The sequence below is a fragment of the Sander lucioperca genome, chromosome 11 (assembly GCF_008315115.2).
Source record: "Sander lucioperca isolate FBNREF2018 chromosome 11, SLUC_FBN_1.2, whole genome shotgun sequence".
In the NCBI taxonomy this organism is placed as follows: domain Eukaryota; kingdom Metazoa; phylum Chordata; class Actinopteri; order Perciformes; family Percidae; genus Sander; species Sander lucioperca.
The window spans coordinates 33666000-33810178 of NC_050183.1; the positions used below are offsets into that span (position 1 = coordinate 33666000).

At 39.9% G+C, this 144179-nt stretch overlaps 1 protein-coding gene and 1 long non-coding RNA gene across 4 annotated transcripts; one reads left to right on the forward strand and one right to left on the reverse strand.

Moving 5' to 3' along the window:
- Positions 1–6225: 6225 nt before the first annotated feature.
- On the reverse strand, positions 6226–76624 carry pbx1b (pre-B-cell leukemia homeobox 1b). 3 transcript variants are annotated; one of them, XM_031318282.2, is made up of 9 exons: positions 76000–76624; positions 75034–75107; positions 26712–26956; positions 21659–21849; positions 17988–18123; positions 16540–16588; positions 12685–12797; positions 11669–11758; positions 6226–9322 (listed from the first exon to the last, which is right to left on the reverse strand). In XM_031318282.2, the coding sequence occupies exons 1-9, from the start codon at positions 76185–76187 to the stop codon at positions 9230–9232; spliced, it is 1179 nt and encodes a 392-aa protein (XP_031174142.1). In that variant the 5' UTR covers positions 76188–76624; the 3' UTR covers positions 6226–9229. The 3 variants fall into 3 exon arrangements, with proteins under 3 accessions (XP_031174142.1, XP_031174141.1, XP_031174143.1); XM_031318281.2 differs by having other exon boundaries at positions 16429–16588; XM_031318283.2 differs by lacking the exon at positions 12685–12797 and having other exon boundaries at positions 16429–16588.
- A 63050-nt stretch (positions 76625–139674) lies between these two features.
- LOC118496335 lies at positions 139675–140075 on the forward strand. The gene is made up of 2 exons (XR_004898896.1): positions 139675–139811; positions 139910–140075. It is a non-coding gene; the product is annotated as an uncharacterized LOC118496335 (long non-coding RNA).
- The last annotated feature ends 4104 nt before the right edge of the window (positions 140076–144179 follow it).

The window sequence follows — 144179 nt, forward strand, 5'->3', positions numbered from 1 at the left end:
CACGAGGTCACACTTGTGTCCACAGATGAGGTCTAAATTATAAAACAAAGACCTAACAGGCAACATCCTGCAATCCTCAGAAAACAAAGGTTGAACTGAGTTTTTTGCCAAACTAAAGTAAAAGGATTATGTCATTATTCCATATAAAAAATAACCTTACAGAGATGTGAGTGAGTTGGTTATCCATCAATGTTAATCATGCCTTTATTTTTCTATGTGGCATTGCTGTGGTAATAGAATCAAAATGAAATTGAACATATATGATGTTCCCTTGGTTTCAAGTCTCTACAAGTTGATTTTCACAATGTATTAAAATGCATGGGAACTAGTGGCCAATCGAGTATAAAAATGGGTTGCCTTTATCACACAACCTCCAAAGAATTCTAAATATCTGCTTGTCTTGCTATGATGAATCAAAATGTCTGCTGTGAGGATTATAGGCTATCAGTGTTGAGTGAGAAATCTCAAGACAGGATGTAATCGGACAAATATTACAGTGAGAGAATTGCATATGTATATCCTTTTTTTTTTATCGTTTATCATGTATTTTAGAGCAAGTTGTCAGTAGGCTGAAATGTTATTCATTAAAATTGTGATTTTTTTTTCTTCCAGTGGTGTGGTAGTTGTAACATTTCACGGCCATTCTGAGGTAATTTTGACGGACAAAAAAAAAAAATTAAGGTCCACTTACTAGCTTTTTCAGCCGCTTTCAACTGCATTTTACAGTTGCTGATTAAGAATTAACTATTTACAAGGACTAGAATCAACTTCCACGCTAAACAAATATTGTTACATGATATTATGTTATGAGATCAGATACTTCTACAGAACTAGAAAACCAGTAAAAACCAAACTGCAGTGACTGCACTCCTAGCCAAAGCTAGCTGGTGAGATAGCCTTAGCTTAAGCTAATTTACCCACTTTTTCCTGAATTGAAAAAATCAATTTGGATGCTTCAACACCTCAGTGATGTCATACCACATAAATAAGACGTGACTATATCTTAAATCATAATGGAGTAACACCCACCTAAACAAGGCCTGCTAAAAGCTAATGTGCCTAGCTTAACAGTAAATCCTGTCTCTACACCCTCTCTAGTGGAATTCCCATTTCACATAGTTAAGATACCTTTAAATAACATTAATATAATTTAATTAAATACAAATTTATAAATATAATTAATTTATTAGGTTGTACATTTAATATTTTTTGTAATTGTAGGTGTTTTCTGTGCTCTTTTAGATTGTTAATGGAGTGCAGTAAATGTTTCTTTTACGTTTTATGTAAGGTCTTTGATAATGTATAGTCTGCTTAAAAAGGGCTAAAATAAGGTTAACTTATACAGGCCTATATGTTACATAGTTTGACTGAGAGTCTTCAAACTTTCAAACCCTTCACTATTCCTGGTGTTAGTGCTCTCTGCCTTTAAAAGACACTGAAGTCACACAGACCATCAGGGGTCAGCATTGTTTCACCGTTGGGAGGCACTAACCTGCCACAGGCTCATTCTGTAAAAACAGATTTCTTAAACTGCCTTGGGTTTTGCCCATTGATTTAAATATTAATTTGAATCCGTAAAACAAGATTTTGTTTGTGTTAGAGAGGGATGCTATAGTCACACCCAGTGCATTCAGCCTGACTCTAAACCATGCTGTACATACTGGATAATGGGAAAACTCAATATGACATCTGCCTCTTAAATTACAATATACAGTATATAGCAGGGTACACAGAGCAGGGGGAACTGGACAGTTTTCATACGAGACGTAAATCCATCTTGACAACATAATCAGTATTGTTATCTTACAAAAATACAGGATTTCCCACTAAAGGGACAGACTCACTGCAGTGACCAAATGTGTCAAATTACTTCATGTCCAAAAATGCAGGGAAACCATTTAAGAAGATAAAAACACAGACACAAGCTCAAAACAAATTAGCTCACAGCTACATGAGAATCGATGATCAATGAATGGTCCTACTTTTGTTGTTAGATGTGAGTGCAATCATTATTGCAACAGCAGTGTATCTGAATGTCCTTAATCATCAGCACAAAATATTTTTGTTTCATTGATTTTGATTCATGTTTTGGAGAGATAACTTTCTCATTTCTTTAATAAGACTATCTCCTGGCACAGTCTTAAAGGTTTAAATGAAGAACACGATAAGGTCCACATCTTGCTCATTATGGAAGCTTTAGTTAAATATAAAGAACCACTTTACAGCCTTAAACTCCCACACCCCAAATGCTTACATTTACTGCAGATTCAATTCAAATGTTCCACGGTTGAAATAACTTGAAAGGCTACGATGACGCACACTGATCTGTGAAATCTTTTCCCAAATGTCTTCTTTATGAAAGTTGGGATCAGAGGAATTCATTAAAGATCTGTGGGTGGCATAAGCAATGCAAGACTTAGACTTTCCAGTAGTAAGTCTTTGCCAAACTGAACTGTTTCCAAATCTGAAATCTGCAACACTGACTCAAACACCTACAGTCACTAATTACTGGACCAGAACCTTTTTCTTTGGAGTTGTTTTGTGAGCAACATGATTCATATGATCGATCAGTAGAGAAGAAGACTTATTTTATCACATTAACGCAGAGGGTTTTCTTGAAACAAAGCCTCTTTATTATGTCGTGACCTCAGACCTTGCATTGTCTGCTTCAGTAGCCCTTCCCTCAGGCACGTGTGTAGCCTTGGTTTGTGTGTGTGTTTATCATGCTGGCAGACGTTGACATAATTGACGCACATTAAGCATTATGTATAAGGCCTTATGAGCCATGTTATTGTCATTGATATAATGTTAGCCCTGAGCCCCACTGCATGTGCTACATGCATTGTGGTCTGGTAGAGTATGACTGATAATAAACTCCAATAATGACAAGGCTGATATGTACGAAACCAATGAGGATGAGGTCAAAGAAGACAGAAGTGCTTTTTACTTAAACAGTGTTACTACCCACTGCTTTGATTTCTTCCCTCACATCAGAGTGAGAGGTCTGTCTGCTTTTGCGTTTTTGCTAAAACTGAATATTTATCTCTTTGCCACAATAAAGCATTTTGCACATAGCCTATTTGAGGCATTTTTAAGTTTTAAAATGGAAACGATGACAATGTTCTCTCTCATGATTTCATAAGTCAAACAGAGCAATTTTTAAGTTGAGTACTGTATGTACTGCCATTTTTACATATACCAATACAGCCTGTTTTGTATGCTCCGTGTGACAACCAAGGCTGGATTAATCCACTAGGAGGCCCTGTGGCAAAAATTAGCTGTGGTTCTCCATCGCTCACCACCCCGCAATATTGGATTTTTTTTGGAAACAAGTTGAAAACACAACACTGACATATTATCACCTCATGAAGTTGATAAGGCAAACAGTTGTAACATTAGCATTTGTTTGGAGTCATGTTTCTGGTTACTTGACCAATGGAAATATTCACTCTCCGTTCATCTCAGATTTGGTTTCCACTAACTCCTGGTGCCAGCTGTAAATCCAGACAGACCAAGGATGGTTTTGTAGAGAAAAATCAACCAATAATTACAGCGACGGGTGTGTAAAGTGGCCAGTTGACAGTGGAATAAGGAGTGCAGTGGTGTGTTTTGAAAGGGGCATTTGCAGCAAACCGAAAAGCAGACTGATAGAAAACTTTGAGCTTCTGGAGTGCACGCTTGTATGCTCACCTATATATAACATCACCATAGTCTAACATTATAAGAATTATCCTTTAAAACGAGTTAGTTTAGCAGAGGGAGTGAAAGTGGAGCGCGTTCTATTCAAGAAGCCAGTTTTAGCTTTGACTTTAGACTGTAACCTACTAATATGATGTGAGAAAGACGTGCTGGCTAGCCAGATACCAAAATATTTGTATTCAGTGACCTGGTCTAGGATAGCCCCGTCAAGGGTGGAGATATCTCGGGCTGAAAGGGTCACACAAAGGCAGCTTTGTTTTATTTTCAAGATCTGCAAGCCAACGGAGAGTGTCTACACCCCCTTGGCTGCAAATTAAATTTGCTGCCGTTAGGGTGCGTCTAGATTTCTAGGCTAGTTTTGACTATCTGGGAATAGCAACTTGTAGAATTCCAAGGTCAAGGAGCACTAACACATCATCTACTTGGAAACATTTGTGCTGAAGGTAGAAACTGTGAAATGTTAAAACAATAGAACAACAAATCTGTAATTTACCATAAATTAAACAACAAAAATGTAAATTACCAATACACATGTCAGTAGGGGCCCTGGGTCAGAGCCACAGGGAGGAGAATTGTTTTTCTTTTCTTTCATCAGTCTTTCTGAAAAAGTGAAATGAGGTCCAGGGCTTTACTTTCCACCACTGCATTTGCCACAAGCAATTTAAACCTTCTTGATTTTAACAAATTATTACTTTGTGAGCACAGAAAAAAATACATCTTTTGTCGAGCGGTGATGTTAAGCCCACAAACATTTAGGGCTTATGGGAAATGGTGTTTGTTAAAAGCTGCTAAAACATTAATATTGAATAAACAATCATTAGTTCTTATCAAGACATGATGTGAGCCACACGACATACTGTAGAGAAAGGCTCTATTCCAAAGCTGAAGTTTTAATTATTAGCGTAGTTAATCAGCCTTAAAAAGCAGCATGTGAACTATAATAACAGGAAACCAAAAAAAACTGAAGCAACTAAATAGAATTCAGCCAACATATATCTGGTAAAAAGGTGCATTTTCACTTTGGTGAAATGAATGAAAGTACGTTATATTTTCTTTAGACATCAAAAGAGCTAGCACAATTTTTTTTTTGCAGATTTTTCATTTAGACAGCAGCCTCAAATCTATTTTTAAATATTTGAACTGCATGTTATCTAACCTATTGCTTGTTTTTTAGACATCTAGGTTACTGTTGTTTCAACTGCAAATCTGCAACTTGCAAATCAACAGATCAGTGATTTCTGGGAATGACTTGCACTTCTTGTAGTAGGCTAGATCAAAAATAATAACACTTGCCATCTGATTTTAATTCCTTTTAAAATGGGTTTATACCCATTTGATATTAAGTCTCAACCCCACTCTAGCTCCCCTAACTGTGGCCTGTGGCAAATATTTTCGTAAAAACTTTACCCCACATTTATCGCCAGAGAGGGGAAATTGTACTAATTTCCATGGGCAGTGATAGATTAAATGTACGTTAACACTGAATGGGTATTCTTGTGTTTATTGTTATATGTGTATTGTTAGTCATTTCAAAAACCAAACCTATGGGGGTGGTGGTGGTATGCAACAGTTTAGTGTTTAATATATTTGGCCTCAGCCTTGCACTCCCCATTTTAATGATCTAGAACCACCACAGTGTAGTCTTCTTAAAAACCTACATTGCATTTGTCACGGTGTATCATGTTATCCAGCTTTTTTGTTAAAGGAATCAGAAATTCAAAAAAACATACACTGATTTTACTCAGAATGGGATTTACACCTTTCCACCATGTAAGGACTGATTCAGCCTCACAATGCCTTTTGGTTTTAAGGAACATACGAATAATATATACGCGTCCAGCACTTCTTGCCTTTCATGCCTCAAACAGTGGCCCTTTGATAGAAACAAGGAGGCTTCTCCATGTAATTACACTTGATCATGTTTGCATACAGTATGTCACTCCCACAGTCTCTGTCACGCTCTTTGATTTTGGATACTCCTGCGAACCTCTTCCTAATCCACAAGTTAATATTTCAACCCCTTTCTTCTTTTTTTCCCAGGGACGGGTGTATTTGAGGAGCAGAAGCAGAAATCCTGTCTGGTTTATCTGGAGGAGAGAGATAAGTGTTTTCAGCCTCTTTCAGGGAACGCACATTAACCATTCCTCGGAGGGAGCTGGATGTGAGGAGGGGGGTGTGTGGTCTGTCTGTCTGGAGCGCACAGCTTTCACTCACTTCAAAAACTGTGAAAATGTCCCCTTCACACCTTTGGCAGCTCGGTCGAGCTCTGGCGCTATGTTAGTGGTGATAAAATGCCTGCATGCAGTAGCATAGTTGGAAGTGAGACGTGCAATGTTATCCAGAGGTGTTGGACTGACAAGTCTACAACGTGTAAACTTGTATCCTACAGTGACTCCTGACCCTGACCCTGTTACAAAAGCCTGGAGGAGAAACCACATGCAAGTTTGAGATGAAATTCAGCAGTGCATCTGTGGAAAACTTGACAAAAGCACATGGAACATGACATGAAAAATGACGAAACTGCAATTTATGCAACAAAAGAAACTATTTATTTGGGATCCGCATTGCCAGTACAAATTAAGAGACCATAAAACCTACACCTTTCAGCTATTTTTCTCCACAGAAAACGGGTTTTGAATTGGAATTAAAAAGACAATAGTTTTTCATTCAATACCTTTTTACATACGCGGAGATCTTAAAAGTTAAAACCTGTCAAGAAAAAGGCTCTACGATTTCACTCTGAAATCCTTATAAAAAAGAAGTTAACATTCAAAACACTGCAGTACATTATTTTATTGAGAAAAAAAGACATGCAACAAATAAAACATTTTATGTTTTACAAATCGTCCATTTTTCTTTTCATGTCTCTTTTCCTTTTATATTCAAAAACTAAAAAGCATCATTACATGAAGCTTCGATAATATTTGACAGGCAATGTGAAAAGTAGAGTTAAGCTGTTTTTTCAAGGGATGCAAAAACAATCCTTGTGTTTGCCTTGCATGGCCGGTGCTGTCAATTCACTCCAATGACTTCAGAAGACACGACTAAGGTCAAGGTTTTATGTATCACAATGGTGCTAGACTGAACAGGTAAGTCGAGGAGGAGCTGCTCTGAATGATCCAAATTAGTTTGTTTGGTGTAATCATGCCGTGGTTGACCTCGAGACAGTAGCTCTGAAACAACCATGATTTCATACATGTGTAATAAATACAAACACACTGACAACTGTTAAAAAATCCTGTGGCTTTCAGGCTGTATTGTGACTGATTGGTATTTCAGGACTGAATTTTGTTTTCCGTAAGGGTTCAGTTAAGCTAAAAACAATGCCAGAAGGCAACGTTCACAATAACTTTTCACGTCACCTTCATTTAGACAGTAGCCATCTTGGAAACAGGCTTGTTTCGGTGGTCTGAGCACAAAATAATAATGACTTCACCTTAAATCCAACAGGAACTCCATCAGGCTGTGTTAAAATGGCTACTGTGTAAATTTCAAAGATGCAAAAAAAGAGTAAAGGTGCATATCTACATACTGTATATAGAGCATTCTTGGGCTAATTCACATATAATGGTAGCATAGCATACAAAAGAAACAGCCCTGTAGCAAGGCAAAATAATATCCAGTGAAAACAAAAAAAAAAGAGTTATTCACAAAATGGAGACAAAAATATATCCAGATATATCTGGATTTGTGTGCCATCAGGGTATTCATTTCCGTTTAAATTTATATAAACACTACTGTATTCCAACTGCATTTTTTGGCTTTGAATACAGAATACTAGAGCATTATTAGATGCTCACTAATACCGTAGATAATAAAATCCTACAAGAAGAGGAAAAAGAAAACGTCAATAAAGCTGATCCCAATGTAGAGGATACAAATTCTGCCTTTTTTTGGTATCAAAGTATGTAAATGCTGATATCTCATGAGGACTATTGTAATCATGTATACATGTTGGACCACATACTATACTGTACATACGACAAAGGTCACAAATTTAATTTCCCATTTTGGATTGGTTTGTGTTGATGGATGTGGTGTTTTTATTCATTTTAAAACTTAAATTTAAAAAGTGATGGGACTCTTGAATACTGAGAATACAAACACTAGTTCTCTTTCAAATATTCTGCCTAATGTTATCAGAGAACAGGGGCTAAGGGATTAGTAACCTCAAGTTTCTTTCTGCACTGACTGTATATAGAATTATTTATGCCACAATCCCAAGCATCCAATGGGACATTTTGAGCACAGAAAATTGTTTTGCCTGCGCACCTTTTTTTAAAAGAAAAAAAAGAAAACGTAAAGAAATTCTTATCATGTAAAGAATTATTTAATTTGAGCATCTAATATTATAATTTTCTGTAATCTGTGCACAAAATGTCACATCATGCTTTCAGGATTATCACACAAATATAATTCCACGAAAGACACAGGAATTCAGAGAAAATTCATGCAATGTGTTCAATCCCAACAACATGGTACCTTAAAATATGAATTACAATTTTTGTTTTGGATTTGGTTATCAGCAGTATTTGGCTATATTGATCTCACTGATACACACTATGTCTGATCATGTACACTCTCTTTCTTATATGACTCCTATAGTTAAATCCTAAAATTGTTTTCTCTTCGACATTTACAAATATTACCTTTTGAGTTCAATCATTAGGTGTTATTGTGCTTTAATACATATTGACGTGCCATAATTGCTGCTAATGTTGTCATCGATTTAGTGTTTCAGGTCAACTGTTCTGAAGATTAACTCTTGCTTGCGTAGTAATTGTGAATTCTTTGCATTACTGTACTGCATAATAAAATATATAATGCCTTGTATGTCGTTGTAGAAGTTCTGAATTGAAACTTTATATATCAAGGCTGAATACTTGGATATTACCTGACTAATATGACTGGACTAACACAATAATACTTCACAATGTATGGCATTAAAAATAGAAGGACATTAGATAAAAAAACGTTATCAAAATTCACCTCCAGGGTTGAACTTTGGCACAATGGATAAACATAATGTGTGAACACAGAGGTGTTATGACAGGGCATGGTGTGTTGTACAATAAAATTCCAATAATTATAAAAATTTGTAAAACCGAAGCATTTGAAATTATGTTTTCTCTGTTGTTATTTCGAATAGAGGTAGTGTGGAAGCATTTCAATTTACAAGACGTGGGGCATTATGCTGCTAACTGTGTGCCTACTGTGTGAATATATAATGTAAGAGAAATACAAAGAGGCAACATGGACATCAAGTGGAAACTGTACAAACTGTGGAAGTGTGGATATGAGTCCCCTATGCAGGCTGCTAACGGTGCTGCAGTAGTCCAGATAGGAAAAGTTAAATAGTTGTCCGTAAATGTCATCCCCCATCCCAACTGTGTCCTGCCGTGTGACTACATACAGTACGTCACGTGTAGTCCCGATGTGGTTTGACCTTAGGTTTTGGGAGATGTGGTTGGGGGTGCAGTAGTGGAAGAAGTTGGAAGCAGAGGACGGAGGAGTGACGGGGGGTCGAGGATCAGTTGGAGGTGTCAGAGTGAACGCTTCCGGGTCCTTCTGTGGGTGAAGTCACTGATGAGGGGGTCGGAGCATCCTGCCAGCCACCGTTTGCCTGAGAGAAAAAAGGAAAGAAACAGTAGGGGGGAGGGGGTGTTTGTTACTTTCATATTCATTACTCAATGCAGCTAGGTCAAACACAGTGAGGTACAACGAATGAAAGTCCTGAGGGCAAGGTAGTGTATGAGCACAGCATGGAATTCTGGGATACGTTTAGCTATTCACCACACAGTCGCAGATAGCCTTAAGCCAAATTGTCTCCTGGATTCAAGAAAAAAAGTAACCTAGCTTAAATTACAGCTAATATTTCCGAATAAGACTGACATAAACAAATAGAAAATCATGTTTTCACCGAAGCAGAAATAGAGTGAATTACAGTCTCTCTCCCATCATACACTGCACACTCAAATCTATATAATGAAAAAAATACACAGAAATGTATTTGAAGAAAAAATCTGTACAGCTTTTCTTCTGTCAGAAAACAAGTATAATCAACATCATATGCGCTAATTATGACGTTGATAGCAGGAAGTAACATACAATAAGAGCTATGGAGGGCCTATCTACTACCAGAGACAGGCCTGTGAAAGAGCATTTCGGATATTAATAGTAGGCTTTAAAGCCATCAGAAAAACTGGAAATGGTCCTCGACAGCCTTTCATTTCAAAGCCTGTTACTTCAGACGACAGACAGTAGTATGTAATCAAAAGTAGAGGGGTCAGATTGTAGAATGTCTGACTTGGGTGGCTCTCTACCTGTATCAAAATTGTAGGCTAATTACAGTTGTAATCATCCACAGCATTCAGTCATTATCCAATCTTTTTTATTTCAGATAAGATATTTCCTTTAACTCTCTCATCATTTGTTCCACTCTTCATTCATCTTCAAAATCTTCAGATGGCTGAAAAACTGTTTTCCAGGATACAGGGTATATGTATATGTATCTAATAAACAACATATATACAACAGAATTTTTCTGGTCCGGTGTTGAGACTCAACATGGGGGTTGTAGGAGACTTCTAAGGCGATGTATTGGCATTTTTAGATATATATTTTATGTTGTAAAAACAAAGGTGAAATAAACCCTTTAAAATGTATAATTTCTATAGTATAATCTATTTGGAGCTCTTCTGTGCTCTAAATTTTGGGACCTAAAACAAGCCAGAAAAGCTTGAGAACATGATGACATATAGTGTTCACCGTACAACATTAACAACTTTGACAGAAAATACCAATTAGAAAAAATATTTTTATCAAACAAAACTGAGGAGCACATATTTTAGTAAACAGGCGAGTGAAGAGCCAATATTCGTTAACTTGCCTTAGCTACATAAATCACAGGCAAACAGCCTGGCAGACAGATATCCCGCTCTTACATTATGCATTGCAGGGCTTCTTTACAGGGTATAAAAGTGAATAACACAGCATATTGTGGCAGTGTAAGATGTGGTAGAGCAAGCAGGCGTCCAAGGAGAACCATATCTGTGAGGTCAAAGGACTGAGAAAGAACAGGGCCTGAATACATTAGCGGCCTCGCAGGGTTAGCACAGCTGGCTGTGGGATGCACTCGAAGCAGCCAGGAAGCCTATTTGAATAAACATACATGTTTTTATACGGGAGACATTTCATCTGATTATCATATGGCCACTGAGGCACGACGACGACAGTGGAGGAACCCAGCCGCGGCTGTGACCGTCCTCGTCCTCTCAGCACGACTTGCTGTCAGGGCCATTAGTGTGGCAGGAACATGATCTGAGCAATGCGCTTGGATTGCTGTCCCAAGTCCACACTCTGCTCTCCTTGTGTCTGTCGTATCGATTTTCCCCTTTACGACACAGCTTGTCGCTGTGAATTTCCCTACTCTTTGCAGCCGCCAGCGAGCAAACCCCCAACCCCCTCTTCACAACCCCCACTTCTACCCCGAACTCTGCTGCAAAATAAGACAAACATGAGGGGAACACACCCCTATGGCACATGAGGAGTTGTTTCCAGTGGCGTAGGGTTTTATTTTTAGCAAGACAGTGCCGTTGTCTTGGGAAGATTTTATGGGAGCTTCTGGCCCCGGGGCTGCTAATCACGGGTCAGGTGGTCTAAGGGATTTGAAGTTCAGTGCAGGAGGTGTCACCTGTTTGTGCAGTTCGCTCACGGCTGACTGTACGTGGCTGCAGGTGCTACACCAGACCTGATCCAACATGACAGGCTCAGACGGCGGCTCTGCATGTGTGTGGCTGACCACACGCCTGCGTACGCTGGGCAGCGTGCTGCCCGTGGCGTGAGCGATACAGAAGCAATCAACTAGGTGACCATGGAACAGAGACAAGTCCTACTAAGTGCCATTCTGAGCCCTATGGCTTTGAAATAATTGGTAGGGAGAGAAAGAAAGAAAGAAAAACATCCTTACATTAATGCCCTGCGGACTGTACATCTGGTTGGCTGTGAGTCCTTCACTGTATCCTCCTGTCTGACTGATAACATGGCGAAGGGTATCCACCTGAAACATTCCAAAACAACAAACAAAGCAAGGTCAGAGTCAACTCAAGATAAGCACAAGAGAAAAGAGAGAGGGATGACAAGAACAAGAGTACACTGCTGCAAGTATATCCTTGGAGACAATAAGGTCCAATCAAACAGAAAGGAAATTTAGGTTAAAAAACGTTTGCTTTTTGTTTGTTTAACTAAAACCTATTCACTCATGTCATTGAGACTGTGAAGAAGCTCTATATTGGAGCCAGTATAAGCCTAGTCCTTTTTCACGACAGAAATTTGAACTTGCCATAGCATGAAAACCAGGTATAAATAATAACTTATGGTTTTGTTCCATTTAGGTCCAAGTAAACTGTTGGGTTAGTTCCCCTTTGGAGATGTACAAGTACTGCAATGGGGTATGCATGACCAGGGTAAAACATACTGTATGTGGAAATGAAGTTGAATCTATCTGTTTCATGTGGGAGCAATACACAAACAAGAGTGCTTTCATGCATGCAAGGCGTACAATATTTAGGTTAGCAAGATATTTTCAGACAGCAAAATGAAATATTAAGTAAAATTCTGCATTCACGCAATGTTGGAATGGGAAAAACAAGAAAACCTGCCATTATTCCGACTTGGGATTGCTCACGCACTGTTCCAAGATGGTTATCACCATTGCTAGCCTTGCAGTCACACCATATTCAGTAAATAGGCTACATTTGATCAATGTGTTACATTTGTAGCAGTTTGTTAACAAGTAAAACCAAATGCTAAAGAAATGTGTATAGCACCTTTATAACCAGGTATTTCGAGTTAAGTCATGACAATACTTGGATATGACATTAGTCTTATTAATGATAATAGTTACACCTGTGCCTGACAAGTCAAAATGTCTATTGGGAAGTGAGGTGGGTCTGCCCCTGTCTGCTGTGCAGCTCGCGGCCCTACCTGTGACTGCACGTTGGCTCCCACCTGAGCCCCCTGGTACGAGTCCCCATTGAGAGACTGCACACTCATGAACAAGTCCCCGGAGTTTGACATGTTAAAAGAGCCAGCAGAACCTGAAAGGAGAGAGGGAGCAGTCGCATCACAGAGAGACAGAGTGCAAGCAGGGAAAGCAAGTTAGCCAGTCCAGGCAGCAGCCTGGATGAGCAGCATGCAGAGGTTAGCTAGCAGCCAGTCAGGCTCTGTTAAATGCAAGGAATGGAGCCATAGAGGAAACTAATGGACACATGAGGACAGAAGAGATACAGCTGTAACCTAGAAGTGTTCGTCCAAGTTAGTATAAGCCGTTACCTCCAAACATAGAAATAAGCAAGTAATGTTTATATTAGTGTTCATAAGAGGTTATTCATGGCAAAGTTACAACTAGTACAAATAATTGAAAAAACAGTCCAAATGACCTTCTTACTGTCTACCCAAGGTCAAATTATCAATATAATTTTATTTCAGAGTTAAGTACAGAAGTAGGCTCAGGATGCGTTTAGCTTAGCTTAGCGTAAATACTTGGGGTTGCTAGCCTAGCTCTGTCCAATGTGCCAAAATGCACCTTCCAACAAACTTCTGGGACTTTTGAATTTATTTGGTGACAACTTGGTTAAACAGGATACGACAGATTTGGAGTGGTTTAAGAGTATATTTGTTCACTTTTTAAAGACCTAAGTTAGTTGTTTGCATCAGCTTCTCATACTTCTATGCTAGGCTAAACACGTTTCCTGTTCTGACTCCTGGCAACACGGCGAGTTTCTCAAAATAATGAACTGTAGCTTTAAAAGATAAGGCTAGCAATATAATTTTTTTATTGTCAACAAGTGTCATAAAAAGACCAAAATTAATTTAATAATTAAACATACATAGTACATTCCATCTTTGCTGCCCTATCAGTGGTACACACCAATCCCATTTGTTTCTACTGAAGATGAAAATCTTGGGTCATAAATGTTTTTCATAAATACGTTTCAGTTTTTAAAAGATTTAGTAATTTCCTAAAACAGTGGGGCTTTGTAGTTTTTTGCACCCAAACAAAAGAAAATTGTGTATATTTGGGGGACTATTACGGATAATTAGTATTTACCAGAGATGGGAGTAAGTCACACATGGGCAAGTCACAAGTAAGTCTCAAGTCTTAACCTTCAAGTCTCAAGCAAGTCTAAGTAATTTTTTTGTGACAATCAAGCAAGTCAAGTCAAGTCATAGCTTTGGTCAAGCAAGTCAAGTCAAGTCATACAAAAGTTTCCATTTTTAAACAAGCTAAAGACAGTGGTTATGAACTGCTGGAGTTTTATTTGCATTTTTTCCTACTCAATATTCAAAAGGCATTGCGTCCAAGCGACATACATCTGAACAGTTTAAATTTATACAGATAAAAGCACAGCCTAAAACTGATATTGGGCCAACAATAAATCAACATACATATTTGTTCAATATGCCTCAAACATGACATCAAATCATGAAATTCATTCAAACAATTCAAGTATAATGGTTTCTAGTCAAATAATATTCTTCAAACATGCCTCACTTTTATGGGACAGAAACACATCCTTTAACCTTTGCTTCTCTTAAAGAGTTTAAGAGTAGCTGAATCCCACCACCTTTGCGTAATTTGGAGAGATTGACTGAGTGTATGTATCACATAGAATGGATAGCATATGTTAATATTTGTCAGTGTATTTGTGAGTGAATGTGTGTGTGTGTGTGTGTGTGTGTGTGTGTGTGTGTGAGAGAGAGAGTGAGTGAAAAGTTATTAATATTGGTGAGTGAATGTGTGTATGTGCATGTGCGTGTGTGTGAGAGTGCAGAGTGTGTTGGGTGTGCATGTGTGCCTAGCTTTATTCACATACTTACATCTGTGTGTGTGTGTGTGTGTGTGTGTGTGTGTGTGTGTGTGAGAGAGAGAGAGAGAGAGAGAGAGAGAGAGAGAGAAAGAGAGAGAGAGAGAGAGACAGAGAGAGAGAGAGAGAGTGTGAAGTTTGTGTTGTGTGTAATATGTATGTATGTGTGTGCCTAGTTTTATTCGCTCATACTACCACCTTGAACAAAGAGGGGAGGGTGTGCTTATTCATGGCCCAAAACTGAAGGGAGTTCTGTCCATCACAAACGTCCATAGTGGTTCAGCTGAATATGGGGACTGGAACCCGAATCTGTCCCGATTTGAAGTGTCTGATGAAATTCAACGTGGTGGTGGTTGACGTCGGAAATTGTTGTACCGCAGACAGTTCGTTTCTTCTTTGCCTGGTCAGATGTGTAATCCTTATAGCCAAACTTTATTATTTTCGGTGCAGAGGGATCCATGACGTTAAGTTACTAGCTGTAGCCAGTCTCGTTTACTGCAGGTCTGCCGCCGCGTGCCGCGTGTCGCGTGTCGCGTGCCGCGTTCCGCGTGCCGCGTCATCATATCAACGGGTTCCCGCGCATGCAATAGCACTAAAATCGTAAAGTTAACTCCTCCTCAATATCAGAGGGGAAAAATATATATTTATTAAACAGAAAATCAAGTCATTTCAAGTCATTTGACTCAAGTCTAAGTCAAGTCTCAAGTCATGGATATCAAGTCAGTCAAGTCGAGTCTTTTATGAATGTTTATTAAGTCTCAAGTCCTAAAATTTGCGACTCGAGTCTAACTCGAGTCAAGTCATGTGACTCAAGTCCCCCATGTCTGGTATTTAAAAGTGATTCATGCGAGATTGACTCAATAAAGAATACAGTGGCCATGCTCATAGTAATGCACCCTGTCTCCTAAAAATTAAGTTCCCAAAGAAATACAACTAAACTGCATTCTTAATTACGTTTTAAGGGAAACATTTTTTCTTTCAACATATGGTTAATGTTGTGAATAGGGCTGGGCAATTTGGCCTATAAATAGTATTGCAATATTTTTAGTGAACAAAGATGGGGAAAGAGAGTCGGTCTAAGGGCTAGGCTAAAGCTAACTCTTTATCGGCTATCACTACCCAGCATGTTCCTTGCCAATGTACGGTTTCTGGAGAACTAAATGGATGAACTGTGATTGCAGATCACCACTCATAAATGGATTATGGACTGCAGCATCATGATTTTCATGGAAACATGGCTCATATACCGTATACCATATCGTAGTAATTTACTTTAATTTACTTTACATCCTACGTAGAACAAGCTGCGATACATTGAGTATATTTTATATATCGCTCACCCCTAGTTGTGAATTTAAACAAAACTACTTGGTCAGGTTTATTATTTAGTTTAATTGTTGGTTTTGTCTTTTTATGTGATTTGTTGACAATAAGAAAGAAGTATAGAATATCACCAGACTAATCCTTTGTATGTCAGTACAGCAGAACATAATAAATACAAAGTTAAATAGCATGAAGCATATGATTAATTGAGATGAAGACAAAAGGACAGTAAGCATAAGTAGAGGCATGGGGCTCAGGTTAGCTTATCTCTGACACAGCTTTGCTCTAGAGGGGTAGTTGCTCTTGTTAAGGTGAAACATTTAACCTGTTCAATATAATAATGGTGCATTACCATGTGATAGGCATGTCCCTTGTACAAGAACTGCCTTTTTGTTAGTCCTAATTCTTTCATTTCTTACAAATCACCGGCACCAGCATTTAAATAGCCTCAGACTACAATAGTTGTTTAATTGTAGTAATGCACAGAGAGGAGGTACATGTCTACTAGCTGAGCAGAGCCAGGGACTTCCTGTCTCACCTGCAGAGTTTGGAGTTGAGGGTGAATTTGCTTGGCTTCCATGTGAGGATGCATTAGCCGCATTCACGGCAGTTCTCGCAGCGTACATGTTGGCTTCTTCTTGGAACTTACCAATGTTTTTCTTGTATCTGATTCTTTTATTCCCAAACCAGTTGGAAACCTGAGCAGACAAACAAAAGAATGTAGTTTAATGCTCATGACATCTTAACATCCAGAGCCTCTCCACATTTGAGGGCAAGCATTCAGAGATATAAGGGTAGTCTTTAGCTTGCATTGCCTTAATGGCATGTGTTACACTGCAGAGAGCCTTTGTCAAAGGTAGGGACTACATAGACTGGTGCTGTGAATCCACATTAGTGCCAGAATGGAATGATTGCCAATAACAGTCTCATTATGTCACCATGACTGCAGCTATCATCAGAACTCACGCAAGCACCAATCAGTCAACATCCGCTAACACCCATTACTGCTAATGGACTCCCAGATGAAGCGAGGGGGGTAATCCCAGTGCTAATGATAAACAACATTAAAATGAAAACCAAATCAATCCTGCAAAGTTTCCAATACACAGAGTAGGTAAACATTCTCCTTTATTATGGCCAAGAAACGGAAACTCTACAAATCATTCAGCCGCTGAGCAGCTTCCACAATCAGGCCCGGATGCATCTTCAAATCATTTGCTAGAAATTAATGAAACCAATTGAGAAAACAATCCATTCCCAAATGATGGATCCAAAACACAAACTGCTGTTTACCTTGGCGTTGCTTTCCTTATTATCAATTCTCACAGGTTGAAACAACTTGAGTGCTAGAATGCAAAGATGAAAAAAACAAGGTGCCTAAATATTTGACTCTTTTTGCTTGTCAGCAGCATTGGCACAAACATTACAAGTGTCTTTAGATGTTTGGCCAGTTACTGTAAGATTTATAGTAAATCATCATTGTACTTCACATGCCTCAAATGACTGCAGTGCTAATTTTCAGAGGATAAAGGTCTTAAATTAATGAATTAATAGTTTTGTCAAATGTTTTGACTTGGTTTGATGAGTAGCCAAACACATTAATTTTATAATCATATCAAAGAAAGGAAAATAACGTTTTAATAACAATTATTAAAATGAGTTATTAAAACTATATTCATTGTGTCACAGATCACAGAAGTACTTTTACCCACTCTGGATTTTGTATATTTTGTCTATTATAAGAAAAATATATGATTATATAATAACTATGACAGCAGTGTTGTCTTTAGCTTGCGATACTTCAATAGCAACAAAGAGTCATTAGTCAAAAATAGCTTTGTCTGGTTTGAATTACAAGACAACAAACTTATGACATGGCATATTTATACTTTAAGTCCTTTGTTGTCTCAATGAAAGGTACTGCTAAAAGATTAGAGGAGCTGTCTGTACTCATGACAGTCAGAAAACGTATTATTAGGTTACTTGGCAAGATGCTCACAGCTGTTTCATATTGTAAATTGTGTTTGTCTCACTCTTCTATGTATAGTAGTTTTCCTACAGGTGGTGTGGTTTAGAATGCTCTGAGCTGTGGTGTACCTGGGCAACTGTGATGGCACACTTCTTTGCCAGCTCTTCTTTAGCCTCCTCGCTGGGGTAGGGGTTACTGAGGTGTGAGTAAAAATACTCGTTCAGGATCTCTGTTGCCTGCTTGTTGAAGTTTCGTCTTTTCCGTCTGCAGAAAGAACATTGGAAGTTAAAACAGAAATATAAACCAATTTACGTTAATCACAACAGCATAGAATCGATCACGGTGTGCATTGCTTTAAAATACCATTGCTGTCTTTTTTGATACTACTGCTAGGAGTCACTAAAGTCTTTAAACTTAATTTTAACCAGAAATGATAAAAATGCTTTTGCAGAATAGAGTATCATCTACACTCTATTTTTTACTAACTTGAACCTAGCGTTCAAGATGTTAGCTTGATAGGAGTCTGGATCAACGGAAGTACATTGCCAGGATAAGCCTGACAAGCAAAGCTTGTCCTGGCTTGCCCCTCCCTTACGGGAGACAACAAGAACAACCTACGAGCTTGCAAACTAACTTAACATGCCAAAAAAGAGATAGTTCTGGCAATGCGAGACTAGGCAATTCCTGACTAGTTTGATAGTATACTGGTCTTCTAATAATGTGGTCTCTTTAGGTCTCCCAGGTCTTGTATTGGATAAATATTACTTTTTGAAAACCTCTAGAAACTTTCAATTTAGCTGCAGCTTTGCTCTGACACACTCTGTCAGGACCCAAGAAGAAAAATTTGGCCCAGAACTGCTTTCCTACAGCTCTGTTTATGAGCACCTGAAAAAAGAATTGGCAGTGGCAATAATACTCCATAGAGAGCCAATATAATCTACTCAAAATTTATTAGTTGTTCAAAAACGAAAACAATTAATAGTCTTTAAGTCAAATTAAAAAAAAAAAGACTTTAATAGCAATATGTGCCAATTAGATAATCAAATATCATTGCAAAGAATATACTGAGTAAACATTTAATAAATGATGAAAACAACAAGCTATTGGTGGTGCTGGGTATACTGAACGAAATGCATCTGGATCACAAAGTACTAAAAAGTGAAGTTCATCAGGTTGGCATCAAATGTCTGGTCAGATTTGTAGTCTTTTTTTTCTTATTCTTTCATCAGATAGTTCCAAATTTAATAATACCTAACAATTTTGCTAATTTTAGATTGAGAGATATGTTTTAGGCATTTTACGTTCTTGTACCTTGTGGTTTGAGGTTAGACAACATAATTTAGCTTCTTTTGTTAAACAAAATGGGTTATATATATTACTTCAAATTATTTAGGCCTGCAAACCTTTTTTGGCCACTTGGGGCAGCACAACAAGCTGTAAACACATTATTGACATATGAAGTTGTTATATATAACATCATATAACAACATTTGAAATTGTGTTTCTGGCCACTTGATTAAAGTACAACATTCACTGAGGCAAGGTTATAATCATTAACGAAAACGAACGAAATAACGAAAACTAGGTGGGAAAAACGATAACTAAACTAAAACTGTAATGTCTGTTTGCAAAACTAACTAAAATAAAATAAAATTATCGAGTGAATGTCCTTAGTTTTCGCCTTTGTCGATGTCTTTCATAGAGCAAATAACGTTACATCTTTCCGACCATGACATTTCCCGTAAACATGTATAGTTTCCGACTGGGAACCCAGAAATTCCGAACAGTAGAGGAGGGCTTTCACCGGCGACCCGATAGCTGCTGGTTAGTAAATACGCAGGAACACCAAAAGCGGGAGGAAGCGTGGGTTAATATGTGGATTCATACTGGGATGTCTACACAACTGTGTGAGTTGATTGACTTCAAAAAGTTCGCCACTTCATTCGAACCAAAGTTCAAAACACCTGTTCATGTATGTCTTCTTTAGTCTGTTGGCTATTTAGGTTTTTTTCCTGGAACACGTCACTTACACATTTTGCACTTGCCGCAGCGTCTTGTGTAGACTGTTTACATATTTATGACCATATGTAGGCTACATTTTATGTACTGGTGTTATTGTTGAATACATTGTGAATACATATTTCTAAAATTGTATGATGTTTTTGTTGAGTTATTATTACACAATACCTTTTCTGACCTTGAATCCCCCGACAAATAAACCATATTGCAAAAAAAGACTAAAACTAAGACTAAAACTAATAAAAACTAAACTAAAACCAAGCATTTTCAAAAAATAAAAACTAAACTAAACTAGCAAACCTGCTTGAAAAACTAATTAAAACTAAACTGAATTTGAAAACAAAAAGTCAAAATGAAATAAAAATAAAAACTAATGAAAAATGCAAAACTATAATAACCTTGCACTGAGGGAACTGTCTAGCTCATTAACCCCCAAATGCTCCACTATGTTCGCCAACTAGTTGCTAACTGTGTCTGACTGCTGTTTGGTGCTGGACAGGTAGTGTACAGTGGGTTTATCAGAGCTTTTTGCTGAAAACAGCTGCCTGCTGAGTCTGGAAACAAGGTTGATGAGAGCTGTGAGACTGAACCAAAACAGTAAAGTTGCGGCTTGTAAAACCAAAACACTGAGCTGAAAGATGCTAAAAAGTTCCGTATACAGCTAAATCAGGTGCAGTCAGGTGATAATTCATCAATTCAGTTCATCACTATGAGTGACCCTTTTCACATCATACATGTCATTTGACCCATTGTTAATATTAACATATTAGCTTTAAAGCAAGCATCAAAACAGTATTGTTTTCAACTTCAAAGATAAAGAATAACTGTGTCTAATAGTACATACATCTTAGTATCCCAGCATACTAAAAAAAACATGGCAGCACATAAACAAAGCTGCATTGATCAAACATGAAATACAAAAAAAAAATTCAAGGCTTCTATATGAAAATAAAACCCTGTAACCCCCCCCCCACACACACACACACACACAAAAGCAGACAGATATCACATACTGATGCCCATTAGTTGACTGACCTCTATCTCCTGCACTTATCAGGTCATGTCTGTATGTGCCACATCTAAAGAGGGCTTTACATAAGCTGCAGGGAAACCCTGTAAAATCTCTATGCATGTATCCACCGGTGAGGAGATTTGTGCTAAAATCTCTGTCCTGTACTCCGAAGCCTGCTTGAGAATATGTAAATGTACACAGCGTGAGCTCCAGCAGCCAGTAGATTAATCAGCGGCGCCGAGCATGGCAGTGCCTCTCAACCATTGAAAGCTTTCCTCTTACTTCCCCTTCCCCTCTGCACCACCACAATCATTTGCAAGAGAATAGATAGGCAGCTTTGTAAGGGAGCACATGCCTCATTTAAATGTTATGCCTCCAACTCAGACTTTGAGTGACATTTATCCTTGGAAAAATGTATGCAAATCCAAAGCACGCATCCAAGGGAACAAGCGATTACATTAAAAAAGGGAAACAGCGTCATGGAGCACGCAGGAAACTCTTATTGGCCGGTGTTGCTGGGTATGCTGGTCCAAATGGCATCCATAGATGCAAACCACTCCAGTGTGTGTGGTAAGCATCAAAATAGCATGTCTTACAGCATGTTTATTGCATGATAGGCCTCCTACATCAGCTATTCATATGGATACCAGGCTGAGCAGGAAGCACACAATGATTTGCATTGTTGTTAAGTTGGGAGGTTATTTGCAGCATGGAGCGTGGTGTGTACGGAAATGTGCACACACACATATTGTATACAAAGATACACACCTGGCATCGAGGAAGCGGGAGCGCAGGATCATGACAGCCTCGCAGGTGCTCTGCTTGAGCTGCATCTGGATGGAGCTGAACTTGCGGTGGATGATGTTCACCATACGCTCGATCTCTTTGGGCGAAATTGGCCGGGTGCGTGACTGCTCACGCAACAGGTTCATCACGTGGGTGGTGAACTCGTTACATGCCTGTGAGGACACACACACACACACACACACACACACACACAATCTGAATAAGACTTTAATTTTTCAGTGTGGCTATATTAAATTCACCACTGTAGAAACACACACTTGCACACCCACAATGCCATACAGTATTTAAAAGTCACAGATGAAGTAAAAAAAATAAAAAAAATCCACCTCTTTGCTTAATTTAATTCTGGGGCAAGCTTTTCACAGAGCCAAGGAGGAATATAGGCACTGACATATTTCATATTTAACATAAGCGGTGATGGCAGTGTGTTCAGAGGAACCAATGACAGCTGCTCCCCTCTCAGAAACACACTTTCACAGCACAGCCACCCTGAGAGACGAACATGGCACATTTCATTCATCCCCCTGAGTGACGCGTGAATCTGCCATGATATTACACACCGACTGTGCGTCTCTTACTGTCTCCTCTTCTTTATTTCTTCTTCTACTGTCGATCTCTCTCTGGATTTAGCTGTGTCAGGCTTTGTCTGTGTCTCACATTCATTTGAAAGGTATGCTATTGTAATGAATGCATTGGTTATCAAGGCAATGAGAGGAAATCATCCCCCCTCCAGAACAGCTGTTCAAGACTTGACTTGGGATACACACAGAGACCCACAACATACTACATATGCTGGACTATTCTGGGCTGTAAACACAATCTAAAGGGAATTCTTACTGAGAGTGATATTTATTGAGGAACCATTTGAATCTACAATGGTTGCCACCCGATTTAAGAGTAAGAGTAAAAGCCTGTATTAAAAAGAGCAAATGAAAAGTGGGAAGATGGACCAGCTCAGAAATTATATAAACAGTCTGTAAAATGTATGTTAACACAGCCATTAACCACCTTTTGATTGTTTACCAGAGGGTGTACAGAGCAAAAAAAGTATTGGATGTTTTCCAATACTTTTTTGTCAGTGAAAGTGAAAAATGACCATCCCAAAGTGCCAAAGGGACATCATCAAATGTCTTGTTTTGTCCTATTAGTAGTCCAACACTTTAAAATACTCACTTTCCTATCAAATAAGACAAAGAATAGCTGCAAATCCTCACAAATTAGTAGCTGGAACTAGGGAACTTTCTGTGTTTTTACTTGAAAAATAAAACAATTATCAAAATAGTTGTTGATTACTGTTGATCGACTAATTGAATAATTGTTTCAGCTATAAATACATGGCTTTCATTCCAAAGAGTGCATCCACACTTGTGCCCTAAGGGTTAACCATATAGGCCAAGAACCATAAAGTGATGCAGTAAAATCCATTTATGTATTAAAGGGACTGTCAAGGTAAGTCTACTGTTAACTTTATTTTAATTTCATTTTGTCTTCCTCACTATCAACTGATGCTTATTTTGAACAATGTTTTTATTTTTTTCAGTACTACAATAACACAATTATTAACAAGGACCCCCCCCCCTCCTATCCCACAACAAATTCTCTCTCCCTGCCATATTACAAAAGCCAAAAAAACAAAAAGGAAACTATATGACTGTATCATATGCATAGTACAATGGCACTTCCAACGAAGCTACGATACGCACAAATACAAAAACAAACAAGAATTATAATTCTGCTATTACCCTCCAAGACATGCCACTTATTTAATTTTAGATCTCCTGTCCCATATTTTCCCTCTGTAGAAGCTCCCCTATGTCTCCTTTTTTTAAATATAAATTGTTCAAATGGTTTCCATATTTTCTCATACACCCTAATTTGTTTTTTAGTATATACGTTAATCTCTCCAAGGACATACATTGTGCCCTATTCTTGCAACTGATGCAATTGGTGAAGAGCCCCCCATGGTTTATCTATCAATGACGCACTTTTGTTTTACAAGTTTCTTATGTTCTATGTCTTAATGTTGTATTGTTTGTATTGTACTCAGTTAAAGGCTAGTACCACTTATACCTCTTTCACACCACTGATCAGGGTTGGGCCAGAGTTGTCTGATCAGTGTTCAACACGTCATATTCAGTGAACAGCTATCTTGTCACATATTACAGTCCATCTGTATAGAGCTCAACAGTGTGGTTCTGGAAGTAAAAATCCCATTGATTTTCTCCATAAGGATTTAGATTACCAGCCATAATGTCTAAACCATTTGAGGTAGACTGACCATGAGCTACGTGGTTGTGAAACGAAAGTTTCTGCTCCTGTAGAAGCTAGACGTCTGTATGAAATCACCTTGTTTTATGAAAAAGCATGTTTTATCTGTGATCTTATAGAGAAAAACTACACTACCCACAATCCTAAGCGTAACAGCAACATCTCTGATTGGTCCAACTCGCTGTTACCATAGAAACGTTTTCCTTACCGGAATGGCTAGAGTGAGCTTCTGCCATTAAAGTCTATGATAGTTTCTGTACACGGTCTTGTACCTTTGCCTTTTTTGCCATTTTCAAAATGTTTTTTTGCGCCGAATCAAATGTTTTATGCTCACCATTCATCTCGTAGCTGGTTGGCTTGGTTCCAGACTTAAAACTCTATATATAAGCAATTTTCGAAACGTCAATGAAACAATTGAATGTGGAAAAACACTTCCGGAACCAGAGCCGTTAAAAAAGTGGACGGTCACTCTATACCACAAGAACAAATATGTTTTGTAGCTACTTGAATTTGTCATACAGTAGGAAGAGAGAAATAAAGCTTTCTTTGTGGTTGTTTCGCAGTGAGTAAGTTCTAAAGCACAAATAAATAACCATCAAACACTTTTCAGATGATTTTGTGCACTGATTTCTCCTTCTCTGCATATTTATTGGAGCAGCTGGACAAGGAAGTAGGTTACTCTAGTATCGATGTATGACCATTTTAAGACGAGGGGAGGACATTTCTCTTTGTTTGATTTCATTAAAAGTAAAGTTGGGCTTTGCTGTTGGCTTCACGACTCATTTTAAAAAAAGACAAAGAGAAAAAAAAGAGAGATTCACGCTACCCAGCAGCGGGTGTCTCTGGTGTCTCGTGCGAGGGAGTAAAGGCCTTTTTACAGTCGCTGCAGCCGACCTGTCGCGCGCCAATGTGACGTCAAAATGACGTAGATCTCGCTGGCGCGCCAGGATTTTTTTCAGAGGTGCACGACAAAGCGGAAACAGGAAGCATGGACAAGTTCGAGGGGAACCGGATGCCAGGACTCTCAAGAGTGACTGCAAGTCTCTCTTGTAAACTTACTGGGTTAAGATGAGTTCTTTTATAGTGAATGAAAGGCTTGATCCGACAAAGTAGGTCATCGAATCAAATCGAAACATTGACGTCAATGCTGCTGCCAGTTTTGCCGTTGTTTACCTTTTTCTTTTTCTTCTAGTCTGTAGAAATAGCAAAGTCAGTAGCCTTTCCTCATTAGCGCCACCTCTGTTCAGGAGAACACTGCAACTAGTGTCGCGACCACCACGTGCGAGAATAAACAGTTACGGTGCTCCCATGACGTCACATTTGCGCACGACAGGTTTTAAAACGTCGTACCTCTCTGCAATAGTTGACTCGCAGGCAGACTAGTAAACATCCAGGCACTCACTGTCAGCGGTCTGTTTGGAAATTAATTGAACCGCTCTGCTCTGCTGTTGTTAAAGCTGCCTGTGAAAATCATAGTTTTATACAGTCTATGGTGATAACCCAGCATTAAGCACAGTGAGACAAAATGTATGTTATTGTTTTTTCAAAGTGAGCAGCGACCATAGGTGGCGACCCGTGATGACTGCCCCACTGTCCTTTTCAACCAATCACATAATTCGTCCTGGTAGTGAACCAAGTCGTGCGCAATTCACATGGAAATCGACCCTATAGTCTACCCTGATCCAACCCACCTCGCGACCTGGGTCGCGAAGCCAAGTAGATTGAGGAGGGTTAACCATTCAAACACACAGTCAAACCTGGGTTTAACCCTGATTGAGCCATTGGTGTGAAAGGGGTATTAGCATGTGTTGTAGTTTATCTTTTGAGGCTCTGGAGAAGCTTTGCCAACAATAAGAATGTAACAATAGTAGTGCTCAATTAGTCAATGGACAGAAAATGATTCACCAACAATTAAAGCAAAAATGTCAAACATTTGCTGTTTTTGAGGATTTGCTGCTTTTCTTCGTTTTCTCTGTCATTTGCACACTGAATATTTCTGGGTTTTGGACAGACAGACAAAACTAGCAGTTTAAGGATGTCACCTTGGGTTTTGGGAAATTGTGATGCGCATTTTATGTTACAATGTCACAAGGGTTAAGGCCTTTTTACAGTCGCCGTTCCCGACCTGTCGCGCGACAATGTGACGTCAAAATGATGTAGATCTCGCTGGCGTGCCAGGATTTAAAGTGCGCGACCACAGGTCAGAGTATTCAAAGTGCTTCTCTTCGTGAACGCTTTAGCAAAAAGATGCAGATGGAGAAAAAAAGTCTTAAAGTGCTCATATTATGCTTTTTGGCTTTTTCCCTTTCCTTTATTGTGTTATATATCTTTTTTGTGTGCACGTTATAGGTTTACAAAGTGAAAACCCAAAGTCCACCCCAAAGGGACTTACCATCTGCAACAGAAAACACTGTTCACAAACTGCTCCAAACAGCTCTATTGTAGTCCAGCCTTTACTTCAGTGACGAACGCTCGTCACTTTGTAACACACGTTATAATGCTCGCCTAGCTGCTAGCGTGGCACTTTCTCATGCTCTGCAACTGACTAGCTAGCAGTGCTTACCTAGCAGTAAACAGTGTTACAGCTTTCTCTCGCACTTTTAAGTATGTGATATAGCCCTAAATAAAGATTACTATTACTATTACTATTATTATTACTCAAATAGGCTGTTTTTTTTATTTATTAGAAGATCTGATGAAACGTCTGGTGTTGATCTATCCAGTCGGTCAGGTCTGCTTTTCTCACCTGTTCGTACTTCTCCAGCTCTGTATGGTAGATCTGTCTAATCTGGGTCAGTTTGGCCCTGTAGTCAGAGTGCTCTGCGGAGTTGTCCGCCCCAACTCCTCCTGAGGCTGCTGCTGCAGCCGCTGCTGCCGCCGAGCCTCCGCCTTTTTCCGGACCGGATACGCCCTCTGCTAGCAGCATGTTGTCCAGGCGCATGAGTTGGGGATCTGGAGGCTCCTCCTCCTGGGCGCCGCGGATACTGAGCACTACAATGACAAGAAAAAGTCAGAGGTCAATCATAAAGGTCACACCTACAGTGGTGTGATGCACCGTAACAAGCTGTCAGCTGGAGAGCCTGACTGCACGGCTGACACCACTGAGCTGCAACCACACATCCACCAGCTCAGTGTGAGTGATGCAGTATGTTGTAGCAAAGAAAGACACACAAGCAGAGAGTGTTAGTGTTAAGTGTGCAGACATTGAAGGAGGGGGCTAAATACTTAAGCAACACTGCAGATACTAAAACTGATTGGTTTATCCTTTGTTAAATTACAATACCACGACATTAAACAGGAATTGAAAAAAAAAAAAAATCAGTTTCCACAACTTCCTCCAGGGATGAAGCTCGACAACATTTTTAGAAATGAATGTTAACAACGAAGGAGCTCTGTGTGTGTTAAATAATTGAATAAAAAAGCTTTCTGGTCTCCATGAGGATGCTCCGGCCTCCTCCATTTTATAAGCCAGATGGTTGATTCTCTAAAATTGGAAATCCAGTCATCCACCTCCCATATTAAAGGATGGCTGATTTAATTAGAGCTGCAACGATTAGTTAATTTAATCGATTATTTGATCCACAGAAAAATTATCTGCAACTATTTTGACAATCAATTAATCATTTAAGTAATTTTTCAAGCAAAAATGCCAAACACCTATTTCCAGTTGTACGGATTTACTCTGGTTTATATAATTGTAAATTAAATATCTTTGGGTTTTAGACAAAACAAGACCTGAAAATCTGAAGATGTCACCTTGGGCTTTAGGAAGTTTTAGACACCAATCGACTAATTGATTAATCACGAATACAATCGGCAGACTCATTTATAATGAAAATAATAGTTACAGCCCTAGATGTAATGAGTTACAGTATTTAGGGTTGGCAAGTCAGATCATTTTTTATTTGTTCAGGAACTGACTCACTGTGCTGCTGGGATCACTCCTATAATCCATTTTTTGTCTATTCTTTGTCCTTGTTTACATCTCCTTTATAACTATTACTATTATCATTACAGTTATTACTTTTATTATCTATTCTTTATGGTACTCCTCTAGCTGCCAGAGTCGTCATTTTTGTTTGGATGTAGTATATGTGATTCTTGTGCATCTTTTGTAGTCAATTTGAAAAGTAAATGTAAAAATACAAGTTCTCTAAAACCTTCTTTAATTTTATTAGTGGTAAAGTGGACACAATGTACAGTATACTTGTTACTTTATGTATATTAAATATACATGTAGATTTTATTGGCTGCACACAGTGGGAAGAGACAAAATAGACACCTAAAACAGCACAGTACACAGTGAGATTAATATGAAGTAAACTGATGTGATTTGATGAAACAAAATGTTCCTCATCATGTAACACAGAACAATCAATGGTAATCTTGACATTCATCAACAATAATCTGGATGGGTACCTCTGCCTTCCACTAGAGGTCTCCCTTGCCATTCTTTAAAAGATTCAAGTCCCACCTTTCATTTTCTGAGTTGTAAAACATACCCAGGCTCTGAGTCTTCCTCCACCATCTGAGAACCATTCATTTCAATATAAAACACCTTCTCTTGTGTGGAGTGTGGTGCTGCTTGGTTCCAAATTGATCCCAGAGTGGACATCGAAAGCGCATCGGCGGTAGCCGGCATTACGATACAGGGCTTTGGCCACAGTGCCAACAGGAGCTGTGACTCTGTGACTCTATGCCCGCATGTGTCGATAGCCATTTAAAACGTTACCATTTGTCTCGTTGTCACTGAATGAGATGGGACGGGCAGGGAGCACTTAATTAGTTCAGAGACAATTGGAGTGCTTGGTGCATTAACATCCGACTGCTGTCTGGGTTGGTAGGCCTGGGCAGGGGGTCACTGAGATGAGAATGAGGCCTGCTTTACTAGCAGAGGAAGAGGAGGGGGGTCCCTCAGTCCCTCAGTCCCCCCTATCTTTAAGTGGACTGGAAATGCAAATATGGCAACTGTTGGCCAGTGGAAGAGGTCAGGGATTCAGGCCACAGTCTCAGCGGGAGGTAGATTGAGTGTGGGAGGAGTGTTGGAGGAGGAGGAGGGTAGATGGGGGGTGTGGGGGGGCTCTTGGGATACTACTGTAATGTATGGATGAACTTGAAGGGGAAAATCTTGGATGACTTCACACCGACCTTACTTCTGCACCGCCACGACTGCAGCCACGTTATGACCCTTTCAAACCTGCTCCATCAGAAACTCTAAACCCGCCTGTCCGCTTTAGTTAATGTACATCAGCAGAGGCCCCCGTCGCTCCCCGGCTCCTGAACACTCACCGGTCAGGAGAGGCAGTTTTTCTCTAAAGTTCCCACTTCATAAATACCAGACTAAAGTGGGTGTTAAAATAAGAGCACACTACAATACCCCATGGAGGAAAATGAGCTGCACTTTCAGGAAGCAATTTTTAGTAGGAAAACAACTCATAGAAGTAAAGACGAAAGAAAAATGTCAATTTTGACAAAGGCACACAATAAGAAGCTACATTTAGTATTCCAAGTTAGATTGAACATGAATGACAAGATTTAGAAGATCCACAGAAGGTTTCTTTTAAAATTTTTACTTTTAAATTTGGCCTATTGCTTTGGACAACTCACCTGACCCTGCAACTTGAATACATAGGTAGATAAAAAAAAATGTCAGGAAGCTCTTGTCAGATGTGGTTTTCACCGAAAACCCAAGACCAGATTTCCTCCCTAACACATAAAAAGTCTATAGACTATCAAATGAAAATGGAAAACAAAAATTCTCTGTGTCCCAAGAAAAAACCTTTCAAATCCCGTCTGCCAAATTCCAACTTAACATTCATGAAGTGTTTATTTTACTTGGCTGGAAGCACCTCCAACATCAGTCTTATAAGAGCGGCTGTTGCAGAATAAGGTCATTTCTTAGGAGATCTCTTGGAAGGCAAAGAGAAGTTTTTTCTCTTTGCCTAGTAGGCACTAGTAGGCCAAGTTTTTTTTTAGAAAGATGGACTAAGAAAGGTCATGGTAAACAATCAATGACGTTTAACAGCTGAGCATTATGCTTAAAATAAATAGGTAAAAAGTGTTTTAAACTGACAATTAACACAAACTCCGACATGATCCCCAGGCCTTGCTTGTTGACACATGTACCATTGGTAATCAGCTGCATATCAAATCCTCTCCTCATACGCAGCCCAGATCCCAGCTTCATTCTTGCTGCTGATCCAGCTGTCTGGGAAAGCATCTGTCAGGAGGGACCCAGGAAGGAACAATGCATTACGCCATGTTGGCTGTGTACTGTCATCCCTCATTGACAGCACATTGTCACACTTACACAGTGTCCTCTGAGCTGGGAACAAGCTAAGTAGCTGCTGCCTATAATATTAGCTCTTCCTGCCGCCTCTTATCATATAATCTGATGGGAACCTGATCCAAGTGGGGTTAATGTGGATCTCACAAAAAGGATGCAACAGTGTTCATTTTTAATTTAAGCGACTAATCAGTTTGATTCTTATAATGATGACAGACATAATGGTAACAATCTCTTGTCTTGCGATGGGTAGTTTCCCTATGTTGAAAACCTGCAGACCTGCAGTGATGGAAGCAAATGATGAAATATTTATTCCACCCTAAACCTAAACGCATGATCAAAACCATGGAGGGATAATCTCAAACAAATAAAATTAATAAAGAAAAGAGAGGGATAATGTGCTTCCATAAAATTGGCTTTGCTGTGGGTCATAATTACACGACTCAGTAAGGGCCACTTTATTGGCTAATGGCAGGCTAATTGATTCATCCTAATGTTTTTCGAGCCTTGGGTCTGCTGGGCACTCCCTGTCCAATTGTACTGGTGAACTTACTTAGCCACCCGCAGACAAACATGGAAGGTTCTCCCAGGGATAAACAATTATCGATGTGTATGTGTGTCTGTGTGATTTGGACCCCCCTCCCCCTCAGTGAACACACATTTTCTGTATGTCTCTAATGGATGCCATTTCCCTTTTGGAGGCATTTCAAAGATGGCTTGTTGTCAGACAATGCCTTATTCATCCCTCTTGTTTTTGACAAGCAATTCTCACGAGGCATGCACCAGGCTTTATTGCTTCACTTTATTATTTGCGTTAATAATTGCATTAATAATAAAAACGTGTAATTCTTACATTGGCTCTGATTGCTGATGAATTTACTAAAAGCAGGATTGTTAGTGTAATGTTTACATGTGTTTTACGGCAAAAAAGCATCCCTGCAAGGATGGATTAGGTCAGGATGGGTGTGCACTGGTCGGTGGTGTACACACAGAAAGACAAAATGTCACTGACTGAGAAGACAAGAAAGGTAAACTAGAATGACAGAACATGACATTTATTTAACCCCACAACATCTGGCCTTTTACAAATCAAATCGATATTTAATAAAAATCCAGGGCAATTGGCTTTAACTGTCTGGTTGTGTATCTGAGAATATATAATATAAGAGAAAAAGCTTATGGTCTTTGACGAAAAGCTCGGAATACCATGCTCAAAAATGATTTACGTCCCTATTTGGGGGAAAGTAGCTTGCCTAAACTCCCTTCTTCTCCCCCTTCGTTGCTTGTTTTCAGCAAGCACATGTTCCCCATATATTAGTCATTCGAGAAGATTGGCTTATGGCCTCAGATGAAGATGGGTGTGGGTATTAAAATATTAATTGAACTACTAGCAACAGAGATACATCATTTCAGAGCTTCTCTGAGTTTGGGGTGAGTATTAGTTGAAAAAAGAACAGAGAATTAACTCTCTCTTCTGTCTGAAGGAGAATGAACCGTGGCAAAATAAAAGTGGGTTAGCAGCCTGGGGCTAGCATCATAACTAGCCTCTTTGGAGAAATGTTATCACTTGGTAAGGACACAGGTTCATAATGGATTGTCACATCATCTCGCCAGGGCAGCGGTGGCCTAAAGGTTATAGAATCAAGCTTGTGGAGGTCATCGGTTCAATCCCCAGACCGACTGCTCAGTGGCCAGCAGATCAGACTGTGGTTGTACTGGGCAGCTTCCAGGTATGAATGTGTAACTGTGTGAATGTGATCAGGGCGTTCCTGCAAAAGAGAGGTTGCCTCCCAGTGAACCCTCCCTGAATAAATAAAGGTTTAAAAAAAACATTAAAAAAAATACATGACTATAATTGTGAGAAATATTAAAATTGACAGCAAATACAAGCAAGATCCAGTTCTAAAAATACGCTTTTAAGTCAGTGACAATATTTGGCATCGTATCAAAAGCTTGTCAGGGGATTAAGATTTCTTCCAGGACACTGCTTGCATCTTCAAAATGATTCAGTTTTTTTATGGCATAATAATATCAAACTGAAAGAGTTACAGGACACCACCAGATATCTTATCCTATCAGATTAACGGAGGCAAATGGCAGGCTGTCAAAAACCATTACCATATGTAATCCCCTTCTAGATTTCGAAGGCATGTCAACAGGGACTGTTGGCATGGCAGCCTGTCGTGGCGACCGGGTGATTGGGGGGAAACGCCTGATGTTTAATTAATGATGTTGGGCTGTTCTGTCACAGTTAGCGAGATGGACGGTCAAATATAAAGGCCTCTGACTATCGGTTGCCTTAGTTCAAACTGGCAGACAACTTTGGAGGCCCACCGTTCTGCACCCAGATGCTGAAATGTGATCTGCAGTGTTACATCACAGGTAGCAGCACAGGGAGAGTCGGCCAAAAGTGACACGTGATGCCGGTCAGGTGACAGCATGTCCAGGCAGATCAACAACGTCTGGCTTGACATTTCTAAAAGCACTTTGTGTAGAAAGGCAAAGGGCACAAGACTTTAAAGTGAGAACCTGTCAGGTTAGTTTTTCCTGAGAAAAAAATATGGTGCACAGGAAGTGATGCTTCCTGTGTTTATAGAAGCAGGGAAAGGAGAAGAAGCTGGTTGTTAGCATTAGCAGCAACCACCATGATGCTAAAAACAAAGAAATTACTAGTACCTAACAGGCCTGTAACTTTTTATTTATTTTTTAATTCAAACTACTGTTTAAACATAGGGCTTTTGTTTAAATTGAATGCCCTTTTACCCACCAGAGTTAATCTTTATCAAAGGAAAATACTAGGAAAGGTGGCACATACACAAACTGTCTGGAAAGTGCACTGTTTAAAGACATTAGCATTAATCAGGCAATAGCCAATATAATAGCATTAATCAGGCAATAGCCAATATTATATATATATATATATATATATATATATATCATATCAAAGATATTTATAAAATTGAAACAGTATCTGGTACAATACCATCTTCACATTATTATCAAATATCATTCAATAATAATACCATTACTGAAGCCATTCTGTAGTCAACTTTTTTGGTCCCCCCATAATATTAAGTTGTCATTGTAATTTCATTGTTACCTCTGGTACTGATCAATGTTGACGCTTACTGATACTACTTATCAGACTTGAATATTATTGCTTTAATGGCTTCTTGTGTATTAAAAAATGCACCAGATATTTAAAGGGATACTTTGCCAATTTTAAACCAGCTCTGTGTCATCTTTGTGTGGGCATTGTGTTTAGATGAACTGTGTTTGGCTTCCCTCAATGACGCCTCTGCACGGCGCAGCAGAGGTCTGTCGGGATCCGCTGGATGATGCAAAACATGTCATCTGGTGGATCTCGGCAGACCTCTGCTGCTCTGCTCCGCAGGGAGCTCCGTGCACTGGGGCCACAGAGGGTAGCCTGAGGGAACACTGGTCAACTAAACACGCTGCGCACACTGCCATGACACAGAGCTGGGTTTAAATCAGCAAAATATCTCTTTTAAATCATCGCTGAGTAATATGTTGTGGAGTTATTAAATAAAATCGGAATACGATTAAATGAATGTGTCTGAACTCAAATGTTTAGAGTGATATTCTGCATGTAGTCATACCTTTTAATAAACAGAGTGATGTAATCTTGTCTTGAATAATCAGTCTATCTTTAAAAACAGTCCAGTAGGTCTGATGAAAGCCAAATGCTTTTGCATTATTAACCCTTTCTGGTCAGGCCTGTCTGCTTGAATTTACAGTGACAGCCCTGGCCCTATTTGTTTGCATTGGTGCTTCAGTGAGCACACTTCATTGTGGCTTCAGCAGTTAATAAATCACAGTAGAAGCCCCCTCTCTCGACGCCAGCCTGTGCTACGGTGGTCCTGTCACAAGGCAGGCACCAGCGCCGAAGCGACAGCTACATGCTAATTCAACATCGGCATAATTCATTATACAGTCGCAAGTGTACTGGAATGGAAAGAGAACCAACATATACCAGGAGGAAGACGACAGGCATCAAACTGTTAAATCCTGCTCCTCTTAAGTCCCCTCTGTTTGCCTTTGTAAAGACTCAAGTCTTCGCACTCCTGCCATCAATAAAACAAAAATCCAATTATACATTACTTATTAGATATGCACACAAAGAACTATGGGATGTGTAAAGAATAACATTTACCCCATTTACTTTCAGTGTAGACACAAAGTCATGTAATTTATTTTAAGGGAAAAAGGGTTAACAGACGCTGAAGACCATTACGAAGCAGCTGAGCTCCTTAACAGTGTTGTTAAGAAGAAATCTGCCTTTTTTGTGAAATATGCTAATATATAGAGCCACTTACTTTAAGTCGTACAAAACCCAATGTAAAATGACATATCAAAAGGTAGAACAGAAGCTATTGCACTAAAGGGAAAATTAACAAAAAGATAAAGTCAATTAAACCGATAAGGCCTTGTGCTCTTCAGAGGGTGAAAACCAAGGGGAGTGGAGCTAACAGCCTTTACATTTAAGTGCTGTGCTGCCTTCTCATTCTCTATGTGGCCCCTTCGCTTTGTAACCATCAGTTCAGATGAGAAAGAAACAGCATAGTCTTTGTTAAAAAATACTAATCACACACACACACACACACACGGTCATCTACAGAAAGCACTAATAAAGATAATTAGAATTAGGTCCACCAAGGCTTTAGGGCCACTAGTAATGTACACAAAGTCTTTGGTACAGTGGACATGCACCCCTTATTGAAATGTACATCTGTCTGACACTTGGTTAAATAAAACTTTTTTTCTTTAGAAGGATGGTATGCGCTTGACCTAATCTAACTGTGTTCAGGATGTAGTTAACACAGACAGTGACACCATCAGCCTTTCATCTAACTCATCTTTTGTCAATGTGTACAAAGCCATAAAGAGTGCAAACAATTTTTCAAAAATAACGTTTCAGTATTTTTGATTGCACTAGACTTAACCAACAAAAAAGTTACCCTTTAAAATCAATACATTGCCTTCTTGCAACCCCTCATCACAGGTTGCATATGCCTATGAGCTGTGAGAAGTTTGACCAAAGAGTGATTTTCCTTTTTCAGATTAAATTTTTCAATTTCTTGTAAAGTCAAATGCTTATGACTTATGATGTATTAAGGATATAAACAGTGTAACCCTTATAAAAACTCAAAATTGAATACATGTCATGCAGTCAGACTGAGAGTTGGAATCCAACTAAAATATGGATGAATCTGCCATGTTGTGGACATGTCTGTTGGTGGACCAAGATCATCTGTCAATGTCAAATTGTCTTTCCAATTTTATTGGTTATCATGATATGATGCACTACCAGCAGCCAAACTTTTTCTGACACACTGCTATGCTATATGACAGGCCCTCTGCTCTGGCTACGGACAAGGATAACTGGAATACAAAGGAGAAGGTCGGTTGTCTTATGCATAGCTAGTGTCCATGGCATTGACTTACAGTCTGTTTTACAGTATTCTTTATATTCTACCATGAACATATAGATTATATTGTACCACTACGTCTCTTCAACACAACCAACCCTCTATGTATGGAATCATAAAGAATTTGGTGCAGTTTATTTTCCATTTAAGTCAGAAATGAGCTCTTTTGGTTTCTGATTGGCTTTTTGAAAGATATAATTTGGGTAATTTCATACTTGTTGTCAGTATCCACTCTTTGATTCTGAATTCATGAACGCAATGTTGTCATTTTGTAGATATTGATGACCAAATTTGCAATTTTGAGATGCTCAATATCAACAACCACATTTATGTTTATCCTAAATCAGGCGAAATTTCTGTTGTTCTACCTGTGATAAAATGCAGTTTAAGGAAGTAAAACCAGTTCATCTCTCAATGAAACCTGGTTGGGTTTATTCCACTGTTCAAATCCCAGCCCACATAAAGGATGGGTAGCAGTTAAAGAGCATCCAGACGAGTGTCCTGTGTGTCCCACATGAGATAGTGAGCGTCCAGCAGCGTGCACCAGACTGGGGCCATCCATGGCCTCGGGCAGTGTGTTGACTGGGCCTGCCATGTCATTAACAGTTGCCTTGATATGCTCTACCTTATTAAAGCCATTCCTTCAGGAGAGCAGACGAACATGTCACAGTGTAAAACCAGGCCAAGGAGGGAAGGTGACCACACTGCCACCCTCAGCTTCTGCAGGGGGCAGGGGGTGGTTGGGGATATGAGAACAGTGCAGTGGCTTTGTTGTCAGCCTCATCCCGGACCCCCTGATGTCCCTGTGATTCCCTTGTCAGTCTGTGTTAATGGAACTCACAGTGGTTATGCTCCTTCACATTCTTATCTCCTGTAGCAGGACAGTCACAGAGCCCAGCAGTGTCTGTTTAGCCTCGGCTGACCAGGAGACAACTGCTGTGTTGAATATTGACAATGTCTTTCCTGTCAGTAAGAAATATGTCCAGGATGAATTACTTAGGAATGCTGAAACTCAACAAATCTACTCACACCTTCAGTACACATTGGCCTTATATAATTTGACCAGTATTAACTGATGCAGAGAATTATTAGAGGTTAACTTAATTTGACTGGTTTGCTCAGTAAAAAAGCCCTGTAAACCCAGAGAAATCTGATTGTGATGCCTGGCAGCTTCCACCTCTGTCCCATTCCATCTATTTGACTACACACACTTGTGTGCATTTTTCACAGAGCACAGCTCTCCTACTGCCAACCAGTGTATGTAAAAGTGATTAACAGTAATTAATCCTTAATCACCATGATTAGCCAAGTCGCAGTAAATTAAGCCACATCTGGAGCAGCTGAGGGCTTGAGAGTGGCAGCAGGCATGCTGGGTGTGAATGCTGTTGACTGAGGTCTACCTGAAACATCTGAAGGCAAACAGCACAAGGCTCATCTCAACTGCTTGTTTGGACTTTGTGCTGTTAAGTTGCATGTAAATTCATATAGTTACCCTCTGAAGAGCAAATTTATTGTATGGTGGTTGTGTAACGAATGTCCAAAAACATAAAAACAAATTAATTCATCGTAAATGTTTGTGTAGTTGTTGATAATTCTTTATGCAACTAATCATACTGTGCAAAGTTTAGGTGTGCAATTAAACCTACTGGCAACAAACTCTCAACACAATGTTATAGCTAATTGATTGAAGTTTGAAAAATCTGTCAATCGATATTCATTTAATTTAGGGCTGTCAAACGATTAATTTTTAAATCGCGATTAATCGCTGAATTTTTATAGTTAATCGCGATTAATCACATGTTTTATCACATGATTGAAATTCAATAATTTTGCATTTCAGAACTGTTTTTAAGTACATATTAACAATGGAAAGCAATTCTTACCAGTGTATCTTGATTGGGAATCAAATTAATGCAAAGAAAGTGACTTTATGAACTTGATTTTAAGATTTGTATTGTTTATTATTTATTTATTTATTTACTGTAAATAAAAGAAAAATGTGTGAATCTAGTCACACATTTGAATCTAGAGTCAATATAGTGTGCAGTACCTCCTAAATAATTTTGATTACTCACTGACGTCCAGTGATCATCTTGGATCACTTTGCAGCAGTTCCAGTGTGGCTGCTTTCTCCGTGTCGTACAGGCTGTGTATGCGTGCGTGAAACTACTGTCCCCCTCGACAGCAATGTATAAGACGGGTCAGAACATGCCAACCGTAGTCTTTAAGACCCGAGTCTTCTACGATGCTGACAGGTCTGCAGTTAGTTGCCACCCATTTTGCAAGAGCGGTAGTAATTTTTTGGGATTTGGTTTCATCCGCAGGTCGGCAAGTAGCACTCTCCAAAATAGTGCTTTGCCTGAGCCTGCTAGCATCAACCTGAGTCATGTTAACTGTACTACTATGCTAAGCTCGTAGGTGGTAGCTCAAGCTTGACGTGCTTCGGTGATATTTTAATTCGGCTTTACACAATGTGCATGTGGCTTTCGACCTGTCCAGGAGTTTTGGAAAATAAAAAGCCCCATTCAGAATTGCGTTGCTGCTGTCTTTTTCCATCATGCCTGCAGCTTGCAGCAGAAGGATGTGTTACGAGGAAGTATGGCAAAGTGCGGCAAAGGGTCAAAATAGTAGCCTGTTAGGCACAACGCAAAGCCGAGTGAAGTGAAAATAAATTAATAAATGGCGGCATGCGATTAAAAAAAATTAGCGCGTTATGCTCGGCGCTTAATCGTATCACGATTAACGCGTTAATGCTGACAGCCCTAATTTAATTACATAAACACATAACATTAACAAACAATTTTGATAAGGATCTTTTTTTAATTAGGTTTTTAAAGAATTGACCAAGAAATGTTAAGAGCAGGATATTTTACAGTTAAAGAATGTTTCAATGCTCTCTGGTAGGCAAACTGTATGTAATGGAGACACTGTTTCTTAAGTCCCTCAAACTTTAGCATTTCTGTACAGCAATTTCTTGTCACTTATTATACTACGATACCATTATATCTGTGAGAAGATAATATCGGCAATATATCGTCCTCGCCAATTTATCAGTCGGCTCTAATCTGTGTGTCATAAGACATCCAAATGTGAGCCCAAATATGAGCAAGGGTTGCATTCTGCAACATGAAAATATTATTGCAGTGTGTTATATGATGAACGCTGTTGCATAAATATGGTAATTTTGAATTATGCATGTGAATGACTCAAGAAATATGGGAAATATAAATAAGAGAAAGTATATATATATAAGCAGAAAGCATCATTGTAGTAACTGATGGTAAGAATTCATCATTTTTTATTCTTATAATTTAACATGTTAAGAGCAAATTAAGCAAATATTGAGTGCTGATTTACACTGTATGTCTATTTCCTATATGTTTATGTATAACAATTGTTGATGTATAACAATTTCACAATAGAAAATTACTATAAAAATGTAGTACCTTGACTATGGCTGACAATATAATACAAAAATTACAAGATGAGGTCTATGAATAAATGAGTGATTTCTGAACAATTACATTTCCATAAATACATTTTAACGAAATCTGTGGTGACTAAAACAGCCTTCCATGAAACCAAGAAACTGACCTTCAATATCTACAGTAAACAGACACCAGAGCAGAATCCCCATATTCACTAGGACACACACACACACACACACACACACACACACACACACACACACACACACAACGCTGCATTGTTGATTGGCTGAGTTGCCGGAAGATGTCTCGTGTGTAGCAGCAGTGGCAGCGGCGCCTCTCTGTAGCTTTTTCCTGCCAGATAAATGATGCAGGAGGACTGGTTGTGTGCTGGGGAACTGGTTCCATCACAGCGGGTGTGCTGTTTCTCTTAGCCCAATGTTTCTCTTGTGCCCCCTGGAGAGTTTTCTCTCTGCGCCCCAGTCTCTCCCTGTTACACAGCTCCAGATTAATTACACACTTTAATGAGCTGAATTATTAATGGGGATCTTACTTGGCAGTTTAAGGAAATGCAGAGGAGAAGACAGCGTTGAGCATGGGGGAATCGGGGCTCTCATTAAAACATCACACAACGCCTTTGGGGCCGGTGTTATTTAGCCAAAGAAATAATAGGATTTGGTATTTTATATATCAGGAACAGTGAAGCTGCTTGAGTATGAATCCACAGCGAGAGATAGAGAGAAGAGCCCTACAGAGACTCGTGTACAACATTATGTCATTATGATTTCAGGCCCAAGGAAAATGAAAGGCCATCTAATGCAGCCACGAGAAAAGCTTTCCTTTCTGATTTTTCAGCACAGATGGGAGCAATATTATCTGAAATGAGGTATACTAAAGCAGTAGTGAAATGAATGAGAAGAAAGGCTATTTCTAGGTAAATATGTCTCATTCCCTTCTCCCTCAATAAGGGACAGTTTTTTACGATGATGTTAAAATTAGGAGTATGGGAAATTGTCATCATAAAAGCTGCCAAAAGCGGCATGAATATGAGATTATTCACATAATATCACACTTGCTGATAAGAGAACATCCCACAGTGAAGAGACAGGACATGAAACAAGTTCCAGAGTTGTTCCTGCAGGTCTAAATTTGTATTTCTGCTGAAGCAAAATTCAATCTCCTCACCCTGACTATGTATGATGTGTGTATTTGCATGTGTGTAATGTATTCAATAAGAATGTTACAATGTTGGGAACATGTCCAAAGCATTGTTAAAGATGACATATATGATCTGACAGTGTTGTAAAAGAACAGAAAAAGGCAATTTGTTCTCTTAATGCACTTTAATGTGTCAGAGAACAGAGCTATCTCTTTTCTATTTTTTGACAAAGCATCTTCATCAAGAAGCTCTTATATTTCCGGTGTCATTGTGTTTATCAGACAGGATTCGCTGTGATGGCTGCTGCACTATCACAAGCTACATGTCTTGAGAGCACCAAACGGCTTTCACGCTCGCTTGTGGAATCCACAGTGGGATCCCAGGGGATCTCTCTCTCTCTCTCTATTTGTGTACAAGCTGCTGCCAGTGCTGACTGTTCCTGGTGTTTGGTAAGAAACAATATCAGCCTCATTGCACAGTCAGATTACATTACAGCCCGACACTATGCACGGCTACGACTCTGAATGGATTTTGGCTTTATTGCCATATTTGGGAAGACACTTCAGGAGAACTGATGACATAGCGCCTGACAAATAAGATTGAAATCTGACTGATGATTTCGCATCTGTGCCTCAGTGATACAGCACATCGCTGATTAGTAATCACTGTGAAGAGTAATCAGATGACCTAGAATGGCCTGGGTGTCCGTGCAGGCTGGCGTCTGGATGGGACAGTGTCTTTGTGCAGCCCTACAGCTCCAGACACAAAGCCCCAGGGACACTGCTACCACAGTGCTGCTAAACACCCCCTTGTAGCCGATAAAAACCACACAAGTTTCTGCTCAAAAAGATGGCCAAGAGGCTCATTATGTGGGTACTATTTGGGTCAAAGAGCAGATGCAAATGTAGGTCAGAAGGAATCCTTATTGTCAATCAAGAAAGAAGAGAGAAAAGGGTGGAATAATGGAGGAGGCTGGAGAGAGTGTCTCCCCCGGTGAAAGATCGTGCCTACTGCTCTCAACAGCCCATCCCCTAGACAGAGGGTATCAAATCATAAGCAGAGGATAGGAGTGGTGCTAAGCTTCAATGAGGAAACTTAATTAGACTCACACTTGTGAGGTTAATTTGAGCTAACTGATGCGAGTGAAAAAGCATTAAAATGTTTCTGTAGCAGGACGGATCCAACATCAAGCTCTGTTTTCAGTCTTGTGTCACCTGATATATATCACCACCAGACCAATAAAGCCATTTCCCATCTAGCCTATCCTACATTTTTTGCAGTTGGATGATGAGGTCGGTCTGACCTACATGCTGCAGACCTCCAGAGAGACCAGGATCTAAGTCCTCCACCAGCCTAAAAGGGAGTAAACTGTACATTGTCACCGTAAAGCAAGATGCACTGTCACATTTCCTGACTTGTAGTTTCCTTATTTTAAGTACAAGATTGTTGAAGTACATCATCTTTTCTTACTCTTGCACTTTTGGCCAATTCCAGCTCCTCTCTGAAAATCTCAGCAGCAGCGGCTCCTCGAACTCTGTAGCACTTCATTTCACCTCATACTGAGCTTAGATGCAGCACTAACTGCCTAGAGGTTGACACTTGTCTGAATAATGTTATGCTAATGCTCTAGTCTACCTGTATTTACCCCTAAGTGCAGCAAGCAATCTGTTGATTGCGAGAAAGCAATTTTCCTGAAAGAGGGGGAGAGCGGGCCATGAGAAAGACTGAATGAGAAGGTAACAAGAGATCTTCTTTAAGCTGCAGCAAAAGCAATTTACAGAGGACGACAATTTTCTCTGGTTGTGAAAAGAGGCGCTCTCTCTAATTGTGCCTACGTAGAGCCATCAAGATGGGGATACAGAAAATAGCAAAGCAGGCTCTCACGTATCCCAGAGCAACTTAGAGGTATAAGCAGGAAAACAGCTATAAAACCTTCCTTTTATTTAGTCAGGGATATTTTTTTGTAAATAAATTCAAATGCCCATTCATTCCGTAGATAGAATACTACTTTTTTAAGATTATTTTTTGGGCATTTTTCAGCCTTTATGTTTGACAGGACAGATGAAGACATGAAAGGGGAGAGAGAGGGGGAATGACATGCAGCAAAGGTCCGCAGGTCAGAGTCGAACCCCGGCCCACTGCGTCGAGGAGTAGACCTGGGCGCCTGCTCTACCAACTGAGCTATCTGGGCACCCAGATAGAATGCAGAAGCATTCTATCTGGGTACAGAAGTAGAAGAATAGCTCACACAAACACAGTTATAGCTTGGGTGCATTGTGTTTTCCAGCTGAGGCCAATTACCTTTAGGTTCTACATTATATGTAACCAACAGTACAACCAAACAAAATTACATAGATAGATAGATAGATAGATGGATACTTTATTCATCCCGAGGGAAATTGTAGGCATCCAGTAGCTTAGACAACCAAACACAAACACACATACACACATACTGTATATCTCACATACATAAAAATCATTCACAGAAATATAAAGAGTTAGACTGTGTGCAATTGTGGTAGTGCAAAAGAGAACAGTGCAGGGATTGAACAGTGCAATAGCTTATTATTAAATATTAACTATGACTATGAAAAGACAAGAATGTAAACATAATAGAATTAGAATTGCTTGACAAACAAGAAAAGAAATAATATACGTTAAGAACAATATATAACAGGGAATACGTTATAAGATGTAGCTGTTATGACCACAGTCCAGATTGTGTATACATACTGTAAAATAATGAATCTCCCTGCTCTTGTTTCTTTTCTCATGCACAGGCATAAAGCAACTCCAAATCCTATAATTGAATGACAACACTGTCCTTTTAATTTGTTTGTTGGTCCTTTTGTTGCCCGAGAAGGCAGATGTAGAAATTAATTGCTCTTTCTGACAAGGAGTGGGGCTGGTGCTTGTGTAAATGTGTGTGTGTGTGTGTGTGTGTGTACGTGTGTGCGTGTGCGTGTGTGTGTGTGTGTTGATGGGGTGACAAGGCTTCTAAAAATAAAGCAGCAGAACCGTGTGTGGTGCCAGATTGGGCTCAGTGCTGTGCTCCTCTCGCTCTGGCTCGACTTCTATCTGCCCGTGTGATAAAGCTGCTAACAGGCCTTTATCGGGGAGCAAGGGGAAATATGCTCCTGCCAGATTAGGCCCCAGACTCTGCCAAGGTTATAAACAGCCTGTTATCTGTGTCCCAAACAGAGTAATCCACGCTCTATCAGCACCCAAACATATGGGCCACACAGAGCAGAGATAGCCTCTGATGGACACTTGGTTTTAATTGCAATGAGAGCCAGCGGAGCATCTCTGGGAGAGAAAAAGGACATAAAAAAACTCTGTTATTGTGGACATGTCCCAGCCCCGGTGTAGCTGGCCAACATTCACAAAGACCAACCTCGACCTTTCTGCATTGCTGCACCTGCTCCTTCCTGTGCGCTCAGGCGATAGCATGAATGAGCAGGGCAGCGTCAATGTTACATTTCCAGGAATCTATTAAAGCCCTGCTGGATATTTGTTTCCCACTCAAATTAATATTTTCCCTTTTCATTCGTTGTCATTTGGTGTCTTTGTGCATTCCGCCAGCATGCTTAATTACATCTTGGCAGCAGTATGCATTAATTTGATTAGGCGCTGATGGGCTATTTTCAGTTCTCAACACAACACGGCTATTCTTCAGCTGATGCTTCACAAAACATCAGTCCTCAGATGCACTCTGTCTCTCTAATCAATAACAAACTTAAACTTCCCCAGACATTTTTCTTAGTTAACAAGAGCCACTCAGACGCTAACACACTCAGTAAAATTCTGAGTGAAGTGAGGACAGCAGACAGAGATGTTGGAGAGTGAACTAAGTCTTTCAGCCCTGCAGGAACTGTGTAGTGCCTGTGTTGAAAAGACAGCCGTTATTGGGAACAATTATATCTATATTTCAGAGTTACAGCTTAGGCCAAAGAATACCTCTTTGTTCAAACTAGTTTTAATGGACATTGACTGCAAAATCTGTACGCCTGCATTGAGTCATTCTTTGGCCACTTGGGGGCCATGGAACAAATTGTGAACACAACATAAACATATTGCCATCTTAAAGCAGCCATATTATGCTCATTTTCAGGTTCATAATTGTATTTTAAGGTTGTACCAGAATAAGTTTACATGGTTTAATTTTCAAAAAACACCATATTTTTGTTGTACTGCACCGCTCTCTCTCACTGCTGCAGATCCTCTTTTGAGCTGGTCTCTGTTTTAGCTACAGAGTGAGACCTCTTTTCTTCTTCTTCTTCTTCTTCTTCTGTACTATCTTTGATTGCACTGCACATGCCCAGTAGCTCAGATGTAGATCATGTCAGCTAGCTAGCTCCATAGACAGTAAAAGAAAGGCTGTTTCTACAACTTCAGTCAGTTACAAGGCAGGATTAGCTGGGAGACTTCTAAATGAGGGCGCACATGTAAGTAGTTCTTTTGTAGATTATGGTGAACTTGTGTGTGTTGTAGCAGTGCTTTGCTATTGAGAACGAGGTAGCATGCTAGCGTTAGCATGCTAGCGTTAGCATGCTAGCGTTAGCCATAGCGTTAGCATGCTAACGCTACGAGCTAATGGTTGCGGTTAGCCTGCTCTTTTCGGCTTGTGACGTCACAAGCCGTGCCGATTTTGAACAGCTCACCCAGAGACTGAAGGCAGGACACATTCAGAAACTGTATCTCACTCTAAACAGCATGGATGGATTTTTTTCAAAGTTTGTATGTGTGTGGAAGCACCAGAGACACAACATAACACCCCAAATCCCAGAAAAAGTGATTTTTTCATAATATGGGCACTTTAAAAGTTTGAATTCAGTTGCCAAGTTACACATCATTCAGACAAAAAGCAACATTAACATTTATTTAGAGTCATATTCGTGTCCACCTGATTAGTATAAGTTCCATATTTACTCTGCTTTTAGCTGTGGTTTGGTCACCAGCTCCAGCTTGGGTGGCTAAATACTCCACCATGTTTGCCTGGAAACAGGGTTGATGAGAGAGGTGAGACGGAACCAAAACAATAAAGTTGCGAGCTGTAAAACCAAACCAAAGAGCTCAAAGATGCTAAAACGCGCCTTACACAGTACATGTAGTCATTTGATCCAGTGTTAACACAAAAACAAGAAGCAATTGTGCCTTTTTTCAGATTAATATGCAAGGATGTTAAGTGCTTAATTCTACTATTCTTAAATTAGAATTGAAACTGCTAAAAAGGAGTCGAACTGGAACAAGAAGTCAGACATCAGACTCAGGTTAGCCAAACTTATTTTGAAAATATAAATGACATACTGTTTTAATTTTGACCTACTATTTGTGCAATTATTATTATTAGATATTTCGGGTGTGCTAACTTCCAGTTTTACCTCAAAGTTAAGTGGTATAGATAATCTGGCTTGTTTATAACGTGTCTGATTGTCTGACCGCTTAAGTTTTCGGCCCCATCTCACTTAGTTTTAATGATGTCGCCGTGTTCCCAGATCTCAGCAATTACTTTTGTGAGTACAGTGCTATCTGGCTTGATTAGTTAATTAATCAATTACTCGTCCTGAAGAAAATTTAACAGCAAGTATTTATATAATGGATATACATTTTGTTATATATACATTTTATAATTTTTTTTTTGTTTGTCTTGATAGTAAACTGAATATCTTTTTGGTTTTGGACTGCTGGTTGGAGAAAACAAGCAATTTGAACTTGTTACGAGTATTTAATTGTATTTTGTTAATAACTGGGTATTTTGTTGTATGTTACAGATCACACGATTAATTAATTAATCAAGAAAGTTAGTTGCAGCCCAAGTGTTATAACAATAGAAATGAAACTAAACTACGAAAGCATGAGCCAAGTTGTAATAAACCAGAATCATTCTTTAAATTGTGTCTGTTCATGACATGTAACTAACCAAAATACAACAGGAAAATACATTCAATGCTCAATACTAGGACACTATTTATTGTATTCCATCACCATTTGAGACTGTACATTCACCTCTTTGTCTGTGAGGCATGATTTGTAACGAGCAGCAGTTCCTGAATTAATGAGGATTGAGGTAAATCAAGGCGAGATTGAGACCCTCTACTACTCTCTGTCTCCTCATATAAGCAGCAGGATGCTCTTTCTGTCGACAGAGCTGTGATCTGAATACCTCTGCCTTCATAAAAGATTCAGGCCTTATTGACTTCCTACTTTGGTTTCCCCGCAGAGCCTACTTTCCCAGCTCCTCCTTTAAATTCAGCTTTCGTGGCTGAGGATGCACACCTGCCTTGGGAAAAAAGTCTCTGGCTTAACACAGGGCTTTTATAGCCCTCCCTGAACCGCATCTAGAACGTATCTTTTTCTGTGCAGGAAATGTACACCTTATTTTAGTGCATTATCAGAAGATGGAAATAAAACCCTGTGTATCTGATAAACTGAAATAATAAACATAAAAGAGCCAGTTTTGAACCATTGTACTGGCAAATTTACTAATCACTCAACTGTTACTGATTTAAAGGGTGAGTTGGGGATTATTGGCATTATAAAATACCACATCCCATCTGTTATGCTAAATATTGATATATCATGTTCCTTTTAGTTCAGCATCTGTTACCTGCTCTTTACTGCACATCATTACCGACTGACTGCTGCATTTAAACCACACAGGCTGAGCTCATCTGTGTCTCTATATAATATTTCAAACACAACCTACACAAAAGGCCACAAAGTCTAATAAATTCCTCATTTTATATACTGCCCCCAGATTTCTAAGTCCTGTCCAATAAAGTTTTAAATGTCATGAAGGACCTATAATAAAGAGAGTATAAACCAGAGCCAAGAAAACCATACAGTGCTCTGTCCCTTATCGTTTTATCTGATAAAGTTTTATATATTTTACATCAACTATAAAATGGTTTGGAAACCAACAAGGGGATAGTTGACCAACTTTATTGTTATGGTGATATGTCCCAACAGATGAAAGTCTTTCAGTAAGCCTGTGCAGTCTGAATGAATCATGTTAACATATATGTATATGTTTTATATTTTAGTATTTTTCTAAAAAGAGAACTTGTGATACATGTATGATACATTATAACAAAAATACTCTCAGGTTGACGCTCAAAGTAAAAAATACCTATAAAGAAATCAAGCAGTGCAGCGTGTTATTGACCTCTAAAAGCAGCACTGCCCTTCTGCCCAGGATTTCCAGGTTGCGACAAACTGAACAAACTAAAGCAGACCAGCATCTCCAAGGCACAGCATTTCACACTTGGGTAGAGGCAGAGGATCGGCCTTTAATGACACACAGTCACCTAGAATGAACATGCAGCGCTGGAAATAGACCGGAAACTCAACCTCTGCACGGGCCAAAAACCTGGTGATGCTTGCTTGTCAGCCAAACAAATCCTACCACTGCAGAGAGAGACAAACCCCCAACCATGTCTCAATCATACAAACCAAACATGATCGAAGTATGTTATTCACTGAGTTATAATGCTGACACTATCACTGAGTGAAGTGTGCAGATACTGCAGCACACTTCAGTCAGCTGATGTGCTGTCCAGTGATATGTGATAACACTGTAGATGGCACAAAAAGCACAAAGCCCATCCTTGGATTTTCTGTCCATGTTGTGTGCAGCTACCAACAAAACACTACACTCGCTGTACAACAAAATCTTCATCAAAACTAAGTCATATTTCTGTTGTGAGTGAATGGGATGTGAGGTTTACAGTTCCAGTGACTCAAAGGACCCAGTAAACAATAGGGCTGGGTATTGAAGTTTTGCAATACTAGTGTTGACATTTTCGGAACCAAATGACATGCAAATAATTGTTTGTTGCAAACCTAAAAAATATAGCACATATCACAGATTGGATATTACTAATCAGCTGATAACTACACAGCTGTGAGCAAACCAGTGATTGTGAGGCATGAATGAAACTGATGGCAATCAGCTAATACAAATGTTTAACTTCTAAATACAAGCATTTGTACAAGAACTTTACCTTAAATAAAAGAATAGAATAGAATATAATTAATATATATATATATATATATATATATATATATATATATATATATATATATATATATATATATATATATATATATATATATATATATATATATATATATATAAACTTATAGGTCACTTACATAGTATTAAAACTGAGTGCTTTCCCATTGATTGTACTTCCCTGTCAGTGGAAGTGACATGGCTGGTTTGCTGCTTGGAGACAGGCCATTTCATACATAAAGTAACTCACCTGTGCCATGTGCAAAGACTCCCAGTATTGAATTCCACCTCCCAAAATGGATTCACCCCTCCAGCACTAAATTCCCTGGCTTCCACCAGTCTGCTATGACAAAGGGCGTAAAGGCAAGCAGCACTGAGGTTAAGGCTCCAGTCTCCTAATGAGCTTCTCTGTTGTATGTTCTCTAGTATGTTGCATAAACCCATTACCTACCACATTACCTCATTCATTTCTTATATATTTATAGCTTCCCTCTCTCAAGAGCATGGCATTTCAGACACGGCTCGTGGTATACTGTATGCACATATGCACTTATACAGTCTCACAGTAAGAGTCTATAATGTTTCTATTTCACATAGCCATTGAGCTGACCCTGAGATATCAGGCTAACTGAGGGAAAGAAAAAAATCTGCTGGCAGGAGATCTATTCACAGAAAAGACAAAGAGACAAAAACAAAAAGAGAGAAGGAAAGAAAATGTCCCCCCTCGCAGTAGCATTATCTCAGTATGTGGCAACTATTGCAGCGTAGGATGAAAGACGCAGGTGGTAGTGAGCTCCGCTGTGCCTCAAGCTAATTTGCAGATGCAATCCAGAATGATCGTGTCTCCAGATTCTCTCTCAATTTGCCTGATGGTTTGACTACAGTAAATTCTCAAGTACATGCAGGGATTCAAATAATCACCAAGTCAGATGTTTCGCATTAAAAGCTACCAGCAAAAGAAAATAATTGTGCTCCTTGAGCTGCTGAAAGTCTTTTAATACGAAGTGTTGTTTCATTGACATTAGCTTAAAGATGCAGTAGGTAAGACTTATAAAACTAACTTTCTGTCATATTTGCTGAAACTGACCCTATGTTCCAGTAGAACTACATAAAGCAGTTAATTAAAAAAAAAAAATCTGGCTCCTCTGGCACCACCTCCAGTCTGTAGTGCGATTTGCAAAAATCCACAGCTCCCTGTTCATTTACACCAATCAGGGCAAGAGGGGGGGTGTCTAACTGCGTGTCAATCACTGCTCATGCACACACATTAATTTTCCCTTGTGGGGGGAGGGGCTTAGGAGACCGTTTGGCCTCTAGCAGAAAGGGGGGGAGGGACTGAGAAATTGTTGATGTTCAAATTCTTTGGCTAAGTCCTGGATCTTCACAATCCTACCTACAGCACCTTTAACTGTAATCAATAAAAACAAATAAAAAATAAAAAAAAAGGTAGAAGTGACTGGATTTTCTCTTTTGAACCATAGAATGTAGACTGTGTGGACTGCTGTCTTGAAGCCTTCAGTTTGGCAATTTGGTCCTCGCCATCTTGTTTTTTTTGTAACCGGACTTGAAAATTTTTGGACGAGAGGGTGGAGCTGGGAAAGCAGACGTAGCCAAGCCAGTGTTGTTTATGGTTGCAATGGCGCTGCGCTAAGTTAAAGAGGTAAAGTTGCTGATTTTTAACCCTTCGGCAGTGAGTCATCCAGTGGAGATTTACCGGCGGGTAAACACTGACCTCTGGGTACTGCTGCCATTCATCCCGCAGTACACTGAAAATTTACAAATTTTTCCTTAAGTTCCAAGCTAACGCTAGCAGTAGCTAGCTAGCTTGGTTAGCAGATTGCTGAACAAGACAGTTTTAGATGACCAAAATGTTCCAATTAACTTTAATGAAGTGAAAACACACAGTGAGTTGAAGTTCTTCGGTTCTTCGTTATTTCTTAAAGTTTAAGACGAAACACCCCAAAACAAGTTCACAGCTATTTTAATGTACACAGTGCCATGGATACACATTGCTAAGCCTCTGTCCTGATTAACAGCTCGGTGTGTAGCCACGCCCTAAACAAATCCTCTGGTTTATTGCTTTTGCGACTTTGAGTTCGTGAAAAGCGCTATATAAATTCAATTTATTATTATTATTATTATTATTATTATTTATTGTCAATTTTAAAATAAATGGGACCATAATTTCCAAAATGAACATCATGTTGTATAAAAGAAGACTTGAAACTAGCAATTAAGACCATAAACCCATTATAGAAATGTTTATTAAAGGAGAACTCCGGGCAATTTTTACGTTAATCTTGATTGCTATACGTACTCACATGCGTATAGCGATCAAGATTAACGTAAAAATGGTTCTCCTTTAAGGTAATAAATCAAGTGAGAAGTAGGGTAATTTGCCCATAGACTTCTATAGAAACAGACTTCTTTTTGGAACCAGTGGAGTCACCCCATGCTGGAAATGATATAGAATGCAGGTTTAAGGCACTTTTGCAATGGCTTTACTTTTCAGGCCTGAAAGATTTGTGTTTTGAACACAAAAACTCATACTAATAATTATGGGAGAGCGACAGCATGACGGCTCACAAGCGTTCTCTGGCTATTTTGCAGGTTGCGACGTCTGTGCCCTGAGATAAACAAAGTTCAAGTTTGGGAACGCGCACCGCATGTCATGCTTGTTCTTGACAGAAGCAGATCTTGCCCTCTGTAGTATATATATATATATATATATATAATATATAAAACGCATATTTACCTTTGAGCTGCCTGGAACACAAATGAATGTAAACATCATTCAATATATCTATTCACAAGCATGGGGAGTACACTTTGGCCCACAAAAAATCTAAGATACGACTGGCTTTCATGTAACAAACCACTTCATACAGTGTTGTGTTGATTGATTGTGGATGCTGAATAAATCTTGTCAATTATCAATTAGGCTGTACTAATCCTCTGCCTTTCCCCAAACAGAGAACATTTATGCCTGTGGAAGACAATATTAAATTACTGTGACAGCCAACGCTTCATGTGTGTCGCAAACCGAGGACATGCATGTTAGCTTGCACTCGCAGAAGGATTTCAAATTCATACCTTAGTAGAGTACCTTAGAAACCTTAGTTGGAAAGCATTTGGGCCTTTATTTCAGCACGGTGTCAGAACACTTTATTTTGTCACCATAAATCAACAGTGAGCCCCGAAACAATAGGCTTATTTCTCAAGCGAGCAGCTCATTCCAAACTGCGGAGGGAGACTGTGACTCTGAATAAAGTACTCAATATGGCACAAGTGTTTACATGGGTTATCAATATTTAATCAAAGTTAAAGGCAGCTGCAATTCACAGAGACAATGGATAGAGTTTATACGGAGCGACGTTGCCATCAGCCAAACAATTTGTGGAGTTTGCATGACTTCCTTGGCACTTAAAGGGAAAAAGTAAACAATGATATCAAATCAAGGCCAATTGGGATTCTGTACCCTGAGCCTGTACACAATAACTAAATCTTCCATTACAAGTGATGATGAGAATCACAAGATTCTGTATCGTGTTTAGTTGATTCATCACTCACTTCTCCCACTTCTATGGCAACTAGGGCCGAGGACACTGATGTCTACTGTCAATGTTATTGTTTGTCAGGCTGAGTCAATATGTGACGTTTCAATCCAAGCCATTTGGACTTCGTTAAAGCTCTGACCACAGCCCTCACACATCAATCAAAGGAAACATTGTGAGCAAATGTGTCCCCTGTTATAATTGGATGCAGCCCTTTTTTCAATCACACAGTGACAGTGTTGATATACTGGAAAACTGTTATGCAACCTGCAGCGAATCATTCTGTTTGAAGAGGGAATGTCTGCAATATGAAATCCATATGAATGTTTGAAAACCTCTTCCAAGTTACCATAAAAAAAGAAAGAATCTTCTAATAAATTGCTATAGAAAATTGTCACCATCTTTCTCTTCCTTCAGGGGAGGGATGTGAGGCTTGGCTAGGCTACTGTCTTCTGCATGGGGCTCCCTTCTCTCCTCTTCTCTTCCAAGACTAAGTTAAAACAGAGCATCAAAATCCCAGCTTTAATAATTGAGCGAGAGACTGCAGGGTACTCTGCTCAGGCCTTCTTGATGTGAAGAGTCCTTAAAAGATGCATGGATGCCAGAGGGAGATGGAAGGGTTTCATGGAGCTGAGGCTCTGTACACTTAAAGATTATGTATGCATCTGCTAAAGCAAGATGACCAGAAAAATGCTCAGAGGACCATTATTCTCCACAGAGCGGTTTGAGGGATGGGAACCAAGCTGATAAGATACTATCAATATTCATGCCTCTAAATCAATTATATCCCCATGTACTTCAAATGCAAATCATTTGGCAAGCAAATTCAGAGTGACTCTGCAGACTGCAATAATTGAATGCGGGATATACAAAGCTAGGTAAACAAGCACTTAGACACAGACTTAGCTTTAGAGGAAGAGCGATAAGAATTCCAGTAAACATAAATGTGTCAGCTTTTTACAGCAAACACATTCAGGGGTTTCTAGTTAACTCCAGCAACCCGGCTGGAGCTCGGGCTGTGTCTTTAAAATGTTATCTCTGACTCAGATGTATCGCTTTCTCCTCACTCCACCATTAAGGCTAGAGCCTAAATTATTGATCCCCTGCCTTCATCAGCATAGCAGTCACGTCTGAGCGCAGGGGATCTAACTCTGGCTGTGTCCCCACGCTCCAGCCACTGAAATAATTAGGAGGAGTTCTCATTAAGGGAGAATGAAAGGTTGAGAAACAGAGGAGGGGAGAGCAGCCTGAGGGGCATTCTGGGTGTTTAATGTCTTCCCGTGGGCCTCAAGATCATTCTGATCAAATCCTGAGGCTGTGTCTAAAGACGACAGGTCGTGCTGCAGAAAAATATGCATGCTGTGTGGACACACAAAAAATACATAAAGACATCAAGACAGAAGAGTGATGCATAAATAAAGATGCTGCACTGGGCAAACAAATTAATAATAAATTGTTGGGATTGGGATCAATAGCATCAGTGCATAACCTCAGCTATAAATAAGGCAAAAAAGACTACCGTATCGTACCGTAAAAAAGACTACTACAGTATGTTTAGCAAATGTAGTAGTGTGAATGAAGTGGAGCAATCCCTGCTCAGCTTGTTTTATTTTAGCTCCTGAGGGAATCCACAGGGCTTTGGGGCCCCAAGGTAGTTTCCTTCTTAACGCTTAGTGAATCATACAGCCAAAAACTACACTGTATCAGTATGTGTGCATGCATGTGTGTTTGTTTATGATTGTGCTGTAAATGGAATGCAGAATGTTGACTTTGAACAGAAAGGTTGAAAGTTAAATGAATAAATTGTACAATGGCAGCATAATGAATATTTGATTTGTAACTATTTATGGAAGCTGAAGACATTTTAGAATGAATCTGCTAGAAATAACAATGCGCTATATGTGCCAACACTACACATGAGCAACAAAACACCTTTGATTTGACTCAGCCCAAGATACATGACTAAATTAGACCACAGAGGCAGCAATATGGAGATTTCCTCATTCATTTTTCAACATAAGAGCGCTCTGCAAAGAAATTGCATTGTCATGTTTCATGTGGAAGGAAACACTGAGCAAAGCCTGTAAACTGAGTTTGCAAATACACCAACTGAGGAATTTGCATGCTACAGTTACATTCATGCCAAAATGGCTTTTGCAATGGCTAGTGAAGTCCATGAATCTTTTTGTCACTTTGTGCTTTCACTGTCGGCTCGCCTCACGCTGAGACTCTTGAGCTTTCTAAGTAGCTCAGTGTCGAGGCCACACCCCTCGTTAGTGGGGAGGGTTCATTATGCAAATGATCCTGCTGGAGCGGTATCAACGAGGCGCACGCTCCGTTATCATTTTCTGCCGCCGGGGTTCTTCTTCTCCCCGATCGCTCATACGGAATCATGGCCTAATAGCATCCCATTAACATAATTGCCAACACAACTAGTGTTCCGTGTCTCAGAGCCACTCTGCTGCTCTGCCAGCCGAAAAAGAGAGAAGAGGATGGCTGAGGGTGAAGATGAGGGGGGGAATTTTTTTTAATTAAGCCAACGCATTGGCCACTCCCTCCCAAAGTAAATGTCTGTATTCTTTTTTTTTTTCTAAAGAGGAGAGGGCAGAGCTTTTGTTTTCAAGAGACCTTGAGAGTCTCCCTGTGCTCCTGAGAAGCAGGCGAGGTGCTCAATATTCCACTGATGAGCTCACAGCAGACTCAGAATCATGTCTAAATCCAGTCTGCCAGGCAAAATAAAATCCCCATTATTTTTTAATTAATCCTTAATTAAAATATATTACAAAGATGATTCCGCAAATCTTTCCTAATGTGAAGATGCGGCCAATTCAAGCATTACACGTCTTTAATTAACACAGCACATTCTTTCAGTCTAACAAGCCGTGGACTTTGAGTGCCATGTGGTCTAAAACACAGCAGAGAATGTGGAGCATATAGAGATGCTGGGGAGGAGGCCCTTCAGACACTCCAACAAAACAACAGATTGCCATTTTGGTCACTAAGGACGCTCCACAGGAATCTTTTGTAGCTGTGGACTGACGGGTATACAGTCAGTCAGTCCATTAAGGCACTGCAGCATCAGCTACAGTGGTGAGGGGAAATAGTTGCAGCAGGGAGCCATAATCATGTGCAGCGCTCCTCCTGCATGCTGCCATTACCACGCCCCCAGCTCTCCTCTCTGCACAGCCACCCGTGTTGCTCTGATGAATTGATTGACACCATTTTCCATCTTCCGGTGCTGTCAGAGAAAGAGAGAGAGAGCCACACAGGGATGCCTGCTCCTCTGACACTCAGGCAGCTGTAGTACTGTGGTCACTTCTGAAGGGTCTCCACTGGTAAATGGAAATATACTGTATAACACAGCACTGACCTCAATATGCATCCTGTATAATCATAAAGTAGCTGATATTTTAACAAAAGCATGCTTGCTATACATATATGCTAATGTAAAAATGATTCAGATTCAGATAAATACAAATGTTGTTCACAATGCACGTTTCCCAGAAACATAAATGCTCATCACAAAGGCTCCATCAATATAGGGTAAATGTAAGAAATCTGCTTCCCCACTGCAGACTCACAGCTCAATAACACGTCTGGTCTCGTTACGCTTATCACAATGACAACTAAATAAGCACAATTAGCAGTCACCCAGGCATCCTCACCGCTGTTGATTTCATTTCCCAAATTATCGCGGAGGTCCCACATGTTAAATGCAACAATTCTTTATCAAGTAACGCATAATAATCACAACAATCATAAACCAAAAGGAGGGTTAAAGCAGCATGTCGACATCAGAGACAGCTCTAGATCAAACTCATTTTTACAGCAGAGAGGTGCGTTTGTCTGTTGTTGTTGACTCATTATCTAATTATAAGATTAAAAGTTCATTATGCTCATTTGTTCTTCATGGTCTGGGGCAAAAGCAACACTCTCTCAATCCTAACTGCTTAAAACGAATTGCTGCCCTAAACAAACTAAATAATCCAACAGAGGGACATACATGCAATAAAAAAACATACACACATATAAACAAGAGCAAGTTCCTCTCTTTTCCCAGGCTGTTTTAATTTGACACCTTGAGCTGGCGTAAGTAGGTGGGGAGTGAGGAGCCGCAGAGGAATTCATTAGGCGCACCACTGCAGGGTCCTGGCTCCGAGCGTTAATGACATTGGAGGATAGGGAAACGAGACAGCCCAGACGCAAAATGAAATAAACATGAGGACTGTCAGTTCTGACAGCACCAGTAAAGGGGACAGAGTCATTTGGGCCAGAGACCTTCAGCCTGTAAGATCAGACCAGACGGCTTATGGACCAAAACAATATTAGAGTGGGAGCACAATCACCCTCACTAGGCCTTTAGATTCACATTGACAGACACTATGTGTGTGTGTGTGTGTGTGTGCCAGCATTGATCTTTCTGTGCTTCACTCTTCATATCATTAAAAATATCCATCACTTGGCACTCCTGTAGCATTCAGATACACGACTGCAATTTAATTATTAATGTCACAGCACCCCCCACCATCCCCCCCACAACTCATCCCATTCAAACTGCACTCTTAATGTGGCTGCTGAAAAATATTAAATTTACAGCAATCTTAGTCTGGCTTCACCGTAGATCAATTTAGATGACTACAAAAATAACACCCAGAGAGAAAAAAGGGATGCTAGCCACAGAGTATAAAGACACAGGGACAAGAGAGAGAAAAGAGTACATTAGTCATTTGGCTCTCACTATTTTTTGTTATTTCTTGGAATAAAAATGTCATGCACTGGCAGGTAGAGCAGCAGCTAAATATGGACAAATTTGCTTAGAAAATGACATACATTTAGCATCTGTCTCTTTGTCCTTCTCTCTTTTTGTCTCTCCATATACAAGTCAGTTATAAAGTGAAGTTGCAAAAAAAATTTAACCGAAAATTAGTGACTTGAATTTAAAATATCCAAAAGCCATTTTTAGTTTTGAAGCATTTACATGGTGTTACATTGGCTCAACACATGTACTAGCTACAAGAGACAAGGCATACTTTTTAAATGCTTTCTCATACTGCTCTCAGTACTTTTGTAACTTGTAACCGGATCTCTGTGTTTTGGAATTTTGTCCCACTACATGTATGTTTCTGTACAGTATACGTATATTTAACAGATATTGGCCTTACTGATTCTTTCCTGCAGGTCATATCTGAGCTGTATTTGCTGTGTTACATTAATTTACGACTAATGCAAACTTTACGCTACTGCTGCTTTACATTTAAAGACTTAAAGACTAAAGTAAAGAAAAGAGGAAATAACACATTCTTCCACTTAGATATGAAAAGTAAATTATTCAGCAATAAAACAGACATGTGCTTATATTAATACACTCTAGGGTTTTTCTGCTACAGCGTTACTTAGTAGCTTACAGTTGCTAATGTTGGCTAATGTGGACATTGCTTTGTAACTGGCATTACTGCACAGGTCACTTAACTTAAGGATTCTTCTCTACTTGTGTTAATGTTACACTACCTGTATGTTGATCCTGTAGTTGTCACTTGTGGCCACAATGGCCGCTGTTCACCAAAGGTTACAAAGGCTCTTTTAAAGCTTTCCATGAAATGCAATTTATTTGTAACTGAGATTAGCAGTGCTTTGTTAGCAGTGCAAATGCTCAATAAAATAGGTCTACAAAACAAGATATTTTTGGTACGATTTTCTCAGTGGATCCGTTTTACAAATGGTTGCTACAACCATAGCTTGGCTCAGCGCTTGTGTCTCCAAACTCCAACTGTACTGTCATTACACTGCTTTTATTTTGAATAAGATGAGCAAATAAGAATTCCTCATGAAATTCTTGATTCCTGAGTCCTTGGGGCTGAAGCTTTGTAGTCAGAATATAACATGTTAGATTCCACCATGGCTGCTTTTGTACAGTTAGAAAAAGAGTGTTGTCAGCTAAAAGACATGGAGTCTATACAAAGAAACAACAATGCATACAAAGGAACAAGTAATTCTCCTCGAGCACGGCTGAGTATGGTTTGTGTTTGTAAGGCCTCTTCATGAGAGCCTTTCATCCCCGTTCCTCAAAGGACACAATAAAGCTGTCAGTCAGTGTGTCAGTCAGTCAGGACGCAGCCCCTGTCTGTAATGCTCTTGGACTGGGACAGTCTCCTCTGGTGGAAGCTCCATATCTGACATGAGCGCTCTCACACGCTGATGAAGCTGGGGTCACCCTTCTTTCCAAGTTGCTGAGCTTAAAATATGTGGCTCCATCACAGCAGGCATCTGCCTGGATGAGCTTGAGGAGGGGGGTGGTGGGTTGCTGACACCTGTCTCTCTTAGGACGAGCCCGCCTTTGTGACGTGGGAGTCCGGGTTGGCTGTCGGGACAGGCCTGAGACAGATATGACAGGGCCGCTGACAAGGGCCAGGCTGCACGCTGGGAGCAACACTGCAGTCCAACACAAACAAGACTTCTGCTCTCTTCACTTGGCCTGCAGTGAGACCCACAGCTGGCAGCTGAGAAGCCTCAGGCAGTGTGCACTGAAAGCAACGCTGTGAGACACTGGCTTCTCAACAATGCTAATCACTGTTGCAATGCTGATCACTGTTGCATGGTTGGGCCTCCAAAACACAAACACAGAAAATCAAATGCAGCTATAACTGTATGTTAGTGGAAAAAGGCTACGTGCTTCTCTAAGACTTTCAACTCAGCAGACACAAGAGCGCTATCCTCAGACGCCACCTAATTGTTATCAGGTCTGTATTGAGACAGTCTGAACAGAGGGATGCCCCCGGAGCTGATGAGACATCTCACAAATAGCTGCAGAACCCAAAATGTTATGGATGTCTAGGTACAGTGAAGGGGGTGGAGGCATTGGCAGCACAACTAGCCTTGCTCACTGACCACAGTTAGAACAATATGAGTAATTGGCCTAGTTTCCCTTTTAATTAATCATGCCTCGCTGACAGCTACCTGTGCCACACATCATCATTAGTCAAGATGAGAGCAAGTCCCAGCTACATATGATAAGAGAGGAGGTTCACCTCATCAACTCATTTTCATCCATTTATTTTTCACAGCAACAAAATAATCAGAGAAGAAATATTTACACCTGCATATTTGCCTTGTTTTACAGAACTTTCTCAGGACAATATCATTTTGTCAACCGTCAGAGATTTTGCTATATACCCTTTATGCCATTGTAGAAATACCTTATTATCTTTGTATTTGACCATTGCTTCTCAACCTATTTTGGCTTGTGGCCCTTTACAGCCTAGCCAGTCGACTGGTGATGCCTCGTTGAGGTTGTCAAAGATTGATGTTCTTTGACAACATGATTGTCTGACTGGTTGTGTTTCTTGCCTTGTCAGACTTTGTGGTAGCGATGCAGTTACTTTAGTAAGTATAATATTACCATAACAGACATAAATGAATGGCAAAACCATTAAAATAAGACCCTAGTTGTAATAAACTGAAATTATCCTTTAAAAAAAGAATTCAACCCAAATCACAGGATCTAAATGACCTCTTTCAGCATCACTATATTCAATCCTTTCAATTATTTGGACAACCATCTGTGCGCCTCCCTTAAGCTTCATTCAGAACGAAAGGATGAATTTAATTAAAAGGTAACACACTGTCCACGGAATGCTCAACAGAAACGCACATGGGTGACAACAAAAGTCACTGTTCCAGTCCCCTTCTGAGAACTGATTCTCAGGACTTAAGAAGCCTGCAGATGATTGACAGCTTCATCATTATAGGGGCCACCCAACAAAAAGGCAGAAAGAGAGAGGCCATCCCCGCCCACTGAGCTGAATGCGTTTGGAGACCAGCGGTGTAAAAAAAATAATCTTAAAGACAAATGAGAAGAAAAAAATAATTTTCCTCAAACGCACAGATTTATGTTGAGAATAACTGCTCCTAGGTAACTTCTAATTGGACTCATTATTTATCACAGTTCAGGTTTTACCTTCCATGCAGGCATTTTAACAACTATCCATATGTTGTTTAATGCAATGTATTTGGTCTTATCTTACTTATAAAGGGATAATTACCATTTTTTATAAGGCAATAAATTCAGGATATTCTATACAGAGATCATGTACCCAGGATGAGGTAAGCACAATTAAACATGTAATATTGCCTCGCTTCCATTTGCAGAGGCAGGATATTTGAGGTGAAATAGACAACATGCATGTTGAAAGAGGGCTGATGGATATCATCCATGAAAAACATGAAGAAAGGTAGGGTAATAGTCTGCCTGAACTCACACAAATAAATGTTCCACAGCCTGTGCCAACATAGATAAAAAAAGAGAGAAATTTAGCAATGTAAAATTCTCTACAAGCTGTTAATATTTCACAAGCCATTCAGACACTGTCTATATATAAGTAATTTGTATGGCATGCAAAGAGAGAGGAAGGAAAAGGGGAATAAATGGAGAAGTGGAATAAATGTAACAAGATATAGGTTACAGGTGGAAAAGTGTCTCCAAAAAAAACTCTGAGCTGGCTGACAGTGAATTTTTTGGAAGTCAGCATAGTACAAAGAACATTTGAAATGGCCCATTTAACAGCACTGTACTCCACTCCCAGTCGATGCCACCATTTGCATACTTCATATCAGATGAAGATGGATGGTGAAAATCAATGTCACTGAGATGAGCATTTTATCAAGGTTACGCTATCCTCCAAACTTCTAAAACCTCTTTATCTCATCTCTGTTGTCGGCATATTAACTTATCAACACAATCTCTTTACACCAGAGGTAGTAGCAACGTGCATTTATTGGCAGGGATAGCAATGACAGGGTGGCCAGCTGGCTTTTAGAACGGCAACTAATGATTACTTTGACGATCAGTTAATCTCCCAATTATTTAGTTTTGATTGATTCATAATCGTTTAGTGCATACAATGTCAGAAAATAGTAGTAGTGGTGATGCTTTTAAATTGCTTATCTTGTGCGACCAAAAACACAAACATTTGCACTGCTTAAAAGTTCCAGCACTGCTGGTATTTAAGGGTTTGACCATTGCAACAATGACCCCTCAAAACATAAAGTTTCCCATTACTACAACCTACCTGTGCCCATGTCCTCCATACAATCAAGGCAGAATCAGTGCTGTTAGCATGCTTACCATTTTTAGATCAAATAAACTGTATCAACATTTAAATTGTGTGTTATGCTGCATTCACACATTTACTGCAGAATGAGAAGAACAGGAAAAACACCCTCTATTCTGACTTGAGAGCGTTAACACATTATTCCAACCCCACTGCTAACCTTGTAGCTACACCATATAAACAGCCTAAAATAGCTTCTTTTGTTGTGTTACATATTTGTAGTGGTTCATTACCAAGTGAAACCAAAAAACAAACACTGTATAGCTCCTTTAAATTAACCGCATGTAATGTATTAGTGTTAATATAGGATTTAATTTTGATGTTGTTGGGGATTTCCTCCTCTGTGTCCCCCCTTTTGGGACAATGTGTCTGACTCCAAATAAAAGACCTATATATCCCATTCGCATTACGCATTCGTTAAATTGGAATTACACTGATCCTAAGCAAGAGCCAAATAAGACGATAAGATAAAGTCAAATACATCTGTTTAATCCCTCTCCGGGAACCATCACCTTATCGTGGTGGAGAGGTTTTTGTGTCCCTATGAACCTGAGGGCTGTGTTGTCTGGAGCTTGGTGCTCCTGGTAGGGTCTCCCATGGCAAAATGGTCTCAGGTGAGGGGCCAGACATAGAATGGTTCAAAAACCCCTATGAGTCATTGAGGAAGAGGTGAAGTTACCCTGCCTGGAGGAAGCCCAGGCCCCCGTCTGGAGCCAGGCCCAGATGGAGGGCTCGTCAGCGAGCGCCTGGTGGCCAGGTTTGCCGATTTGTCACGGAGCCCGGACGGGCACAGCCCGAAAAAGCAACGTGGCACCTCCCTCTCCATCCCATGGGCCCACCACCTGTGGGAGGAACCGGTGGGGGCAGGTGCGCTGCCACACGGGTGGCAGTGAAGGTCAGGGGCCTCGACGGACCAAACCCAGGTGGCAGAGGCTGGCTCTGGGGACGTGGAATGTCACCTCTCTGTGGGGGAAGGAGCCGGAACTTGTGCGGGAGGTGGAGTGCTACCAATTAGATCTGGTGGGGCTTACCTCTACGCAGTCTCGGTTCTGGAACCATATTCCTTGATAGGGGTTGGACTATTTTCTTCTCTGGAGTTGCCCAGAGTGTGAGGCGCAGGGCGGGTGTGGGGATACTCACAAGCCCCCGGCTGAGCGCCGCTACGTTGGAGTTTACCCTGGTGGATGAGAGGGTCGCCTCCCTACGCCTGCGGGTTGTGGGGGGGAAAACTCTGACTGTGGTTTGTGCATATGCACCAAACAAGGTCTCGGATTATTCAGCCTTCTTGGAGACCTTCAATGGAGTCCTGCATGGGGCTCCAGTGGGGGACTCCATAGTTCTGCTGGGGGACTTCAACGCGTACGTGGGCAATGATGAAGACACATGGAGAGGCGTGATTGGGAGGAACGGCCTCCCTGATCTGAACCCGAGTGGTTGTTCGTTGTTGGATTTCTGTGCTAGTCATGCACTGTCTATAACGAACACCATGTTCGAACATAGGGATGCTCATAAGTGTACTTGGTACCAGAGCACCCTAGGCCGAAGGTCAATGATCGATTTTATAATCGTTTCATCTGATCTGAGGCCTTATGTTTTGGACACTCGGGTGAAGAGAGGGACGGAGCTGACAACCGATCACCATCTGGTGGTGAGTTGGGTCAGGGGGTGGGGGAAGACTCTGGACAGACCTGGTAAGCCCAAACGGGTAGTGCGGGTAAATTGGGAATGTCTGGAGGAGGACCCTGACCGACAGACTTTCAACTCACACCTCTGCACCTCTTTTCGTGCATCCCTGTGGAGGCTGGGGGCATTGAACCCGAGTGGACAATATTCAAAGTTTCAATTGCTGAAGCTGCGGCGGGGAGCTGTGGTCTTAGGGTCTTATGTGCCTCAAGGGGCGGTAAGCCACGAACACCGTGGTGGACACTAGGGCTGTTGGAACAAATACCGAAATTCGAATATAATTTGAATAGTAAAAAAATCAATACTATTCAAAAGCTGAAATTACTATTCGAATGTGACTTTTTTATAAATATGTTGGCAAACGTTAGCTAATCTCCCTCTTCTCGCCTTGGCCTACCCACATGTGTCACTCATGTCACGTCTAATGAACAATAACTTAGCGGGAGTGAGAAACACAAGGCATTGTGAGGTCTAAGCTAATGTTATGTACCGTACGTTAGTACAACATTACGGAGCTAACGTTATGTACCGAGTTAACTTAGTACAAGAGGGAGTGACAGGCTGCGGCTGGAAATCGTAACGAAGGACGGGAAATAGTTTTAACATGACTTTAAAATCGACATCCACCAAGCCAAAGTGCTTATGTTAACATTAGTTAGCTCGTTTTTGTTTTCTAACTGCGTCGCGAGGTATAGTAACGTTAGCGTAGTTGGGAGCTTCATGGAGACAGCTAAAGGTAATGTTAGCTGCCCTCACAGCTGTCAGAGTTAGGTTCAACTTCATATATTACCTTCGAATAGCTGTATTCTCAGTAATGTGACAATCTGCAAGAAACAGGTTGCTTTTAAATCACTAAAATAGTAGTAACAGCACAGTTTGGCTTGGTTATTACTGCAGTTAGCATCGTTTGTTACTTACCTAGATTATGACAAATCGTTTCGGCTGTACTTTCTAACATGATATAATTGTGCTAACCGAGTACCGTAAGCCTTTACAACAATGCCACTTCACTACACTTGTTAGATAATGTTTCATTACAGAGTTCTCTGTTGATTTGTGTTTGTCGCTGTGTGCTCGTTGTGGAAAATGAATGTAAACAAAGTTGCGTGCAGGTCCCCTCAAGGCCAGGCTGATGTTAGAAGTCACTCTAGTGGACAGAACGTGTAACAACAACCACATGCTTATAGTATATAGTGGCATTGACAATGCATAAGCCTGAGTAGTGTAGTACATATTGGAAGTCACTGACGTAGTCAAAGAACTCCACAGTGGCAAAGCCCCAGGGATTGATGAGATCCATCCATAAATGCTGAAAGCTCTGGGTGTGGAGGGGCTGTCTTGGATGACACGCCTCTTCAACACTGCGTGGAGGTCTGGGACAGTGCCAAAGGAGTGGCGGACCGGGGTGGTGGTTCCCCTGTTCAAAAAGGGGGACCAGAGGGTCTCTCTTCTCTGATACTTCTCTGACAAGTCTACTCCAAGGTGGTGGAAAGGAGGGTTCGGCCGATAGTCGAACCTCGGGTTGAAGAGGAACAATGTGGATTCCGTCCTGGTCGTGGAACAACGGACCAGATCTTCACTTTCACAAGGATTTGTCTACATGTGTTTTGTGGATCTGGAGAAGGCGTATGACCGGGTCCCCCGGGAGATACTGTGGGAGGTGCTGCGGGAGTATGGGATGAGGGGGTCCCTTCTCAGGGCCATCCAATCTCTGTATGACCAAAGCAAGAGCTGCGTCCGGGTTCTCGGCAGTAAGTCGGACTCGTTTCAGGTGAGGGTTGGCCTCCACCAGGGCTGCGCTTTGTCACCAATCCTGTTTGTAATATTTATGGACAGGATATCGACGCGTAGTCGGGGAGGGATTGCAGTTCGGTGGGCTGGGGATCTCATCGCTGCTCTTTGCAGATGATGTGGTCCTGATGGCATCATCAGCCTGTGATCTTCAGCACTCACTAGATCAGTTCGCAGCCGAGTGTGAAGCGCCTGGGATGAGGATCAGCACCTCTAAATCTGAGGCCATGGTTCTCAGCAGGAAACCGATGGAGTGCCTACTCCGGGTAGGGAATGAGTCCTTACCCCAAGTGAAGGAGTTCAAATACCTTGGGGTCTTGTTCGCGAGCGAGGGGACAATGGAGCGGGAGATTGGTCGGAGAATTGGCGCAGCGGGGGCAGTATTACATTCAATTTATCGCACCGTTGTGACGAAAAGAGAGCTGAGCCAGAAGGCAAAGCTCTCGAGCTCTCTAGTTTTCGTTCCTACCCTCACCTATGGTCATGAAGGCTGGGTCATGACCGAACGACGAAGAACGAGATCCAGGGTACAAGCGGCCAAAATGGGTTTTTCTCAGGAGGGTGGCTGGCATCTCCCTTAGAGATAGGGTGAGAGGCTCAGTCATTCGTGATGAGCTCGGAGTAGAGCCGCTGCTCCTTTGCGTCGAAAGGAGCCAGTTGAGGTGGTTCGGGAAGAACCACCTCGGACGAAGATGGATGGATGGATGGACATTTGTTTAATCAGTCAAGCATCAGAGTTTCAATACACAGATCTGTGGGATCACAAAGCATGCAGAGACTAAGTTTCCCTAGCAACAGACAAAAAGCCAGAGCCGGTCCACGTATCTCTAGACTGTCAGACCTTGTGAGCCCCGATCTATTCTTCCCCTCATCTCTTATACTTTCTTTCTTGGGCCCCCTCTTTTTTTCCACCACAGGGAGTGTTATCTTCACACAACACATGCCAGGGTGGGGGCCACTGTGTTAAGTCTCATCCTGATTTGCTCTTACGCGAAGCAGTACATTCTGATCCTGTTTCACTTGTTATTATTACTCAATGTACTTTGCTCGAGGCCCCTGTGACCCTAACTATCTTATATTTACCGCTTAAGCTAAACCATCTGTGCGTCAGAGTTTCCTTTATTCGGGGAACCACCGTCTCTATGACAGCACACAGCTCTGTGCAATAAGCATACACCAAAACACACTTGGTCTCTTATGGAAAACTTTTACATTCTTATTATATTTATCTGCAACTAGTAAGAACATTATTCTACAATGTACAACAACTGTAACTGCCAGTGGTGGTTAACCTTGCAGGGCAGCTAGATTTGCATGATGTCACGGAATAATCGTGGGATTACATATCCCACAAGAATCCATCTTGTCAGGCTAAAACGTGTCTGAACTACCAGCCTACTGAACAAATCAGCGTCTGGTTAGGAGCTACTGGCAGCTATGGCCGTGGTTTAGGTGTGTGTGACGGTCTCGACTGTTCGTTCAAAACAACAATGGTGGATGTAATAAACAGATGGTTCATGGTTCAAGTGCCTACCCTTTTCCAAACGGTTTACAATGAAGGCTTCTCAGACGGTTCTGTGTAACAAACCATCTGGCGCGTTAGGTTAAGTGGTGGGGCATTTGTAGCCATTCTTGCAACAGTTTGTTGACACCTCTGTAGTTACTTCACCGAGCGAGAGATATTGTTGGTGTCAGAAATTCGCAACTTGGAATTACAAGCTGCAATTGTGGTCTAAATGGAAAAGATGTGAACGCAGCATTAGCCAAACTACAAAATATACCATTAAAATGTTAGCAAAAATTATGTCTGTTTGCTTTTCTTATTTGTGGAATCAAAGAAAAGAAACTAGTTATATATCTCTAATATATTATATCTAATGTCAGTTCTTATATAATTTTAGCTTTGATTTTAACACTCAGTGGGTTTAAACGGTATTGCTTATTTTCCCGCTTGGATGGAGCAGTGACCCCCAAGAAGCTAGTAGCAATGGGCCCATTTCAACTCCACCTACTGTAGACAATCCTGCCTCAAACACTGTTCAAATCACAACCTATCCAGCTCGGCAGTCCATGTTTAGTGAAACATCATTATACCTCTCTCACTGTCAGGCTACAGAATCCTTCCCTTTGTCTGCATGATTAGCTACTGGTTCCTCATTATGTAGGTGAGGACTGAACTTCCATTTCAAGCCTTTGTGACTCCCACCTTTATTCCAGTCCACTAGTCATAAAAATGTAATGGCAGCTTTAGAGCACATAGGCCAAACTGTGATCTAACGTGAATCACACGCTCAGGGCCTAATCAAACAGGGCAGAAACGGCTAGTAGTTACAGTTTGGAGGTCGCTAAGGCATCTCTGCATGTGACTTTCCACATGTTTACCCTTTCCAACCTCCTCACATCAGCCTGAAAGTGACTTCAACCAAGTGTGCATCCTCTCCTGGTGTAATGTTGCACCGCAGGGAGAAAATGTCAGACCATTTATAAAACAGGAATAGGAGCTAGCTACAGTAAGCATTAGCTTTTTCCTGAGGAGGATGTTTGCAAATAACAAAGAGCTGTCAAACTAACAGGTTCACAATAAAAGGCTTCCTTAATGCAGAGAAACACCGTTTTGTGTCTGTGATCCCTGCTGATGCTGCAGACGATCACACGCCACGCTTTAAGTTCCCCACTACATAGCTGGTGTCGGCGCTGGGAAGGCGTCCAAAACCACAATACATTTCTGCAATGGAACATTTGTTTGCTTTCAGGGGGGGCGCAGGGCCCCAACATGCTCCTACATTTTTCTGTCCTGCCACATTGCATGACAGTTTATTTTGGGAAGCGCAGGTTGGCACCTGAGACAAAGCTGACAAAGCACTCGGTGTCACTTCAATGAGGCCAGTTGGTGCCATGACAATGCCTCTGGCCATGCAATGCTACAAGATGGACAACACTGCACTGAATATCTTGGTAAAGTAGAAAAAGACGCATCAGTTGCTTGCACAATTTCATCTTCAGAGGGGTATAAAGCAACATGCAATCTCTAAATTTGAGACTGCTACAGGAGGTATTTCACCTTAGATTACTGGTCATCAATAACAACTGAACTGCTTTGATGGCCTGTTTGCCAGTTCAGGGTGTTTCCCTGGCTCACACCCAAACATGCTGGGAATAGATCCAGCGCATCTAGCTCCCATATTAAGAACACGGATAAGTGGATAAGACAACAGTTGGATAAATGAAAACCTGAAAGTAAAACTGAACTGTAGAATTCATGATACATTTTCTTACTTAATCATGCTTTTCAAAAATAATTGATTTCAAACGAATATAAATTTATTTTTAAACAATGTAGAATTGACTTTATTCGCGGTCACTGTGTCACTTCAGTGACAAGCTAACCTTACTGTAAGGAAGTTGCATTTTACACAGCCTCACGTTTATCCACAATTTTTCCTCTATGGTGGTAAATCGAAAATGTGTCCTCAAGTTATTTGTCAGATGGTTTAGTGTTATATTTATCCGTTCCACACGGCTTGTGCTCCATTTTTGCGTCAGCTTTTTACACCCCCCACTGGAGTGCAAGGCACCACCTGTTGAATTCATACACTGTGAATTTTGAACAAACTATTACAGATTGACTATTTAATGTATTTCCATATTTGGACATAACTGCATTCTCAATTATGTTTAGAAACGTAATTGAGAATGCAGTTTAGTTGTATGGGAACAACATTTTTAGAAGACAGGGCTGGAATAGTGTAAACTACATTTACAGTTAGTAAAATAGACATTGTTAAATTTTAGGCATGTTTCTAATCGTCCCTCTGAGTGTGTTTTTTTCACAGCCTGTGGAATGACAAAGAAATGAGAAGCAGCAGCTGAATTGCGGCCTACATTAGCTCGGCCAATAATGAGTCTTTGCGGGATGCTTAATGTTGGTCTGTGAGGAGGGCTGCTGGTGAGAGTCAGCAGATCTGTGGATGCCACTACTGCCAGTCACAGAAATCAAAAGAATATGTATGATACACTGATTTGGACTGGGATTGAACATTGCATATTTTCAGGATAAAACAAATAGATAAAACTCATGTGATAACTTTGTCTTAAAGCACGACCTTGTAGATCAGTTTCCCAGTAGTGGGTATTTAAAATGCTACTTTCCAGAAAATAAAGTGTTGTATAAATACACTACCTGACACACACACAGAGAAGTAAACAGTGAATGCATATCATGTTTCTTATAATGCAGTGACGACTGAGTGCAGATAAGATTACTGGCTATTTGGCTAATGACTATTTAAAAAATACACACAAACATATCCCCACACCCCTACATACACACACATGCATGCATGCACGCACGCACGCACGCACGCACGTACGCACACACACACACACACACACACACACACACACACACACACACACGTACTGTAAAGTGACAGAGCAACTGCTTTGCTGTGTTAAGTATCAGATGCAAATGAAAAGAGAAAATCTATCATGACTCTAATGTGGCCTGATAGGAGGGGGCGCACTCTCCTCTGAGGAGCTGAGCGGTGTGAGGAGGGTGATGTATGGAGGAGCTGGATGAGAGGTGAAAAGCGTAGCGAGACGGACGAAGGGAGGGGTGGATTGCTGGGAGGGAAGAGGGGTGGGTGGGGGGTGGGGGCGCAGTCCCACCAGACTCCTGAGAGCCCAGGGCAAAAGTGGAATAAATGTTGATTAGTGTTGATTTTGTCCAACGAGCACCCGGCAACTGACAGTGGGACTAAGCTGCAGCGAAAGGGAACCATTAATCTTGGTCTGGTTTAAGTAGTGTATATTAATTTGTGTCATTTCCACTACGTGGAGAGAGGCCTCTCTCTCCTTCTCTTTTTCTTTCTTCCTCCCTCCAGTGTTTGAAAGCTGTGGCAGTCATTTTAATAGTGAACATACAGTGGAAGCCTGGAGGTGGCGTCTGCAAGTAGCAGCGGGGGAAAGTGGAGGAAATGAGATTCCAAACACTACATTATGGAAAATGAACTCCTGGGGGGTTGGTATGGCAACCACATCCAAATGTGCCATTGCATGTTCAATTTAACGTGCATAACAAATTCACAGATCACAGACTTGATTAAATTCGTAACATATTAAGAAGGCCTGTATAAAAAAAGGCAGGCCAAACCTGCAGGGACTGAGATTGCAAAAGGAGCATTTAACAAGGTAAATGGCAGAACAGTGATATTTAAGCAATGCATTGAGCACTGGAGTCGACACTCAGGTAAAAGATTGAGGCCCGTGCTCTTTTACGAGTCTACTTGGATCTTGCCTTCATTCTGTAATCTCCACACTGGCAGGGCTGCTTGGAGCTAAATGTAATTTTTCTACAAACTGCATTCCAGTGGCCTTCAGCCAAGAGGGAAAAAATCATTCATCAGTACAGGAAATTCTGAAAATATACCAGTTAAAAATATAAAAACAATATTGTGCTGGAAGATGAGAGGAGGCTATCACAGTAGAGAAAAATAAATACATCACATTCCTTGTATATGTGATGTCAGTGTTAATTAACAAATGGCAGCACAGTAAGATTCCTATAATTAAGCTCCTTAATATGATTAACATGTATCAATTAGGCGAATGACAATTTGCATAATGTATAATGTAACCACATTGTTCTATACTGTAATGGATTAACACACCATTTACAATGCTGTCACTCACTGATGATTCTGTGATTATGATTCTGCATCAAATACAGTAAAAAGTCAGAACATGCCTTATGCTGGTTAATCAAAACACATTTCTCCCCAGTTGTCTATATCTTCGGAGCAGAATTAGCCTTCAGATCTTCCTCTCTCTCAGTGGATAATTAAGCAGAGAGATTGGGGAAGCAGCTATGGCAGTGAGCTTGCCATTTCCCTCCCCCCGAATGCTGCTGTATCAGCATCGAGGAGGAAGGATAAGAGGGAGACAAAAGCTGCATGTATCAGAGTCGTCTCTCTGTCCACCGAGAGACGGGCATGAGAGGGGAGGCACAGCCCCGTGACAGAACGCTCGCTATCAGAGCCGACATATACATCGCCTCGTAATACAGACAAGCTAACATACACTTCTGCTACTTGCTGGTTTACATTTACAAGGAGTCCCAACAAGCCCAGAAAACCTTAATACAGATACTCCTTAAGATGGATTTTTGATAGGAATGTCAGTTTGAGATGCATGTTAGCCCAAAATGAATTCCTTTTGTCGTCACATTACACAATAATTGACAGATTAATGGGTAATGAAAATAATAGTTAGTTGCTGCCCTTTTTATGCTTATTTTTAATAATACTAATTAAGTTTATGATCATTTTGCCATTAGTTGATCAATCACTTGGTCTATAAAATGTGAATGTCAGTCTCAAATTTCCAGAGCACAAGTCTTCAAATGTCTTGTTTTGCGTAGAGCTGATTAGTCAATTACTTGAATCGTCAAGAGACAGAAAATTAATTGGCAACTATTTTAAATATTGACTAATCTTTTATGTCATTTTAAAAGCAAAAATGCCAAAAATGTGACAGTTCCAGGTTGTTAAATGTGAGAATTTGCTGCTTTTCTTGGTCTTACACAGTACATTGAATATTATTGGCTTTTTGGACTGTTGGTCAGACAAACAAAACAAAGTTACCGTGGGCTCTAGGATAACGTGCTAGCCATTTTTCACAGTTTTGTAATGTTTTATAGACCGGACGATGAATTGATTAATTGAGAAAATAATTGGCAGATTATTCGATAATGAAAATATTTTTCGGTAGCAGCCCTAGTTTTGCCCTGTTAACATTCTAAATCCCAAAAGATATCCAGTTTACAATGATATAAAACAAAGAACAGCAGAAAATCCTCACATTTGAGAAGCCAGAACCACAGAATGTTTGGTATGTTCATTTAATCATGACTTAAATGATTAATTACTTATCAAAACTGTTGGAGATTAATCACTAGGCTTATCAGTTAATAGACTAATTGTTTCAGCACGACACCAGATTGTACTACTTTTGAAATCCTACCTGATCACCATGAAGGCTGCTTGGAAGTGTTTACGCAGTGACATGCAGGGCTGAGCTGCGTTCAGCCTCTGTAATACAAATTGACATATGCCAAGCATCTGAATGGACTGACAAGTCAATATAGTGTAGGCTTCCATGCACCTTCCATAATCAGACCTCTGGCTCATTTCATCCTGTCAAACATTACTCTGCTGCCCTCTGTAAAACACCCTATTTTCACCCTTCAAAAAATAACATTACATCACTCGGCTAGTCATTTTTATAAATGGAGGATCCCCTAGGCTTGAAACCTTACACTATACAAACATGGGCCACAAGAAAGCTTGCCTTTTGTCGAGGTTGAGAGGAAAAAAATTAAACAGCAAGTCAGAGCAGCACATTTACTGAGCAGCTCAGTCAAGGAGTGGTTTTGTTTGACACTGCCAGAGATTTATGATGTTGGTGAAGTGTTTACAGAGGTCAAGGCGGCTCATTTTCCAAATCAGTTTGTCAAGCATTTGCTTATCTAAAGAGGCCTTTTCATCAATCATAAAAACTGATCGTGAAGACCAAGAGAAAACAGTCCACCTTAAAAAATATATTTTTCCATAGACAGAAAGATTACATATAGAAAGTGAAAACTTGGATTAAGTTGTGTCATATTGTTTGATATCCCTCTCTTCACCAGCCTGTTTACTTACATTCAGTTAGTGGAAGGATAAGGTTTCATGGGCCAATAGCAGTGGAGTTAAATTGTTTGGAAATATTTTTGGAAAGTTTCTGTGAGAACCTCTCCTAACAGAGCACCGACTCTAACACAGAAATCTTTGTTCAACATTTTAAACACATGAAGTACTATAATATGCTTTATATATATTTATGCTTTGTCTCTTCTTAAGAATGTACTATGCCACACACACGCACAATCATGCACGATGTCTGAAAAATAGTATTCCTTTGAAGTAAAAAAGACAACCCAAATATGCCTGGAATGAAACTGAGTAAAGACGAAGCGGATGTCTGTCAAAAAAAGAAAAAAAGAGGCACTGGTTTAAATAAAGTGTTCCTTCCTTGTCCTTTCCTCTCTAGTGTTGCTGCACCATTGTGCTTGTTTATACTGCACAATATTTCTGTGGGCCATCCCTTACTTCAGCCCAGTAAAAATACACAGACTAGGTCAGAAGTTCAGGCCCTAGATCAACACTGGCATTGTGTCCTGCAGGTGCTGTCAGCCGCTCCAGGGACAGCCAGGGATGGAAAATACACACAAGCAAACAGCAGCTCTATGGATACACACTGTCTCTGCACTCACATGGTACTTGGGACAAAGAAGTTACAGCGGCTCAACTGCAGCTCTGAGGAGTAGCCAAAGCTGTTGGACTCGGCTGGTCTACATGCACTCTAAAATATTTAAAGGTGGCTCTGGGAAAGTTCCGCTGCTGGTACAAAAGGAGGAGACAGAAAGGTTTGTTTCCTTGGATCAGTTTTATCACTAGAATACTGAAATAATGACAATAACATAAAAACAACAAAGTTGCATGATTAAGCCTCACGCCTTAATGTAATGTTGGTAAGAAAGAAAACCTGTAAGCCAAATAATTTCTTTCACTTATACAGTGCCAACTTCAAAACTACAAATACCATGATACTATCAACTTTATCAACATTAGAAAAGTAAAATAGCCCATGACCATCACAGCTATAATTTAAAAAAACTCAAACCTAAACTGAAGTGAAAAGTACAATAAGAAATGAAAAAGGTCAAAAACATTGTTTAACCCTTGTCAGTCACTTTAATAGATGTTTAAATAAAATTTCCAAAGGAATCCAAACCACTAGAGGGAGCAACAAACTGTGACTTATTATTTATCAAGCCCATCATTAATGGTAGCAAGAGTAAAACAAAACATTTATATCATTACTTTTTTCCCCAATGTGTGAATAAAAGGACGTCTTTTGACAGAGTTGCTGTGTGGAAATGGATCTTTATAACACTTTGTTTTATTTACGCTAAAACTGACAGCGCTGCCGAGATGTTGAGACCGACGGAAGTTAAAAAGTTTTTGAAGCACAATTACTCCTAACTCACAATGACTTTTTTATATACCGTGGAATCAAGCCACAATAGCAAACAAACCTAGGATTAACGGAAGGCTTATTCAGAATATATGTTTTGTGTAGTGTAATTATCAAGTGATATTATAAAATAAAAACAATCAATCTTAAAATCAAACCAGAATTAGAGAAACCGTTTGAACTGTAGTAGATGGGAAATGTTTCTCACTTTCTACACAAACTAGACAAGCCCCAGATCTCCTGTGTAAAGCTCCGTAAGCTGCACCTTGTATGCATAGGTTGCCAGCTGAAAGAGAAAAGAATGGGTGTGCAAGCAGGAAGAGGTCCAAGTTACTTTGTACTCTCAGCAGAGCCGAACTTTGGATGAACTCCGAGAAGCGCCAGGGAGTAAAACACTATGCATAACTGTGTCACTCCCCCTCCAAAAAACCTACCGAGACAACAAAAAAGAGGAGCGAGCCAGCATGCTTCAAAAGGCCCCCTGCTCTCTCCTGAGGCAGTGGCCGATTTAAGATAAACTGCCGGACTTGGGGGTAGGCAGTGAGGTGAACTCAATGAAAACATCCATGATAGCACCAGGCGAGGGTATGATCACACACGAGGAACAATATAAACAGCGCCAGTCAACACCGCTACAAAAGGTCAAGTATGAGCAAGTGCAACTTTGGAGACAATGAAAACAATATCTGCTTCATCCTCCATCCATTCCACTTGATTTCATGCACTAATGAGTGTGAAACACACAAAAAGCACTGCCTCTCGTAGAAAACCTGGCATGCTGGCAACTCAATATCTCAGCAGTGTAAGTTTTGAAGAGTGCTATAGCACATCAATCTAAAGACAGGAAAATAAAAGATGAGATGCACGCTATCAGTCTGAAGTGCACTGAATTCTGTGCCAATTTCAAAAATGTCACAGGGAAAATGATTTGGCAACACGACTTACGCCTATGTTACGTTATTTCTCTCCTAGCAATTATTCTGCTGACATGCTCTCTCACAACTGCTTTAATAGAGACACAATACAAAATAGAAAAAGACATATTCACCAGACTTGACAGTTAACTCACAAGGGGAGACATCAACGTGCTTGTGACACTTTTGCTCAATACTCACTATTATTCCACAATAGCATCAAAAAACCTCATTCATATTTTGACACAATAATTGATAAGGACCGCTTAAAGTAATTGTCCACAGTTCCTATTGTGAAATAGTTAAAACACGCAGACTTTATAGTTACATATGTCAGTGAAATTTATATGGTGAATTGTGTTGTGACTATCCAACATCAGGTTCTCCTGTATGAATTTGAGTCTGAATAGCAAATTAATGTTACCCTTTGATGATAAAATAGCCCACAAAGAGCTGCATCTGGATTTTTCCAATGCTCCATTAGAATACTGTGTGCAGTATTTAATTCATTTAACCTGGTTAAGAAGACTTACAGTATTTTTCGTAGACAGTATAAGGACAACACAAGTGGTTCTCTTATAATAGTGCAGAATTAATATGAACATACCTGTTTTTTCTTTGATTTCACACAAGACATTGAAAAGAGCTGGCTTCATTCTGTGACAGTTCAGTGCGTGTTTCCTGAAACAGAAAAGTGGCTTCATAATTAAACTACAGAAACATTATATCTAAAACTTATTCAATCTCTACATTGCTGGATAACAAGGCTGCCTACCATCATTTCTATTTTTTAGATAAATGTTACAGTACAATTACACAACTATAATAATACAACTATTTTCGAATAGATGAATAACAATTATATATGTAGCCAACACATGTGCTCCAGCAATATTACATTTACCTACATACAAAGTAAAACATTGGATTTAGCTTACCCGTCAAATTATACAATTCATATATTATTTTTTTTTACCAACGTAATCAATGAAACAAAACATCTGAAATGTATAACTTTTGTCAATCAGCTTTACTGAATTTGAAGTGGATTACACAAGATGGATGCAATCTTGAATTGTGTATCACAAGTAATAAAGTTGCAATGTATTTGCTCACCGCGCTGTTAACAAGCTGTAAGCCACTTTAAACGTTACTCACGATTACATTTCCTTATTTAGAAAATAAAATATCAGCTATAATTTTTTTGATCTCGTGAATGCACCTTGACTGTTAAGGTGTAGGCTAAAGTGCGTTTAAAATATCCTCCGTGGGCGACACATGGCATGTCACAATAACATTCATACACTTTTATATTCTCTTTCAGCGGCGACTTATTTAAATGTGAAGCAAACTAGTGATTTGCATGCCATCGTTGTTTTCCACTGTTTTATCGGCTTTTGCACAAGCCTGCCCTTGCAAAGCCCTTACATTTATAGTCCCATCTACACCGCATAGTGTTGTAAAATTAGAAATTTCCATATATATTTTTTTTCTTTCCCCTTCTTTTTTAAATGAGTATTTAGTTTGCCGCCGCCTCCTCCTGACAGTGGACTGAATCGGAGTAAATCGTTACCTGGCTTGGGCTTCGTCCAGACTTTGATCCGTGATGGTCATAATTTGCTGTAAAATGTCTCCAATGTCCTGTTTTCTTCCGTCGCCGTCCGTTCCTCCGGTGCCTTCCTGCATATGCTGCGGCAGGCCGGGGTGCCCTGCCATGCCTACCCCCGTGTGAGAGTGCATCAGCCTCGTCTGCTCGTCCATCTCTTCTGCTTCTCTATCTACTTCTCTGTGGTGCTCTCGCTGCTGAAATCCTGCAAAAATACATAAAATAAAAAAGGAGGGGAAAAATCCCGGATGTGTAATATTTTCGTCGCGCACCCGGTTGTTCCTCGCAGGGGCTTTTTGTAGCGGGGGTATCAGAAGGGAAAGCGGAGATACGAGCCCTCCTGCTCTCTGGCTGTCTCTCTCAGCTGGTCGGAGCTGAATGTGAAATCTGATCTGAACTGCCGTTGCCTTCACTGGAGTAGGGTGTGCGTAAAAAGAGATAGGCAGCTGGTTTCTAATAGCACTAACATTAACCAGGACACGTTTTCTTGTAATGTTGCGCAGTGATCCAAAACCCCCTCTTTCTACCAAATTACAAAAAAGTGTCTGTGAGAAATAATAAGTGTGGATTTATTTTACTCACTCCATCCCCTTGCTTTCAACAGCATAGCAAAGAGCATGAGAGTCAGACTCCGCCTACGCCACATGATTGGGAATATAAGACTATTTAGCCCCACCTTGAGGTGCCTCTCATGAAACGTCGATCATTGGACTGTAAAGGTGGGATGCAGTGGAAATGCTTGGAGAGATGACTGCTGCCTTCCAAGCAGGGAGACTGTATGGAGTGGCAACAGGGTGATGAATAGAGCATGAACTCCACATAAATAACAGTGGCTGACACAGAAGGTCTGCTTTAGTCTCCCCTTCTGACCTCAGCAGGAGCCCACTTCATTCCCACACTGTGCCAAGATATAAGGTACACTAATCAAAACTACTGGCCAGCCCTTTCATTTGTTATAATTATTAGAAATATAACATGACTGAAGATTTATGGCTACAAAAAAACATCTACTAATTAGAATCCTTGTGAAAAGCACCTTTGTTAAATTAATATTCATTTTGATGTCACATGATATTCTAAAAAGAGTCTTACAATCAACATGCTAGTTTTGTTGCAATAGGCAGTGGAACACATACCATCATTTTCAGGTATGTTGCTGGCTCCGCTTGGCTGACTTTGGCAGGGTCCTCCTAATGTAAGGCGGTGACCCATGTTGCGCAGCCAAGCAGCAAGGCCTGAGTGTGTCTGGCCAGGCTGAAAAGTGCCCTTCAGGCCCAGTGCTGCCTCACTGCTGCTGTTCCCCTCTGCCACTGAGAGCCATTCAGAGGGAAGAGAAGAAGAGGTGGAAGAGGAGGAGGAGGGGCATAAAAAAATGCTCCAGTGTGGAACTAAAGTATTAACAGTGCTATACAAATCATCAGCCTGGATGTATACAAGTGTGACACAGATAATAAGAAACATATTTAAATGCTTAAGAGTGGCACAGTATTTTATTGTGAGCAGCTTAAAATCATACCAGAGTTAAATGAGATGTTAATGACTGCTACCAGCGACCTCATTTTCCCTGCTATGAATTCATTTTGACATTGTCATTTCATTGTATTTCTTTCAGATGGGCATTGTTTACAAAGTGAAATTTCTAACAGATTTCACATTGAATAGATTTAAATGTACAATATGTAATTTTCTCCATAGTTGTCTCTCAATTGAAACACAGACTTTTTGATGAAGTTGTGTAGTTGCGTGGGATCATGGGAGTTGTTGTCTTCATTGTTAAACAACCACCATTGTTAATTAAAATGTATGTGTTCACGGACAAGTTATTTGTATCAATATTGTATTAAAGTTTTATTCACGTTACGTTTAGTAACATTATTTCATGTTATCTCGTGTCATTCTAATGAAATAGCCACAGTGTTTTCCACGTAATTATTGTGGTGGTAGCTAACCGACTGGCGAGCAAGCAAGTGGGCGGGGGGGGGGAGGCAGCAGCTCCAGGGCTGGAGGTTGGATGCTGTTGTGGCTCGATTTTGGCCAGACGTGGGTGTTAGCGTATGGGGTCTGATATGGTCTGTTCCCGGTCCTGGGGTTTGTGCTGGCTGGGTTCATGTAGCTGTATTCGCTGGCTGGGGGCTAACTGCAGCTGTGTCCCTGGGGCTGTTCTCATCCCGATGTAGACTCTTACTTAAAGTGAGGCAAACAGACCAAGTTGCCGGCTAACTTAGCATTAGCTAACGTGGCAAAATGTAATCGTGGGCTAGCCCAGCGCTGTTAACCGTGTTTAAAGGGGTGATAGAATGCAAAACCGATTTTACCTTGTCATAGTTGAATAACGACAGTTTGGTGGGTAAATAGGACATACATAGAACCTCAAAATCCCATTGACATCCCTTTCCTCTGCAAATCTCACAATTTGAAACTGCCTCTGAAAACGGGCAAATCTCCTCCTTATTTGGCTCTAGTCTCTACCGTTGTCGCGCCCCAACATTTACACACCACTACACCACTGATCTAAGATCAGGTAGTCTTCTGAATAGGTCGTGCAGATCTCAGAAACCGGCAGTCCGCGGTCACTGCTCTCCCTCCCCTCTTCCTGCTAAATGGCCGGTGTGTTTGAGTGAGAGTGCTGTCAGCGAGCTTGTTACGCCCGCAATCTCTTACCACAGGTTCCAGTTAATCTTATAATGGATATGTGCGTTGAGTTATTTAAACAAACGATCGGGGAAAGAACCGCCTCTTGTCCGCGAGTTAGCTGGATGGAGCTCTATCAATGAGAGCTAGCTAGCCTCCTCCTAACGAGACCTCTGAAATTCACAAAAATGCATTAAATTGAAATCGGACAAAAGTGTTAGCTAAGCTTTGTAAGACCTTAGGGTAGCTGTGATATACATGCCGTGACGAAATTTGTGTAAATATACTATAGTTATGCCGAAAGTGTAGCGGCGATCTTTTCCCATAGGATTGAATGGGACACATAGCCTAGCTAGCAGCTCCTCCTAACGAGACCCCTCAAATTCACAAAAATGCCTTAAATTGAAATCGGACAAAAGGTTAGCCCGAGCCCCGGTAGTCCAGTAACCCAGAAACGGTGACTTTGCCCTGGGTATGGAGCCCAGCAGGCTGCCGCTTTCTCGTCAGACTGTGTGGAGCGCCTGAAGTCCGACATGTCTTACCAAATTTGCAATTAGCCATCAATTTTCGTAAAACGGTCCATATTTGAGCTTTATATAGTTGATTTCTCGCATAAAAAAGTCTCAGAAGTGAATTTAATAACGAAATCTGAAATTTGAGACCTGCTGTCTCATCTCCAATGTATGTGTATATGGTTCGCTCAACCAATCAGTGCGCAGTTCATCTAAATATTCATGAACATACCATATTTGGATTTTCTTCCAAATATGGTATGTTCATGAATATTTAGCGCTCTTGTTCCAAATAGGGCCATATTCACAGGATAGTTAAGGGCCCATAGAATAGCACTCGGGCCATTTTCAGCCCAACCAATATTACATACCCTATTAGGAGACCTTAAGGAACAGTCTGAAATACCCTATATAATCAGTCTATCACCCCTTTAAAGTAGTCATACTAAAAATAACTTTTTGACTTTTTTGTTGACCTTACCATACTTCCTATGACTCCTCTCTCCTCCTCTCATTCTCCATCTGTATGCATTCATGTCCAATAAATGCATGTTACTAACTTAGCGTCTTCCCCGGAATCCTTGTGCTTTCTTTCCTCACAGATTTCCTTGGTTTGTGGTGGCACCTGGATTGTGGCTGTGGCTGCTGCTGTGGTCCTGCTCGACGGCCACTGCTAATACTATTATTAATATTATTAGTCAAAGTCTGACTATCTTTACTGTTAATATAATTGCCACTGTTCACCATGTTATTCAATTATACACATTGCTATAATTATTTTTGAGTCATATTTCTATATTTTATTATAGCAGTGTTTCCCACATGCAGGTTGAGAATTTACTTGCGTTTGTGGGTGGCGCAGGATGTGACGGTGCGGTGTGTGATGGCTGGGTTCAATAATAAACTAGTCAAACAAAGGTTTATAAACTATTTATTGAAAACAATGACTAGATAACATTTACAGATAATTTAGAAATAAATACGTATGTACATATTAAACAAATCAGACTAGATGATACAGATACAGATGAAGTGTAGCCTTTGGTGTGCTTTGTCAATTAAATCTGGATGGTTTGTCCAATAACTCGTATGGTTCAGCAGATAAAATACCAGATTACCCAAAGCCAAAATGTTATATGTACTAACAATGTAACCTTAAAATTGTGATCCATACAGAAAGTTACTCAACACGGTCTCCTTCTAACTCCTGTTAAATCACATTAGACTAACACTATCTAAAGTTAATTCTTGTTAATTGTATTTGATATGAATCATTGTTCGTTTTTTAAAGTGTTTTAATCCGTGTTTTGGGGATCCTAATAACATTAAACAGGCTGTTTTGTACTATACAAGTCAGTGTTGCATGCATTAAAATCTCATCTGAACAGATTTCCGTCATTCAAACAACTCTGAATTGTAGTTTAAAACCTTTACAGCCAAAGTAATAAAATCTTGGGTTTTATTTGGGCTCGAGGTCCATGAATACAGTTCGTGGGTACGGGCAGGGAGACGAACTAAAGGCTCGGTTAGCAACGAGTAGCTCCGGTTAGCTGTTAGCTCCGGTTTGCTCCAGTTTACTCCATTATAAAGATAAGCGTGAGTGGAGGAGACAGAGCCTATATCAAATGTGTATTGTATTTGGATATACAATTTTTTCAAAATGAAAACAAGTGAAATTAATAATAAATGCTATGTGTTTTATTTAGCAGAATTACATTGTGTTGTACTATCCTATCCAATATTTCCTATATTTCTATGCAGTTTTTCAATGCTGTAATCTGATAAAATGCCTCTAACTCCTAACATCTGGGCCATTCAAAGAGGGCTTCTGTGTCAGCCTTCCAGAAGCACTGTAATCCAGTCTGGACCTGCAGTTTCTTTTCGGAGACTTTGCACAATAATTCCAGAATGATAAATCCACAACTGAGCGGTTATTTATTCATCTTTTCGTATGAAAAGGTTATCGTTTTACTGTAAGCCCCGGCCATCTTGACTTCCAAAATGTTGCAGGGTGAGTGCTGAGCTGGACTGGGGTAAAAAAAAAATCAGCCCTGAGAACCAGACCAGCCCACCACACTTAGCCGGACAACCCCCGTCCTTGCACTCCCCTTCAACAGATTTATACCAGCAGGGTTAAAAAATAGCACCATTTACCTGCCAAATGCTGGAAGATTTGCTTCACTCACCAGCCAAAAAAGTAATCTGTTGAGTGGCTGGTATAATGTGAACATTCACTAGCCATTTTGTTGGTGGAGAAAAATTTAATTTTGAACCCTGCATACCAGCCCCTAATACTGCCACTTAGCTGAATGGTAAGTAAGAGAGTATGATAGTGTACTCACTGAGTCAAAAAGGCTGCCTGGCTCTTGATGGCAAGATGGCTAAAGGTTGAGGGTGGAGCATGGTGTCATCAGGATGTCTTGTATAGTAAACAAGTGAGAAGTCTGTAAATTAAACTAAAGCTGCATTTTGTACACAGTAATGTTATGCAACTTGTGTTATAGTGGAATGTGGATAAATCAGAAAAGTATTATATTTGCAAGTGCCTTAGCTTGCTAACACATAGCTAACATTAGCTTACTAACAGCTAACTTGTCCTCTTTGGTGAACAAAGGGTGCTAAAATAATCATTTGACATGCTTAAATCTCGTGTTTTTAGCAAACAGGCACTTTGTAGAGTTGTTTTCCCGTCGGTGGGGGCGGGACTTAAATGCGCTTTGTCTCTGTGGTAGGATGGAGGTGGACCATAGTAGGATGTGATTGGCCAGTGTTCACATGAAAGACACACAACTGGGCCAATCATATGATCTCTCTTTTCTATGGGCCGATCCAAAAAAAAAAAGTAAGCCAGCCTCTACAAAGCGTACCTCCTATGGCGCCATTTTGATGCTACCTAGCACTCACCCGCTGTTAACATTCCATTGACTGCCATTCATTTTGACGTCACTTTGACAGCGAATAACTTTACATCTGAAGTGTTTAAAGACTCTATTTGTCCATTGTTTATTTCTAAAAAAACACGACAATGTATAAAAGGCTCCATTACCTCGTATCTCATGTTATGGCTCTGTAGCAGCCGTTTTTGTAAAAATAGGCTAACGATTGTGTCATAACCACGCGACTTTCTGTCGCATAGTAGACAAATTACCGTATAGTACAGGAGAAGCTCGCAGGCAGTTTCGACTTACATTAGCTGTTTAAGTTTAATTACTAATGTTAACTAGCATTTTAGTTAGCAATAATTAGCCTGTGCCTATGTTATCTCCTTAGATATACCTACGCTCGCCGTCTCTGCAAAATTCGGAATGATTGAGATTTCTCTTGGCACAGCTACCAGAAGACTTACAACTTTCAGACAGGTTGCTCACGTCACATCTACGTCGGCAAGCTCAGTTTGCCGCTGCGCAGTAACGCTCAGCCATCACCGGAAAAGTGCTTCTAATATACTTCACTGGACTCCGTCGAAAACAACGGCGTCACTTTGTCCATTCCGTTTACTGTCTATGCGCAGCACATGCAGCCCACACAAATAGACCAGCCCACCGGGAAATCGTGCGGTACTCCCGATGGCCAATCCATGCCTGGGTGAGTGTGTCGACCAATTAGAGGCCGTCTTCCTGACTTCTTCTTCTTTGATGATTTACGGAAGCCGGCATCCGCAATGTTGCAGATGCTGCCACTCAGTCTTACTTCACTGTTATATACTAAACGTGGAAAAAAACGAGCCAAAATAATGATATACCAGCCTAAATGTAATAATGTGTAGATTCTTATTTGCGCATGTGGATAGTATTGTGAGGCGTACGCCCAGGGCACATTGAGCATGGTTGGATTGTTTTTATTGGGCTTTTACATATTTTATGTGACTTATTGACAAGAAAACGGGCATGAAGTGATGTCAGGAGAAAGGCAGAACGCTCAGCCAATAGATAACCCTAACCTGTTACAAGCAGAAGGGCCTTGTATGTAGCTTGTGAGCGTATGTAGCAGAGCTGCAGCTCATTCAGGCAGCCCTGGACGTGTGAATGAGCGTGATTTGCCCTCCTGAAGTCTCATAGTACACAGGAACTAACTCTTTGGATAAAAGCGTATGAACTTTTCTGGGAAAAAATCTAAGTAGTTTTTTGTTTGTGTTAGTTACAGTATTTAATTCTGTTTCCCCTGCTTGCCAAGACTTGGGAGAACATTTTTTGTTCAATTTCTGTTTAGTATTTTTGTCCTGAAAAGAAATGATGTCTATAACTTGATTGTGCATTATTGGGTTGAGGTTATACAAGCATTATTACACAAGGAAACCAGTCGACCCAAATATTGGAAAAATGGCTTAGACCCCAAAGGGTTAAATGACAAAATGAGTTTACTAATTTGAGGTTAAATGGCTCGTACATTTTGCAGCAATTTTGAAATGCTAGCAATTCTGAAACTTGAGGTACTGATCTGTGACAGGCTATATATGCAACCACTCCAAGTAAAATAAAAGCCACTATTTTACCATCTTATTAAGGCATTTCATAGCCAAAACATTTTCTGATTGATATTAAGCTATTTAAAAATCATTAAGCTGCAGGTTTTCTTCCTTAATTCTAAATATACAACTGGGATGCACCCATTGGAATTCCTCTGTACAACTATTAGCATATTTGAGTTTGAGGTGTAGTGGCAGTGACATCTCAGACTTTCTAAACCTCAAGTAGAGCTGCAGTATGATCCTGCATCTAGCTACTCTTCCTGTAGAAACTCCTGTGATGCACCGGCTCTGTAAATTGGGAGCAGAATATGTATGATGGATAATGGTGTGGTGTGGTAAGTTTCCCTGCCATCTGCCTGGTAGTAGAATAATGAGAATACCTAAGGGGGTCTCTGTTACACCAACATCCATATGACTCCCCAACATCTGTTAAATCACGTAGCAGGGCATTTAGAAATCTAAATATATGCTGATACGTTCAGGCAACATGGCAAGGCAAACTAATCCCAAAGCTGGCAGTGATCTTCATCCATTCATTACCAGGCTGATGCATGATCAGTGCACTCACTAGTGATAAAACAGCAAATGCTCATAGAGGTCCTGTAAAATGCTTAATTTGCAGTGAAGACGTAAGCAATATATTATGGAGCATGGTGCTGAATACATGAATTTCTCATGCCAGAGTAGAGTCCACATTAGTTGTATTATGTGATACAGTCACAGTTATTAAAAGTAACAAAGGCAGACTCGAACAGCAGTGGCAAATATAACGTCCAGGTGTAGGACAGAACACTCACACCTCTGCACTGTAGATCCTCCAGGACACTGGTACTGGGCAGTGGACAAAACCTGACTGGAAATTTGCTGACTAAAGAAAATCTACAAAGAAATGAATGAATTGTGTAATTAGTTAATTCAAAATTATATTATTTGTTGCCACTATTTAGGATTTATTTGTTTACTTTAGGGGCCTAATCTTTTTTACCTTAAATATGCAGCCATACCTTTCTATAGGTTATCCCAACTTTATTATTGTCTGATCTTAATCACAGCAGGAAAATGAATCCTTCTGAAGGAGAGTAAAGCCTGGGTTGTGGTGAAGAGGGGTTCATTTATTTCTAGATTTACAGATTTCTTACTTTTTTGTGGTTGTTTTTGTTTCATTAAAAAAATATTTCACATATTTTTATTAATATATTTATTTATTTGTGTCTATTCTATTTTCTGAACAACATCATTTGCAGGTTTTGCAGGGTTAGGCCTGGGACCCTGTGGACTTTTTGCCAGTCTATCACAGGACAGTTAGGCCCGATTTGCACTTGTCATTTTAAGTGTCTTATCTGGCTAAAATCCAGATATGATTTAATAAACTTTTGTTTACACAAACGGTCTCTGTTAGCCACATCATAACATCATAAATTTAACAGATGAAGGACTTTAGCATTTCAGCGACAGTTTAGCTAGGTAGCCTAGCTAGTAACTTATATAATATGTAATAATATATTTTTTTAATTGCTATGAATTACATGTTTTCCTCCAGAGGTTTGCTCCAATTTTCAATGTAATCTTCAGAATGACAAAAAATGATGATAAAGTGAAAGTTAGCTCAAATACATTATAATATTCATAATTATCTCATATTCGAATTGTCATATTATTCATCAAACTGTCAGTTATTTTACTATCTCACTCCAAACTTAATTGAAAAGTTGGCAGCGCTGTTGCTGGTTAACTGAAATATCATATAAAATATATTCACTCCAGTAATATAATAAAAAATGTACGAGAAGAGTGTGGTGCTGAATGCAGTGCATTGTTACAATTTAATTAAATGGGCTTTTAACTACTTTTAACCAAAACATGCCATAAGACCTTGCTTGTTGTTTTATGTGTATTTCACCCCAAAATAAGTTCACTATTAAATGGTCCGATTTATTTATTGAAATTGTGCAAACAATTTCCAAGCTTAACTTCCCTTGGACATTTTAGGGAGATTTTCCCACCCTTTGCAACCCTTTCCACGGCCCACTGGTTAAGAATAACTAAGAGTACCAATTAATTGATCTGCCTGTACTTTCATTCATTCTTCCGTACAAACCATTTAAGGCACGGTTGGTAACTATTTTCAGTATACACTTTTTTATACATTTCTTGAAATTGTCTTTACACCCCAACAGCAAATAACTTATTAAATAACTTATGGGCGCTGAAAAAGGAGCAAAAAAGATCCGTCATCTGTAGCTGCTGTAATCCTGTAAAAACGGCCACCAATCACTGCCTCGCGGTCCGGCTGGGAAAGAGCTAATGAAATGCCTCTTTGCCCCACTGCGCGTACTCTACCCCTCCCGTGCGCGTCGTCACTGTATTGCTAACAGTAGTAGTAGTTCAGTAGTGAAGCAGCTACGCAGCGGTGCTCGTCTATGTCTGTGTGTGGGTCGGAGCCCCGAGGGCAGGGGGAGGGGTTAGACAGAGCCCCGAGGAGATGCTACTTTTAAATCTTGCTAGCTTTTCAACATTACCATCCCTGACTTTATGTCTTTCAAGAATGCAGATGACATAACAGACAGAAAAAAGTTTGAGGACTTTATAGTGGACAGTACTTTAAAATGTACAGGATTTTAATGGCTCATTAAGTCATTACAGCTGAGTAGAAAATAAAGTCTTTGAAGGCTGGGTTTTGTGGCAGCTCTGTTTCTTGCTGCTGTGTGTGACGATCCATGGTACAAGCTGGTTCGAGCAGAGCGAGCACCAGTGTACATTCGGGAGGAGGTCTGAATGGATCAATACATCACAGAACAAAGAGGAAGTGTGCTTCACCAGGGGCCCCAGAACAAGACAGGCCCATTGCTCAACCACTGTCACAGCAGTGTATCCCAGGCATCTCACATGCATCTCACAGAACGAGGATGAAGACAAATGTAAGAATGGGTGGATAAATTGAGGAAACTTGGGACACAACCAGCAGATAAACAGATAAACTACTCCTGTGACAAAGGCCAAGGGTTTTTACACTTTATATATGCATTAAACAAATGAAATACGTTTCATTTATTATGTTTTAGAAGTGCTGGTAGTCAGATTTTGTAACCCTTGGACAGAGCCAGGCTAGCTGTTTCCCCCTATTTCCAGTGTTTGTGATAAGCTAAGCTGCTGGTGGTAGCTTCATATTTACCACACAGACATGAGAGTGGTATTGATCTTCTCATCTTCAGCCCTAGCTATATCATCTAGTAATAATCATCTGTGATCTTAATCTTAATTGTCAAGTAAAGATTTCACTGCAAAATACCTACCATGTTTTGCCAAACACAGAGGTCATGTTATAATATTAGAGCTTATAGTTATGCACCAATTCTGTGCATCTACACCAGTGGTTTTATTTATTTACATAAAAGTACTAACACCACACTGTAAAAATTATGCTACAAGTAAAAGTTCTGCATTCAAAATGTTACTTAAGTAAAAGTATATACGTATCATCGGGAAAATCTACTTAAAGTATTAAAAGTATTAATGCAGAAAAATCCTCACATTTTAGAAACTGGAAATGATCACAACAGTTCTGTCAATCAACTGTCTTTAATTGTCTAATCATTTCAACTGTACTTGTAGATCTATATATTGTTCGGTAGTTTAATTTATAATAAAACATAGTATTTTATAAACTACATGTGTTTTGTGTGCAAAAATCTTAATTTGTAAAGTAACTAGTAACTTAAGATGTCAGATTAATGTAGTGGAGTAAAAAGTACAATATTTCTCTCTGAAATGTAATGGAGTAGAAGTAGAAAGTGGCATGGAAAAAAAGACTCAATTAAAGTATAAGTACTTTAAATTTGTACTTAAGTACAGTACTTGAGTAAATGTATTTAGTGTTCCACTGATCTACACAAGAGGAAGACTATAGGTCTCATATGCTTCAAACTAACTTGTTTGTATAATGTATCGTCAGACCATATCTAAAGGCAAAAGCAAAACCTAACTGTAGTGCAATAAGATGAATGATCTTTTAGAAAGCATTAGCGGTTGTGCTCTCAGTTGTACACATGAGAAATAAAGGAAATAGTAATGTGAAACATGAAAAAGAGAGCTAAGCCAAAGTCACACAATACCACAAACAAACTATACGATCGAGGCAGCGGCAGACAAGCAGCTCTCGCGTTCCACACATGAGTCTGGTGGCTTTGAAGAGAGCATACATGTATATAGTCTATATCCACGACGTTCCACTTCCGGGATTGCTCCGGTGCTGCCGGAAATTCCGCCGGATGACCCGGATGTCCGTTTTCTTCCGATTTCTTTGTGTTGGAATTTTAAACTCCGGACGATTTATGAGGACTATGGTTAACTGCTCCTCAGATCTACGCAGGCTAAATCCAGACAGCTAGCTAGAGTTTCTGTCCAATCTGAGATTTCTGTTGCACGACTAAAACAACTTTTGAACGTACATATGTTCCACCAAAACAAGTTCCTTGTGGCTCTGTTGAGCGCTTAGTGCCACCCATGACGATTGTGATTGGTTTAAAGAAATGCCAATAAACTAGAGCACGTTTTTCTCCCATCCCGGAAGGCTATGTGGACTAGCGCTGTGGAGGAAGATCTGGCAAAGCGAGACATTTATAACATTTATACAACAGCTTCAGTTCCCCATCGAAAAGGGCTGTCTGACGGCATAGTAAAGTGGTGAAAATAAGTGTGTGCTAACTATAGCTTGAACAGATATTGACAACTACATTTATTATCTATTGATCAAGAACACAACATGAATTTTAAATGCATATGAAATGTATTGCATTGCACCTCTCCACATAATCACATTCCTCTGCATTTTGATTGACTTTGGTGAAGCCAACGTTTATAAACTCGTAATTGTATTTTCGTTTGGACATCATGCACGTGATTGAGAGTGAGGGAATCATAGAAGTCACACTCAACATTACAGTTTCAGGTCAAGGTTCACAAGAAGAGAAGTATGTATAGTGCTAAAATAGTCTCATAAGTATTTGTAACTTGTAAAACACAATGTACAAATGAATGCAGAGTGATTTGTATCCATAAATCTGTGTTGTATCTGTGCCTCTAATTTGTGACTTGTGAAACACAATTCACAAATGAATGCAGAGTAATTTGTATCCGCAAATGCGTATCTGTGTCTGTGCGTCTAATTTGTAACTCGTATTTCTTCATTTGTAAATGAACTTAGTGTTTTTTAATGTAAATATATTTGTAAATCTCCTTCTATTTGTGTGGGTACTTTTGAGTTTCAGTTTTTCCGCGCCTTTGTTGTCACAGATTAAACTTGGCTCGTTTAATCGTTTTTTATCACGGTGTACAACTGCACATAAATTTAGTCCTGAATAAAGGAGCAGCATGTATTTAACCCGGTGTGTGGCAATTACTGTACTAATAAACATGGTTACAATATGTCGAGCAAATGTTAAATTTAAATTCTTTATAGTTTAACTTGCAACATCATCTATTGATTCCTTAGATCATCTAGTTTCATATGATATGAAATATATTCATTAGCTTTACAACTAGGCCCACTAACAGTTTAAGCAGTGCTTAATAATATTTCAGACTGCCAATTCCATACAAAGACCAGGCAAAGCCCATGTTACAGGGCTGACTTTAACGAGCTAAGTTAGCATCGCTGTTCAAGCTGTACAAGAATGTGAACGTTAGCACGCTCCAAAAAGTAGCAAACTGTCACTGCCGCTATAACAACACAAAGCAAATTGTAAATGCACTGCAACAATGATGCTGAAAACATAAATGTAATTTATTTAACAACAGGGAGGAACATCAAGTAGATTCTGCCAACCGTCTCTTTACAGCATCTGAGCTGAACAGATCAAAACAAGCAAAAAACAATCAAAAAAACAACAACCCAAAAAAACAAAACAACAATTCTATTTTAATTAGGAAAATTAATTCACATATCATAGCATTGTTATGCAGTGACTCACACAAAATGAACTACGTCAGGTCATAGGGAAAAACTGAAATAGAATTCCTCCTTTTAGAGCAAGACATTAAGCTGTGCTTGATCAGTGTTTTCCACCTGACCAATCCTTAATGTGATAGATACAATGTCAGCCCATCACATAAAGGTTACTGACAGTCTAGTTACCCTTCACACACCAGTAGCTGCATGCCCTTTCTCTCATTCATTCACTTTTTTCGTTCACTTTTGTTTAGCCACCTGTCATATTACTTTTTGTTTACCTCATGTCAGTGCAGGTCTGGCATGCCTTCACAATACCTTATACTCTAACCAGTGAGGTATAATAAAAGGCAAAAGATTTCTTAACTGAACTTTGAAGAGATCCCGCCTTTCTTTTAATTCCAACCTGTTTAATGTTTGAGCTGGTGGGCTGCTGGAGACTTGAAATGAAGCTATAATCAAACCCCAAGATAAATTAGGAGGCAAGCGTTGACTCAGCATTTTGTTGCCCTAGCGATCCATTGACCCTGAGGGCCGGCAGCAAGAAAATTGAGAAATGCTTGTTTTAATGCCTATCCAATATATACTGCATCTACCTCGAGATGAGGCTGTGCAATCAACCACTAATCCATTAGACAGAGATGTTTTTCAAAGATTGACGCGTTATTGTGCTGCTGTCTGCACTGGCTCACGTTCAAGGTTAACCTTTTAGAGACGCCTGATTGTTGCTAGAAGGTTAAACAACACATTAACATGCATTAAAATATTAAATTATGGCTCCATTTACTATATGAGAGAAAAACAACAACATAAAAAAGGCTTTTAAAATTATGAAGGCAATTGATAAGTGAAGTGGGTGGCTAGCACAGGCGTTTACTCTGGGGAAGATGGGATTGTGGAAGTGAGATGGTTTTCAAATGGGCAGACCGGGTGCAGTTCCGGCAGAATAAGGGCTTCTTTTATTGCTGGGTTAATGAACTGATGCTGAGGTCAAGCAGTGAAGCCAATTGCAATTAAGGTGACTTTTCCCTTTAGAGCTGGCCAATGCACAGGATCAAAACAAATTAAAACAGCTACTTCTCTCACTGACATTTTTTTCCAATTTTTGCAGCAGCGCGTGCAGCAGCCTCTCAGAAATAGCTACAGTCTGTGGTGGTTACATATGGTCTACATCTATCTTCTAGCAAAAGTAAACCCACACTGCAAGAGGCCGAAGAGAAGCCCTTCTCTATTACAGTATATTGACAGTGGGAGGACTCTGAATAAGTGATGCCTGCTGTCTGCTTGAGTGAAATACAACCTCCACCTTGTTCCAGAGGATAAGCAATTAACTAATCTGAGCACTAGCGTAGAGCTAAAGTGGCAGCACGCGCTCCTTCCCTATCTCGTCCATTTAAGTAGATTGGAAAGGCCGTCCCATTTTAAACATTATAAGGGAGCAATCCCACCCATGAATGTCTTCACCTTTGCCGCCCCATCTTGTGCTGTCTCCCGTCCAATGTTTCTGACTGACAACATTTCCTTTTTAAGGGTCCCACAGCACACCAGCTTCAATTTTATGTGCAGTGCCAACAGTGGCCAAGGTTAGGATGCACATATCCGAAGCTGCAACGAGGTCTGGAGGAGAAAGAAAGACAAGCTTAGAGGGGAATGGAAGAAGAGACGGAGGAAGTGGGAGAAAGGACAGACAGAAAGACAGAGAAGGAAGAGAAAGAAGAGACCCTGTCACTTGGAATCACAGTCACGGAGCAGGTGAAGAGAGATAAATGTCAAAGGACTCTCGGCGAAATAAAACAACAACTCGCCTGCATTCATTCAGGCAAACACAAGTCAGGCACAGTTCGTGAGATTCCTGGCCTCTGGTCTAAATAGACACACAGAGACCAAAAAAGAAATAAATCCAAATGCAAAGTACAATCTAAAATAGAGGGCAGTGTGTTTAAATAACATGGACTCATTACGTAATTCAAAAGGTAATCCTAATTAATGCTTGTGTGCATGCTGTGAGTAAATATAAAAGTCATTGGGAATTTAATCTTCTGGTTCTGGTATTTAAAAAAGGTACACAATATAAGAAATACCCATTGTTGTGACGCAAGATATTATACCTGAAGAGGACACCTAACATTGCAGAAAAAGCTAAAAAATTTGGTCTAGGTCCCATGTGTGTGGAGAGTGTCACAGCTGCGGTGTGACAGGTCCTCCTGAAGGCCCTATTCTCACAAACACTCCGAGACTGCTTTTATTAACCCCCCCCTCCAAAAAAAAAAAGAAAAAAAAAAAAGAAAGAGAGAATAGAGCCAGGGCTCTGGAGCCAAGTAGCTGTTGCTGGAATTTTTCTGGCCTAATTTGCATTAATAAAGAGGCTGTTCCTTGTCGGAATGTGTTTTATCCAGCGTCAAAAAATCCCTGGGCGATCCCTCTCCGTAGAGCACTGGGAGAATCCGACTGTCAGAGCCGACAAGACAAATGAATCCCGGTGTCAGCGCCGAGTGGCTCCACTTTGACAGATTGAGAAGAACTGTCCCTCTGTCGACAGGCATGCTTCATTTTCAAATTAATAAATCTGAATAAAATATTTTACCCTTCATTATGAGTGCTGCCGCTGTGACAGCTTTGCTGAACAGGGCTGGGATGGGGATGTGGGGGGACCGGGGAGGGGGAGGATGCTGCCAGTGAAAACAGCTTGCACCAAATCCACCTGGGCTTATTCTGCGTATTTATAATGTTAGCATGTGTTTGTGTGTGTGTGCTTATGATGTGTAGGTGTGTGTGTGTGTGTGTGTGTGTGTGTGTGTGTGTGTGTGTGTTTTGTTTGCGGGTTGTCTTCTTTTACGCACATGCACATTTTATACATTTTTCCATTGATCCTCCGCTCACACATTTTCCGCTCAGCGCGCTCCCTGAGCCCCCCGTGTTCCACCAAAGAGGACGGGACAAACAAAAATAACTAGCGCCGCTGCAGTACAGTTAGTGATAGATTCCTCACATATTCTCCCCTCACACCTGTACAGCCATATGGAGACCCGTCAACATGGAAAAAAATAACTCTTCAATGAGACTGTTGAGCATGATGTAAATGCCGAATGTAGCTTTTGGCTAATAGCAACAAAGGAAGTATGTTTCTTCACCTTCTATCAATCAATTTTATTTGTCACATGAAATTGTAATTGCAGTGAAGTGCAATCCCATCAGCTCCTTTAACTTGCTTGAATGCAACGCCTGTTCAAATCAAATGCGAAGCCTACTACATGTGATTTGATTTTACCTACTTAGACCTAACAATCCTCTCTTCATTCTCCAAACCAAAGCTGATCATGTAAAGAAAAGTAAATGAGGATTGATCAAAATGTCAAGTGTTTAGCACAGAACAGACAAGTCTCCCGGCAAAACAGTGTTGTGGGTATAAGTAGATGTTGAGTGACAGATTGATGGGGGTGAAAGACATAATTGCTTGAAATAAAAAAGGAGTAGAAAGAGGGGGATGTATAAATATAACACACAGGACTCATAATCCTGCAATATTACCCCCCCAGGGCAAGAGAAGAAGGCATAAAGCAGCATGGTGGATTGTATCCAGTCAGTCATTCTGAATGCTAAATTAATATGCAACAGCAAACACTAATATGCCCTTTGAGGAGGCCTGCAAGAATTTAAGCTTGTGAAGTTGGCTGAGGGCAAAATACAATATCATGCTCTGTAAATTGTGGAAATTTCTTATGGTGCTGTGTATCCTGTAACATTTACTAAATTCAATAAATTGATCGTGTAATGTATTGCTTGTGGTCAATATTTGGTGGTATGAGACCTTAAATGCTCATAATTTAGCCCAAAACAATGACAATGATGAGTAAAAATATATATATTTTCAACTGATGCAAATTTAGATAACTCATAAGCATTATATCAATGCAAATACTGTAGGCTACACTACATAAAACCACTGCAATATAAAGCAGTGCACATAAGGACATAGTGATCTATTTAATATCAGTGTCTTTTGGGGGATCCGCTACACAGGTGCTATTTCTGAAAGGTAACCCATTTCCTGAAATCAGCATACAAAAAAAGACTGCCAGCCAATTAATTTACACCAGCCAACATGTGTATAATAATGACACACAGCACAAAGGACTCCCTGTTACTCCTTATGTAGGCCTTCAATATTTAAAGAAGACTACATGTTTTTGGCAAGGTTACGGCAATGCGTGTCAGACATCAGCCTTCCCTGTGAACATCACATCATCAAAGATGACATTTCATCAACTAACTCAATAAATAATAGAACACAGTGCCTGCCATTTGAACCTTGGGTGACAGCATCTGAGGAAATTGTCACCCAGTAATTTGTTTTCTTATGTCCTCTGTCATCTTTTATTAGAGTTATCACCTGTATGTGCAATGTCCCAAGTACAGTCTGTGTTACTGTAAAACTCGTATATACATTTAATCCAGTTACTTGTGGTATTTAAATTCTATCAGTGAAGACTGGAAAGGAAGCAGCCCTCCTTAAAATTTTCAATAAAGTAAACCTACTGTATGATGAATATTTAAAAGACATCCATAGAGACTGACTTGATTTGACATCCTTGCTTTGACCATAGATAGATAGAAATAAAGTAAACAAAGTGGACAGAGAGTGACAGCACTGTATTTGTGATCTCTTTCCAGTGGATGGGGATTGTTAGGGAGGGGAGCTGGAGAAATGTGCCAACCCTAATGCCTTATGGCAACTCAGCCCAGCTGATAAGACAATATTTCATGTAGGGTCAGGGCCAATAAGGAGCCTTTTCAACACCACTGAGATGAATAGGGCCTGACTGCCATGATCAAAATGCCAGCTACACATGCACACTCAGGCGCACACACACACACACACACACACACACACACACACACACACACACACACACACACATATACATACAGTCCTGAGAATGTAAACACACACAATGACTGAGAGGGTGTAATCAGATCAGTGTGTGCATAGTGATGCTGAAAGCTGAAAGACTACCTCTTTGTTGGCACTCTGCCTCAGATGAATTAAATTATGCTGTTTTATAGAATTGTTTGAGTAATGTATCCTTTATTTCACCCCTGTCTCATGAAAAAACGTAGATTCCCATTCAACTAACTGCATTCTCAATTACGTTTCGAGGGACATATTTCTCCCGGATTACGTTTGTTTTTGACATATCCGAAATAAGTTTCTAATTCAAGTCCGCGTAACATGGGAGTTTCACCAAGAAGACCACTGTTCATGTCACGTGTGAAACTGTTATTTTATTTCAATCAGTCCTTGGTGGAATTCGGAGGATCCTCGACATTGGAACAGTCCTTCGACGGACGTTGACGTAGCATCCTCGAAATTTTGGCTTCGAAGGATCCTTCCTTGACATTGAGAAACACCTAATGACACGGTCGGTTTCATTTAGTCGCCTGTCAGTGGCGTCATATAACCTTTGACCCCTCTGGTTCCTCTAACTCCCGTCAAAACACGGCACTCAGATGATACGTTCGAGAGTAATCGTAAATCATACAATCTCACAGAAAGAATAACACTCAATAACTGTTATGCAGCTTGCTTTCTGCCACACAGCATCATTTTGTCATTGATTACATGCCACTTACAACACAGTAATAAAGCAGAGATCTTATTTATTGATACATTTCAATATCGATTGATCCAGCTTAACGTAATGTGCTACGTTGACAAGTAATGTTAGCGTTAGCTCATGCTAATGCTCGGTGGGGAACGTTAACGTTATAAGGCCGTTTTATGGTTCTGCCGTTTTATGGTTCTGCAACATTGTTCAACACGTTCATGAAGTTATTTTAAGTATAATTGTTTTGATCAAGGTAAAGTTGGCTGGCTAATGTTAGCTTGCTTGCTCGCTAACTGGTCAACTAGCTAGCTAACGTTAGCTACCAATACAAATCGTCTTCAAGAAAACGTAATTATGTAGGGCAGCGGTTTTCAATAGGTGACACGTGAAGAAAAAATAACTCTGTATGCAGCTCTATTGATATCGGTAATTGTGCGTGCATGTATTAGCTTTAAAATGCATCGTTTCCTTGTCCCAAGTCAACAGAAGTAAGCATTAAGGGAGGAGTCAGGACCCAGCATAAAACATAGGAAATATGATCCTGAGTTAAAGTTAGGTTTCACCTGGTCGGGGTCCGAGGCTGCACCTCAGTGTGACAGAGACTGGGAGAAATGCCGATCACGCGTTTATGGTTGTCTGTGGAGAGCGAGTTCCCCCAGATCTCGACTAAGGCTATGAAAGTCCTAATCTACTTCACCTCCACCTACTTGTGTGAGTGTGGGTTTTCCGCACTGACCCTGATTAAAAACAAATACAGATCAAGGCTGCAGGTGGAGGACGACATGCATTTATTTCTCTCTGCAGTGCAGCCCCGCATCGAACACCTCTGCGCGTCAAAAGCGCAACCTCACCACTGACACAGACGCAGCGTCAGCTGATTTTGCCGGGGCTTCAGCTCCGAATGTTTTGAGTGCATTCCCGAATGTATTTTGAAAAGTTGACTGACAAATATGAAACCGGACGTCGTTTAGTGTCCACTCTCGCTGTAAATAGCTGAGCAGCTTCAGGTTTATGGATGTGCTCTGCTGTCGACATGCTGAAGCAGATGTGATGCGTTTGAGCTCTGTGTTTAGGTTTTCCACCTCCGATGTAGAGCAGCGTACAGCCACTTCCCTAAACTTTGTCTCATTCAGAGACCAGAGTCTCAAACAGGGCTCTGTCAGAAGGTCTGAGATCTACCATATCAGCAGAACAATCACGTAGGCTATTGCACAGCAGGGTATGGTGCAGGTAGATTCTTTTCTGAAATATAGTGACTTTATTCTTGTAATAGGCTGTTATAACTTTATTTTTCACAAAATATCAGGACTCCTCCAAACCTCAGAGAACACAGATGGGATGAGTTATATTTTGAATGTGCACAAAGTTTTGGACATGAGCAGAAATCTTGTTCAAACATCTGAAATATAAGAGTCCAGGGGTTTATTAATACATTAAAATGAATAATGCATCATTGAGGTGAATAATTGTCATATGCACATTTACGGAGGTTACTTCCCCAACAGAAGATGCAAAAGAGGAGGGAAGAGTAAATTATGCCTAGGCTACATGTGTGCTGACTCAGATATAATTAGAAAAGTCGATCCAAAGGAGAATAAATAGTTGAAAGCAATACAGAATGCCTAAGAGCCTTATTGCAATATATTCCATTATGTTTTTATATTTGGACTGTAATCTGTTTCCCTTTACATAAAGATATTTCCATCATATTAATTCAGAAAAAGGTAGAAATAAGGGCATAACAATTCACCAGAATGCATGAAATTAAGTGTTTAATGCTCAAATTTTTCTGGGGGAGGACCCCCAGACCCCCATATCATAAGTCACCACACAGATCTGGAAACAAAACCTTGGCCTTTGGGTTGCCAGACCAGTTATGATTAGGCCAAATGTTGGTGCCATCTAACTTGCCGATTATACATGTTAAGCATGTTTTGTTGACTTGTGGATAGGCCTACTGATGTCAGTGATTTTAAAAGTAGCCTCAATTAGGCCTGCATGAAGTTGGAAATGATTTGCTGTTGCAAAGAATCGTTTATGAATACACTTTTAAAAACGTGGAAATAAAATGTCTTCAAATACAATATTAAAAAATATTTACATTTTATCAGTCGTTATTGAAACTCATGAAACACACAAAAGATGGCATTTACTGCAGAGGCGTGTGTGGGTTAGGGCAGGCGGACGGGATTTTGGGGAAGAGGGGGCTCGGCTGTCCTTACCTACTCTAAGGGGAGGCTCATATTCACCCAATTTGAAAACCCCTGATGTAGGGGAAACTGCAGCTATTTTATCAGACTGACATGAATAGACGTTACTAAACGTAACAAGGATAAAGCAAATGTAATGGATACACCTATCCGTGAACAGATCTATGTTAATCGGCAATTGTATTAAACAACTCCCATAGTATCACTACACAACGTCATCAAAAGTCCGTGTTTATATCCATTGTTTTGATTGAGAGACCCCTAGCGGCAGAAAATTACATATTGTACGTTTAACGTAGATAACATACTTAACTTGCATATGTAACTTAAAGCTACATTGTGTAAGAATTTCCCCAATTTAGCGGTGAAATTGTATATGACAACCAACTGAATATTACTTTCTAGCCCCCCCCCCCCATTCCTAGCGTATTTTAACTCCTACGGTGGCCGTATTATTCCAAGAAGTACGACTTAATGCGATGTTCCTTCCAGTGTAATAATAGTTTTACGTTATTTTGGTACCATTTCATTGCTAACATCAGCTATCAGGTTCCCAAACATATGCAAGCTAATGTAAGTAAAGTATCAGTGCTATTGTTATTCCGTATATTGTACGAGACTAATAGTGTAAGGCAATATTTACAGCGTAATATATTTCTCTGAGCAGTATGAACAATCATGTCAATGAAACCGAAATTAGCTCTTAGTATCTCCATCGTTTACACGCAGCTGTTCTAGCTGTAACTATAGTGTTACAACTCCATTACGTGAGTTGTCTGCTAGGGAAATCACGACATGATTACGTTTATGTTACAAGGTAGACAATCCTTTTTCATCATTGACGTGAGGAAAAGTATGCTAGACGTCGTTCTAGTGTTATGCACAACCATGCTATAATTAGTCAAGCAACTATAAAACTTAGAATTTACACAAATACCACTGAGTTTAAAAGCGCAAAAGGCGGAGGTATGTCCCTCTTTGGCTAATGTAGTTTAAAGATGGAGGCGCAACATGGCGAGTCGCTTGCATGTATTCTGAATGATTCTGAATGGCAGATTCTACGCGTATGAGAATACTTTGATTAGTTGGTGGAAGTAATTACACACGAATGAGCACATATTTGTGAAATAAAGGGTTTTTGCTAAGAATCAACTAAAAAAAATACACAATGGAGCTTTAAGCTACGTTAGTTATTTTAACCCAAGCCATGATTTTTTCCTTAACCCTGCAAGTAGTTATGTTGCCTAAACCTAACCAATTGGTTTTGTTGCCTCAACATTGACTTTTGATTTCACACGGGACACGAACAGTGGTCTTCTCGGTGAAAGTCATGTTACGTGGACTTGGATTAGAAACGTATGATTTGTCAAAAACAAACATAATCTGGGAGAAAATAAGTTTCCCTCAAGACATAATTGAGAATGAAGTTTAGTTTTATGGGAACGTAATTTTTAGAAGACAGGCTGTTTATTTAAGTCTACTGTTTAGACTAAGAAAAATATAGCTCATGGTTTAGGTATAAAGTCATCTAATATATACATATGACTACATATAATACAAATATATATTTTCCAAATCAATTGAATGGCATGGAGCCTTTTTAAAAGATTTTCATTCAATATCATCACATGAATCCAAGATTTACACATCCACTAGCTTAATGAAAATAATTTTTTTGATGACCTCTTATTGACGAAAGTTTACAGTCTGTTTCACCTCTGACCAAACCCAACAGTGATGTCTCGATACCCTGTCGCACCCTGGAGTGCACTTCCACATCACTGCAGGAGGCTGAGAACATCAACCACTGGAGTTCACAGATTTTCAGCTTTTGTTAACTTGCTTTTTAAACAGTGCATGTAGGAAATTATCTAAAATGTAGTCATTAGATGTGCAACTAGGTTCTCCTCAGAGCAGACATCTGACAGATAAAATAAGATTAGATAAGATAAACTTTATTATTCCTGTGGGGAGATTCAAGTGTCTGCTCATATAATCACATAATAAAGTTCATATGGCAAATGTTTTGGCAACCAATTCTTATTTAAACATCCAGCAGATGCATAGCAGCATGAACATTCATTTGGAGTTATATTTCTGGTCACCTGATGAATGTTAGTCGTATATTCACTTTCATTTAGCTCTGTTTTGGTCTCCACCAACTCCTGAGGGAAATATCTGGCTTTTGATCTTCTAAATCTTCCTCTATGTTGTTGCTGACAAGTCACTATTTTTGTCTGTCTGCTGTGTCATAGTTACTGCAAAGGGTTTAATAGATTTTTTTTTTAAACTGAAAACAGCTGCCTGCTGTGGCTGGAAACAAGGTAGATGGGAGCTGCAAGAGGGAACCAAAACAGTAAAGTTGAGAGTGGTAAAACCAAAACAAAGAGCTGACAGGAATTGCAGTCGGGTGGTAATTCTCTGTGGGTTTGTCACTATAACTGAGCCCTTTCACATTATATATTTGAGTCGTTGTTGACGTGCTCATATTATGCTATTTGGCTTTTTCCCTTTCCTTTATTGTGTTACATATCTTTTTGTACATATTATAGGTTTACAAAGTGAAGAAGCCCAAAGTCCACCCCAAAGGGACTTACCATCTTCCAGAAAAAAACACTGTTCCAAACAGCTCTATTGTAGTCCAGCCTTTACTTCCGTGACAAACGTGCGTCACTTTGTAACACACATTATAATGCTCGCCTAGCTGCTAGCGTGGCACGCCCTCATACTCTGCAACTGACTAGCTAGCGGTGCTTACCTAGGTACTGCACATGTGCGACTCGCAACAAAGATGGAACAGAAGTGAGATGCCTCACTCTGTAGCCAAAACAGAGAGCTCAATAAACAGGGTGAAAAGAGGAGCTGCAGCAATGTGCAGTACAACAAAAATATAGTGTTTTTTGAAAATGAAACCACATAAACCTATTCTGGTACAACCTCTAAATACAATTATGAACCTGAAAATGAGCATAATATGAGCACTTTAATATAAAAATCGATTAGTGCAGATTTAATGTTAATATATTATTATATATATGTATAGTGAAATTACCTGATTTGGGACTGTGTAAAGTGTGACTTTTTATATTCACAGTTGCAACATGTAAAAAATTATCTGACGGTGATGCAATACTTCTGTGTTGCATAGAAAATTAGGAACATTAGAGACGCTTGATATGATGAGTTATAGAATTATGATAGATACTATATTTCCCTCTAAAGGTGGCAGTATTTAGTCATCTTTTTGTACCAAAAAACGATGTTAGCCAGTGCCATCTTGGATTGTGACGCCTTCACCGACAGCTGTGTCGACCAATCACATAAAGTCATTTGGGGATTGAGTTTGCTCAGCGAATAGAGGAAGGCCTTATTTACTGTGTCTGTGTGTGTGTGTATTGGAAGGTCCTGGCAGAGTCTTGGCAGATAGATAAAGAGATGCCAGAATGAAGCCTGGAGGTTGAAATGAGTGTGATTTGATTTTGGTTTCATTTTTTTGTTAGTTACAGAGTTTGTATTTGTTTCCCCTGATTGCCAAGACAATAACAATTTTCAAAAGCCAAAAGTTTGTTTTTATTGTTCTCTGTGTGAATTCAATACATTTCTGTGAGATTCAATATTCATTTAGTTTTTTCCTTTTGTCTTTATAGTCATATAACAATGTATACATTCATGTGACATCCCTGCAGCATACATATCCTGATAGCCCATGATCTCCTGAAAGAAATGATGTCTATAACTTGATTGTGCATAACAGGGTTGAGGTTATACAAGCATTATTACACAAGGAGACCAGGCGAACCAAAGACAAAAATGGCTCAGACCTGAGAGGGTTTTAAGGTTCTTCATGCTTCTATGCTAGATCTCAAATTCATATGATAACCATTATTACTGGTGTCATGAGAATTTTAGAAACTTAAAATGCAGTCATGAAAAGGTCCAGTGACCCTTAAATAAATATTATGTTTGCAATGTGACTCAGAGCCTCCTTTAGTACATAAATGGCTGCTATATTCATTAGCGACAATAAAATGTAGATAATTGTGGACAAAATGTTTGGCCCTACACTGTTTCTGTGTACTGATAATTGGATTACAGGCCGAGAAAGGGTTGAACCTATAATGAGATATACGTACCTCAGATGTGACCCCTTGCTCTCCAAGGTATCTCCCCTGTGCAGGATTCTTATTCAACCTCAAACTGACAGTGTTTTTAATCTTTTCTTTGCTTCTCTCCTGGAGATTGGGGAAACAAAAATCAATACACTGTGGCAGGCGATCTAGAAGCCTGTGAATTACAAGGCCTGGATCTGGCTGCACTGCCTGCTCGGCAGCCTTGAGCAGGGGACCATGGGAGTATCATAAGAGACCAAGGGCAGGTCACAGGTTCAGGTCAGGAGCACGGGAGGAAAAGCTAGGTATTAACTGTCTGTGCACGAAAATGTGAAATAAGTTCCAGCGGCACCAGGGGAGCCTCACATCTTTTCTCTTCATTTATTTCCTTTTTCCTGAGAACAGTTGTGGCGTCCGTACCTCTCTCCCACCACACTTCTCTCCTGACTCCCTTTGGATGATATACTGGGCCTGAGCCTGTGATAATGCCCACGCTACAAATCTGAGCTCAGGACATATCGACACCTGGGTCTGTCATTATCAGTTAATAACGCTGCTGACGTATGTTTCAATTCAGGCTTCTTGGCAGCCCACCAAGCTACATAAATGACATCAGATAAATCCACAGAGCACATACCTTCATTTTAACTCTAGACACTAACCAAATTTACACACTAAAACTTAACATTCTGCTTATCAGGACAGATGCACAAATTATAACACTGACCATTAACTAAACATGTGAAGTAAATTTAATTTAACAGTCCCCTGAGGAGAAATGAAGTTCTGTTTTCAGCTGTTAAACAAATTGTCATATTGTACTTCTGATGTAATGTTGCATGACTGTAATTTTTGCATCCAGACAATGTGACGCATTGCGGGATTGTTGGCAATAGTAGTGCACAGTACATGGACACTAGCATTTTTGTTGTTGCCTTGTGGGTTTGTTAAGGACACTAGCACTAGTATAGTGCATACATATCATACTGAGTTGTTTGGACACTACCAACCTAACCTAAATAGGTGATTTAGGACACAGCCTTGCTTTTACGTAACTTTGTATTTGGTAGGTACCTCCGTGTATCCTGCGTTCCCTCAGAACGTTAGCTGTGAAAAAAAATCAGTTAATTTGCTTGGACATTAGATTAGATTACATATTTTTGTGAAACAAGATAACAAAAAATGAAATAAAACTTTCATGATAAGATATGTATCCATCCTGTGTATTCTCTATACATTTTACACAGGATGAGGAGAAATAACATGGTAGTAGACTATAAAAATAGTTCCCAGTTTATCAGGTACAACCCTGCAATAAATCCCATGTCTATGAAGCTGAGCCAGAACAAAAACCTCACCCCTTTCTTGGTGTCTAAAGAGATGTACTCAGGTTTGAAGAGTTGTCACAATATGACCCCTCTGCCAACCGGGTTGCCTTTTTTTATACCCAGAATGCTGGACTGGCAGGATGAAGGAAGATCCACTGCATTAAATGTTTTTGAAGGTATCTCAAAATATGTTAATTATTTTGTTAAAAGCACAATATAATTGAATCTGTTTTCAAATACACTTTGCGTGTCCAACAAACAGCGATTGTGGCTAAAATATGAACTGGCTCCATGGTAATCAGTGGCAGTAGTTTGTGGAAGTTTTCTTAGACAGTGATTGTTTTTTGTAGACCCAGTTATTAGATATATCCAGACATCTGTGACTTTTTGACTTTACTGACTGGACTGTGATTAGAACGACTTCTACCCTACGTCCCTCTGCATCATTACCAGCTGCGACTTTTATGCACGCTTTGAGGTGAATAGCAGCAACAAGGCACAGGTATCCTCATCATCAGCCAACGAGCAGGTACTCCAGGTGACAGCCGCCCAGATAAAAAAAGTCTTTGCCAGCGTCAACCCACGCAAGGCTGCTGGGCCTGACAACATCCCTGGGTGTGTGGTGAAGGGGTGTGCTGAGCAACTCAAAGATATCCTTGCAGATATCTTCAACATCTCGCTTATTCAAGGTGTGGTGCCCACCTGCCTTAAAAGCGCCACCATCATTCCTGTGCCTAAAAAGCCAAACCCGATATGCTTAAATGACTTCCGCCCCATGGCTCTTACACCTATAGCCATGAAATGTTTTGAGCGGCTTGTAACACATCAAAGGCCATCTCCCTGCAGATTTAGACCCGCTGCATTTTGCATACAGAGCTAACCGCTCAAGTGAAGACGACATCTCCACTGCACTCCGTCACACCTGGAGGAAAAAAACACCTATGCCAGGCTCTTCATCGACTTCAGCTCAGCATTTAACACTATCATTCCACAACAGTTAGTGTAAAGCTTTAACACCAATCATATCATAAAGTTTGCTGACGACATGACAGTGGTGGGTTTGATCAGTAATGATGATGTGTCTGCATACAGGAGGGAGGTAGAGGAGTTAACATCATGTGCAGCTTACACAATCTCCACCTAAATGTCGACAAAATAAGGGAGCTGGTCATTGGAGGGTGTTACCACACCATCACACGACACTGACCATTGGTGGCGCCGCTGTGGAGATAGACAACAGCATCAAGCTCCTGGGGGTCCACCTGGCGGATGACCTAACCTTCTCCACCAACACCACGGCCATTGTCAAGAAAGCCCACCAGCGGCTCCACTCCCTCCGGTGTCTGAAAAAGGCAGGTCTACCCACCATCCACCTTACCACCTTCTACAGAGGCACTGTTGAATCTGTCATAACATATGGACTCACCTCCTGGTTTGGCAGCTGTAAGGCCCTGGAGACATACCAACTGAACAGGATTGTAAAGACAGCCAGCAAGATCATCAGTGCCTCTCTCCCCTCCCTGCTGGAGATATACAACCAGCGGTGTGCTCGCAGGGCTATCAACATCATAAAAGACCCTTCCCACCCTTCCCATGGCCTTTTCTCCCTCCTTTCGTCTGGGAAAAGATACAGGAGCCTCCACTCCAGATCCAGCAGGATGCTGAACAGCTACTTTCCACAGGCTGTTAGGATTTTAAATGGACTGTGCCCCCTCCCACTGCCATGTTTCCCTACTGTGCAGCTACCTGCCTGAACTGCACTTTGTTTGGACTAAACACATGACTGCATTGCACTTGCACTTTACATACTGTGCTGCTATTCTGCACAAGCTACTACTCTCCACTGCACTTTAATACTCTGTGCCCAAGCTACTCCTATATGTCTATTTGCTGTATTTTATGTGTTTTTATTCTATTTATTTCCTTGTTTTATACTGACACAAGCTGGGGGAACAATATTTCATTTTTTGTATGTACGGAAGTACACATGAAAGTGACAATAAAGTAAATCTTGAATCTTGCGACAGCGACGCTTGTGAGTCTCTGTATGTGTCATCATGGAAAATGTGGTCCTGGAGATACCTACTGTGCGGAAACTACCAGCGAAGCGGATATGATGTGTTCCTGTGCAACAACCGTGCAAGATGCAGTCACAAAACTTTACAAGTGTGTTGTTGTGATCACAATGAAGGCAGAGTTCAAAGACGTGTGTGGTCCGAGCCAGGGCGCCAAAAGTAAGTGGGTAGGAAGTACGGAAGGGGACATTGGCAATTTTCTCAGCAAAAAATAATGCCTGATTAATTTCTGCTTGAGAGTCCAGCCTTAACCACTTTGATCAATATGTGTGCAACTACCTGCCAATGCTGGACTGACTGAGTAATTAGTGTTTGGCGAGCCTGACGGGGGTAATGAAGTCACTCAGGCTAAGAGCTGCCAGGAAGAAAATCGGCCCGTTATTCCAATCCAAATAAAGACGGTTCCTTTCAAAGCCTTGTATGTATGGATACATTGAGAGAACGCCATAAGATGCTTGGATACATCAACACAAATCATCTGTGTCCCCACATACGCTGTCAGAAGTAGAGAGCCCATTCATTTGCACGAATATTAATTTGATCCAAGATTCAGGAAGAGTGCTATAAATATCTGTCAGGCGGTCGCCTGATTGCTCTGGGAAGATCAAACAGAGACAAACAATGTACTTTCTAAACAGTTTGTTTTGAAAGAATTATGACAGAAATAACTGACGGCTCTTGATGAACAGGAACATCCAAAGATCAGAGAAGTTTTTATTGCATCAGAAATTAATTCTAAAAATGAATCCTCACTCATAGCATATTAAAAGCATTCAGCTACCGCTTGAAGACATTTTGATTTCCCTGACAATAGAGTCTAATTAGACCAAACACATCTCTGTTTGTCTGACTGAAATAACTCAATTATACAAACTCCAAACATCTGGCTCCACACTCGCAGAATTGATTAGAACAAATTTTTCATGAAATGATTAAATAAGACAGTAATCACTTTAAAGCCAGTTCCAGCTCCATTAGAAGTATGTAGAAGTCAAAAGATGTGGAACCTCAACTAATCCAATCACTGCTGAACCCACACTCCTCATTATGTGCCGTTACATGTGAGGGTGACAAATAATCAAATGTGCACAAATAGGATAGAATCGCAGCCACAACATATCTTAACTGGTTATTTTTACTTGCTTGTTCTTTTGCAATGCCATGAGTTCCTATTGCTTTTATTTTTAGGTTGTTTTGTTAGTGACAGAATACACAGAGCTGGTCTCTAATTATGATTATGTGCAAATTACTGTTGGCTACATGCTTCTCTGATGAATGCCATGAATGCTGTGAACAGGTTTGAACACCATAGCTATACTGGCATGTTTTCTTTAAAAGGCTTTGGCATGTTGGCTTGTTAGTAGTTAGTTTGTTACTTCTTTTTTTTCTTCTTCATCATGTGTAGCCTTTGCATATCACCCCACCCCATGACAGGATGGAGCAGAGGAGGACAGAGCAGAATCTACTGTAGCCTTTAATTTCAGGAGAAAAAAACAAAAAAAACAATTGAATCTTTCTCACAATGATTTGCTACTTGATTTGATGCTGGACTTTCCCATTGTCACAAAATCGATAGAGGCAAGACAGGCAGGGCCTAACTGGAAAGGGCTTTTGGCTTTTCATGCCAAGCAAAGGCGAGTAAGAGCGCCAGGGTTAAGTGATGTGTTTCTGATGCTGAGTGGGTCTGGGACACCCCATTCACTCAGCCACCCTCTGGAACTTGTAGGCCTAATGGCAGGCCAAATCACTGGGGGGAAGGGGACTGACTCGCTGTGATGTGTGTGTAAGTGTGCATAAATGTATGTGTGCTTATCTATTGTTGATGTGTGGCTGTTTGTGTGTGTGTGTGTGTGTGTGTGTGTGTGTGTGTGTGTGTAGAGGAGAAAGTCTCTAGGGCATTGGATTGTTCATAAAACCAAGCGAGGGCTGCAACATAATGACTTCACTCACCTCCCGAAATCAAAATTAAAAAGTGGGACATCACAATGGACATAGCTATTACCAATTTAATGGGGTAGCCACAATCAGCCAGATGCTGTGTGTGCGAGTGCATGTTTTGTGTGTGTGTTAGGGTCATCTTTGTCTCTTCCCTCGTGTCACCTTTTATCTAATGAATAAATACAAATACAAGACAAATATCACTGCTGTCAGGTGAAAATCTCCAAAATGTCAACTTGACAGGGGTAATAATCCTTAAGATTTTCATAACATCAGATCCAATTTTTTATGCTGGAAGAATACAAACAGAGAGAAAAAGAAGGGTCATTCACACGAAGAGGTTCGTGTTACAAAATGTCTTAAGTCCATGTATCCTAACCAAGTCATTTTTGTGCCTACACTTAACCAAATCTTAACTATAGCAGTGTCAGATCAGAAAACGTTCACAAGAAGCATTTTGTAAAAGTGATTTGTAACAGTTTTGAAGGAACTGACAAATGACGTAATGACGAGTACAAAATAAATATTTAGTAATTTAGTATTTAGTCATTTAGTAACTTAAAGAAGTGGCAAGTAGTCAGCACTGTCAACATTAATCAGGAGAAAATATATGCTCATGGGTTCAGTATTACAATGTTAGAGGATGTTGTTTATCTCTTCTTCAGTCATCTTAATTAAAACAAGAGTAGAATGAATCCTTTCACCCTTTGCTTTGTTTGGATGTGCTCTTTGAGAGTAACCACTCAAGGTGTATTTGCTGCCCCCAGTGGTTGATACGCATTTTTTCAAATGGAACTCTGGACCTGTATTATTAAAACGGACTTGTCGTTAACATCAGTAACCACAGGTGTCGCAAAATCTACCAGGACTGAAATCATAAAGGAAAACTACAGTACAGCTTGGATTTTTATTGTTATGATGTAGCTCTTAGTGTTGACTATATCGTTTATGATAACATTTTACTCACCAACATAATTGCGGAGCTTTGACCAACGTACTGTACTTGCTGTAGCTGTACATAACTAATGGTTGTAATAAACCATAGTTTTCCCTTAGGGATTATAATTTTGATGGATTGAAAGATTGTATAAACATAGTCGTGTAGAAGTCTCTTAATAGAGTACATGGTAATCCTTCAAGGTAAAACTTGAAAATTTCAAGGTTTTCCCTCAACAGTCACATTATGCACAACAACACATTTCGGTTGACATTACAATGAATGATAGTAATGGAGCAACTGACACTGAGTTCGGCATAAAGAACTAGTCAAAGAGGTTTGAACCAGGAGCATGAATTCCTCAGAAGCCTGAGTAAATGCTCTTAGGCAGATAGAGAAGGCCATAGTCATTTAGGTAAGTAGGGAGCAATTACACATGAGGATGATTTAGGGGGATGCTGTCACTGTGGTGAGGAGCCAGGACCTCTGCAGATGAAATGAAAATGGCCTGTATAATGGCAGAAGCGACAACGCAGCCACTTTGGATGGACTGACTATTATGGCATGTCAACACAGGCAAGAAAAAGAGCAAAACTATGAGGACGGCAATTAGAGAACATGAGAGAAAATGGATCACAGTGGCATCAGTGCTGAGGAGAATGTTAAAGCAGAGGACCTTGAGCAGGAGTTAATGCTGTGATTTATAGAATTTGTCATCACAGACATGTATGTTATAAATTTCCTGACTGCAGTAATAGCGATAATGAGGTCAGCAACTGTACAGTGTCATCTCAGCACTTTGGGGTTCAGACACAGTATTGAGAGAGGTTACCCGACCTGGCATTCTGAATCATAAGAAGACGGCATCAGTCACCAAACATTACATTAATGCAAATGTCAGTCTGACTTTGGACATCTCTATCTCGTGATAGCTCAGTGCTCTGAGACTCTCAGATTAGAAGAACAGCTAGTGATCAGTTAGGGAAGGTCATCATTCAAAATCTAAAGTAAATACAGCCCAGATATGAATGCTCATCTGCATCATCAGCATCATCATTATCCACACGACCATCATCATCATAATCATTATGTAAATATGCTCTCAACATTTTGCAGTTTGGATCCTGGATGGCACAGCAGGCCCTGTCTTGCATTTGCATGTGCATATTTCAGTGTTTTCCGAGAACGCGCAATTAACACAGGATTAATTGGCATCTTTATCTCATTAGGGCCAATCTGATCAGAGTATGATGAGGTTTCTGCGCGCTCCCATTTGTTTAAGCGGATTGTGGTAATTGCTGTCATTATTATGAGCTCTTTAGCGTCATCCGTGGGCCTCCTCTCCCTGCCTGGACCCCATAAAGCCTAGCCATGTGTCACGGCTCAGTTTAGTTAACCCCTGAAATGAGCCCAGTGGTGCCGGCGTGTGGTTAACGGCCGAGCGGTGATTAGCTCTCCACACATCAACCCATTAACATGTCGCCCCCCTCTCAAACTGCCTTTGTGTTCACTCCTAATTACAGCCCTACCTTCCCAAATAAAAACTTTACAAGTCCCACATGTTGGGGGGGGACGGACATGTACACACAGTGTGGAATCGGGCAAACCCAGGTTGAGTATCTTATAAGGTGTTTTACAAAGTCCCAGGGCTTCATTTATCAATCCTTCAATGATGTAGCCTACTTCCCGCCTGTGACACATAAATGCCATAAAATACGATAGACATCACTTCATAGACAATGAGAGGGAATTATGGTTATTTCATACACTGATATTAATTTGAGTAGGGCTGATTTATGCACAATTTATGTTTTACAGCATCCTCACAATAATAAATACACCTTGGATCTAAAGCACGAAGCATCAAAAGACAGTATTTCTAAGAGAGGGAGCTATTACTTCAGCATGAACTCAGATCTACAACCCACCAGAGAGAAGTAACAGACAGATATTGAGATATAGTGTACAATAGAAAAAGGGAGCCATTGATCCCACAGAGTCCAAACTTTACACTTGCTGCTAAGTTCTCTAAAGGGGGCAATCAAATTTTATATGCTCGTAACTATTTCACCCCCTCTGAATGTTAACAACTGTGCACTTGTGCTATATGGCCTATCCCCTTTGTTGATCCACCACAGCGACGAGCCCCTTCGTCATGGATTTGCAATATTATAACAATCTGAGCCTGTACGATGTAACGAGGTGTGTGAGTTTCACCTCAACGAGTGACTTAAAGTAAATTAATACAACCAATATACTGCCCTCACCAGTCAATCAAGTCCTTTGGGCGCAGTAAAAACACATCTGAGAGTCTGTCAAATCTTTGAACAACAGTGTTGAGACGCCCAAGAGGTGCTCTGTTGTATCGTCTATGCTGTTCTTCAGCAACTTTGCATCTTAAGGCTGACAATTGGCTTAATGAAGTAGTAGTAGGAAGCGTGACTATTGCTGCACAACCTGACTTTTAATGCAACCGTAAAATATCCAAAAGAACATTCTTCAGTCAATGCTCCAGCCATGACATTTTTTGAAAATAACTGATTATTCCATAAAATCAAGGAATGCTGTTCTTTAGAATTATCCCCAAAAACACCAAGTGTTTCAAATACAGATACTTTGAACACCCATACATATGAATTCAATATTTTGGAAAGTTAATTGGTTATGACACCCCTTTAAGTCCCACTTACGTTGTGACTTTTCTGGTTTGCAGACCCCTTTGACTCTCGCATAAGGAGACATAAAAAAATATCTCCCTTTGAGACAAGGAGACACATAATATTTCTTGAGTGTGTCACGAAGGAGAACCAGTCAAAATTAGACAACCATGAGCTTCATCAGAGCCCTGACAGCCTATCCTTATATGACAGCAGCAGGCACCACTTGTACCTACCACCTACTGTATGCCTCTAAGCACAAACAAAGCTTTGTTTTTCTCAAATTCCCCCAAAAGTACCCCCCTTCCTCTATGCGTACCACGACGACAACACACTCCACCTCGTAGCCCCTCATCTCCCCTAACACAATCAGGCGCGTAGCCATCTGTACCTCCAGGGAAGCTTCTTCTTCTTCAAAGAGCAACATGATCAGCATTATGGCATCTGAAAGACTATCCCCATGACTGTGGAAAGTAAATCAGTCACATAGTTGAAGACTGACACACTTGGGGAAAAGGCATGTCAACACCGACAGCAAGGCTGTAAGCCCCTAACATTTTTAAAGGCATTCCATCCTGTTATTTTGGCTGGGCTGTCGCCTGTTCTAGCCTTTGTTTGTATTCTTGTACTGTATGAACATAAAATGCAATACTCTCTACATGAAGGATTTCCAATGAACATTTGTTTGGTTAAAATTTTAATTAAATATATATGAATTACTGTATGTGCAATGTTTGAGTCAGGTTGTCTGTGATGGGGTCAAATGGGCCCATCAGTTCTACTCTAGGGTGTCACCTCTTTGGGGTCACTGTTCCATTCAAAGGGTGCAGTAAACTGTGAAAGCTGTTACAAAATAATCCAAGAATTGATATTACAAACATAATAATAATAATAATAATAATAATAATAATAATAATAATAATAATAATAACAATATTAATAATGTGTACTTTATTAATCCCTTTTGGGGAAATTCTGTTTGCTATTTTTATTATACACACTTACAACCATGTGTTACAAAGTGTAGCCAGGAAGCTAGTGTTTTGCATTGTATTGTCACTGAAAATATTCTCTAGAGTGTGGTGTTTTTTTTGGTTTGTTTTTTTTCTGCTTGCCTGACACAGACAATGAAGACACTCTTCAAACACACCTGAGGAGCATCACCTAATCAAGAGAGATGCGTGGGATTAAGACAGCGACTTATAAGCACATTTGATTGGACCGCTAAAAAGTGGGAAGGCTTAGAGTTTAGCTCAGTACTGGGGACTAGGGGTGGAAAGGTACATGTATTCGTATTGAACCGAAACGGTACGGGCGTCTCGGTTCGGTACATGAATTTACACGGAGAATACACGGTATAAAAATAAATAAAACTCACATGCAAATTAATTAATGTAATGTGGAACTACTGTTACATACGCGTTTCTTAGGGACACCTAATCTGTAGCCCCGCCTTAGCTCTGAAGCTCCCAAGCTCCGCCTACATGTCCAGTCGGCCCAGTGAGTCCTTACATATATGTCAATGAGTGAGTCCACATGAAGCAAATAGTCCCTTCCATATACAACCAAACACGGGTGTACTGTAGCTGTATCCCTTCTTTCCTCGACCACAAATGGCTTCCAGGCCCATTTGCTTCGCTGTTTGCTCCGCCGTTAGCTGTTAAGCGCCGCCGTTAGCTCCAGCTCACCCACTCACCTGGCCGGCGTCATCCAGCAGCGGCTCTGTTCGACTGCATGTAGCATGTAGCATGCCCGTGCTGCAACGCCGTCACAACCACTGTCATTGCTGTTGCTAGCTAGCTAATAAATCTATAGTATGGTTGTAGCTCATAGCTCTGTGCTGCTAACAGTTGCACCGACCAACACAATTCTCACTCCAGGCGCGCCAAAAAGCGACGCTTGGTCAGGTGCCTTTGGCGTTTGTTACTGATGCAAGAAGTCTCATTTAGCGTCTCAGTCAGACGCAGTGTATTCTATATCCACTTCCGGGATTGCTCCGGTGCCGTCGGAAATTACGCCGGGTATCACTATTTTCGGCCAGATGTCTGTTACCTTCCGCTTTCTTTGTGTTGGAATTTTAAACTCTGGTTGTTGTCTGGTTGTCCCGATTTGACCGGGACAGTCCCGATTCTGAGTTGTGTGTCCCGAGTCCCGACAAGTCTGTCGGGACGCTAAAATGTCCCAGTTTACACCAACCACTATGAAATTGTCCCAGTTGTCAGTGATTACATAGCCGACGTGGTTTTATTATAGCCCGATCATTAACTAAACCCATGTAGAAAGACTAATAAAGCGTCCAGCGTATGATTTTAACAATGTGCGTGCGTGTCAGTCAATCATAGCAGTCAGCGTCTGCATAATCTGTGCAGCCAGTGTTACAATGTATATTTCTAAACATTGTCGCGATGCCTCTTCTTATCTGTCTCATTTTAACCAGTCCCTCCAGGTCCGCTGGAAAGTCAGCAGACGAGCACTGGGTGGAAATGTTCGCGCATTTCAAAAGCAGGGAGATTCCGTTCAAAAATGTAGGTCTCCTTTGTCAGTTCACCATGTGTCTACCGGCACAAATGCTCCCGTTGAGCGGATCTTTTCGCTCATGAACAACACATGGACTGATGAGAGGAACGGTATGACCATTCCCACCTTAAAGGCGCTACTCGTCACACGGGCTAATTTTGACACCTGTGCACAATTTCACAGTAGGCTTTCAGCCAACAAATTGATTCTTGAGCAAATTCACTCCTCTAACAAATATACGGAATGAACGTTTCCAATAGGGAAGCTATCTGCTCTATCAAATGAGATTACATTTTGTGTGTGTGTGTGTGTTGTTGGTTAGAATAACACTGGTAACACTTTATGGTAAGGGTACATGAATTATCATGAATTCATGCATGAATTAATTGATGTAGGCTATGCATTATAATGCATTATGTAATTAATGATTACTGATGATGTGTTACTGCATTCCTTAATATCCCATGAATCATCAGGAATTGACATGTTCGTAGTCTGTCATTCGTGACCTCATATATGAACAACACAACTAAAGCATTAGGTAGGTGAACTCATGTCAATTCCTGATGATTCATAAGATATAAAGGAATGAAGTAATGCACCAATCATGAATTATTTCTTGCATGAGTGTTACCATAACTTTAGTTCAAGCCTGTGGCAGCAATTCCAAATAATTTGTTTAGTGCCATGCAATGAAAAATACCTTTTCACAAAGTTCAGTGGGTGCATTTTCCAAAAGAATGCTTTAATTCTGAAAAATAAAGTTGGTCCCACACGAAACTCACTCAATGTCTTTTAATATTATTTCTTAGATATGTAGGCTACATACCAGGAAAATTCATGAATATTAACTGAGATACCCCATTATTTTGTGAGCAGTAGGCCTATGTGTGCTGTGGGCAAAATTGTGACAAATCTGTTGATTGTTGTTTTGGTACAGCAACTACTGCACAGCTAATGCACTGTTAACAGCAGACAAACTAACGTTAATACTTTTAACTTCCAGGCTGTGTGTGGACTCGGGCCAGCATGAGTCCGCATTTTTATACTCTTGGTGTGGTCGCTAGGATGGTACCTGTTCATGTGATGGAAAAAATTTGTTGTGTCTCCTGTACTGGTTGGCACCAACCACCGATATATTTTGCAGACCGGCTTAATCTGCTCCTCGCTTTTGTGAAATCCTAACCTTTTACACACAACTGATGCCGTGTAACCCTTTTCATGAACAATGTCTTCAGCTTGAGAGGATAACACGAGTTTACATTCATGTCCACCATCAACCCATATGTATGTGGGTATAGAGCTGCTTATGCCGCTGGACAAGGAGGTACATCGGTCCGGAACGGCATTGGATGGAGTGGTATGAATGGAGTTGACGTGTTGTCATGAAGGGGGATAGAGATAGGATAGAGAACCAAAACCGTTCTTTGTTCCAGGCTATAGACATGTTTATTTCTGCTGTAAAGTTGGGCATTTTAACATGGGGTCTAGGGAAATGACTCCCTTTTGGAGCCTGCCTCACATGGTCATTCAAGGAACTGATGTTTTGGAACCTTTTAGCACCAGAGGTTGCCGCTTGCTATGAAGTTGTCTACTTGGTAGTAATACTGATAAACTGATGGTAGTCACTACTCTGAACCTGAGCATGAGCCTGAGCAGCGAGTGGGAGGATTTTGGATGGAGTGCAGGGTGGATTTTTAAAATCTTGAAACATCGCCTTATCTCGCTCCATCCGCTCCAATTTCACTCCGGTATCGCTTACACTATGAGTTTGAAACATGACTGAGCAGTGCAGTACATGCAGATGAATGGCGCCCGCGTGGAGTGAGGGCCGTTCATTTAATACCTAGAATGCAGCTTTTTCTTTCTTTGGAGAGAGTGATGAGCCATATTGAGCAGAGCAGCCTGGAGTGACTTTGAGCGGAAGAGCGGAGGGAAGGAACAGCTCCATCAAGGAGGACCGCTTTTTTTGTTGTTGACGTTTTGGGCGTTTTTTACTTTTTACTTTTTAACTTCTCTTTAATCATTTGGACTGCCAGCGCCCCTAGCATTTGCCTATACTGCCTATGCCACGGGTCGGCCCTGATTGGATATCATCTAAACGGATCCTGTTACCAGTCTCCCCTGTAGCTGCTGAGCTAATGTTAGCTAACATTTAAGTTTCACAGACTGACACTGACAGGACAAGCTGCTGCTCAGCTCTGAATGTCTGGAGATCCCGATTAAGGTGATTAAATATGAATGTGATGTACCTAAAGTATAACAGAGATTCCAACTGTTGTTTACTTTCTACTACCTTTTTTTCAGAGGTGGAGAATATTCCCTGCAAAACTGACAGTTGTGAGTCTTCACTTTTACTAGCTACACCAGACATCAACATTGCAGTCTATAATGAAGCTAATATTGCAGTCAATAAACTTTGTAGGATCATGCGCTCAATTACAGCTGAAGCACTGTGAGGCACCGACAGCAAATGTTTCTGATGCAGCAGAAATATTCATGTCAGTGGTGCCCTACAGAATCCAATAGGCCTGGCTGCCTTTGAGGAGAGACAGATGAATAACCAGAAAGGGAAGGAGGAGGGATCCAACGCAAGAGGAGCTTTGGTGAAAAAAAAGTGGAAAAAAGTGAAAAAGCGAAGCAGCCTTTGCTCTGCTGAGTCTTTGAAGTCCTTCCTCCAGCAGACACTGTTATACAGACACACACAAAGGCACACAGGCCCTCTCCCCCTCTGTTTTCTCACTGCCTCTCTCTCTCTTCTCCCTCTTCCATCTCTTCCATATCCCTTCATCTTTACCCTTGGTTTGCTCCAGGGATCCCCCCTGTCCCCCAGTACTTACTACTCGTTTGCTGTCCAGGCTTTGATATCTGTTCGCAGAAAGATCAACAGCATACTTTGGATCCATTTCTCCAGCTACCACTGCTTTAATAACAGCAACAAAGCCAAGGCTTTTCAACTGCACTGACTCACATCTATTTGTTATTCATAGCCACTATCATTTCCCCAAAGCACTGAAACATATGCATGCAGAGCTGACTTCATGATTTCTCTAAAACATGAAAAGAGAGCATGCTGTGTGGGTTTCTCAAGTACCACTCTGAACACAAGTTCTGCAAAGAAAAACAAAAAAAGTTCACTATGAACTGTAAGTGCAACTATAAAAGTGACACCATGCCAAAATAAAAGCTAAACAGTAAAGTAAAGAATGTGGTTTATGCAATGAATCAAAACAGATCTTACAAAATTGGATTTTAAACAATGATAAATCAAAAGCCAGAATTTAAACCACAGTCACGGTCATATGTGCATGCACACAGTTTGATGGTTTGATGAAACTCTCTGGCCATGCAGACAAATGCAGCCTGGTTCTGTCTCAGCAAAGGTTCTGTGAGCCTCCAGGCCAGCCATTACACCAGGCATGAATCATAGAAATGTCAAGTACAAAGTCTGCCACAGAACACAGTGAAGAGCCTGCAAACTGGGAGGAATCAATTACAACACACTAAAGCACAATACCAGAACAGTACCAGCATTAGTAGTATGGATTTTTTTCTGCTGATACGATCACCAATAATTACCTGCTTCTCATAGCCGATAATGATGAGATAACTGATAATTTCACATTTTTGTATTTTTTAGTTCATAATTTGTGGTTTATGCACACACCTGAGGGTAGGAAAGGCTAAATGTAGTAATCGAAGATGGATGATTTAATATTCCATTGCTCTGACCTAACCAAATCTAACTGACATCACTATTGGTAACACAACAAAAACAAAGAGCAGTTCTGACTCTTGTTATTTTATTTTTCCTAGTAAAGTACTCAAAAAAGGTCATATAGAATTTTTTTTCTTAGAATTCAAATTAAATGCTTAACTTAATCTGTCAAATCAGACATATCAGTGTATACTCAATATGTGTTTATTAGTGGATCACAAACCAACTTTAAAGGTGCGTACCGCCACATACTGCATCAGTATGTGTAGTATCAGCACAGTGTGTAGATGCTCCGCTTGTTAAGACAATGAAAGCAATTTGACTTTGTATTATTGGTATTGATAATTTATCTACTATAATTTCATTATAATGCTTAACAGTACACATTTTGATTATCAGCCGATAATTTATCAATACGATAAATATTGTGCATCCATAATAATCAGTTTGATATTTTTTACAGTGCTGTCAATTGTAACCCCAAACAGTAAAACAAATTAATTGAATAAAGTTAATCTCCACCGTATACAAATACACACTAAAGAGCAGAGGAGGGCAGGTAAACTGCAAAACAAAAGAATGGCTACACAGTTATTCTTTTATCCATTGTGTTTTATACTGTATATCATAGGACAATCATCTCTACTAGAAATTACTTTTAGATGCTACTAATTTGTTTAACCAATTCAATTTGATGGAAAATGTAATAGATACCAGGACTATGTTTACCGGCAATATTTTCCATTGAAAGAAAGGCTACTTTTTTGTACCGCAACCATGTTGTAGGTAGGTGGTAAGGGTGGATGGTGGTTGACAAAGTGCAAGATTTTACACCACAGACTGAGGCTACATTTACACTGCTAAGTTTTGGTTTTTAAGCGAAGTTTTGAGCCAAAAGCGATCTCCGTGCACACAAGTGTTTTAGCTCCAGTAGAAGAACTAATCTCCGTTTAAACTAACAGGCCCAAACCGCATATTCCATCAACATTCTCGTATACTGGGTATAACCAGGAGGCAGCATGTGTACTCCATCCGTTGCTGGTAGTTACCATGGTAACGTTAGTAGCTTAGTCTCAGAGAACGACACAATCAGGCGGCGTAACATTGGCGTCAGTGTTGTTGGTGTTGCCAAAGGTATCCGTTTGAGGCCGTTGAGACTGCAAGACAACCCCCCAGATTCCAAACCAAAACAGGGTCAGAAGTGTTTTCAAATTTCTCCGGTTTAGGGGCTCTGAAACGCCAGAGCAGTGAATGCGAGGTGTAAACGTAGAAAAAGAAGTAGCAAAGGATATTTGTTTTTAAAACCAAAACGTAGCAATGTTAATGTAGCCTGAGGTTCTTATCCTGAGCTCCATGTGTGGTTATGCTTTGATAACAAAAGTATTTTGGTTGAGGTGAGGGAAAGATCAGTTAAATGTAACAAGAAAAACACGTCCTGTCTTGTGCTTCAACTTACAGTCCTATTCGCTCATAACATTTTGCAGATGCTTTCAGTATGAACATCATTAATATACAGTATGGACTTTTTACTTTTTTCTGGGGTTGAAAATGTTTCCTTATTATGTTGATATAAAAAGTAATGTAACACTTTCTATAAAGCCTGTCGCTATAAGGCATTATAAAAACATTTAAAATGAGTTATAATCTGCTTATTTTGAATCTTATAGCGTTGTATAAGTATTCAGTAGTTATAAGCACTCATAAATATTCATAATGCTTTATAACAATAATAACATATGCTGCATGCTTTATAACACATTATAAAGCATTTTATAATGACTTATAAGGTCGAGTATCATAATACTCTATAATTGCTCATCAATTACTGACTTTTCAATGTCTATAATGCGCTATAATTTTGTGTATTTTGTGTATTGCACTGCTTAATTATATTTATAAGCACTCATAACAAAGCATTTTATGACTTGGTCAAGTATCATAATACTCATATAATTGCTCATCACTCACTGACTACCATTTTCTTTCCAGGATCATAGTGTATTATAATTCTCATAATTTTGATACATTACAATGATTTTATAATGCATAATATTCACTGCTATAAGGCATTATAATATAATTATAAGTTACTCTAAGTGGTCATTGCGTGCTTTAAGTAAAGTGAAAAACATATATTTAAAGTGGACATATTATGCTTTTTCATATTTTCTGTCATATCTACAATGTTATGTTGTCGGATTTTAATGTTAAACATGGTCAAAACTTCAAATAATGAGGTAAACGTAGTTTAGAGAAATCCCCATGAGCTAAAACATTCAGATTTCCAACTGTTCTGAACCTCCGGTTTCAACAGTTTTTTCTACTCTCGGCTAAGTGTTACACATAGACAGTTAAATAAATTGACAAAGCCACGCCGTAGACGTCCACTGAGACCAGTGAAGTCTATTAGAAGCACTTTTCTGGTGATGGCTCAGCGTTACTGCGCAACCTCAAACTGAGCTTGCCGATGTAGATGTGACGTGAGCATGAGCAACCTGTCTGAAAGTTGTAAGTCTTCTGGTAGCTGTGCCAAGAGAAATCTCAATCATTCCGAATCTTGCAGAGACAGAGAGCGTAGGTATATGTTAGGAGATAACATAGGTACAGGCTAATTATTGCTAACTAAAATGCTAGTTAACATTAGTAATTAAACTTAAACAGCTAATGTAAGCCGAAACTGCATGCAAGCTTCTCCTGACTGTATGGTATTTGTCTACTATGTGACAGAAAGTCGCATGGTTATGACACAATCGTTAGCCTATTTTTACAAAAACGCCTGCTACGGAGCCATAAAGTGAGATACAATGTAATGGAGCCTTTTATACATTGTCGTGTTTCTTTAGAAATAAACAATGGACAAATAGAGTCTTTAAACACTTCAGATGTAACGTTATTCGCTATCAAAGTGGCGCCAAAATGAATGGCAGTCAATGGAATGTTAACGGCGGGTGATGGCTTGTTAGTAACAAAATGGCTCCATAGGAGGTACGCTTTGTGGACCCTCGCTTACCCCCTTGGTGTAACGCAACTCTAAGCCGACCTTCTGTGATTGGTCATCTGCTTTAGGTAGGCAGGACTGGAGTGTTTTGTTTTTTTAAAGCTACTGCGGTGTTAACATTGTCGAATGTAGCTACATGCTAATGGCAGTAATATGTCATCTTGGCTGCCATTGTTGTTAAATTCTCCCCAATTCTGGGTCACATTACTCCTGAAACATTTCCGGTTATGTAGTATTTGGTTCAAAAGCCTTTATCTGCGATTTTGACCTTAGAAAGTGCTGCTATATTCTATTAGTGTCCACTGCTAACTATAGTAGCTACATGCTAACGACAGTAAAAGATGTCATCTTGATGGCCAATTTGTTATATTCTCTCCAATTTCGGGTCGCATTACTGCTGAAACATGTCCGACTGGGTAGTGTTTGGTTCAGAATGCGAACGAGTCCAGCACGGGTCGCGCAGCCACGATGGTCCGTGCATTGTCGTAGACACATGCAGCCGCTTTTCTGGAAATCCTTGTGTGTCCGTGCAACTGACACAAGTCCACAGCGGTCCGCTGCGTGTACGTATGAGGCCATCTCCACCGCATCCATCTGTGAAGTTGTCAGCTTTGTGTCTGCCTGGCTCAGAGCGCCGTCTAGCAAAAAGTCACAAAGTTTAAAACGCTCTCAAAAGTTAGCTTTGGCTACTTCTCGCTTGCCATGATTACTCTGCTACCAGCCTCTGTCACGTCCCGTGTGGAGCTTGTGAGCGCGCTGCTGAGAAGGCAGTGTCGCTGTCAAATCTGTCCCTGGGAAAAGTAACGTTGCGCCGAATTGAAAAAGGAACTACGTTTCGTTACCAAATTTTCAGTAGCGCGTTACACTACTTTTTACCCAAAAAAGTACTTACGTTACTGTAACGCGTAACACGTTACACCCAACACTGATAATAAGCTTTTTAAATTTAAAATGTTCAATGCCTTATCGCACTGATGTGACCGAGCCCGACCCGAACATCATTTCTAAATATCTGTCCGAACCCGGCCGCTCGGTTCGGGTATCCATCCTCTACTACAGAGCATCTCACACAGAGGGTAAATACAGGCGCAGCAGCCATGGGCAGTATGAAAAAAATAAAGTGATTTTTGTAAACATGTTCTAGTACAAACACAAAATACAAGCATTATACTGAAAATGCTATATACAGTGGCAAGAAAAAGTATGTGAACCTTTTGGAATGTCATTGTTTTCTGAATAAATTTGTCATAAAATGTGATCTGATCTTCACCTAAGTCAAGGGTATTGACAAACAATGTGTCTAAAATAATCACACAAACAAATTCTGACCTTTCCTGTCTTTATTGAACACAATCATTCAACATTCAAAATGGCACTGGAAAAAGTAAGTGAACCCTTAGAATTAATAACTGGTTGACCCCCCTTGGCAGCAATAACCTCAACCAGGTGCTTCCTGTAGCTGTGGATCAGACCTGCACATCGTTGAGGAGGAATCTTAGCCCTGGCAGACATGCTTTAGCTCTGTCATGTTATTTGGATGTCTCATGTGTATGGCCCTCTTCAAGTCAATCCATAGCATCTCTATTGGGTTGAGGTCTGGGCTCTGACTTGGCCACTCCAAAAGGCAGATTTTATTTTTCTGAAGCCATTCTGTTGTGGACTTGCTCCGGTGTTTTGGGTCGTTGTCCTGTTGCATCACCCACCTTCTACACAGTTTCAGCTGACATACAGACATTCTCACATTATCCTGAAGAATTGTGTGATATACTTGGGAATTCATCTTCCCCTCAATGATTCCAAGCTGGCCAGGCCCTGATGCAGCAAAGCAGGCCCAAATCATGATGTTTCCTCCACCATACTTTACGGTTGAGATGATGTTTTCATGATGATATGCTGTGCCATTTCTACGCCAGATGTAATGTGGTATTTCCAAATAGTTCAATCTTAGTTTCATCAATCTACAAAACATTTTGCCAATACCGCTGTGGAGTGTCAATGTGCTCTTTTGCAAACTTTAGGAGTGCAGCAATGTTCTTTTTAGTAAGCAGTGGTTTCTTTCGTGGTGTCCTGCCATAGATACCCTGCTTGTTCAATGTTTTACGTATTGTAGACTCATGAACAGAGATGTTAGCCAGTTACAATGATGTCTTCAAATCTTTGGCTGTCATTCGGGATCGTTTCTTGACCTCCTTGATGAGTCTTCGTTGTGCTCTTGGTGTCATTTTGACTGGGTGCCTACTTCTTGGTAGAGTAGCAACAGTCCCAAAGTGTCTTCATTTGTAGACTGTTTGCCTAACTATAGACTGGTGAATTCCTAAAGTCTTTGAAATAACTTTGTAACCCTTGCCAGCTTTATGTAAATCAACAATTCTTGATCGTAGATCCTCTAAAAGGGTTTTTTTTTCTGTAGGTGTGGACTACAGCAAAATAGCTGTAGTCCACACCTCCAAACTCATTATCTTAACGAGACTCCAGGTGTGCTAAAACCTGACTCCATTTAGCTTTTTTGAGGTCATTAACTCAAGGGTTCACATACTTTTTCCACAAGCACTATGAGTTTTTTTTGGTTGTTCTCAATAAAGACATGAAAGATAAAAGAATGTTGTGTTATTTATTTAGACACATTATGTGTGTCAATACCCTTGACTTAGATGAAGATCAGATCACATTTTATGACAAATTTAATCAGAAATCCATGAAATTACAAAAGGTTTACATACTTTTTCTTGCCACTGTAATATTTGCCCTTTAAATCTATGCAAGAAGAACACAGAAAACTGGTATTTATTTGTTCAACTGGTCATAAAAGAAATTGAGTACTCAAATTTCAGTTATGTAATGTAAAGACTCAATTTACTCAAATTATAGATAATACCTGAAACCATTTCTACTTCCCCTGTGAAGTGAGCTTCTCACTCACTGACATTATTTTATGGATATTAAGGATTCACATTTCTCATGGTTGTAATACATTGTAGCCTAATATTTAAAATCAATTTGGTGTAACTATGTGACAGAAAATGATAAATATAGCCTATATATTTTGTGTATTGCTTTGTTTATCTGAACCTATGATCTGAACGGGTTGAGAGGCTTCAGCCACTCAGAGAGATGAGTTGGTCAAGTCCGCCTCTAGCTGTATTTGATTGACAGATCATGATGCACCTGCATGATTGCGTAAGAGAGAGAGTACACAATTGCAACCGGAGCAAAGAAAACAGATCATTAGCAGTGAACAAGTTGACAGTTAGCATTAAAAAGAGAGTTGGTAAAATGCAATTAAACTTATAAAAGCAAAAGGAAACTGAAAAGGGAAGAACCGGAATCTTGGAAAGTTCTGTTTTCCTCTTTCATCTATCTCAGTAAGCTAGCAGTATTATGCTAATGTTACTAGTTGTGTGTGGTGCATCACGTTGCCTGCATGTTTACGTTAGCACTGTAGTTGTTCATTGTAAATGGATTAAAGCAATAAGCTCAAGGTTATTAAAGCAAGTACTACATAGGTACCATATTGTTCAGTATTGTATTATCACTTTCAAAGAGATACATGTTAAACTGTTATATTCCACTGTGGGGAATGTAATGGGATTATTTATGTAACGTTAATGTTATTTGTACTCTCAATAGAGAGTGGGCATTGCAAATATTAGCAGGGCCATGTGTAACATACGTATACAATCATTCCTAATTTTGGATTGAGGAAAAGCATAATGCTATTGTCATAATGGCTGCTATAAATTGTTTAAATAGTCTTATATGGTGCAATAATGTATGCTGATAATGATTCAGATATTGATATAGAAACTTAAAGTTATTGAACTACAGAGTAATGCAAGGCCTAAACATGTTATCATTGAGTATTATACTATATGTGATGATTATGTTTCACTGTGTAAAATATTATACAAATTATAAGACAAATGTCTATAATATATATATAATATATATATATATATATATATATATATATATATATATAAAGACAAAACAAGTTGTATGTTAGAATAGTATTATGTATGTATGTATTAAGTATTATGATACTTGACCTCATAAGTCATTATAAAAAATGCTTTATAATGTGTTATAATTATTGTTACAAAGCATTTTGAATATTTATGAGTGCTTATAACTATTCTTATAGCGCGCTATAAGAAGATTATAACACAATATAAATGTGTATGTGTATAATGCATTATAGAGACAGGCGTCATAGAAAGTTTTACCAAAATAATTTGCATTTAGTTTCTTTTTTTTATGTATTTGCTGTTGAAAATTAGTGGTATATACCCTGGGTTGGAACTGGAGGATAATTCCTTCAGTTAGTCTAGCAAATGTTTGGCAAAAATAATATCAACAGACACAGATACAGACATTCCTCAAGTCCATTTTTTGGCGGTTCTATCAGAAATTTGGTGAGCTCTCAACCTTTTTCAGGTCTAAGACAGAAAATCTGACTGATAATGTCATCAGACAGGAAGTTCTTGCATTCAATTTAATTGATAGCAAATGTTTTTACAAGACTAATAATAGTTTTTTTGTATTACAGTTTTAGTGGTTCAATTGACAATTGTTTTAATTATTTTAATTGTTTTATTTAGATTGTTTTGTTTGTTTGTTTCAAGCTTAGACTGTAAAAATAGCGGACTTAGCATCGGTCGACGTCACCCATTGGTTTATGGACTGCCGTTTTGAAGCCAGGAGTTTGCATTTTGGCCGTCGCCATTATGGCATTTTAGAGCCAGAAGTGACCATATTTGGAAGGATGGAGCTGGGGTGGATGACGTTTCTAAACCAGTGTTGTGTATGGTTTCAATGGTGCTGCGCTAAGCTAAACGCTAAAAGAGAGAAAGTCGCAGATTTTCAACCCTTCTGACGCGAGTCATCCAGCGGAGTTTTACTGGTGGGTAAACGCGGACCTCTGGGTACTGGTGCCTTTCGCCAAAATGTTTATTGAGGTAATAAATGAAGGCAGAAGTAGGGTCATATCCCTAAAGACTTCTATTGAAACAGACTTCTTTTTGGAGCCAGTGGAGTCGCCCCCTGCTGGAAATTAGATAGAATGCAGGTTTATGGCACTTCCACATTGGCTTCACTTTTAAGTCAAAGAAGTTGCCGCTTGGTTTCAAGTACATTTTTTATAACATGGCATATGATCTATGTTCTCTTATTATCTAAAAATATAATCATCTAACAGAAGCATATACCATGAAGTGATGATGTGAAATATTTTTAATGATTTTTTAGCAATATCAGCCAGCACTAACAGGCTGATGTACTGTACTATACTATAATGTATATGATATACTATAATAGACTGAAGACAGAAGACAACATTAAGTTGTAACTGAGATGGTACCCACAGCTCTTGTTCTACAAAGGCTGTCCACTTAATAAAAACCTGTTGATTAAAACTGCAATGACTAAACCAGAGGTGATACAATGTTCCCTTGGAGGATATACAGCACTAACCTTTATTCTGTATCACCTTGAGGAAATAGGCCAGATGATTAGGAAGGTGTTAGTGGGCTGCTATTTTTACACTTCTGTGTCTTGCTTTCTGTCTTATTATCTTTTTCTCCTTGTTTCAGGAAACAAGTGCTGGTCAAGGTGGCATAATGGTCTTTCAGTTAGCTTACCTTAAAATATGCATAGTTCAAGAGGATTTTACCTACAGTGCCATCATGGAACACTAAGAATGGGAACAAAGCTAGCTGGGTAACATGGAATCAAAAACCATGAGAGCCAAACTTCTTTATGGTGACAACAAATGTATGAACCATCAAAATTTGATCCGCGACAGATTGCCAACAAATGCAGTAGGTACACTTTGCCATATATGAATGCTCCTCCAGATGGATCAAAGATGTGCAGTGCACAGCAAATCTGGAACTCTTAATAATTCAGCAACTTCTTGTGTGACATTGACTGCAGTTTAGCTCACTCTCAAACTGGGCACAGATGGAAAGGCAGACGCGTCTCTTACAGCAAACACTACACTAACAGGAGAAGTCCCCAAAGAAGAAGTGAAATAGGTAAGGACAGACAGAATGCTGCATGAGCCCCCTGAGACCCAGGGAGACTGCTCCTCAGCTGCGCCTGTTCAGCTGCTAACAGCTTGAGCTGCTGTGCCACATGCTGCTGGAGACACATCCTCCTGTTCACCAGTTTAATTTGTGCTGAAATTAGAGTACAGCCAAAATGTACTAGGTTCAAAATGAGTGACTGGACCCAAAACAACACAAGCTAACCCAACCAAAAAAGTAGTTCAAAAACAAGTTCAAAAATTGCATTTGACATTATTTGTTTGTCTCATACAATACACTAATCTGATGAAAACTGAATCAGTATGTTTGTATCAGCTACACAGATTCAAATACTTATAGTGGAATTCAGTATATGAACATGACAGCAATTTTTCACATTTTGATCAGTATAGCAACACAGATTTCGGTGCCACTGAAATGCCTGTGCTGGCCTCTGCTGCGAAACAGACGTTAGGGGCAACAGAAGCATTGCTGTACGAGACGCTAGTTAACATCACACTTGGCAGCAGGTGACGTTAGCCTACCATTAGCTAGCAGCTGGATTAAACTGTTAAAATGCTGTCAGCTAACGTTAAACGGTGTAAAGTGTGACTGTATTTAACTGTAGAGGATTCCAATACCAGGATGTAACAGTCTGCAGCTGCCATTGTCAGAAAAAAAACACATATATATATATATATATATATATATATATATATATGCAATTAGGCAGGCCTGCTTGGTTCTTTCGGTGAATGATTGTAAATATTTACAAAGAATATGTTTATGGACTCTAACAGGGACGTGCTAGCATCTTTGCCTACGAGTTATGGAAAATAGTTACATTTTCCAAGCATGGCCTATCATATTGCTTTTTGAACTAGACTAAGAATGGTTCAAAAAGCCTCATGAATGATCGAGGAAGAAGAGGAGTTACCCTCCCCGGAGGAAGCCCGGGGCCCCCTTCTGGAGCCAGGCCCAGATGGAGGGCTTGGTGGCCGGGTTTGCCACAGAGCCCGGCTGGGCACAGCCCGAAGACGTTACATGGCACCCCCTTCTCCATCCCATGTGCCCACCACCTGTGGGACAAACTGCTAGGGTCGGGTGCACTGCCACACAGGTGGCAGTGAAGGTCAGAGGCCTCGAGGACCAGCAGAGGCTGGCTCTGTACGGGGAAGGAGCAGGAATTTGTGCGGGAGGTGGAGCGCTACTAGCAATTAGATCTGGTGGGGCTTACCTCTATGCACAGTGGCAGTTCTGGACCCCTTCTCCTGGATAGGGGTTGGACTCTTTTCTTCTCCGAAGTTCGGAGACCCGACCCTGGATAAGCGGATGACGATAGATGGAACACCTATCGAGGGTAAAGTTATACACAGAGAAATTGCATGAAAAAAAAGAAAAAATTGCTGCTGGCCAGTTATACGGATCACAAGAAACATTTGGTTTGATATTGGTTTAATACATTTCTGCAAGAGCCATATATACAGAAGCCACAGGTTTTATTTCACGTGATTGCCGCAGTAGTCACGCGGTATTGCCGTGTCGTCAGTTATATCAGTTATGTCAGTTGTGTCGTCAGTTATATATATATATTTATTTTATTTTTTTCATCTTTTGTTTTGTTAATGACCTGCTGTCTGGTAAAAGTAGGAAGCTAAAGTGGTGAGGAAAACTTCCTTTTAGTGAGAAACCTCGGGCAGACCCAGGCTCTTGGTAGGTGGTGTCTGACGGTGCCGGTTGGGAGTGTTATGAACAGTGGCAATTATAGTCACAATAAAGTTAATGGAGCTATGACTAGAAATAGTAGTTGTAGTAGTCCATGGCGCAGCAGGGCACTGCAGGGCATAGCAGCACATAGCGGGGCAATGCAGGGCATAGCAGGACGTAGCAAGCTATAGCAGGGCACTGCAGGGTGTAGCAGAGCATAGCAGGGCGTAGCAGGGTGTAGCAGGGTATAGCAGGGTATAGCAGGGCGCGGAGCAGGACCACTGCAACAGCTGCAACCATGATTTAGATGCCACCCTAATCCAAGGAAAACTGCGGGGCGAAAAAACAAAAGGACTCCGGGGAATAAGCTCCCCAGAGCTAAGTTAGTAACAAGCATTTCTGGGAAATGGATGCACACAGATGGAAAGAGAGAGGAGAGAGGAGCTTAGTGTGTCAAAGGAAGTCCTCCGTCAGTCTAAAACTATAACAGCATAATTAAGAGCAAACCTGAGCTAGCTCTATAAGGGTTGGTAGATGAATAGAATAAATTATGAAGAGTAGCAGAGAAGAGAAGGGGTGCCATGTCTGAAGCTATACACCCTACCCCAAAAGCTCTCCCAAATACTCAAAACAAGATAAATCACAGAAACCTTATCCTCACTGAATGTTATTTACACAATTAAAAAAGGCAGACAATAGATATATTCAAGACATGTATTGGACTTATAATTCAATACATTCGATGAAATGGATACACGGCAACACATTTCTTTTTGCAACATTGCTTATACACATGTGGATGAATACACAAACAAATACTTCAACTTTAACATGTGTGTTGAAGAAGGTGAACTCATGATGTGAAAATCTTCAGAACAATGCTGTACTGTGCGCTTGTTTGAGTATGCTGCTTGATTCATGGCAGCTTTTGCAAATGATATACAAATTACTTACTTATTACTTAAAATATATACAGCATGCCTAAACTATATTGCTCATATGTAAAATGTACATTAAAGGTCAATGGTAAATAATAAACAGTAAACGTTTTAACCAATTTTATGCCACCTGCATCTGTGTTACTCAACTTCAGTAAATAAGTGTCATAAAAGAATTAATTTTTCATCTAATGTTAATAAATGACCTGTAATAGCAAACAAGACTAACAGTGAAAAGTAGAATGCTATTTATATACTTTGTTTGCTCTGTAGCACCGTCTATCTGCCGTAAATCATTTTGTGACTTCGCGGGAAAAATCAGACCGGGCAGAGGCATTAATAAAAACTACATAAAAATAGCGTTCTTTTCACTGTTAGTCTCGTTTGCTGTTACAGGTCATTTATGATCATCAGATGGAACATTACACAGTTTCAGAAACATGTAAAAGTTACATGTAGTCACTTTAAACCTACATTGTGTCATTTTTTTAGTTGATTCTTAGCAAAAAAAACTTTGTTCTTTCACAAATATGTGCTGATTCATGTGTAATTACTTCCACCACTAATCAATTCTCGTACGCGTAGAATATTCAGTTGGTTGTCATATAAAATTTCACCGCTAGATGGGAGAAATGTAGCTTTAAGTTTCATTAGTTATCCAAACTTTAGCTAGCATTTTACTTAACTAACAGAACTGTATTCATGCTCTGACACTTTTTGGCAGAATATCTGTTTAAATGCAAGTATGATCTTGTAATGTTTTAGTTAATTTAATGGTGTCAAACTAAAATGTAACTTCTTACCTTTCTAACGAAATATCATTTTGACCATTTACTTTAACTTTGTCTTTACAAGAGCAAGCAAAAGGAAGCTAATAACTGTGAAATAGCCATACTCAGACACCCCTATCTCCCTGCTGTAACAACTCACTGGACGCTGCTGGTTTTTCGGTGGTATTAACTGTATTAAGTCGCCCAAATTAACATCAATGCTGTCAACACATCTGGGACTGTTGTTCTTCACAATAAAATGGCATGCTTCAACCACTGCAAATTATGCAGTAATCCTTAGTTTCCACTTTGAATGTAAAGTTATACTGCCACCTGAGCGTTGCCTAAGCGTTCATACTGCTTTCTCTCATCAAAGTCACTTTAGTGTACTAATGTGTCCATGTACATATATGAAAATTCACACGTAGAGTCTTAGATGTGTATAAATGAATTCTATTTGCACTTCTGAGGCGATTGACCAGGAAAAGCACCATGAAAACACCGGAACCGGCTATGGCCGGATACGGCCAATAGCCGCGAATAGTGTCAAAGACAGCTAACCTACCTGTATGGCTGTGTAGCAGGACACGGCTTGAAAACTTGTTATCTAAGTTATTCCACAACTGTAGTAATTCCAACTTCAGTATCTCTCTCTAAGCATCTTGTATTTGTTTAAGGCTCCTGCTCAGTCTTTCTTGCAATGTCGCACCAAATTATATCCATGCGCAATTAGCCTACATACTATCAAAGTTAATTAAAAAAATAATAAATTCTGGTATATTGTAATATTGCACTGAAGAAGTCAATAATCTATTTTCCTATGCCTGATTAAAAGATAGCATATAGATGGCACCAAACTGACATGCAGATTAGAGGTGGATCTATAGTTAAAATCTGTATCTAATATTTGAGATAAAATAAAGGCTATTATCTGCCAGTATTATTATGGATATAACATAAAATATAACTTTTCTGTGCTTTCATGATAGTCATAACATGACACGATGTTTGATCCATCCTGGTGCACAGACAGAGAACCATTTTACTGTAATCAATACAGCCTGAATGGTGCATGCAATTGCATGAGACTGTCTAATGACTTGTCAAGTCGAGGCGTACCCTAAGAACATGACATACCATGTGTGGGAAGATTTTTCAAAAGATGGCTTTTAGTGCAATCTCTGCCTCTGAGACACTTGCCCACAAATTTTGACATGAAAAAAAGCAACAGTTGCACAGTATAGCCTACAAAGACTTCGTCACCAAGGGAGATTTAAGATTTTGCTCTCTGAAAAGACTAACAATAAGTAAGAAGAATAAAAAAGAGATCAAAACAAATCCAACTTTATGACCTTCACAGACAGAAGTTGACTACAGTAATCGCCTATTTGGTAATGGTAATTAACTCTGTTGACATGGAGGTCTTTGCATTATCCAGAATAACTGAGACAATGTTTCTGGAAAAAGCTTTGTTGCAATTAACTTTTTCAGTGTTTTAAGCACCAAAAACAAAAACCAATTCTCCTGAATTGTATTGTGGTTTAGGCATACATTTCAGAGAGATTTCAAGATTTCTTGAGCAAAAATACCCAAACTGTCTGCATGGTGCAGTGAGAAAGTATGTTTTTTTGTAACTTGGGTGAACCATCCTTTTAATTATGTAAATGCCTGTGCTGCATTCACCACTTAATGTGGGATGGAAGTTAGCAATAGAGAAGATTCCCATAGTTATCATTAGCACTATGTCTAGTATATTCCTAGACACAGTACAGACAGATTCTGATTCTTCTCAGTTCTTCTGACCTGCTGCTCCAGAAACCTTAAACCCTATCTCTCCATAGGTCTTCATACTGCATAAATAAACAAAAGGCAAGATATCATGCAGTGACACTATTCCACCAACAAAATGATAATCATATTTATTCTTAAACTTACAAGAAACCAATGAGGACTGGAGTAATACAGTGTGTATTCTCTTTCTAGTCTTGGTTGGCAAACTGTTGCATTTTGGCTGATCTGCAGGTTATCCAAGGCTTTCTTGGGTAGACCAAAGAGAAGAACCTTAAAGTAATCAAGCCTGCTATTGGCACAAACATGCATTATCTTTTGGGGAGAAAGGCAGGCTTGGAGGTTGATGTTTTTTTTTTTGGATTTGTGTGCTGATTGTCTGGGTCTCTAGTCTAATACGTAAAAGCTATTTTCTTTGTCCAATTGCAGACATTTTGGACATGCATTAACTGAGATTGTCAGTGCTCTCAAACAGTTTATCAAGAGATATGACATTAAAGACTATGTAAATCTTTATGTGCAATAATTGAAAATATAAATAGTCAATGATTATATGTGCACATGAATTAATAATTAACAAAAATGCATAAATGCTTTCTGTGTGACTCTAGGGACAAGGCTTGACTGCTCAGTGCCTGTTGGCAACAAGAGAAACTTCCACACAACTTGGCACAGCTCCTTCAAGACCTCTGAAAACCCGTGGCAGTGCATGAGTCACACTGACGCACACATACTTCATAAGATAACTTCCACTTCAGCTGGTTAGGTGGACTGCCTGATCATTCTTTTTCTTTCTCACACTCTTTCCCTCCCCATTTCACTCTTTCTTTTTCTCACTGCCTATCTCACGGACTTCCCCGGGGCACCAGTAGTTGTAAGTGTCTCGTAGTGGAGGTGGCGGTGGGGGCCGAGGAGTAACATGGTCTCATTACCTCCACACACTCACCCTGCAGCCCGCAGTGGGGGCCTGAGATGAGGGGTGGCGGACGGAGCCTGATTCGTTTTGATGTTGCGCACATAACGAGGCTCCCTAGTGTTACTCCCAGTCCCCGAGCGGAGCCCGAGGAGCCTGACACGCATACAACACCGTCGCTGCATGACCGCCTTGCTGTGGCGTCCCCAGCAAACCTCACAAAGGTCAGGGAGTCTGCTGAATTTCTGTGTCCTCAGGGCTTTTCTCATTAGCAACCCGGAGTGGGTGGATCTCCAGCGTCAATCAAGAAACACTCTAAGGATCTCCCAGTAGGATAAAGAGAACAAAACCATGCTGCACTGTTTCTGTAACAAAGCAGACATAAAACAGTTGGGACTCTTCTGCAACCAAACCTCAGGAAGTTGCAACTAACCCCTCTATCCTCTCACTCACATTCACATACACTTTCTCCCACCCCAATTCCTGACCACATACATCGCACCGTCACACATATCCCACACTTAATCTCCACGGCTCGGCCTCAACCCTGACAGTTGAGCTTAATAAGGTATCTGGTTTTCCATTATTGTGTCTGGGGTGATGGCTGAGAGTATATACACATGTACGAATAACACTGAGCTGTGTCTGCCTCACTGATGCTTCTAACTGATAGAGCCTAATACCACCTGATTGTCAGCGCTCAGAGATGCTTTGTCCCAGTCTGCCACCCTCTCCGCTGCCTCATCTCCCAGCTCTGTTGTTTGGTCTCTGGAATAATCTAATAGGCACAGCACGCCTGAGATGTTTCGGCCTAATATTTCCTCTCAGAGGCAGCGTGGATGCAGCTGGGAGTGAGAGCTGGCCGACTGTCTGTTGAGGTATTCATGCACGACAGTGTGCTAGTAATTCAGACGTATTTTTTGTGTTTAAATTATGATCTGAAAATGTTACAACAGTATAAAAAAAATGAAATAACCATCACTTTTACAGTGCATATAGTAATCTACTATTATAATTACTACTACTAATGCTACTTGGACTGTAACTACTACTAATAATAACCCAAGTTTTACCCAAGTGGTTTCAAACCATGCAGATAGTTATGGTTTTATTTAACTAGGTTTTCATATATCATATCATATAACATTTCTGCCTCCATCCCAATACAATGAAAATGAATGGAATTGCATTTGCGGTGGTCACAGACAGTACTGAAAAGAAACATTTCTAAAAATTCACAGTAACATATCTTTTCAGAAACAATGTCACCCTTAACATGAATAATCCACAGAAAAAAAATTAGGGGTAATTTTGTAATTTGGGTGAAGCGACTACACAACTGCAATAAGAAAAACGCAACAACAAATCATAAAACACAACGGCAAATAGGAAAACAAAACGGCAAATATGAAAACACTTCAACAAATCATAAAACACAACGGCAAATAGGAAAACAAAACGGCAAATAGAAAAAAACGAGAGCAAATATGAAAACACGACAGCAAATAGGAAAACATGACAGCAAATAGGAAAACACGACAGCAAATAGGAAAACACGACAACAAATATGAAAACACGTCAGCAAATATGAAAACACGACAGCAAATAGGAAAACACTTCAACAAATCACAAAACACAGCGGCATTAACTTCTACCGGAAAAGGTAGGGCCTATCTAGCAGAGGACGCACCCTCCTGATTGGACAGACACACTGTCTGTCCGTTGTGTTTTCATATTTGCTGTCGTGTTTTCCTATTTGCTGTCGTGTTTTCCTATTTGCTGTCGTGTTTTCATATTTGCTGTCGTGTTTTCCTATTTGCTGTCGTGTTTTCATATTTCCTGTCGTGTTTTCCTATTTGCTGTCGTGTTTTCCTATTTGCTGTCGTGTTTTATATTTGCCGTTTTGTTTTCCTATTTGCTGTCATGTTTTCATATTTGCTGTCGTATTTTCCTATTTGCTGTCGTGTTTTCCTATTTGCTGTCGTGTTTTCATATTTCCTGTCGTATTTTCCTATTTGCTGTCGTGTTTTCCTATTTGCTGTCGTGTTTTCATATTTCCTGTCGTGTTTTCCTATTTGCTGTCGTGTTTTCCTATTTGCTGTCGTGTTTTCCTATTTGCTGTCGTGTTTTCATATTTGCTGTCGTGTTTTCATTTTTGCTGTTGTGTTTTATGATTTGTTGTTGTGTTTTTCTAATTGCTGTTGTGATTTGCACTTCAGGGCCACCGTAAGCGACCCTAATATAACCTTTAATTATATAAATTATACTGTGGATTAAAATGACAAACAGCAGTTTAAAAGCAACATAATATTCCTGTTTTGATACCCACTGCAGTGTGTATATCCAAAGCCTGATGTGCAGTAACTTATTCATCTGTGCCATAGAGCTCCATTGTTAAAAAATCCCTATTAAAACACATCAGTTGCACTGGGTGACATGTTCCTCTATTATGATGAAGGTGGGCACTGTAGTTTATTTTGAATCACATACACCCACATTCAGTGATTTGGGCCTCAGGCTGCTGCGTAGTTTGGGAAATTAGGAAGCGATGCAGCAGTAACGTTGTGGATGGCTAGCAGAAGAAAACCTCCTTGAGCAGAAATGGATAAAGAAAAGGGTCTTTTGAATGGCAAGTTCATTTTTCAAAGTCCTTTCAGATGGTTCTCTCGCCAAGACTATTTGCAAGGTTATTTGCATGTACTGTCGATGTGAATTGAGTTACCACCATAGTACATTGAGTCTCAAATACCACTTGCTGGTCAAGCATACAGCTGATGCAGAGAACCCTCCTCCCCTGCTCCCATGTCCAAGAGCATTACAACTTGAAACATATCCCTTTTAAATTACATTTAGAACAGATAAAATGGGATCGCAATTAATGTTTTCATTGATTGATTGTCAGCATTAACACTAGAAGTGCCGGAATTTCATAACTACTAGAACTGCCATGAGCGGTCATTTTGACCGCCAGATTCAAAACTCTATAATCTCTCATGATAAATACCTAATTGCAATATTGTATTATGTATTGTGTTAGGATATCTTTAGAAAAACGTAATAACACCGAAATGTACATTTTTACGAGTGTTATTATACATTTGAGTAGTAATATGTGTTACAATAATTCATATCATGGCATAGTAAACCGTAATTATTTCATAAATTCATATCCCGAAAAATATGGTGTGGAAATTCATTCAACTTAACTCATAACAGCCAAATAACAATTATAAGTATCTTATTTGAACATTTAGCTATAACCTAACCTGGCACTGTCTCTGTTTTGGTGTCTGCTGCGGTGCGCAGCGCTGCTCGGACCGTGAGCCGCTGACCTTTTTTCCTCCATAAACTCCGCTCTCAGCTCCTCTGCCAGTTGCTGCATGAACTTCCTCCGGACAATTTTACTGCTGGTGCACTCCTTGGAGAGGATGTGTGCAATGATTCCAGCCAGTTCGAGGATGTATAAAGTTATATGAACATGTAAACAACCACCGGCCATCTACGTGTTCCGCGCCTTTCACAGAGCGAGCGTCCGGTGTTTGCCTTCTGATTCAGAACAGAGTGCCTCCACGCCGTAGTATCCTACGTTACCGACTCTGGCTTTGCCTTCGGCCCATCGGTGATGCCCACACTTGTTACTTGAGACCGCTAGTTACGTTGCTCTGACAGAGACTATGGTAGTTACTAAGCAACCAAGATGCATCTTCAACCGCGCGAAAAATTAAAAACAATACCGCGAAAATCCGAGCGGTCAATATGACCGTGTATGGCCGAAATAGGTAAAAGTGACTGTATTTTCTTTGCCTTTTGTGTAATATATATAAAAACAATTTTAAATTAAAATACAGACTCTTTTAGGAAAAGTCAGGCAGCAGCAGGATTGTATTTTTTTATTCAGCAAAGTTATTACACATATATATTTCAAAACGGTCAAAATGACCGTCATGGCCGTTCTAGTGTTAATGCGTTTAATGCGATTAAGGGTCGAGCATAATGCGTTAATTTTTTTTTATTGTATTAATCGCATGCCGCCATTTATTAATTTATTTTCACTTCACTCGGCTTTGCGTTGTGCCTAACAGGCTTCTTTTTTGCCGTACTTCCTCGTAACACATCCTGCTACTGCAGGAATAGCAACGCGGATTTCAGGGCCTCATTCTGGTGCCACTGATACGTCTGCACTTCTCTCTGATGCTCTGAAACAGACGTTACAGTCAAAAGAAACACTGCTGCACGTGACGCTAGTTAACACTACAGTCGACAGCAGCTAACGTTAGCCTACCTCTAGCTAGTAGCTGGATTAAACACGGTTACAATGCTGACAGCTAGGATTCCGACACCGGGATGTAACAATCTGCAGCTGCTGTTGTCGGAAAAACACAGACGGTGCGTTCAATGAAACTGGTAATTTACAGCTTCGTGGTGCATTCAAAGTTATTGTTAAATTCAAATGTGTGACTAGATTAAATATATAATAAACAAATACAAATCTTAAAATCAAGTTCATAAAGTCACTTTCTTCGCATTAATTTGATTCCCAATCAAGATACACTGGTAAGAATGGCTTTCCATTGTTTATATGTACTTAAAAACAGTTCTGAAATGCAAAATAATAGAATTTTAATTATGTGATAAAACATGCGATTAATCGCGATTAACTATAGAAATTCAACGATTAATCGCGATTAAGAAAATGTAATCGTTTGATAGCCCTAATATATATATAAATATACAGTATATATATATATATATATATATATATATATAGAGAGAGAGAGAGAGAGAGAGAGAGAGAGAGAGAGGTGGGTTAGGGGAAAATAAACGAAAATCGTATGTATCGGGATTTTTTTGCGACGATTTTAAAAATCGATTCTTTTCCCTAGAATTTTATAGGGAATGATTTTTACCAATGATTCACCTAAATATTTTCTATTTATACGGTACCACTGACGGCGACTACATCATATCCGTTTCCAGCAAAACAGACCAAAAGCAGAAAATGCAGAAAATACATGGTATGTACTTCTTTACAAATAAAATACATTTCAGACTGACTGACTGACATGTGATGTGCATTCTTCTTAGAAAGCAATGAGTTTTTAGGAATGTCTCATGATATATTGTCTCTACAAGTATATTATTCAACTTTTGTTTTTGTTAAAGAAGGAAAAGAAAATCGCAATACAAATCAAATTGGCACCCATGAAAGAATTGAATCGGGACAAAAGCATATCAGCCCTAATATATATATATATATGTAGAGAGAGAGAGAGTATATATACATATACCGTATTTCACTTAATAAAAGTAATTTGTGATATTTAGATTTTTTTATTTGTGACACTCCTACCTACAGTATTCCCCATGAGCCAGAGGTGTCTGCTGGGAACAGACAAGGTCAGACATTCACTAACAATATTGCAATTCACGACTGTAAATGAAGATGTCAGTACTTTTTCATCAGGGCAAGGAGGCTGTCACTGCCTCATCGAGAGCAGAAGCTGAGAGGAAGAAATTAATCAAATTGTAACTGCCTATCAGTTTAAGTTTACAGGAACTGCAGAAGTGAAATCATCAGAAAGGGTAACAAAGTAGCCTGTCTAATTTCTTCATTTCTCACCTTAACTTTCTTTTGCCCGGTAACCCTGTAATGTATGTGTCTCCAATATACCAACTTCAGCAGAACCGTGATTGGCTCCTTTGTGCCTGTACTATCAGATGGGAGTTTAAAAAGAGAGGTCTCCCTCAGCTTTTAAGACATCCATTCAGTCATGCTCCTCTCCTCTATGCTCTTCCAGGCCAACAGAATGAGAAGCTGCAGATAGATAGACGGGATGAAGCACACTAAAGAGTTTCTTGCTGACCACTATCTGACACAGGCAGGGGAAAGCAATCAGCACCGCACCAATTCTTACTTTTCTCCTGCAGCAGCATTTTATCACAGCACATTTTATCTGCAACTGATACAGAGATATCCAAGGAGCTGAGGACATGGAAAGAGATTACCAAAAATATACAGCCAGGATCAAATCAGATTCTACCTACACATTATGCACCCAATGAATAACAACTGCATGTTACATACTGTCTTTCCCCCAGAGTCCAAATAGAACACTGCAGCTCATTTAAAGTCAAACTGAAATTAGTTTAATATAATTTTCTGTTGTGCAGCGCCCTCTACATTAATGTTCTCCAGCATGTGTAACTATTTTAGCTCTACTACTACCTGTGGCTGTGTATTTTGTCAATCAGGTCAGTTGCCATCACAATAACTGGATATGTGAAGGTGAGACTAATGCTAAACTAATGCAGGCTAAACCCCCTCCTTTCAATATTGTGGGACGAATACAACATTGAGTGTGAAGATGACTCCGCAGGTGTTGATATAACATGAAAAGTACCGTCTAGTGGGAATCAGTGCAAAATAAGCAGCTAACTAGCTCCAAAGTTCCGAGTGAAAACAAGGGCTGCGCTTTATTTAACGGTACACTAATAAGACTTAGTAAGCCATACTTTGTATCAAATTAGACCAAAACTAGATAATAAATGTCTTTATTAGACAGTAAACAAACACAGTTATATCCTACATGATGCTGTAATTGGAAACTGCATGTAATGTCGAATTAGACCTAAATTATACTATAGTTAGTTAGACACTAATTATTAACTATGAAGAATTCACAACTCTATGGAGACTTTTATTTTGATTATTTGATTGTTTGTTCCCACCATAACAGTCTATGGTTCCCACTCATCCTGTTGTCTGTGCAGAAATCGTTGATGGCAATACTACTGCTATAACGTTGAAGTAGCACAATACCTAAATTCTCTGTATTTCCTGACGTTGCAATGTTTAGCCGATGTTAAGTGTATTCATTTCTGCCGCAGTTTACTTCAGTTTTTCTTTCAGTAATTAGCCTGTTCGAAAATTAGCCTTACTGGGTAACATTACTAAGCTAACCTTAACGTGAAAGTTAAGTGGCTAGCCTAGCTAGCTTGCTGTTTAATTTATTTTTTGATGTGAAGGAATGCAAATCTCATTTAAAGTCGTTAAATGCTTTTATTAATGCTGTAATGCTGTAACATGTCATAGATATTCATGTAAAGTTAGGCCTATTTGTATTCCTTGTGTTTTATTACAGAAACTGTAACGTTAATAATATTCACATCTATGGTGTAACGTTACTGTTTGTAACAGTACTGTTTGTAACAGTAACGGTGTTACTGTTTGTAACATTAATAATATGGTATACTAATTCAAACACAATCAATCAATATATTTGTTAAAATACCACTTGTGTTTATTTTACCTGTGTACTAATATATGGAAATCTGTGCACCAATTAGCCATTTTCATTGTAATGTGTCACTAATTACCTTTTTTAGGAAAGAAGCAAGATCTGACAGAGGAATAAGGATGGATCCCACTTTAGATTACGGTACAGTTTTGTTGTAATTTGTTACAAATTACCTTCTAAGAAAGTCAAATAATATCAAACAGTGTAAAATAACTATGGATCTCACTTAAGATAACGGTACTGTTCTGGTCTAATATGTCGCTTATTTCCCATTAATAAGGATGTAACTAGCAAACTAGGAAATAAAGATACAATGTCCTGGCAGTTTTCATGTTATTGTGGTCGGATAGTGACATGCATTAAATGTTCTGATGTCTTAAGTGGTATGGGAGTAGAGCATCGATGAGGAATGCATTTTGTATATATGTTAGCTTATTAATAGGGCTTTTCACCACCTACATGTCACAGCCCGGTCTGTGACCTCTGGATTCCCCTGTGTTTTCTGTTTGTTTCCCTGTCTGTCTTTCCCTGTGTCTCCTCCCCTGTGTGTGGTGTGGTGTGTGTGTGCTCATCAGCAGGGGCGTGGCTCTACAGGCATTACCAGGCACACCTGACTTCCATTTACAATCAAGCTCAGTACAAGAATCCTGGCTCTCCACTCATTGCCAGATTGTTTTCCGCTCTCCATGTGGTAACTCTTCAGGCCTAAAAACTCCAGTGAAGAATTTTACTTTGACCTGTTGTTGTACACTGCTAGAAATAACCTCCCTGTGTCTCCTCCGTCTCCAGCACCTGCCAGAACTGAGCCTGCCTTCCTGCTGATCCTCTGCCACTGCCTGCCACAAACTCCTCACCACCAGACCCCACCTGCTTTCACCGGGATTGTCTCCTCACCACCTTGATTAACTCTCTCTTACTTGCAAGTACTGAGATGAAATAAAACTTATAACTACAATGCATTGTGCCTGTGTCTGAATCTGCTACTGGGGTCCAAATCGTCCAAATCGGGAGCTAATCGTAACACTACAAACACCACAGGACTCTGGATAGCATCCAGGCTATAAAGGACTGTGTGAAGAAGTGACCAGAGGTGACTCTACGTGGTTTGACATTACTAATGGTAGTTTTCTTCTAATAAGCAACAAATAAAAGGCCATGCACAATATTTGGTTTCTAATTAGAGTGTAATTTGGTATAACAATAACTAAATTTAGTATATTTTGGGTTTCATATGGCAATATATACAGTTTCTAATTACAGCATAATTTAGTTGTATAGTGTCTAATGTTGCTGTAATCATGGTAACTGTGTTTGTTTTCTGTCTAATAAAGATAATGTTATTTCTAGTTTTGTAGTTCATTAATAAGATACAAAGTAAAGCTTATTACGTCCTAATAATGAACTAATTACAGCATAAATTAGGTGTATGGTGTCTAATTAGGGTATAACTGTTCATTTACTGTCTAGTTAAGGCCACAATATTTCTAGTTTGGTCTAATTTGATACAACGTATACTTATTACATCATATTAATGTACTGTAATATAAAGTGTGACCGAAAGTAGTTAGACCAGCTTGCTAGCTTCCATTTTCTGCATGGAATATAAACCATGCAGTGGGTCCTTCCAATTGTTGAATGTTTTAAAGGGACAGTCAGCCTATATCGTCAACGATAACCAGCGCTACATGGGCTTGTTTGAAAAAGTCGTAATAACTTCTGGCTGTACAGGGCTATGATGTTTCCCACCAGTGGCACACTACGCTAGACTGCACATCCCGTAACAACTCCAGTTCTCAAATGTCAGTAAATCACTGCCGTGAGAAATGTCCACCCAGATGATCACATTTCAGTTTCCACCAATACTGTAAGTCCAAAACTGTTTTCTTATTTCACAAAAAGTGGGGAGAATGTTGTTTCTTTAAAACAAATCCAAATCTCTGTGTTTGACTGACCATGTTAGGCCTGTGTTTCAAGGCATTTCTGCAGCATTCTTAAACTGGCTTACAATGTGCTCGGGGAGTGCTGGTCTGTTTTCTCTTACTCCAAAGCAGGAGATGGGGATCACAGGGTGAAAAGTCAGAGGGAGGACAACTTGACAGATAGAGTCGAGGTGGTGGAAGGGTCAGCGCTGGGAGGGCCATTTCCTTGCTGATTTTTATCCGTCTATTAACACAATACACCACCTGGCAGCTATAAACACACATAAATAAGAACATAGCACAAGCACACATGTTTAGGAAAACACTTGCGAAAAAAGAAGAATAGTTGAATACAGGAAAAGTCACAAACTTATTCACAAAATATGTTCCAGTATGTTCCTCTCCTATAACTAAGTCCCACATTAATCAAAATAACTTTGATGACAAACTTTGAAGGAACTCTTTGTACCAAGCAACCGTCTCTTTGATTGCATTTTCCTTTTATTCTTCAGTTTAATCAGAGGAGCCTTTTCTATAGAGAATGCAATTACTCCATACACCTGAACACACAATGCTTTGGACCTCATTCAGCGCAGGTCATTGTTGGTTTAAGCATCAACGTCTCTAATAGGAAATATTGATTCAAACTTCCTCGCCTTCTTTCTGGTAAGGCACCAGCATGTATTCTGTTCTGAGGTTGAACAGATTAAAATCAAAAGTGAGCTAGTGTTTATTTCATTTGGGCGTATTTCCCCGTAGACCTCTTTGTAGTTTATTGCTTGGATTATCATCCTGTAAAAACCAACACATTAGTATGAGATTATCCCTTCAATTCATTAGTTTTGGGAGAGAGATGATGAATCAGGGACAAATGCGCTAACCTTTTTATGTGGTTTGAATACCATTTGTAATAAGAATGGAATCACTGAGAGCTGCTTAGTGTAACACAGTCAATACTGTATTTTTGTCAAAGGAAACCATGTTGTAGTAATAATGGCAAGAAATACTTAAAGGAATGAATGCCCTTTGCAAGAGTGGTGGCATATTTTGTTAAAGGTCAACACAGTAATGTCAGAGAATAAACAGGAGTGCTCTATCCAGCTCTGGAAACAAGCAGCGCTGCGTTCTCTGGACAGCACCAATTTCAGATTCAGCAGTCCAGCCAGAGCCAAGTGGAGTATATTCATCATGTCCAGGTCTAAAGCGAACAGCGTCTACAAACGACTTCTGCACAGATCACTTCATAAATCTGCTAAAGCGCACTTAATGAAGGTCTACGATCTCAGCCACAGAGATTTACATACAAGTTATGACACTGCAGAAGGCTTAGAGTCAATGCCGTTATCTACTTTCACTTGGTTTTAGCTGGTGCAGAGGGCCCTTTTTATCCAAGTCTGTACATGCCAAGTACATCAATTTCATATTACAGGCAAGAGACACTCGCTGCAAGGCCACGCTCGATGGTGTTTTAAGCCCCCAACGTCGACTTCAAGGCAGCACTGCAACCATCGACTTCAAGGCACCTAACCCTAACCATAACCATAACCATAACTATTGCCTAATCCTAGTGCCGTCCAGGCAGCGCTGCCTGGATGGTGACGTTGGTGGCTTAAAACACCAAACACCCAAGGCCACACCATGAAAATATTTCAATAGATCAGGGTTCCTCCTGGGTCTTTAAAGTCTTAAAAAAAGTCTTAAATTCTAAATTCTAAAAATAAGGCCATAAGATTCCTAAATTTTGTTCACAAAGTATTAAATTTGGCTTACAAAGGTCGTAAATTATTTCTTCTCCTTTCGTAGGATGAAATAAATACCGTAACGTCATGAATAAAGGCTTTGTGTGTGTGTGTGTGTGTGTGTGTGTGTGTGTGTGTGTGTGTGACTTTAAAATTTACTCCGTGTGACTTGTTGTGACCTGATGTTATACGACAGTACAGTTACTATTTATGTCCAGAGGTGGAAATCAACAAAATACATTTACTCACGTTACTGTATTGAGTAGTTTTGTTGTGTTTTTGTATTTTTCAAGTAGTTTTTAAAATCGGTAGTTTAAAATGTACTTCATTACGTTTTGAGTTAAGTATTGTATTTCGCTACATTACAAATCCAATACGTTACTGAGTAAAAAAAAAAAAAAACTTTGACTAACGAAAAACGAAAAGAAATCGCGCCCAGAACCACTGCAGTGAAAGAAAGCTCTATTATCAATAAAGTAAAAAGAAAACAAAAAGTTTGCCGACAATGCCGAGGGCAGAGGCTTCGCAGCTGAGCAGACAGAGAGCAGAGAGGGCAAGTTGGCAGTCCGCTAACTTGTTGCTCTCTCTAATATAACCAATATACACTGTTCTGTTTAGGCTACAAAACGTGCATGCAGGCTGACATTCAACCGTGCGGTTTTGTCGGGATTAAGCTATAAGCAGAAGGAAACTCTGCTAGCTGCTAGGCTAATGTGCAATAGTAAACACTGCAGTGTTAACGTTAATGTGTCCACGTCCACCTCAGCTCAATGGACTGTCCATCCTCATGTGCAAAGCTGAAGTGATGAGCGACTTAAGTTTTTTTTCCCCTCCATAAATTCTTGAATGTAGGATAGAAGTCAGTTGATGAGGATAACTACACAATGATTATTGCTTTCATTATATTTCATATCACACGATATCTGTTCTCCTGTAACTTCAACGAGCAAAAAGTACAAAAATAAATAAAAAATATGCGGTAATGATGTCATCACCACGGTGATGCAGTTATCATTCACATTTGAACAGTGTTGGGGAGTAACGGAATACATGTTCAGAGTATTCAGAATACAAATTATGAGTAACTGTATTCCGTTACAGTTACAATGTAAATAGTTGGTATTTAGAATACAGTTACATTGTTGAAATCAATGGATTACATGACGATACTTTTAGTTTATTCACTCTCTGAATAAATTAAGGCAACTCCATGCATTTCCTAGAAGCCCTAATGTGAAAACGAAAAAATGAGCTATTTGCGTGATCACTGATAGATGTAGAGATGGAGCCGGAACCGGCACAACAGAGCCAGGGCAGGAATGCGTTTCTATCTTGGAAATTCAAACAGCATTTCACATTAAAGAAAGAACAGGGAGAACAAAATATAACTGTGCAGTGCAA

Excerpts from the sequence above, each read along its gene's own strand:
- pbx1b (XM_031318281.2), bottom strand. The coding sequence starts at position 76,187 with ATGGACGAGCAGACGAGGCTGATGCACTCTCACACGGGGGTAGGCATG. Across the intron at positions 26,957-75,033 it reads TGAAATCAAAGAAAAAACAG|TGCTCAGTATCCGCGGCGCC; the intron begins GTATGTTCATAT and ends TTGTCATTGTAG. Across the intron at positions 11,759-12,684 it reads GAGCCAACGTGCAGTCACAG|GTGGATACCCTTCGCCATGT; the intron begins GTAGGGCCGCGA and ends GGAATGTTTCAG.